Source organism: Bactrocera neohumeralis, chromosome 3, assembly GCF_024586455.1.
Source record: "Bactrocera neohumeralis isolate Rockhampton chromosome 3, APGP_CSIRO_Bneo_wtdbg2-racon-allhic-juicebox.fasta_v2, whole genome shotgun sequence".
In the NCBI taxonomy this organism is placed as follows: domain Eukaryota; kingdom Metazoa; phylum Arthropoda; class Insecta; order Diptera; family Tephritidae; genus Bactrocera; species Bactrocera neohumeralis.
The window spans coordinates 16,907,718-17,051,896 of record NC_065920.1 but is presented as its reverse complement, the minus strand read 5'-3'; the positions used below and the strand labels follow the sequence as shown (position 1 = coordinate 17,051,896).

Below are 144,179 nucleotides of genomic sequence, written 5' to 3'. Positions count from 1 at the left end.
GAAAACTTCTTTATTTAACAAGCTATCTTCACCAGATTTGGCGCAGATAATTTTCTAAAACAACGCTAGAATCTCCGAAAAAATTATTCAGATCGAATCACTATAGCATATAGTTGTCATGCAAACTCAAGAAATTAAAAATTATAAAATCAATATAAAGATCAAAAATGAATTTTTTTCCAGGTTAAAAACGCACAAAATATCAAAAAACTAATAAACATGCGGTAAAAAAATAGGTCTTGGGTCAGCGAGAGTCTTGCAGCCCATGGCTATGAACAGGATTTTATTTGGTCGCACTGGCTGCGAGATAACATATGGGCATATCATAACTATGTATTTTTATCAGAACATTACAGGGATATGTCCATATAAATTTCAGCACTGCATAAATATATAGTATATATGTATATATACTATGTACATAAATTCGTATGATCATTGGGAAGCAGTATATCCTTATGTCCCATATATGGAAAAGATCCGGCATTAAACCGGCGGTAACATCCTAATTTTACCAACAAAAACAAAAATATATAAATAGTTGATGTTGTTGTAAATAAAGATATATGTATCTACACACATCGATAGTCTATATCTATACATACATAGTACATATATAGTATATATACATATTTATAGCTATTATATGCCAAGTTCATGTGCTTTCGCCTGCTGGTTCCGTTCCGCTACTGTGTTAAATAATTCATTTGCTGTTGAAAGTGTCAAAAAAGGAAACAACTGCAACAACAACAAAGCATATACACGTTCATATGTATATACATACTATATATGTATATAACGCAGTTGTAGCACGATACAATATATAAGTGCTGTTTGTATGTCCGCCGGTAATGACAATTGGATCATCACACCAGCCAAGTGTATTTTCGAGAAAAAACAACAAAAAGTCGAAAACTGCGGGCATTTTATGTTAATCAGGTCAATGGCACTCACTGTCGTCGAGTATCACACGACAATTTAAGCACGTCTATTTTTGGGGTAAAATTTAAAATAATACAAATTCAGTTCAAGTGCATAAAATTAGATGAATTATATTTGATGAATATTTAAAGGAACATATATTTGAAAAAAGAAAAAACAATGATTCTAGTTTCATGGAAGAACGATAATCACGCATTTAATTAATTAATAAATAATTAATAAATATAATTATTAAATAATTAATATTTTGAAGATATGTATGAGCATTTAATAATTTTTCTTTTTTCAAAATCATGGCTTTTAATTGAAATTAAGATTTTTTTTGAGAAGCTCACTCTTTCAACAAGCAATATTATTGATAGGAATAAGTAACGTTTGAGTCAAATATATCACAAATCAGATTTGGATCCCATGGTAGACCATTATAACACATTAAGGTAAAAGTACAGACGTCCCTAAATTAATGCCAAATTGTATGTGTAATTTCTCAGAATTTTAAGAATTCTGAAGGAAAATTGCATTGTCTCACACTCAAACGTTATCTTAAATTAACGAGAAAGTTCTATAAATTATTAAGGATTCCTTATCATGTAGTAGTATGACATATCTATATAACCTTTTGTATAGAAAAAAATTTTGAATCTACACTGTTTTTCTTAGAGCTGTGATTTCTAATTAGACATTATCAATTATATTGTTCCTTAAATGAGAAAGTTTCTCATAAAATTTCTTTCAAGAGATCTTGAAGTATAGTTGAATCTCTTTCATCTCTCAAACTAAGTATTCGCAGAGAACTTGAAACATATGCTATATCAGCCATGTAATATGAGCCTCTATCATTTATCATCGCTCGTATAGAGGGATATATGCATATATTTCAAGTTCTCTCCAAATCATGCATTTTTATCCAACTTCCAATCGGTAACTACAAAGAAGTAGACAAGCTTAACTTACTACGCGGAAAAAGGCGAGGTGCACCTAGGATAATATCAACACATCCTTCTTAAATTTCCCGCTTTTAGTAGATCTAAGCAAAAATATCTTTGAGCTAAAATCTTAAGACATTCAGACGCACGTGGATTATATATATATATAAAAATATTCCTAAGCACAATAAAATAAAGGCAAACTAAAGTATGAGAACTTTTAGAGGACGATATTGAAGTCTTATTTTTAAATCCTCGATATATTAGCCTTTGATAATAATCTCTCCCAAATTTCCTGAAGATACCTCATCAAAAGAAAGCGTTTTCAAAAACTGAAACTAATTCGCATATGTATATACAGGCGCACAGATAGACGTACATATAGACGAACCGGCAGACAGACGGACCGATTCAGTTCGGCACTCTGATCATTTATGTAGAATATATTCTATAGGCTTTCCGAAGTTTTATTTAGCCTGTTACAAACTTCGTGGCAATCTTAATATACCCTACTCAGAGTATAAGTAGAGACATTTTTATTGAGTTTAAGAAGCCACTCATCTTACCTTGTCTAACAACATGAAAAAGCATTACTAACCTGAAAAGAAGAAAATAACGATTAAATTAGTAAATAAATCGGATTAAAAAAATCTTATAAATTAAATATTAATAAAAAATATCGACTGAATATTAAAGCTAAAACTGAAAAAATATTTATTATTCGAATAAATTATTTTTAAATAATTGCAATTTTTTATGCAAAAAATAACTGCTTAAATACACTCATTTACTAACAAAAAACGCGCCGCAAAGCCGCAACACCTTCTAACACTCATCTACGCCATTAATCTCAAGCAGCTTGAGTGACTTCCAATCTACTCCACAAACAACGCCAAGCACACCCACCACGTTCTTCTATTCAATCATGCCACTAGTATATTTATTCATTGATGAAAATATTGACTTCTAAAGTCGAAGAGAGTCTGGTCTGGTTTATGCTAAAGACCAATGGCTTCAAATAACGTCACAAGAAGTAGTCTAATGTTGTTAAAGCACAACTCTTTGTAGGCCATTCAATGTCGCATTTTCTTGAAATAATGGAATCTCCAAACTTTTCTTGCTATAATTCGGTTTTTGCACGTGCTGTGTGGCACGTAGCCCCGTTTTTTGGAACCAGATGTTGTCAAGATCAACTTCTGCCAATTGCGGTCATAAAAAGTTGGTTATCATGCATCTATATCGCTCTCCATTGACAGTAACGGTGACAGCAGCTTTTATTTAGAAAGAAGTACGGACCGATGATTCCACCAGATCAAAAACCACACCAAACTGTGAATATAATGGTTGCTCCTGAATAATTTGTGGTTTTTCTTAGCATCAGAATCGATAGTTTTGTTTGTTTGCCGCACCACTCAGATAAAATTAGCCTCAACGGAGAAGATGATTTTCTTAAAAAAAATTGTTATCGTTTTCATGCTGTTCTAAGGCAAAATCAGCATCACAACGAGAACGTCTTGGAATCGACAAACTGCATCCTTCAGCAACATCTGGCTGAACAAACAACAGATACTTCTCTCTTTCGTTTAGACGATCTTTTAGTCACAAATTCTCTTCAATACCCATCTTTTTATTAACGGAATTAATAGGAAAAACTTTGCTATAATGATATTAGGTTCTTTGAATAAGACAGTGCTCTTTGAGTCCAGTAGATCTTTCCAATTTTCTTAGAATCTATTGAATTCCGCCGATTGTTTGCATAAACTACCGATTTTTACGAAATATGGGATGTCTCAAGTACGGAAACTTTCGCTGAAACGTTATCAGCCTCGCTCTACTCAACTAATTCCATAAAATTATTGGATCTACTATATTACTGGGTCAATTTATGGTAAACATACTCTAGTTGAACGAATGTACTAAAAGTGGTTCGTACTATTTAAAGTACGGATTTTGACTTGGAAGACGTAGATCGTCTTAGGCGGCCAAACAAGTTTGAGCATGAGAAACTGGAAATTTTACTCGATGAATATTGTTGTCAAACACAAGACGAACTCACAGAATCTTTGGGAGTCACTCAAGCAGCCAATCCAAAACGTTTAAAAGCAGTAAGGTAAGTACATTCAAAAGCAAGGAAATTGCTTGCTTTTTACAATCAAGAGACTTTAAAAGACGGTTTTTTATGTCAGAAATGCTACTTTAAGGCTACAAAAGGAAGTCGGCTTTGCGTTGTGTTGTGTTTTGTGATGAAAAAGGATCCAACCTTAAAAGCAAAAAAATCAAATGTGAAACCTTGCTAACCAAACAAATCAGCGGTCAAGCCGAATATCCCTAACGTAAAGGATATGATCTGTATTTGTTGTGTCCAGAAAGATGTGTTATATTAAGAGCTTCTAAAACAAGGTGAAAGCATTAATGGGGAACGCTACCGACAAAAACTCATCAAACTGAAGCAGGTGATTGCTAAAAAACGTCCGGAATTCGCGGCAACACACGAGTTTTCTATCATAACAACGTTCGACCTCATGTTGCAAGACGGGTTAGTAACTATCATGAAAACAGCGGCGGGTAAAATTTTTATTAGCCGTCTTTCTCCGTCTAACTATCATTTCTTTCAGTCGATGCAGAAGGCCCTCACTGGAATACGGTTCACACTGGCTTAATTCGTTCTTGACCGCCAAGCCGATGCAGTATGGAATCCACAAACTGTCAGAAGGATCGCAAAATTTTAAAGCTTCAGATGGGTAATAACTTGAATAATAATATTTTTAATAATGTAGATGCTTTTCTTAACAAAACGTTCAAATTTGAAGAAAAACAGAATCACGAAAATGAAATTAAAGACCCAATATCAAAACCAAAATGTCGTTCAATTGAAAATTGTGATATTTCTAAACGAAGCAGGATAATACTGCGACACTTGAGTAAACAAACGACAATAAGGAGCAGCTGAGAGGACTGCATTGTAAAAATAATGCCTGAACAACACAGCCACAATGCCAATAATGCCTAATAAAGCAAATATTATGCTTTCTTATATAATATTTAATAATATATTGTGTGAGCATTAAGTTATTGGTTAGTTTACCGTAAGCATTGCCCCTAAGAAGCGTTACCAATAAGGATAACAAGCGTGCAATATCCCTAATAATCCTGGCGACAGTTACATGAATGCATATACATATATACACACATAATAACATGCACATACATATACATATGTATGTATATATATATACACAATAATATATTTCTATTAAATCCTTGCTTGGCAATAAATCGCTGTGCGAAAAAATATTTGCAACCAACCGAAAAAACAACAAATATGCGCACACACCGCTGCTAAGCAAACAAGCAAAAAACTATAACAATAACAATAATTCTAAGCACAATAACAACAAGCACAGGCAAGGATATAATAACATCGATTGCGACAACATGCGACGGATTTAAAAACAAATGACGTCTCCGGCGCACAGATACAGATATCAAATATATAAATGCATGTGCATGTAAGTTTGTGTGTGTGTGTGTGTGTGTTTGGTTAGGGCAGGACACAGGATATGAAATATTAAAGCATAACAGGATCAACCGCAGTAATATGGGAATAAATGTTTGTGCATATGTCAACACAGCGCTTGCTGCATGCCACATATGCATTGTTGGTGTTGTTGTTGTTTTTTATATTGGCTGCTGCATTGTCTCACCTAAGTAAACATAAATACATATGTACGTATGTATGTGGCATATCGCATCGTCCTTGTTGCGCAGTTATTGCTGCTGTTTTTGCTATTGTTGTTGCATAGCTGAGTTGTCAGCAGTTGCATGCCGCTTGTCTACCTTTGACTATAGCGTTGTTTTTGTTGTACAACTTTTTTATATTTTACTTACTGCTCTGGCTTGTGGCTACTGAGTTGCTTTTGTTGTTGTAAATAAATTCTGTTGTTGTTGTTGTTGTTGTAATTCAATTTATTCGCTGTAATACAATTTGTTGTTGTTATAAAACATTTTTATTAATATAAAATGTGTTGTTGTTGTAACACAAATTGTTGTTGTTGCAACACCAGTCGTTGTTGTTGTTGGTATACCATTTCAGTGAAATTTGTTGTTGCTATTTGTTTTTGTTGTCAAGCGTTTTTTGAATTATTTATTTTCATTTGTGTGTTGACAATTTTGTTGCAACTAAACCTCAGTCACTCCCTACTGCCTTGCTTCCTTTACAACGTGCGTTTGTTGTTGTTGTTTTTTTGTCTGTTTTCATTGTCAACTTTACCTTTGCGCAATTCGCTTTTAATTCAGTTGTCCACAACATGTACTTAATGTATATTTGTAAATCTGTGGCATGTTGCACGTAGCGATATGGCTTTTTTCCCTACAATGATCATTGCCTTTTTGAAATACATACATATATCTGCACATATGTGAGTGTGTATGTATGTGTTGGTTTGTTGTTGTTTGTTGTTAGTCCGCAAAGATGGCTGCAAACTTGTTTCGCGCTGACATCTGCAATCATTTATGAAGCCACCAACCACTTTAGATGACAAACAGAAAATTCAAAATATAAATATTGTATGCGCTTGCGGCTGTCGTTGTTTTTATTGTTGTTTCTGATTTTGTTGTTGCATGTTGTACATGCTACAAAAAATTATGGGTGCGACCTTGCAACGGATGCGCCTACCTTTGGTATTATTAATTTTGTTGTTATTGTTGTATTTGTGTTATTTGTCTCGCATTCGCATTACGATTCTCTGATTTGAAGTGCACTCAAGCGTATGCGATTAAACATGCAACGCGAAGGAATTATAGGTGTGTGTTTGTGTTTTAGTCTGATTTCTGGTAAATATGATTATTCAAATGAGTTGCATGCATTTTTTTATATGTTACCATATATAATCAAAAAAATTTAAACAGAAATGTATATTGGTATGTAAATGTACCGTTATATATGTAATATATGTATTTGAAAACGGCCAAGCATACTCATTCATATATTCTTTCATTTCGAAAAGTATTCTAAGCCACTTTTCTATTGTTACTTGCAACAATTTAATGAGAGTTAAGTTTTTCGTTTAGAAGAAGCTTGAGAAAAATTTATATGTAAGGCTAATAGTGGCTCTGTTCGATTAATCAAATCTCAAAGAACAATGAATCGAACAAGCAACTGGTATAAGCCTGATAAGCTGGTATAATCATATACCGATAAAGGTTATACCACTTGGTAGTTCTGTTTAACTCACAAGATCTTTAAGAATAATGAATCGCACAAACAACTGACCTAAACCTTATAAACTAGCATAATTGTATAGAAAATTCTTATACCATTTAGTAGTTCTGTTCGATTCATAAAACCTTGAAGAATAGCGAATCGAACAAAGAATTGGCATAGAACTGATAATGTGGCGTGTAGTGCATAGTCTTTTCTTCCCCAATTGCCTTGACATTTAGATAACTTGACAGCAAAAAAATTGTGAACAGCTTGAAAAGTGTTTCCAGGAATATTCCGAATTTCTTCGCACATACCTCGTATTAGTCTCACTAGCTCAAGTCGTTCAGCAAGGGAGATAAAATTTTTGATTAATCAAAAAACTATTTCTCAACAAGGTAACCTCATATCCCTGCTGATATTCAAAATAATGTGAACCAAGTAACGATGGTTAACAAGCACAGAATAATAGTTGCCAACAGCCGCTACTTTGGAACCGGTAAGCAATTGATACGGATATGTCCCTTTTCATTCCCGTCTTATTATAAAGCGCAAAAATATGGAGAAGGAATAGCAGAGTTAAGAAAGAACTTGCAGCATTTGAGAGAACTGTTCACCATAAGATCTTTGGAACCGTTCAGGTGAGCGATGAATATCAAAAAAGATGAAACCACGAACTTTATAAATTCTACTGCGACATGGATATAGTTAAGTGCATGAAAATCCAGCAAAGGCGCTAGAAAAGCAAGCAAGCCAATAGAAAAGACCAAGTGTTTAGTGACCTGTCTGTACTTGGGATGTTCAATTAGCGTGACCTCGCAAAGGATAGAGACAAGTGGCAAAAATTTGTGTTGCGAACTTAAACCGACACATGGTTGAATTGTCAAATAAGAAAAAGAAGAAGTAGTAGAAGATTTGGAGCACGACCAGTATTTTACGATAGCCGATTGTAATCGAATTTCGGTTAAAAAAAATAGTTCTAAAAGTACTAATATGTAACGGTTGGTCCAAGTAGAGGTACTTTATTCAATAGCCTTTTTTGACAGATCACGCGGGAGTCTTAAATTGAAAGCGTACAAAATAAAAAAAGTTACAAAAAGATCCGAAGTTTGGAGCCAAATTTTGTTCAGCGATGAGGCCTATATCTGGCTAAATGGTTACTTACCCAAGATAATGCCGTATTTAGGAAGGAGAACAACCTGAAGAGATTCAAGAGCTGTCATGTCATCCAGAAAAAACAACGGTTTGGTGTGATTTGTGGGTCGGTGGAATCAACGGTCCATATTTCTTCAAAAAAAGAAGAACGTAACCGTCAATGGCGACCATTTTTGGGACTTGATAACCGACTATTTGATGCCTAAAATTGAACCTCGTGATCTCGGCGACATTTGGTTTGGTTTCAATCGATTTAATGAGAGAACACGAGCAGATAATTTCACTTTTTGAGCCGATCGTTTGGACACCAATGTGAAGATATGTAAAGTCTAAAGTCTATACGGACAATACCGCTTCGATTCAGGTCTTGAAGCAAAACACCACGCGGGTCATTCGCCAGTTATTGGTCGTAATGCTCGAACGAGTCATCGAAAATTAGACTCAACGGATGGACCATCTGAGAACAAGCCGCGACCAACATTTGAAAGAGATAATCTTCAAAAAATAAAGGCCATAGAATTATAATAAACATTTTCAATTAAATTTGAAGTTTCTTTGTTTTCTCTATAAAAAAAAGTGAGGAACCTGGAAATGAATCACCCTTTACACCTTAGATGATAATACCTCTCATGTTCAGTTTTAAGTTAAGCATATCAAAGCCTTTACTGTTCTCTATTTCAGGAATATCCTTAAAATACATAACACAAAAACAACTGAGAATGTGGCCAACAAAATATGTGCCAAAGGACGTCCTAACACCTGTGATATAATATTATTATATATTTATTATCAGTAATCAATTTTTGTTAATGAACGCCAAAATATTTTTATACCCTGATAAGGATTCAAAATATGTCTTTCAATTTTCAACCATTTTTATTATTATTTAATTTTTTACATTTCTCTTTTATTTTTTTTTTTCTTAACGATTTCTCAAGCCACCATTTTCCACAGGCTCATAAATTTGGTAGGCCAAAAAAAAATTATGGAAAACTCGTTTTCATTTGAAGACGCCGATATGTCTCCAACAGCATATTACCGCACCTTCGTTCTACCGCCAACGAAAGCACTTTGTTGTTGGTGATCATTAGTAAATCTGAACTGGCCTACAAATGAAGTTTCATTTTGGTTTATAACTTCACATTTTTTTCAATTTTTTTTCGTTTTTAGTTTTTTTTATTTTAAATTTTTTTTATTTATTTTTTCATTTTTATTTCAATTTTTTCCTTTTTTCAATTTCTTTTTTTTTATAATTTATTCACATGCCATACAGAGGCAGCACAAATCATGTGCCTAGGGCCAGAGAGTGAAATATTGGGGAAGTGGTCACAAACAAATTTTCACATATACATACATATATACCATATACTTATCATTATGTAATACATTTACACGTGATCGCATAGAACGATATTCTTGAGTTTAGAAAATTTTTCTACACTTTTTTTTCTTGCCGCACAATTTTTTGAAATCCTCTTCCTGTCCTCTTTTCTGCCGCCAACCAAAATGGTACTTCATTTTTTATTACGGACATCATTAAAAGTTTTTGGAATAAATAATTACAAATGCATACAATATTTATGTGCCACACACACCAACACACAAATACACATACTTCAAGATATTCAAAGTGTTTTGTAACGAAATTGATTTTCCTGCAGTCAAGCAAAATGTGCGAGTGAACTTGAATGGGCCTTTTTATGGAGTGGCAAATGGTGACATGTAGTTGTTGTTGTTGCTGTTGCTTCGGTTGTGATTGCCGGTGTCAGTGTCAATGTCGTTGTCGTGGTCGTGCCAGCCGTTGTGGCCACCAGTTCCATGTGTGTTCGTATGTATGTACGTACTCTTTAATATCAGATAACAAACGTGATTCGTTACAAAGGCAGCAAGCTACAACAACAGCAACACCAACAGTAACTGAGGAAACAAATTTCATATGTCATCTAAACTATTTAACATTAACATTTTATATTGGAAAGGTCAGTCATATGGCGATTTGAGCCTCATTACGAGCTCTGCGCCTGATTTTTTTTTGAAAATTTTCTTTGCCTTTTCTTTACTTCGTTTTTTATTCTCTACTCACACATCGCTTTCATGTTCTCCACTTTGCGTGCATGTGTATGTTGTTGTAATATAATAAAATGAATTAAATTTGAAAAAAAAGGAAAATCGTAATGAAATAGTGTTGGAAAATGGGTATTCATGTAAATTAAAAAGCGCTTCTTCTTCATTATTTCTTTAATTTCATCGAGTGCAGTCGTAAAATAGCAAATGCACGTTCAAAAATTGAAGAGTTGCGCGAGGAATAAAATTAAGTAGATTTTCGTGATATAGAGCGGAGATTTACGAGCAGCTTGGTTAGACAACTTTTATAAAATTTTGAATGTTTGAGGTTAGGGTGATGCGCTAGATTTATATTTTTGTTAAATTTCGATAGCTAACAGTATTGTGTTAGTAGAACCTCGTAAAAAAACGTTTTCTAGGTTTAAGTGCAGATTTTTAAGGAGTTATGCGTCTAAAGAATAAAGTGAGCCATATATTTTACGAAGAAATTTTCAAATTTTAGTTTCAGTATTTAAAGAAAAATGGCACAATTTCATGAAGACAACTTTATCTCAAGCAGACAAGCTCTAAGCTTCCGATATATTTAATTTCAGAGCTCTTGGAACACGTTCAAATAAAATTTCCTTGTGCTAGCGACCTTTCTTACTAATTTTTCGGGACCTTGGTCTTGACTTTACATACATTTGTATGACTACTTAACGGCAGAGATATGTATTTGTACATTTTTATGAACACGTAAGAGTAGACCTATGGAGAGAAAATCGGGACCCTGAGAAGATATTGCATACGAAACCCCTGATCCAACAACTTTTAGAGAAAAAAGTCTGCAAAAACTTGTTGCAGAGTACCAGGCCTCGATAATTTTAGACCTGGGAGGAATTGAAATTGTTGTTGGGGGACATTATTCCATCAGTGTAAAATTTTTCTGGTTTCTCGGCGAAAAACTGCGATAAGTAACTTTCACAGGCTTCCCTTGAAGCCAACTTTACTCCATTAAGTGAGTTCTGCATTGGCCGAAACAAATGGTAGTCTGATGGTGCAAGGTCAGGGCTATATCCTGGATACATCAAAACTTCCCAGCCAAGCTGTTCCAGTTTTTGCCGAGTCATCAAAAATGTGTGTGGTCTACCGTTGTGCTGATGAAAGACGAAGCCCTTTCTGTTGAACAGTTGTGGTCGTTTTTTTCGATTGCTTGATTCAATCTCATCAGTTGTTGACAGTAAAATGTAAAATCAATCGTTCGACTATTTAACATAGTGGATTATTCCTTTCTAATCCCACCAAACACTCAGCGTAACCTTTCGAGGCGTCAATTCTGGCTTTGCGCCCATCTTTGGAGCTTCATCACGCTTGGACCCTGATCTTTTTCGCACATTATTGTCGAATTTTACCCACTTTTCGTCTCTTGTTACCATTCGCCTCAGAAATGGTTCGAATTCATTTCGTTTCAGCAAAGAATCGCAGATGTAATTTGGTCTATAAATTTTTCACAGACAATTCATGTGGTACCCACACATTGAGCTTCTTTTCCGTTATTGACACTTTTTTTTAAATAATATTTGTAAACTTATTTCGAGTACTTTCAGTATTTGCGACACTACCCTACATACCAAAGATCCCGCTCTGGCTCTCTCTTACTCACATTCTGCAGAGCATTCGACTTAATTTAAATACATAAAATTCCAGAACAATGTCTACATATGTAAGTATATTACTTATTTTATTATTTTGATTTTTTTGTTTTTGTTTTTTTTTTTCGAAATTAGAAAATTTATTTATTTCATTAATGAGTGGTATAATAAAATTAACTGCGTCAAAGTGACGAGTGGAGAATAGTTATTAATCAAAAAAGAGCACTTCAAGCGACACAGAACCGAAAAGGCGGCGGCACGCTGCACTGGAAACGCTTTGTTGCCTGCAACACGTGCGTGCGCGGTGGGTAACAACAAAACCAAGAGTAAGAAAAAACATAAGAAACAAAAAACTCACTTTATGGCACTTTAAAGACTGACACTTAACAGCTGATTTATGTGCATTGGAAATTTAATTTTTTATTTCACATTTTTTCGAAAGCTAATATGTATGGTATGGATGGATGTGTGTATAGATGCATGTATGGATGCAAAGATGTATGTATATATACGCACGTGTACTCTACAAAAATGTTACGGAGATGAATGTGTAGCAAATCAGGGCTTTTAAAGAGACTTTAATGATTAATATAATTTGAAGTAGTCTTGAGTTAAAAAAAATAAAATATTAAAATATAAAATTAAAAATTATAAAAAATAAGAACATAACAAATTAATTTAAAAAAATTAAATTATATATATATTTTTTTCTTAATTAAAAAAAAACACAATAATAATATAAATAAATAATAAATGAGGCAAAAGGATATTAATGCAAAAAAATTTGTTAATTAAAGAATAATAATTAAATGTTAATTTTTATTCAAAACTTACAAAAATTTAAAAAAAAATTAAAATTAAATAATATTAAAATTAATTATACTTAATTTTTTCGGTGAATAGTTAGTTAATTAAAATATTCAAGAAAAAATTAAAAAAATATTTTAATTACAAGTTAATAATTAAAGTTTAAAAAATAGTTAATGTTCATTACAATTAAAAGTTTTTTTGTAGTTAATAATGAATTAAACATAAATAAGTAATAATTAATGCAAAAAATATGTTAATTAAAAGGTAATAACTAAGGTTTAATTTTCATATAAAATTTACAATAAAATTAAAAAAAAAATAGTTTAAATAACATTTAAATTACTTACAATTATTAAAATTAAAATTAATTACAGTTAATTTTCTTTCAGATAATAATTAATTAAATTTAAAAGTAAAGTAACAAAGTAAAAATATTAAATTTGAAATTTAATTAATTTAAAAAAAATATTATTATTATTTATTTGTCCAAAAAAATAAATATAAAACAATACTAAAACAAAAATTAAATAATTGAAAGTAATTAAAATTTATAATAATTTTGTTGCAGTTAATAATTAATTAAAATATAAAAAATAATGCAAACAAAAATATTTTAATTAAAAATTTATGATTTAGTTTTAATTTTGATAAAATAAAAAATGTTTTTCTATTGAAAACAAAAACTTAAATTAAATTAAGATAAAAAATAAAGTTTAGTATAATAAAATTTTTTTTCAGAAAATAATTAATTAAAATATAAATAAATAAAATTGTAAACAATGTAAAAACGTTCAATTAAAAAACTTGAAAAATTAAAATAAAAAAAATTAAGGAAAATTTTAAAAAATTTTTTAATTTAAATTATATTTTGCAAAATAAAGTAAAAATATTTATCTAAAAAAACCCCAACAGATATAGCTTTAATTTTGATATAAAATTAATAAAAAAAAATTTAAATAAAATAATACTAAATTAAAATTTAATAATTAATTAATACTTAAAATTCTTCTCTCATGCAGTCAATAATTAATTAAAGTATGATAAATAATGCAAACAAAAATATTTTTATTAAAAATTAATGATTAAGGTTTAATTTTGTTAAAATAAAAATAATTGTATAATTGAAAAAAAATTAAAATGAAATATTACAAAAATAACAATTATAATTATGACTATTTTTTCCAAAAATAAGTAATTAAAATATAAGTAAAAAATATTGAAAAAAGTTTTAATTAAAGAAAAATAAGGAAAATGTTTTATAACTTTTTTTTAAATTTAAAAAAATATCAAAATCAAACAAACGCGAGCAGATCTTTAGTATAAACAAAAAGATTTTTATTTTCATCATAACCACCAGCATTTCTTAATCCGAAAATACTAAATTATTTAAGAAATTCGAACACATAAATTCCTCTACAACCAGCCAGCGAGCGAGCAGTTGAGCTTTAAAGGCAACAATTAGACTGCGATTTAAATTCCTAGTCTTAACTGACCTTGTCTGCAACAAGGACAATTACCACTACACATACACACACGCACAAATGTATTTACATATATGGAGCACCGAGCCTGCCATTTAAATCTATTTCGCCGTCTATGTACAAGAGCTGCCCTGCAGCCGGCAGCTAAACACAGCTGAGAGCAGCGCAAGTAAGTAACTAGTGAGCATGTGCACATGCTACAAATATACTTATATACATATATGTAAGTAAGTGTATGTATGTATATGTGCTGAGTATCACTGGCAAATGTTTCGATTAAATTTAATCGATTTCTTTGCAAACTCGAAACCAATGTCAACAGCCCATTTATTTACGGCTGCCGCTGCTACCAACTAATATGTGCTGCAAAAACCAGGGAAAGACAATACATACAAATATATGTATATAAATATGTACATATGTATATATGAGCCTGTATATGTTTTTGTATGTCGATAGAAATGACAACAAACACTGCCGTTTGCCGTCTAGGCCAGGAAGTTGACAAGAAGACGCACCAAAGCCGAGCAGCCAAGCCGCCTGTCGGTGTGTGAGGCCAATGGCTGCGCGCTTGGAAAAAGTCCTTTTTGTTTTACCGTTTTTTTTCGATTTGTATTTGGTTTTTTGGTCTCGCCGTCGGCAACTAAAGCAACGACATGCCGGAACTAACGAAAAGGACCAGAATGTACAGGCGGAATAAAGTACTACTACATACATATGTATATACCTTTATACATATATATATGTATGTATATGGTAAGCAAGTTTTACATAAAACACCATGTAGACACTTGAATTTCGGCATGCGAAAGAGAAAAAAGGCAGCAATTTTTGGGGCTGACGCCCTCGTCTGTGGCGGAATTCGAAATTTGCTTAAATTGGCGCACTATTTACTTACTTCATCTAAGTGCATATATGTATGTATGTGTGTGCATGGGAATATGTTACAAATGGCTGCCACCAGGCAACTAAATTTACATATACACATGCAAGAACGTGGCAACAATCGTTGCCAAAGTTGAATTGTCCCGGTTTCAGAGGCGAATTTTCACTTCAAAATGCTTTAGGTACATATGTATGTGTGTATTTTTTTACATATATATAAGAACAGAAAGGTGCATATATGTATAAACAGAGTATATAAGCCAAGAAGGCAGATCGCCAATTGACGGCAATAACTACATACCAAACTATATATAACTACATATTTACATACTTCACATGTGTACACTTCATCAAATATAGACATATAAATGTACATACATATATACTATATATGTATATATGGTAAACACTTGTGCGCTTTTTCGCCAATATCGCTTGACTGAGTTTCCTCTGTTTCGCCTGTTAAACTATTTAAAGTTTCGCTTGCGAAATTTGCTTAGAAATATTGAGGGAGAACTAATTGTCGTTGTGTGTATGTAACTGCTTGTATATGTATTGTATATTAGCATAGAATTTGTTGAGCCGCAAAGCATATGGAAAACTTTAAAAACGTGGCAATTGTAACAGGTATTCTAGAAGGGTGAATGAACTGCCAGTTCATTTAGTCGATATTATTTTTAAATAAATTCACATAATATATACAATATTGTATATACATACATATATAATATACACGCATTTAAACTTAATTTCAACTTAAAAGTTGAATTATGTAATATTTTTTCTTTTTTAATTTCTTCTCATAGAAGGCAGTTAAGAGCGTTTAAGACAATATTTGCATTTTTTAAATATTTATAATAAGTTTTTCCTTGAAATTTTAAATCTGTTTTTAAATATTCATTAAAAATTTAATATAAATCATTTCAAAATACAAAGCTTCGAGTTGCCAATCCGCTATATGGTAACAAATTCAGACTAAGCGCTTTCTAAGCAGGAATTTAATGAAGCAAGCAATGCCCTCCTTAACATACATTTTTTAATATCGCAATAATATAAGAATGTGAAATAGTATGCATAATATATAACGGTATTTTAAGCAAGTAAGGAAGAGCTAAGCTCGAGCCTAACCGAACCTTTTACACTTTTGGAACTTGCTGGAATCAAAGACAGGAAAATACTTTAAGTTGTAAAATGTCAACTCGGCATAAGGTTTCGACCCAAATTTATTAACTATATCATGCCACATACCAAAAAAATGTTGCCAGGGTTTCATTAAGACACCTCACATACAATCACCAATAACATGGAGTTGAGTAGGCCGGATGTTCGAAAATCCTCATAATATTTATATTTGGTCTACGTCAAGTTTTCGCTCAATTGATTCTATTTTAGGCACAAAGATATAATGTTATGAGTAGAACTCGTTCTGTAATTTTTATTGAGATAACTCAAAGATTCGCCGATATATTAGGTTGTCAAATATCTCCCTTCCGCCTTTTGCTCTTTACTCAATGCTTTATAAAAAGTGTTACAGTAATCGGATTTAGTTCAAATATGCGCCGTTTCGTTCGTCAATCTGTTTCCATCTAGAACGGCAATTAGAATACCCCCCTTGTGGAATTATTTGCGAAGAACTTCAGCCGATTTTTTAGTTTGTTTAGGACCAACATAGGGCGTTCGCCATGAACAGGAACAGGTGGTAATCACTTGAGAGGCGTAGCTCCTGACGAGTCATCAATGAAGTGTGTGGTCTGGCGTTATCCTGGTGGAACACTACTAGCTTCCTGTTGGCCAATTCTGGTCGCTTCTGATCGATCGCCTGCTTGCGCTCCAGTTATTCACAGCAGATGTTCGATTAATGGCCTCTGCAAATGGGAGCAGCTCATGGTCCGATGACCCTTCCAATCCAAACACACAGCAAAACCTTCATGGCTGTCAATACTGGCTTGGCCACTGTTTAGAACGATTCACCGGCCTCCGACAACGACCGTTTTTGCTTGATATTGTCGTATGTGATCCTTTTATCATCGCCAGTCACAATACGCTTCAAAAATGGGTCGAGTTCGTTCCGTTTAAGCAGCATATCGCAGGCGTTGATTCGGTCCAGAAGGTTTTTTTGCGTCAAATCATGCGGCACCCAAACATCAAGCATTTTTGTGTATCCAGCCTTATACCGATGGTTTAAGGACAAAACTATTATACTCTGTAACAGCATGTTGCAATAGTATAAAAAAAATAAGTAATATAAAAATGTATAATTGTTTAATTTTTCTTCTCTTTTTATCACTTTGAAAAACATTAGTATTTTATTAAGAATATTTAAAGAGTAAAGTAAATCGTCTTTTTTCCTATACCAAGTAAGAAAATTAAAATAAAAAAGAAAATAAAACTATATTTCCAAATTTTAAAATGAAAAAAAAATATTAATAATATCAAAAATTTAATTAATAATTTAAAAAAAATTTATTAATAATTAAAAAAAAAATTTATTAAAAAAATAAGCTAAAATAATTTTATTTAAATTTTTTTCAATCAAATTCAAGCTAAAATAACTTAATTAAGCCAGAATCATAAAATTATTTGCTTCTGCCAATAAAACGACACAGAAGCTGTTCCTAAATATTAGCAAAAACACTTTGAATTTTATTTTCCATTTTTGATTCGTTTAAAGATGTTTTGAATTTTATGTGGCACTGTCAATAAGGCAAGAGAGCATATTTTATTTTCTGCACATTTTTCAAATAGAAATATCAGCATTTAATTTGAAACGCAGCATGCTCAAATAATACTCATTCCTGCATATGTACATATGTATATACTTTTGTACATATGTATGTACATATGTATGTCAATTCATTAAGTCTTTCAAATAGTGGCATATTCAAAATGTCGCGTGACATACGCACATTGTCATTGCGGACGCGAGACATCTGCTCATCTATAACCCATCATCGGCGTCTAAGTAAAATGCGAGAGCAGCTTGAGGGGTGCAGCTTAAACTGGCACAGCAGCAACAGCATTTAACTGCGCATAGATAAGAATGTGTGTACATATACATATGTACATATGTATATGTATGTACATACATACATATATACATATGCATTTATATTTGTATGTATGCATTTTGATCTCGCCACCACCAGCATCGCACCACCAGTGTGCCACCATCATATTCATCATTTTCAGAAAGAAGCATAAAATCAACAAAATCGACAAAAATCAACAGACACCATTTATGCACACATTCAAATTGTAGCAATCACTAACAACAACAACAACAATAAGCACGCAGTATTTATGTACTAGCGCTTTTCATTGTAATTTAATAGAATTAAGAAGCAGACAAAATAGCATAACAACAACAACTGATGAACTGAGTAGACTCATACAAGTATATACATATATACATACATACCCACAAACAAACATATACACATTTTTATATACATGTATACATGCTCGCATAAAATCATATCTCGCTAATACCTTCAAAATTCAAAATGGTTACCAGATCAGCAAAAACAACAAAAAATACAACAAAAACATGAAATATGTATAAAAACCCGTTGATCTGATATGAATTATATGGCGCGCTGCCGGCATTTCTACCCTTTTGCGCACCAAGCTACATACAAATGCGTATGTTTGCATGTGTGTGTGCGTGTGTGCATGACAATTGTTTCACACTTCAATCTACATTGAGGAAAATGAAAAAGTTAGTTGAAATTAGTATTCAGTTGAAGGCATGAAAAATTAAATATGCCAAAGCGGTGGGCTAGAATAAAATGCTGGTAAGCTGCAGCGGCTCTACGCACACATACACACACAAACAAACAAACTACATGCATATGTAGAAAGAAATATTTGATATGAGCATTTCATTAAATATAACTCTTTATTCGTTTGTGTGCAACTGCACTCATATGTACATATGCATGTGTATGTGTATGTGCAGCAATAAAAGATTTTATCTCGTCATATATATGAACATAATCTGTGCAACTGCCGGCAGCCGGGTATTTGAAAAATTTGTAACAATTTGCATATGTTTTATTTCATTATAAATGTGATAACATACATACATATGTGTATGTTTAGCTACATTTAAATATGGCTGGCATTACGAAATTGAATTCCTTTCATGCACACTAACATCTATGTATGTACATATGTAGATATATACATATATATACATACATACATATGTATGTACATATATGGATGGATATTTTTAATAGAATTCCACATTTTTCTTCGATTTGTTAAATAATTCTGCTTCATTTACATTTATTGCGTAATGTGTATGCTGTAATTTTATCTAGAGATTATGCCTTGTGCAGCAGCTTACATTTTTCCATAGCATATACAAGTTTTTCTCTACTTTTCTGAGTTGCACCCGCCAAGCTGTCTGCTGAAAGCCAATATTTTACGGGAGAGCACTGTTGGTTGAGCGGGAAAGTTAGTTTTAGAAGGCTTACAGGTTACATATGTACATAGAAATAAATAACATATACATAAGTACATATATACAAAAACGTAAAAAAAAATAAAATAAAAAACAAGTAAGGAAGGGCTAAGTTCGGGTGTCACCGAACATTTTATACTGTCGCATGATAAAGTGATAATCGAGATACCGTTATGCAAATTTTTGCGAGAATATAAAAAGTGATGCCCTTATTATATTGAGATTTATTGATATTTTCGGTGAAAAATTAGGTTAGGTTAGGTTCGAATTCTTTTGTTTGATATAAGGGTTGAAAAGTTATAATCCGATCACGAATATTTTTCTAAAAGGCATACCTCAGCTCAAATACCGTATTTGTGAAAGTTTTAATTTGCTATCATCATTGGAAAATATACTTTTCAGATGGAATTCAAAATAGCGTTTTTGAATATCTGATTTACGCTATTTCGACATGTTATGGTATTAAAAAAATTATATATCGAATTTCATTTTTTTTTCAAATTTCTGAGATATGGTTTTTGGTCCATTGGGCGATGCCGCCCATTTTCATTTTTAAAGCTCATCATGGGAACATTCCTTCTGCCATTTCTTCCGTAAAAAATTTAATGTTTCTGACTTTTTGTTTGGTTAACGACTTTACAGATTTTCAAATAACCTTTGTATGGGATAAATTTAGTTATTATCGATTTCTTATTTTTGAACTGTTTATGAAATGTCTGAAAAACGATCTCTGTAGAGTTGACATAACTATAGTAGTTTCCGATATATGTACAAAAAATAAGTTATTCATAAATATAATTACGTCCAAATAATGTAATGCGAGACTTTTTGCCAAATTTCACTTTAATATCTTTTTTTATGGCTTAGTTTTGACACTTTATAGGTTTTCGGTTTCCGCCATTTTTCGTCGATTTTGCCCATCTTAATATATTGGAGCCAAGAAATACGTGTAGTTTCATCATGATATCTCAATTTTTACTCAAGTTATGACGGACGGACGGACGGACAGATATTTCTACCACTCGTCATGTCACTTTGGTATATATAATGATATCTGAATCTTTTAGTTTTAGGACTTATAAACAACCATTATGTGAACAAAACTATAATACTCTCCTTAGCAACTTTGTTGCGAGAGTATAATAAAGTAACATCACGTGTCATAAGTTTAGAGGCGAATTAAAAACGATATAATAGACACCACTCATATTGAAACAAAATATGATTTTTGGTTATAAAAAGGTTATATATTGGTTATTATATCCGACAACGATTTTCGATTTTTTTTTACAGTTGACACGACACTAAAACGGCTATAACTTTGGAAATAATTTGAATTTTGAAAAATGCTTTTCGGGAATATTTTTGAATATCTACGCTATCGAATGATGGAAAAAAATTATTTCCGATTTTTTCAAATTTCTAGACTTGCATGCCGCTTTAAAGCTCATCAAGCGGAACATTTACCTATTAATTATAAAAAATAATACTAATTCCGTTGGTCGAATACAGAAAAATAAGATAAATTTAGTCTCTTAGTGCTAAACTGTTCTTTTCTGTTAATCTTGTTGTATTTGGTGATCACCTAATACATATACATAAGTTATTCATAAATATATTTACTGTGGGCAAAAAATAGTAAAACTTTTTGATTTAAATTTCCACATTTTTCGAATTTGCGAACTCTCATTCGTCGAAATATTATTATATTATAGTATTATTCTAGATTGGTATGACAGTCAGTGATATTTGTGCCAAATGTCACATCAAAATAATGATAATAATTTAGTATACGCTTGTCTTTCTGAAGTACATAAAGTGCAATGGGCGATTTTTACAATGAATAAAATTATTCAACAAAGAAGTTACATTAAATTTTGTGTGCGGAATTAAATTTCTGTTGCCGAAACGTTCTGAACGTCGGAAAAGGCCTTCGGTGATAATTGTTTGCCGCGAGCAAGTGTTTTTGATTGGTAAGAATTATTCAAAGAGGGCTGAGAACGCGTTGACGACGAACCACGTACAGGACGACCATCAACATTTACTGATCAATTAAACGAAACAGACGAAAACGTCACTAAAAAGAAGGAATTGGTGCTTGAGAATCGCAGATTAACAGTCAGTGATCTTACTGGCATCGTTGGATTACCGGAAGGATCAGTGAAAGCCATTTTGAATGGTCATTTGGGACTAAGAAAAGTGAAAGCGCGATTGGTTCCAAAATCACTAAACTTTTTCGAAAAACAGCGTCACTTTCCGACTAAATTAAAAAAATCACATCAAGGCAGGTCAAAAATCAAGCTTATATTGACAGTTGTGATTATCCGAATTCCTTCCAATCAGCTAAACTGTCAACAAGAGGTACTATTTCAATAAAATGAGGTTGGAATTATGATCCCACAACACTTGAGATTTCCACCTCGATAGTGCACCGTCGCATACAGCTTTGATTCTTCGTGAGTTTTTTGCCACATTTTTCACCAATATCGCACCGTGTTCGCCAAATTTAGCTACGTGTGGCTTCAGCAAACTTAAACGACCGCTCCGGGGAAACCGTTTTGAGTCAATTTAAGATATTAAACGTGAATCGCTACGCGCATTGAAGGCTATTTCGGAAACTGACTGTAACAACTATATCGAGGATTGGAAACAACGTTGGCATAAGCGTATTGAGGCCAAGTGGGATTACTTTGAGGAAATAATACTCATAAAACTTATTCCATCCATTATTATCTGGAAAATGTATCTTAAAAAGGTTGTGCGAATTTCAAGGCAATCGGTCCGGTCGTTGCGTAGAAAATTTTTCTTAAAATTTTTGTAAAGTGAGCTTAGGACTCAACTTTTCCGGGTAAACGCGCTTAAAATTTTGTGATCTAATTGTGCTTACCTAAAAAACTCTCTCAAATACCGAAAAATGGTTCGAAATTATACGCCGAGTTCAAATTTTCGGAGAATAATTTCAAATTTGAAAAAGGAATTTCTATTTTCTCTCACTCTTAAATTTTAAAACAACAAAAATTTTATCTCAAAAGTTTTCTACCCATCGGCAAGTATAGTTCTCCAGGTGAACTAAGAAATACGAACATTTTGCGTAAAATTCAACTTTTAAAATTCAACTTTTAAGCTTTTGATTTAACTTTTTTTCGATGGTAGGTCTTTGTTCGAAAAATTTCATCCAGGGGAGAAGGAAATTTTTCTTTTCAGTTTTCCTCTTTAGGTGTCATCCAAGAGAATGCGCGAATCATTGCATCAGTGGCGAAAACTCTTCAAGTTCCGTCGGAGTTCGCGTTTTACTTGAAAAAATTTAATTTTTACTTCGAAAATATTACTTTGTATACTTAAAATATGTATAAGCATATCCTTAAAATTTTACAACAACTTATATCGCAACTTTTTTATTTTAATTTCTATAATATCGACATTTACATATAAGCAGTGAGACTAAGGTGACCCCTTAAATAGTTGAAAGGAAAGCTTACGACTGAACATTATGTTCTTTAAATTAAATAACTAATAAAACTATTCCCACTGGTTTTTGTTATACAAATATATGCTGTATAAATAAATATTTTTTGTGCTTTAAGAATAATATGTTCTGACCCAACAGTTAGAAGCAAATGTGTAGTAAGCATATAAGCTCCCAACAGTAGACACAGAATATACACAAAAACTCAAAACACAAACAAAAAAAAAATTGGCGAAAGAAATAAAAGTAGATAAACAAGTGAATTTATAACTTTTCCAAGTTTGCGATAGGAGCAAATAAAATCTTTCTGATACATGCTTAAATATATGGTATATAACTGTAATAGCGCTGCGCCAGGATGTATATTTATATATGTATGTACACATACAATATACACAAGTACATAAACACGTAGCTGTAGCCCTGTATTCATATCTGTAGCAATAAGTAACATTTTCATTAAGCGCAAAATTTCTGCAGCAAAATCGTGAGAATATTACTGATGATGATGGCACACAGCAGCACAAAGCCAGGCCAGCGACGGCAAAGCCCAGCACAGGCCATGGACACCCTGCACAGCCTGCAGCACAAGCAGTGAGCACCGCAACCAACCAGCAGTGGGTGAGTGGGAAGCGCTAGCGCTGGCAACTGCCGTCGCGTATTTGATTCGTTATTAAATTTTGTGCCAGCCTTCCGCCGAGCACGCACACCAAGCACACCGAACACAGCGAGCGATTTGCCGTCGCTACAACGTATTTTGTATGAAATATAGTAAAAGGAAATATAACACAACGAATGGAAATGAAAAATGAGAAATAAAAATGTTAATATGTACATGCATACGCATGCAACATACATAACTACAACAATAACAACAATAAACGAAAAAAATATACGCCGAATAATTTGATTGAGAAGAAAAATTTTTTCGCTCCGCCTAACGTTGTCATAATTTGCTGTTACTGCTCACAATTGCTCGTGTGTTTTTGTTATTATCGTTGTTGTTGTTGCTGCTACATTAGCTCGTCTTCTACTTTTTCAACATTATTTATGTTGATGTTGTTTTTATTGTATGGCATTTTTTATTACTTTGCTTATTACTACAACCAATACTACTACAACAATATTGTGAGTGGCGCTCTTCGTTGCTCACTCTCTGCGCCGACGCATGCAAGCGCAGCGCTGCGCAGCAATGAAAATCACTCAAACCAACACAAGCGTAAGGTTGCAAGTGTGTGGGTAGTGGTAGTTAATTTTTTTCTACACAACCATTCACAATTCACATAAACTCACACAGGCGCAGGCATGAGCAGCCATTCACACATACACATTCGACTTGTGCTCATTTATTATTCGCCTTTTTGTTGCAATTTATTATCATTCAAGTTATTAAATGCCGCCAGTGAATTATAATCACTTCCAACCCCGTCCATATTGGTGGCTGTTAACGACACTAGTGCGAGCGGTCGAGCTATAGTATGTGAAATATTTGCTGTATTGCTTGCTGTTGGCGCTGCCCTGTTGTTGTCACTACTGTTAGCATTGTATTAAAGATGTTACTTAAGTAACTGCTGTTATAGTGTTTCTGTTGTTTACCGTTGTAAAAATATAATTGAACAGCAGAGACTATTAATGTATTATATATTTTTACATTACAGCGAGAGTTAACAGTCTTATACGTAGGTAAGGGTTTCATTTTGAATGTTCGAAATTTTATGCTATTTCACTGTTGGTCAGTCTGTTAATTAAATTAAATTACATTAACATTCTCTACTTCATATATTAACATTCTCTGTCTGCATTGTGTTAACGTCACAGTATGTTTATATATTAACATTCTCTGTGAATGTCGTTAGAAAAATTGTAACATAGTGTTTCCTTGTTGATGAATTCGTGAAATCACAGAAATAATGAAATTTTGAATGAATTTTTAAAAATTTGAAATTAAAAAAATTAAAAATAAAAAACTATGAAAAAAATAAATAATAAAATTATAAAAAAAATCTTAGAATTTAAAAAAATTTATTTATCATTTAAAGCTAATAAAATACATTACATTTTTCATGTAAAGTCAACGATGAGCGGAGTGCATAGAATTCTTTTAATAGAAGTTGAACCATTCTTGTTGTTTGATGAATTTGAGATATCACACAATTTTGGTTAATAAATAATCTTAAAAAAGTATAATAAAAAAGAAATAATAAAATTATGAAAATAAAAAATAATAAAATTATAAAAAAAATAAATCTTAAAATCTATGAAAACAAATTATTAACATTTTCTGTTAAAAAAAATTATTAAAATTGTGAAAAATATTTCTCTAAAATCAACGGTGAGCAGAGTTCGTAAAATTGTTATCTAGTTAATAGAATTTCAACCATTTATTAGTATACCTTAAAAAAATTTAATTTATAAATGTCTTAAAAAGACAAATTTTGTCAGCCGTTTTTGTAAATTATAAATATGTATTTTAAAATTCATTTTAAAGGGGACACCAAGGTTTCAAGTTGTGAATTAAACAACCTAGAGTAATTTTGATTACTTTTTTAAAGATGTTGTTGCATTATGATTTCAATACTTAATTAAATTTAAAATATATATATGAATATTATTTTTTATAAACATTTATTAGTTTTTGGAACTGCTAAATTTTTTATAAATAATTTTTATAATTTTGTAGGAAATTTTTGTACTTTATAAATAACGTACATTGATTGTTTTCAGGAGTGACTAGAACAATATTACGCAATTTTTCATAAATGAAATTTTATTGAGAGATGTTAATGCTCCTTAACTTCAATATTTAATTAATTTTAGATAGTTAAATATTAATTTAAATAAAGATTTACTAATTTTTGAAATTTTTAAATTATTTAAAACTAATTTTTAAGATTTTGTAAACATTTTTAGCAGTTATAAAAACTTAAAGTCGTTTAAAATATTTACATAAAATCTAACAGACGTTTGAAATATTTTCATAATTATTTGGAATTTACACAAATTTTTTAAGCATTTACATATGTACATACATATGTATATATTATTTTAAGGCATAAATAAAACAACATTACGCAATTTTTCAGAACAAATTGTTTATCGAAAGTCGTATTTATCGATTTTTATGGCAAATTCATTTTTAAAGCTTTGAATATTATTTTTATGGAATTAAATAACATTGAAATATCGAAACTTTTTAAAATTATTTTTATCTGACTTTGTTTAAAAATTATTAAATTGATTTTTATTAATAATTGAGAATTGAATTCGTAGAGCTTCGAAACTTTTTAAAATAAGTTTTTTAAGAACGTTTCATTAATTATTAAAATTTTTTAAAACAATTGTATTCGGGGAAGTTGAAGAATAGTCACAGCTGTTCAATAATGAGTGAAAATGATGAAGACACTCGCTATATTTTGAAATTTTTGTAAAAGAAAAATGCCTCGCAAGCGTTCAATGAAATTTGTGAAATTTACGGAGACGATGCTGTATCAGTTCGTGTAGCACAATAATGGTTCGCTCGCTTCCGTTCTGGAAATTTCGAAATTTCGATTTACACTGATAAATTAATGTCTCCAGCCGAAAAATGGCAAAAAGTGGTCGACAAAATATAAAAAAAATAAGTTGAAGTTTAATTAGAAATACGAAAAGACTTTTTCGACTAACCAATATATAGTAGAAAGAGTTAATACGAGTATACCTAAATCAATCAAATAATCAATTAATTAGACATGATCTCCGGTATATTGAAAAGTTAGCAGGAGATATGAATATGAGTCTAGTTTTTTTCGAAGAGTCACCAATCTTTGCATGATGTATGCACTCTCATCCACACTGATTTCAAGCTGAGGTGGCGCAGACAACCCTCATGACGAAATTCTTACATCGAACAACTTCCTACATTTTCTAAGCTGGTGCCACCTGCCACTGTTACTTCCACTAGAAAAAAAATTGCAAAAAATATCAACTAACTGCTTGTAAACTCTCAGAAGCCGCAGCATTACTCCACGCAGCGTTAAGCAGCGCTGTTAAGTGTCGTCTACACTATGGCCACTGTTACAGCAACGCCTTGACTTGCAATTTCTCCAACGGCATGCCAAAGCAAGTGCCTGCTTTGCTCTTTTGCGCTGCTTCCTTTATCACGCACACACACACACACATTTACATTATTATTTACATAGAGTGTGTGGCATGATTTTCTTGAAAATGTGTGGCTCTCCTCGATAAGACGGCACAGGCACTGGCACTGGCTATTGCATGGCGTTGCACATGTAGTTCGAACGAGCCAGTCAGCCAGCCAGCGAGCTGTGGCCAGTCGTCGTTGTCGTCTTATGCCGCTGCAAACAGCGCGCGCGCTTCAAAGCACACACGAGCGGATTCGTCGTACGACTTTGGGGGCAGCAAGCGCACACGCCAGCCGGTCCATACGAAATGCGAATTTTTGCGCGGTCCATGCTGGGCACACATTACGCCAACGAAGTAATTGTACGGTGACGGGCTCTCGCAAAGCAACTCAGCGCATACGCAGTGCTCGAGCTACTCGTGTACGCGTCGTCGTCGTCGTCGTTGTTGTCGTGTGCCCATAAAAGCGCCCTAGCGAGTGAGTTGCTGACGGAGTGCGTTCAAGTGTGTGTGCGTAATTTCTGGTGTTGCCTGTGTTTTGGTGCCGACAAGTGTATGCGTTGCCATTCTGTGTGTGTGTGTGTGAGTTGCTGCCTCTGTAGTGTGCTCCAAGTGGCAAGTGGCGAGTGTTGGTGGTGGTGAAATGGAAGCGTTGCCGGCGCGTAAGCTCGGCGCTCAATTTTACAGCAAAAGCTAAAGGAGCGCAAAATAAAATAAAACAATAATGACAATAAAAACAACAAGCATTTGCGCCATTTCGCTCTCCAACTGCTGCAAATCGTAAGCGCTACAGCTCTGCAACGCCGTCGGCTGTGCGCTCGCATGCGGTCCGGCATTTATTTGCACGCACTGTTGGTAGCGCCAGCAGCGCTGCTTTCCAAAGCCTACAGTCCGCGCTGCCACTGCTGCAATTTGTGCTGCGCTACCGCTATGTTGGCCAGCTGGTTGCCTGCGCTCGTCGTTGGCGTCGTCAGCACCAGCGTCAGCGCCATCACCATCGCCGTTGCCGTCGCCTGTCAGTTGGCCAGCTAAGCCAAGCGCTGTTGCTGTTGCTGCCGCTTTTGATGTTGCGCTCCGTTTTATATGCTCTAGTTCGAATCTTGGCGTTCGTTTCAATGCGCCAGGATATCCTGATTTCTAAGAGAAAGAAGTGTATTTACTGTATAGTACACGTCGTCGCCGTAACGAGAACTTTACTAACACTGAATATTTTTGGTTTTTGGGCGATATTGGAAACATTTTTCGGGCACTTACTTAACTGGCAGCCCAACCACTGTAGCCTAGTTGCGTATTTGCTTTTTTAAGAGCCACTAAAAAAATTCCATTCCGGTGTGCACAATAAAGGATCTGTGCGCGGCGCGCGACACCGTCACATGGCATGCAATGCAATACAATGCAAAATTATCGACGCGAAATAAAAATGCTATAAACACCGACGCAACGTTGCGACGCGCTACACGGCAAGCTAATGATAAATGTAAATTGAAAAGGCAAAAAAAAAACAAAAAAAAGGTTGTATATATAATAATGATAATAAACGTTAAGGCAATTGGATTATGCAATGTGTTTTAAGGCAGCGCGTTTATATGTATGTGTGAGCGGTGACATTTGAGTGCGTAAAAGTTTGAAAATTGTTGAAATAAGCTAACAGCATGTGGAGTATGCTTAATTATAGTAGAAAGTAATAATAAATAGTTATAATAAAAATGGTAATTGTAATTATAATATTAAACAAATAACAATTATAAAAAATTAAAAAAAAAATGAAATTATTATTAAAAATTAATATTAAAAAATATTTAAAAATAGTTACTGTGAAATAATATAAAAAATAAAATTAAAAACTAACTACTAAAAAAAATATAAAATAATAAAATTTAGAAATATTATTAAAAGTCAATAATTTTTCAAAAATAATACAAAAAAGTGTGAAAAATTAATTTCAAAATCTAAAATCAAAAAATAATTTTAATATTATTAATAATTTTCAAAAATAAGATTCAAAAAATAATAATTATTAAAAAATTTAAAAAAATATAATTAAAAAATAATATTAAAAGTTAATAAATATTCAAAAATGATATTAAAAATAATAACTAAAAAATAACAAAAAAAAAATATTATTAAAAATTAATATACAAAAATTAAATTAAAAAAGATACATTAAAAAATAATATTAAAATTTAATAATTTTTCAAAATTATTATTCAGAAATAATATTAGTTTATAATAATAAAAACAAAGAAAGCTATATTCAGCTTCATTTCAGCAAAAAAAATATTTCTTCAAAAATTAAACAGAAAACGTTGCCAGTGAAAATATATATAAAACCTAACGGTTTCTCATAAAACGCAGCGAAAATAGCGAAACGCCACATATCAGCGTATATTGCACTTGAAATAAAAAAAAAACTCTACAAGTGTACATATCGGCGTATATATCTTAAAATCAAACATTAAAGAAAAAAAATTGTGCAAAAAATAATTGATTACAAGTGACAAAAATGTATTAAAAGTGAAAAAATATATACATACATATACATATAGATATATATATTTTTATATTATAAAAAATGCAGTTGAACTTCCATTACTAGAACTGCTATATTCCCCATAACTTGAACTTCTATAACTCCAAGTTCTCCTTAACTTGAACTCTTTAATAGAAGTCAAATTTGATACAAGTTTCCTACCACAACTCGAAGTCGCTTTAACTCAAAGCTTTTTTGTGGATTATGGTGATTTGAATTAGGGAAATTCATCTTTAAATGTGCATTACATGTATGTATGTATGCACAATTACATACCTACATTCGTACATCCATATTCACCCTAAATGAGTTCTGCTAAAATTTAAAACTGTGCAATAAAATTTTTCATTTTCAAATTCAAAAATCAATCGTAGCTGGACTTAGGATTAGCATCCAATAAACCACAACAAATTACAGAAAAACGAGCTGTGAAAACTTGACAAAATAAAAAAAATTTCAAAGAACATAGCATGTTTAAAAATTCTTAAATAAGACTACTCAACAAAGCTCGAAAAAATTTGCGAATGATGTGGTATTGGTCTGTGCCGTGTTTGTGGTATATTGATTACGAATTTGCGTGAAAAAGATTTCCATTACTTACAGATGGTGGTTTGACACCTACACCCCTCGGCACACCAAAAATTCTACATGTTAGGCAATTTTTACTATCATTTTCATTTTTAGCTAAAATTAGCGAAAAACAGCCGCTAACGTCACAGTCGCAAAATGCTTGTAAGCTAGGATAATTTTTTTTTTTCAAAAACTTCAAAAATTTTGGCAAATTTCATTCAAAAAGCTAAAAAAAATATTTTTGTTCAATTAATTAGAAATATTTTTTTAATACTTTTTTAAAGTGTAATTTTGCTCACAAAATTGCTGTAAAATTCTGCCAAATTTCCTTCAAAAGTCTTTTTTAAATTGTAATTTTTTTCATTCATTCAGTTTGTAAATTAGTGTAATTTTATTTAAAAAATTTAGCAAATTTTTTTCAAAAATTCAAAAAAAATATTTTTCTTCCATTAATTAGAAATATTAATAATATTTTTTTGCACTTTTTTGCATCAAAATCATCTTACTATTACCATCCCTAACATACTCAACAAACATACATACAAACATACTTATGTGTGTATATGTGTGCAATAAAAATGATAAAAAATTTGCTTAAAGTTAGCCCCCAAAAGCCAAAAGTTATTCAAAATACTACAAAAGTATAATATATGTATGTGTATAAATACATGCATATTTTCGTACATAAACATATATGTATGTATATAATATATGTGCATGTACACCATAAGCATATACATATTTCGTCTTAAAAGCGCATATGAATATTAATAAGCGCCATTTGTAAAGCGAGTATCTCCGCCCATCTCTGCCATATTGTTGCTGTTATGCTCACAGCTATGCCAATCGGCATTTGAGTGAGTGAAAAATTTCGGTAAATGCCTGTTACAGGAGCGATAGTTGAAGTGTAAATTATGTTTTAATAAGTTTTTGGCCGTTTTCTCAATTCTGATTAGCAGTCATATTTCAGTTAAGTTCGGGTGAACTTAACCAAGATTACTGCTTTTTAACCAGAACCAGTTAATATATACATATGTACATATATGAGTAAGACAACTCAGAGCTTCAAGTGCATAACCAAAGTAAAATATATATATGTATGTACATGCACATATTAAAGTAATAACTTCAGATATCTTCCTGTTTTGCCGGTGGTATTTTTGGAGTACATGCAACCAAGAGTGATGCAAAAATTTATGAAAATCACAGCAATGTTTGCCTATAAGGCTAGATTAAAAAGTCGATTAAAAATAAAAAAAAAACATGACGTTTAAGAACTCCATTCTATTGTGATATCTACCATAAATATTACTAAGTATTGATAGTTTGCTCTTAAATTACTAAGAAATTTATTTGGAGTATGCGAGAATTTTATTATACACCAACTACTGGGCACTAGTTCAAGCAGACTTCATATACATACATGGTGACAAAAAAGTGCTGAAGGCCATCCCAAACAGGGTTTATGAAAAGTGATTCGAGGATAGGAAAAATCGTGGCCTAAGTGCATTATATCTGGTTTCAATTTATTTGTAGAAATGTTTTTCTGAACTAACCCCGCAATTCGGACGCAGTTATATTTGAAAAAACGGGACTTGAAAATAAGCTTTTTATGGCTATTAGAAAACATGGCAGCTGTTGTTACCTATAAACTTGATTATATGCTGAATCTTGCAATGATGCAAAGACTTTTGTTTGCACAAAAAATTATAATAATAATATTTTTATAAAAAAGAGAAGAATGCCACGCAAGCCACCAATGAAATTTGTGAAGTTTACCGAGGCGGTGCTGTATCAGTTCGTCTTGCACAACAATGGTTCGCTCGCTTACGTTCTGGAAATTTCGAAATTTCGATTTACACTGATAAAATATTGTCTCCAGCCGAAAAATGGCAAAAAGTGGTCGACCAAAATGGTACATTATTTATTTGTTTATTAGTCTAAATATAAAAAAAATAAGCTGAAGTTTGATTAGAAATACGAAAAAACTTTTTCGACCATCCTGTATATGAGTAATAGATATGTATTTTGGTGAGTACACAGCTGTGACTCAGTTGTCGTAACTCAATTTTCTGTCCATCTGCACTACTCAACATATATTTTTGAACAATATTTTAGGTTAAATGATCTTATCTAAAGATTAAGTGGTGCTTTCGTGCTAATTTGTAATAAATTATATAATGTATATACTTTATCTATATAAAAAAAAACTCTTAAGAAAACTTTAGGCATTTATACATTTATGAGTAACTAGCAGATCATTTCATTTATGATCCCACTGGGAGGAAAAGAACCTCATACAGACGATGAAATGTGAATTTCGAACTTTTAGTATTATTTATGTTCAATTCCGCATATGACCGCTTTGTAGGGAGCCAACTGAGCGAGTGTGCACTTAATTTCATGACATTTACTCCCATCCGGTGATACCAATTTTTGTTTAATATAATATAGAATATGATCCCCGCAGAAAGTGTAGCTATCCAACGATGAAAGAATTTTTCAAATTTGTCAAGTGGTTTGGGATCCTATTCAATTCAAACAAATATAGAAAAATAAACTAATATCTGTTTTTGGCTAAAGGAAAATTGATATAAAATTTCTTAGCAGTCATTCTAACTTTTACTCTATCTTCTGTAAAGCATCCTCTCACTGTTTTCCTTCCAAAAATACCAGTCCTCTATGTCCTTTGCTTTTGTATGGCCGAATCTTTTAATTCCAGCAGTATTTTGGAAAGGGGTATTTTTCACCTTTATTCTTCGCTTAAATTTCATGATACCGCTACAAATGTCGCAAACTATTAAACAACTTTTCAACAAACAATCAGTTGGCAAATACTTCGGAATTATTCAGTAATATAAGTACATATATTAATAGTAATGAAAGTTAATGCTACATTTCGCACACTTAGTCGTTTGAGTTTGCTGAAAGCCAGAGGTCACAAGGAGCTAAATCAGGCGAATACGGTGGTTGCGGCAGGATATTGGTTGAAAATTTGGGGAAAAACTCACGAAGAACCAATGCAGTATACGACGATGCATTATCGTGGCGCATAAACCTAGAGTTGTCGGCCCATAATACTGCACTCTTTGTACGAAAAGCTTCGCGCAAATGACGCATAACACTCCAATAGTATTTTTTGTTGCCAGTTTGGTCCGTGGGAAGGAGTTCGGAATGCACCACATCTCGATAATCGGCGAAAACTGTTAATATTACCTTGATTTCCGACCTGCTTTGAAGTGGTTTTTCGGCTTCGGCTCACCTTTGCCACGATATTCGGTCCATTGATCGTCTGTTTACTTCACACTAATGATTATTTTGATATGACATTTGGCACAGATGTCACTGGCAGACATACTAAGCTAAAAACAATATTTCGACGAATGGGATTTCGCAAATTCGAAAATTTCGAAATTCAAATTAAAAAGTCTTACTACTTTTTGCTCGTAGTTGTAAATACAACAAAATAAATATTGATTACAACAACAACAACAAATTCTCAAAACTGTAAATATATGCACAAAATTTTCCACTCAAACGAATTCCGCAAATATTTATTGGTTTTGTTGTTGTTTTTATGTTTTCTTTACACCAAATCAAAGTTCAATTACATACAAAAAATTTCCACATTCACTTGCTGAATTTTGCAATGCAATAAAAATTTTGCAATTTTAAAAGACACAACGAGACGTTTATCATTGTAGCATTTGGTGGTTGTTGCTTGTTGTTCTTGTGGCTTATGGCAGCTAGATACGCTTAAATAGTTTCAAATGAGTCATTGCTGCTGAATTTGATTAGAATACAATCAGCAGAAAACAACAGTGGCAACAAAAACCATAAAAAACATAAGAACAACAACAACATTAAAAAACATAAGAACAACAAAAACATAAAAGCAACAACAACAAAAAGAAAACATAAAACAACGAAATAGTTAAGAAAAACAACAACAAAAACTATGAAACATAAAAGCAACAAAAACAAAAATTGTAACATAGATTCAACAGCAACAACAATAGCAACTTGCAAACAGCAACAATGATGCTAGCAGCAATGAGAACAACAAAATTTACAGGCAGAGCAACAAAGGAGCGGCGTTAGTCGCCGCAGCCGGTATAGTAAACACCACACAACAACAACAATAGTAATAATGCTATCGAGACAGCCCAACACCCAATCAGACCATATACTACACCGCTAAATGTAACTTGCCTCATCCAGCAATTCCTCAACTCGCCCAGCAGTGCGTAGCTCAATTGAAATGCAAAAACAATAATATGTGCACCCTGTATTTTTTTACTGTCCATTGCTGCCGACATGTGTTGCACGTCTTGTTGCTGCAACTGCTTAGTGTTCATACGTGTGTTTGTGTGTGTGTGTGTGTGTGAGTAAAGGATAGTGCGTGCGCCTAATGAGGCAGTTAGAAAGTAAAAAATTTATGAAAACAATAACAACAACTATAACAATAATGTTGATGACAACAACAATACTATTAATTACAACAACAATAAATGTAATAATAATAATAAAAAAATTTAAAAATATGACAGCAACAACAATTTTAATAATAACAACAACAAACAATTTAATAACAACAACAACAAACACAAGTCTTTTTCATTCGGAAAATCAGCAATATCAAACACAAATCAACATTTCCTGCTTCCTAGCGCTTACACATTTTTCGAAGCGTCTGATTTTGCAATGAGCTGTTTTTGTTAATTGTTTCTGCATAAAATCTAAGTATTACAGATACATATGTATGTACATTGTTGCAAATAGGTTTACGACGTTACTAGCAGGTTGTAATGAAATTTTTTGTTACAAAAATAACAACAACAAGAAAAAATGTTGATTTCGGTAGCATCTGGCATTATACCCTTCACAAAAAAATAAAGAACATGATTTGGATTGATAAATTTGTATGGCGGCTATATGCTATAGTGCTCCGATGTGAACAATTTCTTCAGATATTATAGCTTTCTTTCAAATGATAATATTTCCAAATTTTCGTGACGATATTTCGTCAAATGAAAAATTTTTCCTTATAAAGACTTGATTCTGATCGTTCAGTTTGTATGGCAGCTATATGCTATAATGATTCGATCTGCACAGTTTCTTCAGATATTGTAGACTTGCTTTAGGTAACAATCTGTCGAAATTTTTGTGATGATAACTCGTCAGCTTGAAAAGTTTTCCATACAAGAACTTGATTCCGATCGTTCAGGTTGTATGGCGGCTATATGTTATAATGGTCTGATAATGAAGGTTTCGACAAGTAAGCAGCTTTATGGGCAGAAAAGTATGTGTGCAAAATTTCAGACCGATATACATATCTAAAACTGATTGACTAGTTGAGGTATGGAAAGGCGAACTCAGTTAAACATTTATTATATGTTTATGTATGTATGTACATACTTATATACATTTAAAAGGGTATCCAACGTTTAACTCTGGAGCCGAGGTAAACCTATACTATATAAGGTATCAATTTTTGTAAAATAATAACAACAAGAACAACAATTAAAACCATTTTCCGGTATATAAGTACATATATAATACACAGATTCCTAAGGAAAATATTCATTGTAGTAGAAATCAAAATTAAAAAAATAAATAAAGATGTATGTAGAATAATTATTAATATTTATATCAATACAAATTTGCCACAAAACCAGTGAAAAAACAACAACAAAATGTGCAAGAAGTCAACCAGTTAAAATTTTTAACACATTCTAATCAAAATACGCGACGCCTTACAACAAAAAACAAGATTAGACAACAACAAAAAAATCGATAATTAAATATAAACCAACAACAACAAAAAACGACAAGAAAAAACAAACCAACAACAACAAAAAAATAAATAGATCAACAATGACAAAAAATTAATAACAAAAGCAACAAAAAAATAAAACAACAAAAACGAAAAATAGCCAACAACAAAAAAAAAACAAAACAACAGCAACTAAAAAAGCAACCAACAACAGCAAAAACAAATTAACTTCATGCTGCAGGAAAAAACCACATTCATCTACTGCGCCATTTGATTGCTTGGCATTCTGTTGCAACTCTCCAACTCGCTTGCCACAATGCCGTCGGCTTTGCAACATATCAACTGAGCGCGTCAAACGGATACCAGTTTCGCTGCTGCACGCTCTGCCGGTGATTAATTGCGACTGAGGTGAGTTGATGAAAAGTGACAATTGTAAATGCAGGCACACACTTACACACCAATACATACATGTTAACATATGTTCATAGAAACGAGTGATACTAGCATAGCGGCTAACGAGTTTAAGAATTTCAAATGAAATGCGTCACTGAAATGTTGTCAACAACATATTTGCTGATATTAGCGGAATTGCGTTTGTTGCATGCACAAATTAACTGTAATGAAATTATTGGATAAGAAGTGTGTGCAGTTTTTAAAAGTAATTAGCATTGAAAAATGTGGCACATTAGGTGATGATAGCTACAAAAACAATAAAAACTTAAACTTTGATTGCACCGAAGCTATAATACTCTTCGCAAATACAAAAATTCCTTGCACTAACTTAATTTGGATCACATAGTTTGTATGACAGCTATACGCTATAGTCACTTGATCTGAACAATTTCTTCGGGGATTACAATATTGTTTTAGATAAAACTTCATGCCAAAATTTGTGAAGATATCTCGCCAAATGGAAAAGTTTTCCAAACAAACAGTTCATTCCGATCGTTCAGTTTGTATGACAGCTATACGTTAGAGTGGTCTAATCTGAACAATTTCTCCGAAGATTGCAACATATCTTAAAAAAATAATTCATGGCAAATATCATATAGTTATCTCTTCAAATAAAAAAGTTGTCTGTACAAGGACTTCATTTGGATTAGTCCGTTTGTAAGGCAGCTATAAGCTATAGTTTTCCGATCGGATCTTTTGCTTTAAATATTACATTACTGCCTAAGATAAATATTAATACCAAATTTCGTGAAGATATCTCTTCAAATGACAAAGCTTTCCATACAAGCACTTCTTTCTGATCGCTCAGTTTGTATGGTGGCTATATGTTATAGTGGTCCGATATCGGCCATTTCAACAAATTTGCAGCATCTTAAAGAGCAAAGAAGGTGCGCAAAATTTCAGATCGACATCTCAAAAACTTAAAAGAATTTCTCAAACTTCACCTCGTAGTATCTCAAGAACGGAGCAAGAAAGGGGCTACTACGGACAAATATAGATCCTCCCCTGTTATTCTGCAAAAAGAATATATTAGGGATTTCTGAAAGTAGATTACCTAATAATTTCGTGGGTATACGAATCGGAATACACGACAATGTATCGTTTGCATTTCTGCTGGCTTAAGAATTATTTTTAGGCCTCTTAAAAGTGCTGTAAGGAAAGAAAGTGGTACATTTTTTTTAAATTCCTGGACTGGTTTCTAATATTAATTTATTGTTTACTATTTTTAGGCCTCTTAAATGTTCTGCAAGCCAAAAAAGTTTTACGATTTTTTGAAATCCCTAGATTGGCTCTTAATAGCTCACTAATTAGCACCATCTTCTTAGAAATCCCTCGAAATTTCATCAAAACTTCCAATATATCTAACCTGAGTAACTTAGGCTTAGTGGCTATAAAATTGGGAATCCTCGTCGCTAAGTTCCTCCTGTGTGTTCGTTAACTCCCTCCTGAGTTTTAAGTTGTAGGGCTAGAAAGTTTATAATCATACTGAATCTCCTATCAGTTATTATTAAGTTATAATCATGAGGCTTAGCTGTCTTTAAGTATCATATGGCAATAGTTTAATCGTCAGAAAAATTTATATTTGTTAAATAAGAGTACACAACGCTTGGGTACAAAATCTTCGGTAGTATTCTCCGGGTGTTCGCTTTTATAGTCGAAATTCTTATTTTTAGCGGATTTAGTTGTCGCTTAGAAACGCTTTTAGGTGTCTACCTTCCTACATTTAAAATTTTATACTCCTTTTAATAATATATTTATAATATAAGAGAACATTTTTTTCGCGTATTCTGCTGGTGAAACTTCAGTCCTGTGTCAGCATCATAGTTCTCTTTTTTTTCATAAAATTGTTTCTCAAGTTCATTTTCTGCTACTGATGGCTAAATAATTCCTTAAGGTGCTGAAACTGGCTTTCAGGCAGAAAATCACCTATACGAACTCGAGACACCCTTTATAAAATTGATAGTTTTTAATTGCTAAAGTATGATATAGTTATATACTTTCTTTTATATCAAGATACATTTTTATAAAATAAAAGCAGTCTTGCTTTTGCGTATGTATTCTGCCGGTTTGATGATCTGCTGGTAAAATTTCAGTCCTGTGTGAGCATCAAAATTCCGATTTTTTCATAAAATTGTTGCTCGAGTTCATTTTCTGATTCTGATGGGTAAACAATCCCTTAAGGGGCAACAACTGGCTTTCAGGCAGAACACCATCTATACGAACTCGAGGTACCCTTTATAAAAATGAGAATTTTCAACTGCTAAAGTATGACACAGTTATTTACTTGCTTTTATATCGTGGTACATACTTATGGAATAAAGGCAATTGATTTAAACGGTGGATTTAAATGCTGCCCAACGTACGGTATGTTATACAGAGCAGCTGTTAATATGTATTTTATATTCTCTCAACAGGTTTTACTTAAATTTAAATTTCTTCACGAAATTTGGATTGGATTATTGCCCAAGACAATGCTATAATTTTTGAACATATTGTTCAGATCGGGTTACGATACAAACTCGCCGCTCAATATCAAGATAAAATTCTTTATATATCTAACCTTTTATGCTATTAGAATGAAGTTGTGAAGAAAATTTTAGATTCTGCAGCCAAGAGAAACGTTAGATTATTGTCTTTATACCTTGTACAGGGTTTATTAAGTTTGCAACAAGTTGGAGAAGGAAGATAAATAGATGGAGATTGCACCACGACCTTAGATCTATTGTACTCTTGGAAAAGGAAAGTCCAGTAGGAAACCTTTAAATCCCCTTTTTAAGGCAGCTTCCATCAAGAAATTGTTAAACTCTCATAAAAATCAAAAATGAAAGTTCAACTCAAACGTTATTCCACAACATTACATACTTAAAATGTACAGAAAATATATCTAAATATGCAAATTTACTTGTATACAATACATGTCTATATGTATTTATGCTTTCTGGCACTCACATATTATGCAACGGATAAGGAAGAAGGCGCTTCGACGAGTGACGCCGGTGTACAACAAAATTGACAACACCAATTTTTGACACACGATTATATATGAAACAACAAATGTGCCAAGCAAACACATGCACACCCATACATACAGACATATGGTACATATGCCAACGCGCTCATAAACGCTCAGAGGCGGCTGACGATTGCCGCTTGCGTGCGAAAATTTGAAAGATACACGCGAGCTGCCAACATTGAAAATGAAATTTTGGCCACATATGCAGCACACAAAAGGAACAACAACAACAACTGCCTCTCGAATGAAGGCAGACGGAGGTATACATAAATGTACATACATATGTATGTATATACCATATGTGCATGTCTTATGGCCAATTGGTGGATACAGCGGGGTGCTACATAAAGGATGACAGGTGTCAAAGAGCTTAAAGCCCCTTACAAAAAAAAAAAATATTGTCGAGAAAAATTCAAAAGGTTAATGTGGCATGGTGTATAAAATATGAATGGGTATTTATATTAATTAGTGTCAGTGCAAAATATAAAGGGTGCTGCGGTTGGTAAAGCAAAATATATGTATATTTTATAATTGGTATTTAATGATTTATAAAGATTTACTAAAGTAATAAAAAAGCTAAAGTGGAAATATAAATGAATGTATATATGTACATATGTATGTATATAAATCTTTATATATAAAATTAACGTGTCACGTTGTTTGTCCGCGATGGGCTTCTAAACATCTAACCCGATTTTAGTAAAATTTTTCACACTGTGGCCAGCTCGAACCAACTTAGAAGATAGGATAGTAAAAGCAGTTCATAAATTAAAAATACAGTGAAAGCTCTATTAAATGGACGGCCTATTAAGCGGACATCACCGTTATCTAAGTATGCACATTGTTGATGTTTTTTAAAGACAATCTATTAAACGGACAACTGGACAGAAAGGCTAGTAACCAGACATTGAGAAAGCAGCCTTAAATTCGTCATTTTTTTCAATGAAATTTATTTTTAGGAACATATTCAAAATTAAATCTCCAGTACAATTCTTTGGATTCTTATACCGACAGAAACCTGTTCGCCTTTATTCGTAAATAAAATGTTCACTATATTGAATAGTTTATTAAATGAATTCTACAGCAAAACGTGGCCGGATGCACTAGTATATACATACATGTATAGAGTTGGAGATCTTGATGACCATAAGATACTCCCACACCATCTCAATTCACCGAAAAAGATTATAAGAAGTCATGTCTGTATTGTGTCATAGACTATAATGTCACTTTGTCACTTGATCATGGAGAGATTTTGAGACACCTTACTATTATTTCAAATCCTTTTAATCCATAGAAAAAGATGAGAAAAAATCAGGACTCTATTGTGTCATAGACTAAAATGTCACTTTGTCATAAAAGAAATATTTTTAACAAATAACAGTAAGACTTTTTAATTTAAATTTCGCGCGAAAACCCATTCGTCGAAATATTTTGTTTCTAGGTTGGTGTGACTGTCAGTGACATCTGTGTCACACCAAATGTCACACCAAAATTCCGACTGCCAGGATATCATGAATGGCGATGAGTCTTGAATCTATGCTCACGATCGGAAACGGACGATCAATCGGCCGGATATCGTGGCAAAGGTGCCGGCGCGCCGAAAAAAACAGGGAGGGGATATCAAACAGTTAAAATATTAAAACGTTAAATTGTTCTCTGAGGAATATATGGTGTATCGTTTACATCCCCATACCGTAAGGATTAAGTAGTAGGCAGGTAGGGGTATTGGCAACTAGGTGTCTAATGGGTAGTTACAGTCTTAAAAGGTTTCAAAATATAACCAACCTCGAAAGAGACTAACTTAGGCTACTTTTCGCTTTCATTATAAGCTCAAGAAGCACATGAAGCCTAAACCCCTAGAACCCAGTTTGTAGACGCAGGATAAAAGCCCTTGGATCCATGTTTCCAAATATGGATCACATCGTATCAGTAGCAGTATATTGAAATTTATCAATATGCTACAGCTAAGTGAGTCGTTGACTTAGGAGAGGACAAAATAGGTCTTAGGTCGCGGTGCAATCCTTATTTATTCATTTAATCTAATCTAATAATTTACAGTGTTTCCGAAAATTACAGTTAAATATCCCTGCTTCTCATTGCTTTTCGTAGACTTTAGTATATGACCATATTCTGGATTTTCTTCAAGTAAATTAATTACACATTTACTTCTAATTTGGTGTTATGTAGCTCTGAATTTAGATTATACTTTCCTTGTGAGGATACCCGCATATCTGGATAATTTTTCAAACCGGATGAGATGTATGAATGTTGAAATCGGTTACCAGAGAACTAAGAACACTTTTATTGAGCTTTATTGAAAACTATTTAGATTTTATTATTTAAAATTGGTTTTAAAGCAAAACAAGAAAACTCTTTTGTCTCGGCCACAATGTAGCTTGAATACCATTCATAAATAATGAAGTTTCCATAAAAGAATTTGGTTTTGGTCGTTCAGTTCAGTTATGTGTTATAGTGATCGGATGAAAAAAAAAATTCAGATATTGTAGAACTGTCTCAGCCAACAATCAATGTCAAATTTCGTGAAGATATCTCTTTAACTAAAAAAGTTTTTTTTTACACGAATTAGATTTTAATCGCTCTATGACAGTTATTTGATATAGTAATCTGATCTGGAAAATTTCTTCAAATATCGCATAATTGCTTTGGAAAATAGTTTACGTTAAATTTCGTGAAGATATCTCGTCAAGTAAAAAAGTTGTACATACGAGGACTTCGTTTTCAATGGTCGGTTTGTATGGCAGCTACTTATATGCTATAGTAGCTTGATCTAAAAAATATATTCATTGTCATGTAGCCTTGTCTTGGAAGATATTGTTCGCCAAATTTTGTTAAGATATGTTATCAAACAAGCAAGTTTTCCTTATAAGAATTTAATTTTGATCGATCAGTTTGTGTGACAGCTATATGTTTTAGTGGTCCGATATCGACGGTTCTGACAAATGAGCAGCTTCTTGGGAAGAAACAGACGTTTGCAAAAACCGTGGGACAAGTTTGCACATGTACATAGTATATAGAGACAGATGAATAGACAGACAAAGCTAAAACAACGCAGCTCATCATGTTGATCGTCATGTACATATGTAGTATAAATTTTACAGGGTCACCAGTGCTTCCTTTTGAGAATATAAACATTGTGGCAAACTTAATATACCCTGTTCAGCATATAAATATAGTTCGATATATATTTTTCTTCAGATTTCTATGCTTTTCAATATAAAAAGTATTTCTAAGTTGAAAAAATGCCAGACTGTGTGATTTGTGGCATAAAAATTGGCGTTGAGTCTGGATTGTACTCCTATGTGTACTCAAAAATATATATGTACATATGTATGTATTCACTTCAAATATATGTACATACTAACGGCATGGCGCCTAATTTTACATACTTTTCTTATAGAATTTATATCAAGTTCCTGGCATTACCAACTGCTTAACTAAAATCTATAGATATACAATGTATATAGATATGTACATATACATATATAGTATATGTATGTTTATATGTGTAAATGCTGCGTAGTGCGCTATGAAAATATTTGTCTAAATATTTTGACAGGCCAACAAAGTGGCAACATTCATGAGCTTACACAAATAATTTTATGCATACTTATGCACAGACAAAAAACATGCATACACATTTACATATATGTATATATAAATGAAAACTTAAATAAGTATCTACTTATGCTTATGGGGTATGAACGCCGACAAATGTGCGACCCATATTGCACACATTGTTGTCATAGCTGTACATTTTTTGAGTAGACAATTTTTCAAAATAAAAATTATTCGTATTTTTCAATAGCAAACGTTTCAAACAAACGCACTTACATAACATACATACATACATATGTACATAAGTTTGAGTTTATATGAGAAAAGTTTAGTTTTAAAATTTTATTTCAAAATTTTCGAAATTCAATAAAAATAAAAAAATATTTGAATGAAATGTGAGACAAAATATTTTTGTGCTGAAGAAAGCTTCTCAGACAGATTTGGTTAAAGTGAGCGGTAAGGGGCTACTGAGGCAAAAACATGTGGCAGAGCAAAGAGAGACACTTACAACATATGTAAGCTAATAATATTATATAAGCAAGTATTTAGAGCACAAAGCAAACGGCTAAATGAGGCAAGTAACAACATGCCACATGCTACAAAAGCAGACGTTGTGCGTCGCAGCTGGTTATTGGAACTGCCGGTATTAAGAGCAGCAAAATGAGTCAGCGTTGCAGATTGTTGCTGTTAGCGTGCAGATCAGACAACAATTAGCCGACATGCAACAGAAGTAATGCGTAGTAAAATGACTGCAAGAACAACAACAGCATTAATAATAACAACTTTAACAATTACAACAAAAGCTTATGACAACAACAATATCAAAGGCAACATAACAATAACGAATGCTCCGGGCAACAACAACAACAATAACAAAGACAATAGAACAAACAACAACAATAGCAAAGACAATAGAACAACAAGAACAACAACCACATGAAGTACAACAACAACAGCAAAATTAACTACCGAAATAAAAAAAAAAAAAAATCAATAGCAAAAACAGCAACAACAACACAAACTCATGAGAACAACAACAAAAATAATAGCAAAGATAATAGAACAAACAACAACAACAGAAGCAACAGCAATTCAAAGTAAAACTAAACCAACAATAACAACAACAACAACAACAACAAATTTAAAACCTATAACCAATAAAACTAACAACAACAAAAAGCAAAAAATAATTACAAACAACTACAATAATAACAACAACAACAAATTTAAAACCTATAACCAATAAAAATACAAACAACAACAAAACCAAAAGGAATTAAAAACAACAACAAATTACAACAACAACCGTAACAACAACAAAAAGTAGTAACAAGCAGAAAAATTGCCGCAAATGCAGCGCCAGCAACAATCATTTGCCGCCTGTCATAGCCAGTAGCAGCAGCAACAACAACAAAACGAACTCCGCCAACAAACACACAGCCAAATCATCTCATCAAACCCCACTCTCCCAGCAATCCATCCATACATATGTTTGTTGTTAGCGCGCTCGCTTGTCAGCCAGTCACACGCAGTTGTTGGATCGTTCAAAGCGTTTGGACGTTGAACTGATTCGCGCGCTCATAAATTAATTGAAACAAAATGTGATCGGTGAATTTTCGAATTTTCCTTCGTTCGACTATTAATGGCTATTTACGAGCGTGCAGTTCTGTGTGTGTGTGTGTGTGTGTGAGAGTGTAAGCTTTCGCTGTGGAAGCATCGCAGTCAAACAGACAGCCAAACAGTCAAACGGACGGACATAAAGACGAACAGACGGACGGCAGGCCAAACAGTGGTTCGTTGTGACAGTTTAAATGTTTTATTTGCTCTGTATCGTTTTAATTATTTATGTTTATTTTATTGTCTTCATTTTTTCAGCTGCAATGTCTCTTCGTCATCGCTGTTTGTTATTTGTTGTTGTCGAATATATATTATTTCCGATAGGGCTTTACCATATGACAGCTTTGTGGGCAGCGTGCAACAGTCAGCCCGGCAGCCAGTGAAGAGAAACAGATTTATTTATGTATCTATTTATTAAGCGATATATTTCTGTGGAGTATTGATGTGCTGTGATTTTTCTGCTTAGGCGCACACACACATACCTGCAGACATATTTACATGTGTATTAACACATAGATTTGCCTGGCTGTTTTAGAGAGTCCATAAATATTTTTGGTTTCATATTTGTTGACATTTGGTTGTGGCAATTGTTCGTTATTCGTTCGTCATAACAATCAATACATAGCTTCTTCGTATGTACATACATATGTATGTATGTATGTATATAGGGAATGCAATAATGACTTAAATAAGAGATAAATTTTGTGAGTTTAAAAGCATTCATGAAAAAAAATGTATATAAAATATAAAAGACTATTAAAATTAAAAAAAAAAAATTAAATTAGAAAACTTATAAGACACAACAGAAAAATTAAATTAAAAAAAAATTAAAAAAAAAATAATATAAATTATATTAAATAATTAAAAATAATTAATTAATCTTTAATTTTTAAATAAATTAATTTTTATTAATTAATATAATTTATATAAATTATATAATTTTTATTAATTAATTTTAATAAAATTTTTCTGTGGAGCATTCTACGTTTTCGAATTAATTTTTAGTTAAATTAATTTTTATTAATTAATATAATTTTTAATTATTTGTCGATTTTTTTCGAAAACGAAAATCTCAAGTACTTCGAAGCGCCCTAGTTGTCGATCACATGTTGTTGGAAAGGAACCAAAAACTTGAGCCTATTTGAAGTGCGGAAGCTAAAATAACGGGATTCTTATTAAGTTTCTTCCAACTAAAACTCAAACTTTAATAATAGACTGGAGTAAACGCTTAGGTAGACATTGGATGCCATTTGATTACGAAAAAATTGACTCCTGAGCCATTAATTGCTTCACAAAGGTCTACATAAAGCAGTCGACGTGCAATCTCTCTAGACTAGCCATCTATCCTAACCTAACCTAGCCGAACCATTTATTTGCTACTCAACTATGCTTGAACGCTGAACTACTATTCACTTCATTGATTTTTTATAGCAAATTTTTTATGTAAAAATCCCTCAAAAGCACACGCTTTCTATGCCTTTGAAAGTAGCACATGGGCGCTCATTGAAGTTGGCTGCATTTAGCATTTCATATAGTCGGCGCTCATAAATCTGCACGTAATACCGCCCGCCCGCAAAAGTGACAAACAGCCATGTTTTGCATATAAATATAAGCATATGTATGTGTGTGTGCCATAAGGGCCCAACACATTCAAGTAACCGGAAAGATAAGAAAGCAAAACTATAGAATATAAATATATAGTATTTATATGGAAAAAAATTAAATGTAGTAAGAAAATAGCGTCAACGTGCTACAAAATGACGGCAGGCAAATTTATGAAGCGAAGCGTCGTCGGCAGCACAAGCGTCTCTGAGGCTCGCAGATAAACGAGAAAACTTTTATGAGTGGCTTTTGTATAATTTTCATATAATTTTTGCAAAACAGACGCGGAGACTTAAAGGAAATATGAAAAAAAGTTGTTGTAAAGTGAGACAATGAGACGGATATGCATGTGTGTGGAAGTACTATATATGTATGTATATACGTTTATATGCTATACATACATATGTATATATAATGTATGTGAATGTGTACTTGGTAGCGCGGTAAAATGAATAGGAACAATGCTTGGTGTCTACACGTTTAGGCGCCACTCAAAGTATTCACTGGGAATGAGTCGAAATGGACAATGGCCGCAGCCATGCGCAGGAATATGAAAATATGAGTATGCAAAGGGACCATGCCACTCGTAGGTCTTATATTTAGTTATGTTTATATGCTTATAGTGTAATATATAGCCAGGAGGCACGCAAACATATAAAGGTACATATAAAAAATTCATAAATACAGTTGACTAGTAAAAATGTTAATGAGCCTGAAACAAAATTAACACGGGTTCGAAAATATGGAAAATAAACTGCAAGGTATGAACACCTTCTGAATAGTAGTACATAATGAAGTTCAGAAAGTTCTACTAAAGTCAGAAGGGCCTGGTGATGATTTTTGCGATTTCTTTCACAATATGTGAGCCCAGATACAAAGTTATTCAGTTGAATTAAAATACGAACTACTAAAATAAGGTAGTTTCAAGTGGTTAATTTTTATTTTATTATTTCTATATATTTATACCAGTTTAGTTATACCAGTTTTTTTCAATACGCCTCTTTCCATAATTGCAAATATTCAAATATAAAAAGTTGTCCATCTTTATTTTATTGTACCAATGTATTTATACCAATTTAATTATACCAGTTTTCGCCGCTTTCCATGAAGTCAAAAGTTCAAACACAATAAAGTGGCTCATCTTTAACTGATTATACCAATATATTTAAACCAGTTTATTTATACCAATATATTTATACCAGTTCTTCAATTTGCCGTTTTTCAAGCTTGAAGGGGTCCAAATACCATAAAGTGGTCCATCTTCATTATATCAATATATTTATACCTGTTTATTCGCCGCTTTGCAAGGTTTTGCTATCCCAGAAACCAAGTTATCCTCCTAAATTCAAAGCCGAAAAAAACAATAAAGTAGTTTAAGGTTGACTCTCTTTATTTCATTATACTAATATATTTATATCAATTAAATTATACCATTATTTTTTCGATTCGTCACTTTCAAAGGTTTTGCTAATCAAAAACTGCTTCTATGAAGTTCTTCATCTATCTGTCATCATCTATCGCTTTCTATTCTAACTCTAGTTGATTATACCAAATTAATTATAGTTATACCAGTTCTTTGTTTGATCGCACCTTTCCAAGCGATGTCGAATTAAAGCCTGCCTTATCAAATACTGCTCCTATGAAGATCCTTCATCTTTCCTTTCTTTTTTTGTGTACCCTTTCCATTCTTACTCAAGATGATTATACCAAATTTATTTGAGTTATACCAGTGGCTTGTTCGATTCTCCTCTTTACAAGAGATGGCGAATTAAAGACTATCTTAATAAGTGCTTTCAATGTATTTGGCTTATTAAGTTACTACAGGCTAGTGGACAGAAAGAAGAAAATTCGGATGATGATTCTCCAGCTGCCGCCAGTTCGAGCCGTTGTTTATTCTCTGATTTGCTTGGAACTAAATATATTGCCATGTCTAAAGTGAAGCAAACAAAAATACTTCCCCAAGCACCCACTTCGAAGTACTTATCTGATATAGATGATTCTTCCTTTTCCACATCTAAAAAATCTTTTAAGAAATTCCTTGAGCTTTTGAGATATCGATCTAAAATGGGGCACACATCCTTTTTTCTCCAAGAAGCTGTTTTTTTGTCGGAATCGGCGATATCGAACCACTAAACCATATATCTGACATACAAATTGAACGATCGGAATTAACTGCTTGTATGGAAAGCTTTTTTCGTCCAAGTATCTTCAAGAAATTTGGTTGTTTGTTGATTGTTTAGATCGAACCACTGTAGCTTATAGGTGCCGTTATGAATATCCTAACAAACATTTTTGCTTAAAATGTGTCACTGCTTGTTCCTCTACAAAAGCTGTAGTTATTTGTAAGTATATTTTTGTTGTTGCTGATGTGCACTTAGGTTGCACTTGGCCATTATAGAAGCTTTGTCGAGTGGTTTTTTACATTTCAGTTCTTGAAGCTTTCTCATACACAAGTTCTCCACGTTTTTGCTTCTATGAATTCCATTGTTGGCCGCCTAACATTTTGCATATGAGTCTGCATGAATGAACATAATTATGTATGAATGTATAGGAGTGTACGTAAAAATGTACATAACTACATAGCGCCGATCTCGTGTAATTTTGCTTTTATTTATGATAGCAGCGGTCCACAATGTTTTTGCACACACTGTCCGCTGCTCCTTTTGTTCTCATTTGCTTATTTGCTTATCTTTTGCCGTTTAATTTTCTTGCTTTTTGTTGTTGCATTTTGTACGCCATTGTTTTTGCATAATGTTGCCATTTTTGCTGTTGTTGATGCTGCTCATGTGTGTGGCTTTGTGCGGCAGTTTGTCTGCCCCACAAAGTATTATGTTAACTTGGTGGCCATTGCAAACAATTAAAATCATATGAAATGTATATAAATTATTCAGGTCTTAATCTTAAGTGGACAATCTATGCAAAATTCGAACATGTGTACGTAAATATATATACATACGTCCACATATGTACTATGTAACAAACATACACATATTTATATGTAAATATCGATAAAAATATGTTTTACCCCACATAATTTCTTTCTGAGGCCGAATCAGGCAAATGAATACAATCATACATACATACACATACAATATATACAATGTCGTAGGGTAGATAAGGGCACAAATTTACATGTAGAAATGTTAACTGGTCAATAAACAGCCAATTCAAATTTGTATGCAACTCAAAGAAGTCGATACAGTTTGAGAAAGCTGTAGGCTAGTTCAAAATATACATATGTATGTATGTATATGCATATATTTCTAAAAATTCTTATTAGTTTAAATTATCGGATAATGAAATATTTTCAAATTCTTTAATAAAAATAATACTTAGACTACAATTCATACCAAGTTTTCCGTTTTCAGCGCTTATTCAGCGTAGAAAATGACTGCTGAATAAAGCGTTGAATGCCTAAGGCAGGCGAAAAACTTACAGTAGTACTTAGATTGCAATTCCAAATCAAGTTTTCCGCATTCAGCGCACATTCAGCATAGGAAAATGTTTTCTGAATACAGCGCTGAATGCCTATCGCAGCCGAAAAGTTTGCTAAAGCCTTTGGACCACAACTCCATAACAAGTTTTCCACTTTCAGCGCATATTCAGCTAGGGAAAATGGCTGCTGAATAGAGCGCTGAATGCCTCACGTAGGTGAAAAGCTTACTACAGTAACTCTATACCAATTTTTCCACTTCTGCGTATATTCAGCTTAGGAAAGTGACTGCTAAATAAAGCGCTGAGTGAAAAGCGTTCTGTAATACTTAGACTGCAACTCCATATACAATTTTCCGCTCTCAGCGCTTATTCAGCCTAGGAAAATCACTGCTGGATAAAGCGCTAAAGGCCTAACGCAGTCGAAAAGCTTACTATATGGTTACTTTTCCCTATTCTTCCTTGTTCTGAATGCCCAGCATTCATGTATTTATCTCGACGGTTAGATCATCTTTAGAGAAGCTTTTAATAACATTAAAGGTGTGCCTGCACAGTTTTTTCTTAAAAGAGTTGGTGATCCAGAACAGACTTAAAGACCGCCGCAAACCCCCCAGTTTACCATCGAAAAGCTACATACAAAATAATAGTGTTACTGGCGACAGTAGATGTCCGGAACGCCTTCAACAGCGCTAGAAGGTTGGATATGATCCACACTCTCGAAAAAAGCCTTAAAACCCCCGACTACCTCAGAGCTGTGGTGCGGAGCTACCTTAGTAACAGAAAACTGCTGTACCAAACCAGAGAGGACCTCGCCAAGGAACTTAACATTCACCATCAAAAGGTTTTGAACCATTTAAAAAAGGCTGCCTACCAAAAGAAGCTCCATTCTGGGTACCATTGGAATTGTCTGTGAAAAATGTAATGGACCGAATTAACATCTGCGATTCTTTGCTGAAACGAATTGAAATCGAACCATTTCTTCTTATTTCGAAAAGTGGATCAAATACGACAATAATGTGCGAAAAAGATCATAGTCCAAGCATGGTGAAGCTCAACAAATGGTCACAAAGCCAGAATTGACGCCTCGAAAGGTTATGCTGCGTATTTGCTAAGATCGGAAAGGAATCATCACTGCGAGCTGCTCCAGTCTGGTCGAAGGGTTGATTCTACATTTTACTGTCAACAAGTAATGAGATTGAAGCAAGCAATCAAACAAAACGGGCAGAACTGATCAATTGATAGGGCTTCGTCTTCCATTAGGACAATGCTAGACCACACACATTTTTGATGACTCGGCAAAAACTGGGAGAGCTTGGCTGGGAAGTTTTGATGCATCCACCATATAGCCCTGACCTTGTACCACCGGACTACCATTTGTTTGGGTCAATGCAGAATGCTCTTAAGGGAGTTAAGTTGGCCTCAAGAGAAGTCTGTGAAAATTACTTGCCGCAGTTTTTCGTTGAGAAACCAGAAAAGTTTAACACTGATGGAATAATGTCTCTAGCAAAAAAATGGCAAAAAGTGGTGGTCCAAAATGGTACATATTTGGTTCATTAAGTTCATTATAAATAAAAAAAAAGTTGAAGTTTGATTAGAAACACGAAAAGACTTTTTTGACTACCCAATATATATTCTAAAGGCTCTCCGACGTTTTGTTTTAATATACCCCATTCAGTGTATAATTAGAAAAAATGTTATTGAGTCTAAGAAAACACTCACCTTACATCGTTTAACTACATGAAAAAGCATCACTAACCTGAAAAAAAAACAGAAATAATTAAATTAGTAAATAAATTGTAATACAAAATAAAATTTTACAAATTAAATAATAATAACAAAATTTCGTCTCAATATGATCTCTAAATATTTATTATTCCTATAATTTAAAATTTTTAATTGAAATTTTTTAAATAAAAAATAATTGCTTGAAAACACTCATTTGCTAACAAAAACGCGCCGCAAAGTCGCAGCACCTTCTAACACTCATCTACGCCATTAATCTCAAGCAACTTGAGTGACTTCCAATCTACTCCACAAACAACGCCAAGCACACCCACCACGTTCGGCCATTCAATCATGCCACCAGTACATTTATTCATTGATGAAAATTTCATGCAACAATATTGTTGCTACAATTCATTCATGAATTTCGTAAGCAAACAGTAAACGCAAGAACGCAACATTGTTACAACAACAACAACTAGGTAAGACAAGCCAAGAAAGAGTTCTACAAACACATACGCCTAGACGGGCCTTTTAAAAAGTAATAAATCTCCAATACAGTCCGGTGTTGAATGCAAGTGTGAATTGTTTTGGAGCAAAAATTGAACGCCAGCCAGACAACGGCAGACGGCAGACAGGCGGCTGACTCGCAAGTGTAACAAAACAACAAAAAACGATTGAAAAAAAGGAAATTACAAATATAATACAATAATAAATAGATGTAGACGAAGTCGCTTGCAGCCAAAGAGTTATATGCTGGAAATATTAAAAATCAGGAAGTGTGAATTGGCTGTCGACAAACACTAATACAGCCAAACGATTGCTGCGTTCATAAAACAACGAATTAATTTACGTCCAACTGCCAATTCAGGCAACTGACGTGTGCGCCACACACACACACGCACACATGCTTACTCCCACATACAGTTATGCATGTGTTGTAGCAACGAACTCTCATGCAGCAGGTGTGGTGAAGGCGGCGCTCATACATCCCACACATTGTTTTTGGATGCGCCTCCAATCGGAAGATTAATTGGAAAAGAAAACATCGCCATCAATCAATCATTAAAATTGCATCGATTTTTGATCAATATCCGTGTTGAACGAAATTGAGTCAAAACTCAGCGGTGTGGTAGGAATATTTTCGATATTTTTTGGAAAGGGATCCTTTAAAATTTTCTTATTTTTCTGAAAATTTTTGTGAGAGAGAAAGTAGTAAGATATTGTTCTATAGACCATAATAGATAATGTCTTTTATTAACGTTATAATCTTGGAAGCAGTCTATCTGAAAGATACTGTTCAAAAAGCGATCTGATGAAAGTGTTCAAGTTGAAGTCGTTAACTCAATCTCTTTCACTTCCTTCTCTCTCTCTTAACTTCGATCCATTCATGAAGAAGCCCACTGCATCTCTATTCCCACGGCTGCGTCCCACCCTTAAATGTCGATAAGGGTGATGGTGTGTATTGGGCAAAAAGTGGTTGCAAGTTTCCTAAAATAGCTGAATTAATTATTTAGAAAGTCCATTAAGAGTCTGCGGAATTGGCAAGAAGGAGAAACGAAGAGGAGTGGAAAAGTCGAAAGCTTAAGAAGAGAAATCTTGAAGAAAAGCATCTGAATTTTCTTAAACTTCAGACTAAGAGACAATATATTTGCAGACCGGCTCCAACTCAAGGGATTTTATGTGAAATGAAATTGCCGAAAACACATTAATCTGCCATAAAAAAGAGAAATATTTAAAAAAAAGTGTCAGGCGGTTGAAAAAACACGCTGAAACCTATGCGCTGAAAACCTAGAGAACACAAATTTGCTGTCTGGGTCAACAGTTGTAGTGTTTTACTTGACTAAAAAGCACATAGATCAAAACAATGCGTTGATCAGGGCTTCAAATAACACAAGCTTTTTGCATTATTCAGATCAAATTGGTCAGGTGGAAGAACACCTTTTCCACCTTGGTCGGGTTCGAGGCCGACCTAAAACCTCTGTCCTGCTTTAGGTTCGGCATCCGGTCGCAGTGCGACTCCAAACTGAACTGAATTTTCAATTCTACTTGCCTTTAGGCAAAAACCACACCCATCACGAATCTCTCCAAGGGCCAAACCCAGATTGGAGCGAACGCCAAGGGCTTACTGCTTCCCATGGTACTAGACTTAAGTCTCCGCTCAGACCTTGCGTCTTTTGCTACTACCAGTTGAGAATCCATCAAACTCAATGACTGGTGACATTTGTCGTTTGAATTCAAATGACTTTTCATTGGAAGGAATCTCATTCAAAGCCTATAATATCAGTTCAAGCTGAGTATTATAGCACTATTTCTGACAAGACTATGCTGAAATTTCGACACAAGCCAAATAACAGTGATGGTACATATTGGATTTTAGTCGCCTCCTACGCCAAGCGAATCTTACCTCCTTCCCGCAGGAGGGCAGACTGAGTCAATCCCAAGTGGTTTTATGTGAGAAAAACTTGAAAACCATTAAACTGACTGATCAGAAAGCCGGGAACCTCGAGTTAATTAATTGAAAAGAATATTTTTTGTCTCCTTTCTAATTTCCTACAGGGACACAACTCAATTTGCGAAATAGTGAGGCATTTTTTAACAAAATTAAGTACATGCGTATATATTTTCATCGATTTGTATGTATGCAAATCCACAAGACCATAAATCAACTATCAATTATATCGATCGTTTCAGCCATGCATCTACATATAAAGCGATCGAGGTACTTGCAAGCATACATCGCTACCTAAATACTTCGATATTTGCCGAAATAACTTTTTTAACTGAGAGCGCAGGCATAATCAACGCCGACGGTGGCGATGGAAATTTATTCGAATTTAATTTGGAAATATGCGTGTACTATGAAATGTCCATAATTTACGAATCGTGCAAATGATTGACTTGTGTTTGGGTTTTCTACAAATATTTACGAGTCTACGAGCGACGAGCGACGAAACATAAACGCCACGTTACACAAAGTCGCCGAAGTATGCGTTAAGGTAGAGGCTGCCAAGAGAGAAATGAGCAAATAATGGAGTGTGGTGGGTGTTTGGAGCAAGCTGTCTTGCATCGAGCAGGTGCTTTGGTGGAGTAGCAGGCATATATTTATACATAAGTATTTAAATAAGCGGAAATCTGCACTGGCGCTTAGGTCGTTGCTTTGATGGACCACCTGCTGACAGGAAGTTTTTGTTGGAAATTTCTTTAGCGGGCGAACGAGCATTTAAAGTGCACTCATGTCTAGGAGTACATGTGTATGTATGTGGTGACAGAAGTTCATCAATTGCAAGTTGTCGGAGCAGGGCGTGTGCGCTTGTGGTATGCGGTCAGCGCTGAATTAGTGCAATTAGAACGGTTGTTTCATTGCAATTGCTTCCTTTATGCATAAATGTGTAAAATAATATTTGTTGTTATATTGTTCTTCTTTGTAGTATCATATATGTTGTTACCGTAGCGCCAGAATGTTTGTTGTTTTTGACTTGTTTGGAATTTTGTTTTCTTAGCGCATGTTCAAAGTGAAATTTATTTTTTCGTTGAATAAAAAAATATAATAAGCTTTTTATTAAATACTCGTCTGGAGTTTTGTCCATCAATAAGCGGAAGAATGGAACAATATTTTGTTCGTGGTCCCTTATAAGTATATGAAATCCCAATTAAATACAGACAATCGCGAAGGAAATGCTTTAAACAACACTCAAAAGTCTATGGGAAAAATCTTTTGAACTTTGGTAAGGGCATGCAGGTCAGTAGATCTCCCACGCTCCACTCTAAGCCAGAAAGACCTCGCAGTCGCAGTTGAGGAGTTGGTCTTCGACCAACGCCTACAAACCGTATGTAAGGTCAGTAGGTCCAGGGTTAGAGCGTAAGATCACAATGAAGCCACCTACATTTGAAAGACACAGTGGTCTGGCAGCCTGAAGCCAAAGATGATGAAGAGCCCCCGACAGAAGACTTCACTTCCTACCCTCTGTCTAAACTTCGATCCATCCGTGAAGAAGCTCACCGCATCTCTCTCTCAGGGCATCGTCCCAACCACAAATCTCGCGTGTGTGAGCAGTGAAGTAACCGCCGGTTCCGCAAAGCAGTGGTCTAGATTGTAAGGAATGGAATTGAAGTAGTGGAGAATTGCAATGTGTCTCTGGCCGGAGTCCCTTATATATACAAATTCCCTAAATCTACAAAGTATAGTTTTCAAATACCCAGATTCAATGAGCTTTAGTGCAGGTTTGGCAGCAATGCACCTGCCGGCAATATCCACAGGAGATATGTGTAGAATGGGTTCAATAGGCATTATTGATGTAGTCCGTAGGGCACCCGATCTTTGGAGGTATTTAAACTTCTTAGCGAGTGTATGCTCTTCGAGCACCTTCCACCAGACGAATACACCAAAGAACATTATTGCCTTAACTACGGTTTCGCCTCCGTGGCCAAGATGACCTCTTGTTCGACTAAAATTTCTGCTCGGGAGTGAGTTTCAAATTTTTTTACAAGTTAGGACAAAAAAAAATATTTTTTATGACGATGAGACTTTTCTGAATGATCCCCCTGCGGGTAGGCCTCCGTGAGTGGAGACGATCTCTTCTAAGATTCAGTCCAGGGACTAAAACTGGTCGTAGTTTCGGCTACAAGGTCAATACCAAAGACTTTAACCTGGTACCACGGGGAGCAGTAGCCCCTGGAGTGACGTGGGTTTTTTTAAGTTTGGTGGCTGTGAAACAAAAAGAAGTCACACTAGAACAAAATTAGAGAATAATACCATTAGTGTGTCCTTACCGCACTGCCAATTGGTACTGACCAATTTTCAGGGCCACTGAATGAGAGCATGGTCAGTCATAAGCAGGGTATTTATTCCACTGAATGAGAATGGTCAGTCGTGATATTTATTCCGGAGTCATATGCGCCCAACTACAGTCGGAGTAAATATTATCACTATATTTTCTAACATCCACACTAAGAGTGGGCAATGAGGTGTATGAGTTAGCTCACCTAGGCGTGATCTCGAATAAATTTTTATTCTGGGTTCCATAAAAAAAAAATATAATTTTCTAATAATAATCACACATCGACCAACGATATCTGTAATGTACTCCTCCATTTTGTAACTATAACTTGCCTTTCTTTGTCACTTCATACCACATAAGTGTCCGTACCATACATATCTGTATATCTGTTAACAGTTTAGACTGTGGGTGGTCTCTGTAATTCTATAAGAATCTCTTCACATCACAATACATTAAATAAATTGATTTTTTAATAGCACATACTACAAGTGTAGGTACATACATATATACTCACAAGCGGAACATAGAAGTACACATATTAAACGAGAGTATATTGCATATAATGCAAGTTGTTGTAATGCCGCATGGACGATTGAACAAATACAAATGTGAATATATACTATGTAAAGTATGTAAGTAGATGTAAAGTATGTATATGAATAGTAAACTGGCACTTTGACGTGCACTTTGTCGATGCTGATTGCTAGCCGGATGATGTTTTAGGTTAGACGAGCTTATAGACTATGCTATATACTCGTATGTATGGCTGTGTTTGTGTGAGAATATGTGTGTCCGGCGCTTGTGATGCGTGCCTTGCTTATTTATGCCAATAAATTTGTTCAATTGACGGTAAATAATCATAAAATAAACCGTTGCCAATAGAGCCAATAGCTAGATGAACTCAATACAAAAGCCGATTTTACTTATGTATGTGTTACTGATAAGCACGTAAGATTTAAAGATTCTTAGACTCCCACAAAAACTTGCACAACATACTTGTTGTATAATAACGGTATAACTATAGGGACGCTACAAGAGCAAACCGATGGGGATAGCATACAACGCGATACCTTTTCTCGCTCTCCTGACAAATTTCTTTTCAGTAAGGCTAGCCATTTCATCATGGAATGATATACGATCCAACAAAACTTTGTACGAATATCGAACGTGAAATTGCCGTAGTATCGGCAGATTCATGCTTAAAACGACCGTCGAAAATTAGGTTCAGCGTCTGGATTTCTGCAAGCGTGCCCGTTGTGGCCATGCAAAAGAATTTTTCTGAGTTCCACACATAATGGCATCGAATGTATTTACGCAGGAATAAAGAAATTCATTGATATCTCAAACCTAATTCAAAAATTAGGTAATGGGTCTGCTATCATGATGAGTCTGTACAGGTTATTTTTGTTGGTTTCGAAAATTATTGCGTTGCATTACATATAGCATTCTTAAAATACTTCAACAGCTCTATTTAGATTACATTTATTTACGCTCATTTGATAAGTATTTTGAATACTTTATTGCAATTACGTAATTGGCCGGCGCTAGAGTTTGCCGACAACTTATCTTATTTAGTATTTTTTTTTTACCGAAGACGTAGTATTTACATAAAAAATTATGGTAAAAATAAAGTTTTGTTTACACGAAATTAAAAAAGCAATAAATTTATTGCTTTTCCAACGAAAATCGATTAATAAATATTTTAGCAGCAGACGTCTTTTGACTTAAACCTATACTAAAATGGGAATCAATGTTAAATTATGAGAACGCTGAATGCTTAAGATGATTTTTTAAATATTTTTTTTTTATTATAGTTGGAGAGTAGTGATATAGACTAAACATTCAAAATATAAGTGAATTTTTTCGGTTCGTAAATTTGTTTAGAAAAGTAGCCCATACACAGCATAAACTTTCAAAAATTAATACACGATTTACCGGTCCCTTGAAATTAAATGTGTAATGAAAGTATGGTTTTAATTAAAAGTGATTGGTATTATGATTACAATTACCATTACTACCACGATTACTAAGAAATTACTTGGTAATTACCACGATTACTAATCGCTTATTTATTTAGTAATCGTTACTACCACGTAGTAATGGTAGTAATCGTGGTAGTAACGAAGTAATCTTTCTGGTACCGGAGTAATTATTGTAGTAACGAAGTAATCATTGTTGTAGTAATCGTTGTATTAATGAAGTAATCATTGTAGTACCGAAGTAATCGTTTTATTACCGAAGTAATCGTTGTAGTACCGAAGTAATCGTTGTATTACCGAAGTAATCGTAGTAATCGTGGTAGTAACGAAGTAATCATTGTAGTACGTTGTAGAACCGAAGTAATCGTTGTAGAACCGAAGTAATCATAGTAATCGTGGTAGTTACGAAGTACTCATTGTAGTACCGAAGTAATCGTAGTAATCGTGGTAGTAACGAAGTAATCGTTGTAGTACCGAAGTTATAATCGCTGTAGTAGCGATTACAAATAAATTAGCGATTAGTAATCAGTATTAGTAATTAGCGATTACTTCGATTACCTCATGTTGCCTAAATAAATCAAAGATTAATAATCGTGGCAATTAGCGATTACGTTTACCAATACGACTACTATTACTATTATACATAAATACATCGCTACTAATTACTAATACAAGTACTTAACATTAATATTACGATTACACTTACCACTACCATTATATTATTACGATTACCATTACTTTTACTATTAATTACTAATAAAAGTACCAAGTACTATTAAAATTACTTGACATTACGAATACCATTATACATAGGTATATATTTAATTGCATACTTGGTTTATTGATAAAGTTAAAGTAAAGCACTGTTGCCTAGTTTCCTCCGCGACACTCCTTTATTTTATTTACATAAGTATGTATGAGAGAAGTGATTGTGGCAATATCAAGATTTTTCGAATTTCATCCCAAAAAGTTCGTTTCAGGACCACCTTAATGTACATAACAATATTCGTACGCATTTATTAAACCCTTTCGTGCTTGTTTACCAATCGTAGTTGTAGAGTTTCCGCTGCATCTATCGGGTGATTTTTTAAGAGCTTGATAACTTTTTTTAAAAAAAAAACGCATAAAATTTGCAAAATCTCATCGGTTCTTTATTTGAAACATTAGATTGGTTCATGACATTTACTTTTTGAAGATAATTTCATTTAAATGTTGACCGCGGCTGCGTCTTAGGTGGTCCATTCGGAAAGTCCAATTTTGGGCAACTTTTTCGAGCATTTCGGCCGGAATAGCCGGAAATGTCGGAAATGTTGTCTTCCAAAGCTGGAATAGTTGCTGGCTTATTTCTGTAGACTTTAGACTTGACGTAGCCCCACAAAAAATAGTCTAAAGGCGTTAAATCGCATGATCTTGGTGGCCAACTTACGGGTCCATTTCTTGAGATGAAGTGTTCTCCGAAGTTTTCCCTCAAAATGGCCATAGAATCGCGAGCTGTGTGGCATGTAGCGCCATCTTGTTGAAACCACATGTCAACCAAGTTCAGTTCTTCCATTTTTGGCAACAAAAAGTTTGTTAGCATCTTGGTTGACATGTGGTTTCAACAAGATGGCGCTACATGCCACACAGCTCGCGATTCTATGGCCATTTTGAGGGAAAACTTCGGAGAACAATTCATCTCAAGAAATGGACCCGTAAGTTGGCCACCAAGATCATGCGATTTAACGCCTTTAGACTATTTTTTGTGGGGCTACGTCAAGAAGCCTACAGAAATAAGCCAGAACTATTGTGGAAGACAACATTTCGAAGTTTTTCGGGCTATTTCGAAATGCCGAAAAAGTTGCCCGACTTTCCGAATGGACCACCTTAATGTACATAAATGAAATTATCTTCAAAAAGTTTATTACTATGAACGAAACTAACGTTTCAAATGCGATTGTTTACCAATTATGCGTTTTTTTTTTTTAAAAGAGTTTCAAGCTCTAAAAAATCATCGATACAACGCATAGCCTTGCGATATGCTCGCATTTAATACAGTTAATCTCTTCAACATTAATTAATATGAGCATTTCTCAACTACTCCCAACTTGCAACGGCTAAAATGTGCCACGTACGTCTTCGCTGCCAACTTGCTACTTTGTAGCCTTTTGCTATCCACGCGCTGTCACATGGCACCAATAATGGTTGATATTGCAAGTTATTGCTGCTGTTGCTGTTGCCGTGCTGAAAATTATTGCCAGTATTTGCGTACATTATTTTTAGCATTAATTATGTGAGGTTCGCGTTGCTTGCGCGTTTGTCAGATCTTCTGCTTACCATATATCTATTTACTTTTATATGTGTATGTGTGTATTAATATATATACTTGTGAAATCCGGTTGCATGCCGCAAGGCTTTTAGTTGCCGATTGCTGATTGCTAGCGTAAAAACTAGTGCACCTTGAGTGTAAAAAATTTGCTACTCACAGTGTTGCACCAACAATTCCGGTTTCATTGCAATCGGCTGAAGCGAATTCTTTCACTTCAGTTCCTGCAATCGTCGTTGCTAGCGCTTAAAGCTTTCCCAGGCGCAATTTTTGTACTTGTTCGCATTTTTCGGTTAACCACGAGCCATTTTTTATTCACACTCTTATAATTTAATATTTTAGTGGGAATGCCAGTAATTCAAACTCCATATATTAGTATTGGTAGAACTGTTAGCAATACTGATAATGATACTGATAAATGTAATTGATATCATTAATTGGAATTTATGATGCATTTAAGGGTAATGTGTTTGTAATTTTATGAATCGGTAATAGTAATGGTAATTGTTGACGGTAATTATGATAAAAAGGGAATTTTAATGCTGTTATAATCAGAGTTTGCTAGTGGGAAATCGCAATCATATTATCAAAACTTTTGAAAACGGTAGCAATAATGAATCCTTATGCAGTAATGCTGGTGGTAATTAATAATTTATTAGTCATTACGTTTTCGAAAAGTAATTGAAACAATAATTACAAGTTTAAATACGTTTGAGAGTATTGTATTAACGGTAATAATAAAACTAATTTTTTTTATGGTAATTGTGATAGTACTGTTATTAGTAAAAGTGGTAATAAGAATTAATGTATTGGTCATTATGTTTCGGAAAAGTAATTGAAATTGTACTAACAGTAATAATAATAATACTTTTTCTTGATGTTAATCGTAATTGTATTGCTAAAAGTAATGGTAAGTTAGTAGTAAAATTTTAATTACTTTTAAATTCGGTAAACAAACAACTATATTTGCAATAATAAGCTAGTGGTTTTGATATGGCTTATTGTAATGGTAATTGTGGTTCTTGTGTAATTGAAATAACAAAGCTGTAATAATCATTAATGTATTGGTCACTTCCGGAAGTAGTTGTAAAAAAATTATTAATTTTAATGCATATGAGAGTATGGTACTAACAGTAACAATTATATTAAATTTTCGTGATGGTAGTCGTAAGAGTACTGCTAAGAGTAATGCTAATTTGTAATGTATTTATGATATTGAGTATAGAAGTTATTGCATTAAAGAAATTGTAAGGCACTTTTTGCATGATTACAATGAAAATGGTAATGACATTGCAAATGTAATGTTAATGGCAGTAATGGAATTTTAATTATTTTGGAAATTAGTAAGAAAAAACTATACTTGATATAATAATTTAATATTGTATTAACAGTAATAATAATATTATATTTTCTTGACGGTAATCGTAATAGTAATGTTAAAAATAATGGTAATTTGTAAAGTTTGCTATATTAATTTCTTGCTTTAAAGAAATTTTTAGGCATTTTTTCATAACTGCAGTGGAAATGGTAATGAAATTTGCAAATGTAATGGTGACTGTAGTAGTAATTAAATTTTAATTACTTTTGAAATCAGTAAATATTAAATTTTTGAAAAATTTTAAATATTTTTTAATATTTCGTTAAAGTAATTATTTATGTAATGATTGGTATAATCAATTTGAAAATAGTAAAAGGTTAATTACAGATACTTGAATAAATAATAGTAATGAAAATGCCAAATATTGTAATGTCGATAATAAGAATGAAATATGCATTTTTTATGTGTTAGTATTTGCTAAAGCAACTTGTAATGGTAATTGCAATTACTGTTACTTGAATTAGTAATGGTAATGTAAATGTTGGAGGATGGAGTCATGTGTAGAAGTTCACGCAAGTGAGGAAAGTTCTCTGATCGCCATTCACTTGGGAGTGGCCAGAAACGATTCTTTTACACATGGCTCAAGCAGCTCACAACTTCCGGTCTTTGACCAAGTATCCTCTGGGTAGCCTAAGAACATCCGTTCGAAGGCGAGCTAATGTGAGAAGGCGAAACATCCCCTGCTTAGGGTTGTGCGCTGGGTTTGGGACCCGCCACGTAAAAAACACCCCCAATGAAAAGAAAGCGACAGCCTCGGAAGAGAAACCCCCCTTTTGATGACGACCATGGCAAACGAAATAAGGACTACGAGATAAGGGCATGCACCTGGAATGTCCGGACCCTTAATTGGGAAGGTGCCGCTGCCCAGCTGGTTGATGTCCTCGCGAAAATAAAGGCTGACATCACCGCCGTCCAAGAAATGCGATGGACGGGACAAGGACAGAGAAGAGTAGGTCCTTGTGACATTTACTACAGTGGCCATATAAAGGAGCGCAAGTTTGGTGTTGGATTCGTGGTGGGAGAGAGACTCCGTCGCCGAGTACTATCATTCACTCCGGTGAATGAACGTCTAGCCACAATCCGCATCAAAGCGAGATTCTTCAACATATCGCTGATTTGCGCCCACGCCCCGACGGAAGAGAAGGACGATGTGACCAAAGATGCCTTCTATGAGCGCTTGGAGCGCGCTTATGAGAGCTGCCCCCGCCACGATGTCAAAATCGTGCTTGGCGACTTTAACGCCAGGGTGGGCAAAGAAGGTATATTTGGCACTACGGTCGGTAAATTCAGCCTCCACGACGAAACATCCCCAAATGGGCTGAGGCTGATCGACTTCGCCGGGGCCCGAAATATGGTTATCTGTGGTACTAGATTCCAGCACAAGAAGATACATCAAGCTACCTGGCAGTCTCCGGATCGAAAAGCCACCAACCAGATCGATCATGTTGTGATAGACGGAAGACACGTCTCCAGTGTTCTAGACGTGCGTACGCTCCGAGGTCCTAACATCGACTCGGATCACTATCTTGTTGCAGCCAAGATACGCACCCGCCTCTGTGCAGCAAAAAACGCACGTCAACAAACGCAAGGAAGGTTCGACGTCGAGAAGCTGCAATCACAACAGACAGCCGAACGATTTTCTACTCGGCTTGCACTCCTGCTCTCTGAGAGCACTCGTCAACAACTCGGTATAAGGGAACTGTGGGACGGCATTTCAAATTCCTTACGTACAGCTGCAACCGAAACCATTGGTTTTCGGAAAGTGCAAAAGAACAGCTGGTACGACGAGGAGTGCCGTGTCGCAGCGGAGAGAAAACAGGCTGCCTACCTCGCAACGTTACGATCGACCACTACACGTGCGGGATGGGATAGATACCGAGAGTTGAAGAGGGAAGCGAGACGCATTTGCAGACAGAAGAAGAAAGAGGCCGAAATGCGTGAGTACGAAGAGCTTGATAAGCTGGCCGACAGGGGTAATGCTCGAAAATTCTACGAAAAAATGCGGCGGCTTACAGAAGGTTTCAAGACCGGAGCACACTCTTGTAGAACCCCCAAAGGTGATCTAGTCGCTGATGCCCAGAGCATACTTAAATTATGGAGGGAACACTTCTCCAGCCTGCTGAATGGCAGTGAACGCACAACACCAGGAGAAGAAGAACCCGATTCCCCAATCGATGACGATGGAGCAGACGTTCCATTACCCGACCATGAAGAAGTTCGAATAGCAATTGCCCGCCTCAAAAACAACAAAGCGGCAGGGGCCGACGGACTACCGGCCGAGCTATTCAAACACGGCGGCGAAGAACTAATAGGGTGCATGCATCAGCTTCTTTGTAAAATATGGTCGGACGAAAGCATGCCCAACGATTGGAATTTAAGTGTGCTATGCCCAATGCATAAAAAAGGAGACCCCACAATCTGCGCCAACTACCGTGGGATTAGCCTCCTCAACATCGCATATAAGGTTCTATCGAGCGTATTGTGTGAAAGATTAAAGCCCACCGTCAACAAACTGATTGGACCTTATCAGTGTGGCTTCAGACCTGGAAAATCAACAACCGACCAGATATTCACCATGCGCCAAATCTTGGAAAAGACCCGTGAAAGGAGAATCGACACACACCACCTCTTTGTCGATTTCAAAGCTGCTTTCGACAGCACGAAAAGGAGCTGCCTTTATGCCGCGATGTCTGAATTTGGTATCCCCGCAAAACTAATACGGCTGTGTAAACTGACGATGAGCAACACGAAAAGCTCCGTCAGGATCGGGAAGGACCTCTCCGAGCCGTTCGATACCAAACGAGGTTTCAGACAAGGCGACTCCCTATCGTGTGACTTCTTCAACCTGCTTCTGGAGAAAATAGTTCGAGCTGCAGAACTAAACAGAGAAGGTACCATCTTCTATAAGAGTGTACAGCTGCTGGCGTATGCCGACGATATTGATATCATCGGCCTCAACACCCGCGCCGTTAGTTCTGCTTTCTCCAGGCTGGACAAGGAAGCACAGAAAATGGGTCTGGCAGTGAACGAGGGCAAAACGAAATATCTCCTGTCATCAAACAAACAGTCGTCGCACTCGCGACTTGGCTCTCACGTCACTGTTGACAGTCATAACTTTGAAGTTGTAGATAATTTCGTCTACTTAGGAACCAGTATTAACACCACGAACAATGTCAGCCTGGAAATCCAACGCAGGATTGCTCTTGCCAACAGGTGCTACTTCGGACTGAGTAGGCAATTGAAAAGTAAAGTCCTCTCTCGACGAACAAAAACTAAACTCTATAAGTCCCTCATAATTCCCGTCCTGCTATATGGTGCAGAGGCTTGGGCGATGACAGCAACCGATGAGTCGACGTTACGAGTTTTCGAGAGAAAAATTCTGCGAAAGATTTATGGTCCTTTGCGCATTGGCCACGGCGAATATCGCATTCGATGGAACGATGAGCTGTACGAGATATACGACGACATTGACATAGTTCAGCGAATTAAAAGACAGCGGCTACGCTGGCTAGGTCATGTTGTCCGGATGGATGAAAACACTCCAGCTCTGAAAGTATTCGACGCAGTACCCGCCGGGGGAAGCAGAGGAAGAGGAAGACCTCCACTCCGTTGGAAGGACCAAGTGGAGAAGGACTTGGCTTCGCTTGGAATATCCAATTGGATAGCGAAAAGAAGAAACGACTGGCGCGCTGTTGTTAACTCGGCTATAATCGCGTAAGCGGTGTCTACGCCAATTAAGAAGGAAGAAGAAGAAGAATGTAAATGTTAAATATTGTAATGTGGATAATTAGAATGAAATATGCAGTTTTTATGAGTTAGTAGTTAGGTAATTCAACTTGTAATGGTAAATGCCTTTAGTAATTAAGTTCCTTATTATAATTTTGCCAACTTGTAATGGTATTCGCGTTCCCTATGGTAATCGTAACAATTTGTAATGGTAATTTCATTCCTTACAATAATCCTAAAAACTTGAAATTGTAATTGCATTCCTTATAATAAAGGCAATGTTGCAAGTTATTATGACACATTGTTGCATATAACTGTAAACCTAGAACATGTGCACTCAATTTTAGACAGACGTAAGCTTATATAAAGTCACTAAACTCCGTTGTCCTTTTGAACTCTCTCTCATCGGTTGGAAATTAAAGCAGTATTGCAGCAATCATAGCCTGTGATTGCATGATTGTTGCGTGAGTTTCCGAATTTTGTAATATAATCAAATACAAATAAATAAAATTATACTGATATAAGCTACCGGTTAAGCGCATGACAATCACACCTACAATAAACCTTAAATATGCATTAAACATTTATGCAATTATTCTAATATGAAGTGGCACAAGTAGAGGCCGACAAGCGGTCGTTGGCGCCGCCGCCGTCGAAGTAGCGCTTGCCATACCGCTACACAACTAACTAGTTTTATCCTGCCAATTTATGACTGCCACACGACTAATACAGCCGCATTGTTGCAGTGTGGGTGGCAATAGTTGCTCACCAATGCCGCAAACATGCACATGTATACAGGCACCGTCACTCTTTAGCGTCCCATCTGCCGCCAAGACCGCACTCTACACCACGCCACATGTACACCATTTAGCTCTATATAAATATAAATGCGTCTCATTATATATTCGCTGATACGCGAGCGACGAAAATCCGCGACAATTATTCCAAGTTGCCACAGCACCGCCCGGTCACAGTCAGCAGCACAGATATCGCTGAGTTATTCCTAGCAATATATCAATAAATTACCGCCATCAACATTTGCTGGCAATTACTAAGAGATAGCAGGCGAAAACACGACAGAAACAAAACATATATTTCAGCGCAAGTAAACGCCTATCGAATTGGTACTTAAATGAAAACTACCTACAAGAGACGAAATTTACGAAATGACACATTTTTATCGCACCCGGAAAACTTCTGGCAACATGTGACGCGTGGCAGCAACTCGCTGATGTTGTGAAGTGTAGAAAGCATGCCGAACTAGGTATAAAGTTATTGAGTTCTGCGCGCTTGAAACTAAATGTTCTTTTTATTGGGAAAGGGCTCCTCAAGAAATTGGCAAAACACGTTAATTTCAATAATAATTGAAGAATAGGACTCTATATTTTCCAAACAGGGCCCCAAGAACTAACATGCAACCCTAAATAATGTAATGGTATTAAGAGCTGAAGTGATGAGGTTAGTCTACTAATATTCCTTATAACGCTCAAGCTGATGAATTAGGTTGGGTCGACAAGCTTGATGCCTGGTATACGAAAACCAGATGTGATACTTTTAAATTCAATCCATAATAAGTAGGAAGTGTATGTGCGTGGGAGATTAAAAAAAAAGGTGCTTCGCTAATCCTAAAAGAGTTTGTGCAAGGATGCTTCAAGGCTCAGACAGAAGGTTAATGATATATGTACAGATCCTAGTTTTTCAAATCACTACACCAGTTTTCAAGTAGATAGCATAGCAATAGGTGAACTGCTTCGAAGTGTGCAAGCTGTATCGAGGAAAGGTTATCATAGTTCATCTCTCTGAAGTTATAGGAGGCAGGTTGGTCCGTTTTTAGTCTATTAAGGCCAGATTAAGGTCATTCTAGACATTAGGGCTCTCTATCATATGACATCTTCAACCTATTTCTGGAGAAAGTAGTACAACCTGCAGAACTAAATAGTGAAGGTATAATCATCTATAAGAGTGTACAACTGCTGGCGTACGTCGATGGTATTGATATCACTGGCCTTAGTACTGCTTTCTCCAGACTGGACAAGGAACGAAGAATAAGGCTCTGGTTGTGAACGAGGACGATACGAAATATCTCCAGTCATAACTTCGAAGTCGTAGATAATTTCATTTATCTTGGAACCAGCATCAAAGCCATCATCAATATCAACCTTGAAATCCATCGCAGAATCACTCTTGCCAACAGACGCCACCTTGGGCTGAGTAGGCAATTGAAAAGTAAAGGAGGTGCGCAGGTTAGGTTATGTTATCCGGATGGAAGAGAACACTCCAGCTTTGAAGGTTTTCGATTCAGTACCCGCCGAGGAAAGCAGAGGAACAGGAAGACCTCTACTCCGTTGGAAAGACCAACTGGAGAAGGATCTGGCTATGTTTGGAATCTGCAATTGGCGTCAAATAGGGAAAAGGTGTGTACGCCAGTAAAGAAGAAGATGAAAAAGGCCTACTACTGGCAGTACTGTGGTAGATTCAGGACCTTCCATCGATATTTACTACGAGTTTGGGATATTTGGCAGTTAGTTGGGTAGCTTTCGCGGTAATCTTACCTTTGGCGAACCAGTTGACATAGCCGAAACTGTTATTAGCCGTCTCAACAAATTTATGACAGCTTTAGAGCGCTTTGTCGATCGGTAAGGGTCTTATGATAGTGTATATAGTTGTTTGTAGATATCACAACGGACCGGCGTTCTAAGCTGTCCAAACGAAAAACCTTTTAGGATCGTCGAACCTAGTCTAAGAGGCTTTAAACTCTAAATATTAGTTTAAATACATTATCTTTGAGTTTTGGAAGAAAACTTTTTGCGGATAAGCCAGAGGGGATCGCTATTTTAGGGTTTTAGGCGAATAACTTTTACTTTCTGAAATAATAGAATTTTTATGGGAAAAGTCGAAGACTGAACAATAATGCGATATACTATAAGTTCATAACTGATTTATCACGCAATGAATATGGGGCTGGCGGAACCACTTTTTGGATGGGAGGCTGAGAGGGTTTGCTACATTGACGTTGCTTCCTAATTTTTTCTGAATTTGATTTAAAACTTTTGATTTTTGAGAGTTTTGACATCCAAAGCAACCCAAACCCCAGAAAAAAAACAGAATTTCTTTTTGGGGGTATCCTTCTAATATATATGCAATATTGATGTTGCTTCGTGAATTCTTCTGAATTTGAACTAAAACGTCCGGTTTTCACGACCCCGAATCCCCTTTTGGAGCCGCCACTGGAATTTGGTTTGATAGCTGTAAGAAATATCGTACCAAAAGTCTTAGCACCTATTTCTTTGTAGACCAATTTTCTTTTAAAATCAGTTAACTCAGGTCTTGAATTTTGTAATAGATGGAGTAAATTTCTCGAAGAAAAGCAGAGAGAAATATTTACCATAGACAATAAGAGCATAAATTCTACATTTTTTGGGTTCTTAAAGGCGCCAAGCGTAAGTGTGGAATACCTTCAACCACTAAATTACCCGGTTCCGACTCATAGTAGCTTTTACGGGTTATAAAATATGATCACAACAAACCGGGAATGCTGGAGGAAAAATCTCGCTAGTATTTCCGAGTTCCTAAGTTTAAGATATTACCTGAATTAAATAGAGAAAGCATTCGAAGAGAATTCCCAGTTTGTTTTGATTATATTTTATAACTCGTAAAAAATACAATGAATCGGAATCGAGTCATTTACTGGTTGGTTGCTTCTCAAATTCTCGCTTGGCACCATTAAGAACCCAAAAAATGGAGGATTTATGGAATCTGGAGAGGAAAAATCTCTCCAGTATTTTCTAAAGATCATAAGGTAGAATTATCTAGCTGGTCCTCACAACAATTATGGAGCAAAATTCGCAACATTAGATCTTAAAACGACAAAAAAAAGAATAAAACTGAAGTTTGAGATTAAACCAAAAGCGTAAAAATAAATAATATTATACTGCCGCCCGCCTAAACATATGCAATATGTTCATTTATTCCGTTCATACGCAAACTATTCATATATTCATTTTAAATGGAATAAAATGAACTTATCATAAAGTTCACCGTTATTTCGCCAACGATTGCGTGTACACGATTATTTGTACCGAATATCATGCCTCACTTACGTGTACAGGCGGCGTCGGCGAGATATTTTGGAAACCGCGATTGAGGGCAGCCAAGCCGGCGCGAGACCAAGAATGCGAAAATAACAGAAATGATTTGTGTTAAACATTCAAAAAATAAACATATTATTGATGTGCATAAATGCCGGCAGATATTAAATAAATTTATTGACGTTATTTCTGTTGTTGACAAATATTCTCGTATCTGTTTAGCCCAGTAAAGAAACGCTAATTATTCCATGCACTTTTGTTCTTATTTCTTTTCAGTTCAAAATTATACGAAATACTCCGTTTGAAAGGTAGCCTTAAGCCGCTGGAGACGCCGGCAGCCATAACTGACCAATGAAGGTTGGAAAATCGCGAGGCCTATGAGAGTTTAGAAGCTGCTGATGGGAGCTTGTGCCGTTCGCTGGTCCACAACGGTTACTGGGAAGTCATAAGAGAGAGAGTCGCAGAGCATGTGTTCCATTTTTCATAATCGCATCAACTATCGCGGTTTGCGCAGCAATTCGAGTGGCAGCAATAGTAGTGGCAGCATAAGTAATCTGAGCAAAGAACTGGATGCCGATCGCAATAATAATGGCGGTAGCGGTGGCGCTGGGGGCGCTGTTGTGGGCAGCGGCGAACACAATGAGCACAACGGCGACGAAACGACTTGTGGGGATGAACGCAAAGCAGGCAACCGGTTGCCTTTGAAGAGCGCCAATTCCACGCCCGACAGCGCGGTCGTCGACGAGAACGCCGATCCCCTTTGCAATATGCGTGCGGCCAGCGTGGAACTGGCGGAGCAACGTAGCAGTGCGGAGCGCGATGAAGGCGAGGACGAGTCGGAGGAGTTGGCGGGCGACAGCAATGAGGCGTTGGATTTGTCCGTGCTGCCGAGCAATCGACTGCCCGGTAGCGGTCATGTGGCATTGGAGGCTTTACAACACACCAAAGTGGCGGTGGCGCAATTTGCCGCCTCAGCGCTGAGCGGCGCACAAAATTACGGCGAAGCTATGAACGAGCTGGCGATGGTGCAATCGACGATACTGAATGTGCAGCGGCAACATCTGATGCAACTGCAGCTAATACAACATCTGCAGAGTCAACTGAAGCGCGCTGGCGATCTGACAATGGATGCCGAGCAGCTGGAAGAGCAACAGCATGCGGATGATTCTGAGCACTCGGCGCCAAAGCGAAGATACTTGCAAACGCCTCCGGCGGAAGCGGAAGAGAAGCTGGCGGAAGCTGTATCCACAAGTGTGGCTTTGAATGCAGCAAGTGCACATAACAACTTAAAAGCCAATGAGCCGTTCAATGCCTCGCGGCCGCCATCTACGTCAAATGAAGAGAATACAAAGACTGAAGAGAGAACAAATAAGAAGGCGAGGGAGCCGGCGTCAAAGCATGCCAAAAATGAGGAAGCTAGTAATACAGACAGTACTAGTCTGGCTGTTGTGGGTCCAACGCGACCAGCTCATAGCACCGCAAATAACAGCAATTATCAACCTTTGATGTGTGATATTAGCTCCTCGCTCGCCTCTAGCATTATCACGAATCATGATCCATCGCCTGCACCTAACGAGATGAACTGCTTGGAGATGTTGCAACGCCGCACCGAGGAGGTGCTCGATTCTGCCTCACAAAGCTTGCATGCCTCACACCTGCAAGACGACTATGAGTACGCGCAGAAGGATGCGCAGGGTCGTGGTGAGATATTTAAACACCGCTGCAAGTATTGCGGCAAGATCTTCGGCTCCTTCTCGGCATTGCAGATACACTTGCGCTCACACACCGGGGAGCGACCATTTCACTGCAATGTCTGCGGCAGCAAATTTACAACCAAGGGCAATCTGAAAGTCCACTATCAACGGCATACACAGATATTTCCACCCATGTTGCTGGCGCCTGGACCGGGTAGTGCTGTTGTGGAACAGTTTCCAACTTATGGCGCACCAGTTGGCGGACCGCTAATGTCAGGTGTGACACCAGTAAGATTAGCCGCGCCAGCAGAGGATAGTAAGCAGCTGAGTTGTGAGGATCCGCCACAAATTGCACACAAAGAAAAGCATGAGGAACACGCAAAGATCGCAATAAGCAATCGTGTCACAAAACCGGAAGCGCCAAATTCACCTATTGACACCCCGCAAGACCTAAGCAAGCCGCATCATTCGCCTGTATTGCACGAAAACCCGTCTCCGCTAGAGCCGCCAAGTCCACCACCAAAGACCTCACCGGTATTAAAACCAAGTACAGAGACAAAGCATGAAAAACCGGAGCGTACGAGCAGTCAAAACCCGCCACAACCCAATCAGCATACGTCGAAGCGCAGTAGCAATGCGCGGAAACGTAACTCACACGCTAATACGTCACATGCCGGCGCCAGCGAAACACGTAAGCCACATGCACACGACAAGTGCGAACGCGAGCGCGAGCGCGAACGCATGCTGGAAGGTGGCGAGTTTCTGCATAAATCCGCATCGGCCTTACGACGCTCCTCGCTGAGTCGCAACTCCAGCAATAGTGGGCTCGAGCCGCCGCATATCTCATCCGAATACTCGCTGGCGCAGATGGAACGCATTATCGACAAATCGTGGGAGGATCTCATCGAGATCGACACCACGTCGGAGACTTCGAAGCTGCAACAGCTGGTGGATAATATCGAGAACAAACTGACCGATCCGAATCAATGCATCTTCTGTCACAAAGTGATGTCCTGCCGCAGTTCATTGCAAATGCACATACGCACACATACCGGCGAGCGACCGTTTCGTTGTAAAATTTGCGGACGTGCCTTCGCCACCAAGGGTAATCTGAAGGCGCACATGAGCATACACAAAATCAAACCGCCGATGCGTAGCCAATTCAAATGTCCCGTCTGTCATCAGAAGTTCTCGAATGGCGTCATACTGCAACAACACATACGCATACACACGATCGATGACGGCAGCGGCGCTTTGGTTGGCCTACCGGGGGTCAACATAAATGGCGGCATGTTGGGCGCATTTTCACTGCCAATGGGCGCACTGCCACCGGGCACACCCAACACAGCCGAGGCGGTGGCGGAGCATAATGCACGCATGAAGGCGCACATGGATGCCGCGATTGAGGATCAAAACTCGAATAAGTCAATGGGCACATCGGATAACTTTGATTTCTCCACGACATCCGATTATTCCGGCCAGCGTTCGGAATCGTCGCAAGGTGATTTCGACGATTTCATGACCATGGACAGCACCGATGACTCACGCGAAAACACGAGCTCCTTAACGCCCTTTGATCGTCGTTTGGCGGACGACTACGCCGACGAACGCATGCATGAGTCCGGCGAACGTGGCGATACTGCTGAGCTGCCCAATCCGATGGCTGCTATGGCAGCTGCAGCGGCTATGGACCTCTCGGCACGTGGTTTCCCCGCTAATGGCGTGACGCAGAAGGCACTCGAACATCACCTACCTATGTTGGGTATGTCACCGAATTTTCTGCTGATGGCAGCGGCGCGCGAAGAAATGCAAATGTTGGGCGCGCATGCCAAGTTTCCGCTATTGCCTTTCGGACCGCTGGGATTTATGGGTAAGTGTTGAAGCTCTTCGAAGCGGGAGTTTATGGGAAAGTGTTTAATGTAATATATACGTACTTTGATAGGGTTAAAGTTGTTTTGCATTTTTTACGCGCAATTTACGAAGGGTAAAATTCCATTACAACGTCATCTTCCATTTCGCTTGCCGCTCAGTAGTCTCAGCGGGTAGCAACGGTGTCAGCAGTACTGAACTTTCGCTGTCAGGCTACAGGGAAAAACAGTGTTCTTAATTAACGCGCGCATTAACTCGGTCCTCAAGCTATTTTTCTTCGTCTGTTTAACAGTTCTTTTTCTGCGCGGTTATTTCCTCCCCACAATTCTTTGTTTGGCTCACGCTGTCTCTACAATTCAATACAATAAACTTCATTCGATTCGCGCTAGCTCGTATTTCTTGTCATTTTCGGTCTGTCAAGCGACACATCTGCAGCGAGAAAATGACAAAGACTTCGCGTCTATGCCCTTTGACCTCGGCGCTGTGACAAGTAGCGCGTTTGGCGTTCAATATGCGCGGCATAATTCAATTTATAGACGCGTAAATAGCGTCATTGCGAGCAGGAAATCTCTGCGAGTGCTTGTGTAGTGCGAAAAACAAACGCGGCCGACGAAGATGTTCGTTTGTTCGTTGGCGTTGACGCATGAATCAATCGCGCTGTGGGCTTTAGTAGCGCTATTTTGGTATAAACTGGTATTCTTATTGTTTGGTTTATATAACAGATCTCATTTTAATGCGTACGCAATAATTTAAATATAAATAAAAAACATCTGTAAGCATGTTCAGCACTTTGCAATGTCTGTTTTGATAGCCATTTCTCATTTCGCCGGTTTCATGTCACAACTCTTTCTCGTTGAGTAAAATTTATGGTCATTGAAAATATTTGCTCGTGAAATTATTGCCTCAGATGTTCCTCATACACTACACAGGCACTTTATTCTACAGGAAACGACTTGAACGGATTGAACGAATTCAACACTCATGTCAGGTGGCGTTCGTTCAGAAAATTTAAGAAGGCTAGTTCTTTGGAAAGAGGTGGTTGATACAAATTCAAGAATACTGAACTTTAGCGTTCAAAGCCGAACTTGTACCTCCTATGGGATAGGAACTGGTGATCTTTAAAGAGTCAAATATGGACCTCAATAAATATTTTGTCTCATATAAGAAAACTCCGACTTATGGGGTGGAGCAAAACACTGATCTTTAGGCTCTAGAAAAAGTATGGAAAAATCGCGCGTTAGATTTTCAAAACAAAGTGACCCCACATACAGTTATTTGGGGCAGTAAAATTTTAGTTAAAGTTGGCTATTAAATGTCTGAATATTACCTTAACTTAGAATTGATTAAAAACTATATAAATTATTGCGCTCAAACTAATTGTACTCTTACTTCAACTCGAAGCCTTCTTAATTGAAATATTTCGTTTTATGCCCATACTAGGTCTACATCCACAGACGCATTTGTGTAATGTGTGCTTCAAGATCTTCCCCAATTCGGCCGCATTGGAGCGTCACACGCATAGCGAACATACCAAAGATGTTGCTAATAGCACAACAACAACAACAACAACACCGACAACAACCACACCAACAGCATTAACTATTTCGTCGGCTACAACAACAACGACTACCCATTCTGGCAACAAGAGCAACAATACAGCGACAACAAGTGCCAACGCTGCATCGCATGATTCAAGTTGTTCCGCGAATTGTGACGGAGCATCACCACCAACATACAATGCGAAGGTGAGTGGCAAATATGAAGAGCGGATAAATTGGGGAATAAGCACGAGTGTGAGTTGTGCTAACTAATGTAACTCATAAGTTTCGCCATATTTCATACTAATTACCCACCATGAACTAAATGAAAGTCGATAGGAATGTTAAGATGTAGGTAAATAAGTATACAGTTATAGTAACTCATAGATGTGTACCCAGCAAGCATGCAGTGTGGGTTCCAATAAATTTGATTTACAAGTAAATTTTATTGTTTTTTTAATTAATATTTGAGACATTAAAGAAAAATTTTGCAATTTCTCTCTAAATACATCTTTTTCCCCTTGTATGAAAAACTTCATTATTTGTCGAGCTATATTCACGAAATTTTACGCAGCTTATTGTTTATGGCATTGCTACTATCTGCGAAGAAATTGTTTAGATCCGATCACTATAGCATATAGTTGTCATACTAACTGAACGATCGGAATCAAGCACTTGTATGGAAAGCTGTTTTATTTGAAGAGATATCTTCAAGAAATTTGGCGTGAATAGCCAAGAAGATAATGGCGCAATCTCCAAAGATATTGTTTCAATCGTATAACTATAGCTTATAGCTGCCATGCAAACTGACTGATCTAAATCAAGTCCTTGTAGAGAAAACTTTCTTATTTCAAAAGATATTTTCACAAAATTTCGCATAAACTATTATCCATAGCAAGTCTATAATATTCCAAAAAATTGTTCAGATCGGATCACTATAGCATATAGCTGTCATGCATACTGACTGATTCAAAGCTAGTGCTTGTAGGGAAAACTTTTTTATATCAAGAGATATCTTCACGAAATTTAACATAACTTATTGCTTATGGCAGTTCTACAATCTCTAAAGAAATTTTTTGGATCTGAATACTATAGCATATACAAACCGAACGACCGGAGTGAAGTGCTTGTATGGAAAACTTTTTTGTTGAAGAGATATCTTTACGAAATTTGGTACAGATTATTATTCACGGCAATTCTACAATCTTCTACGAAATTGTTCCAATCGGACAGCCATAGCTTATAGCTGCCATACAAACTAACCGCTCAATAACAAGTTAAAGATTTATTGCCATGTACGGCATTCGTGTGTTTTATTCAGAAGTTCCGCACTGCTACTTTTCAGATCACTTGAAAACAATATAAATAACTTTTAAAATAATTATATTTTTATAAATCGATTTATAGCGGTACACAATTTCCTAGTGGGCACCTGCCAAACCAAATGAAATTATATTCACGTCATTGAAAAAATAATTTTCATCAATAAGCAAGGGTATTAATGAACGCTGGGTTTGCCCGCTACGCATATAATTCATGTGAATATTAACAAATGGCAGCTGACATCAAGTCGGCCTAACGTCATTATTTGTCAGCGTCTGTATATATGCCGATATATTATTGGTGTTATTGTGGTTTTTTGCCGAATGAGTTTTTTGTTGCATGTTGCTACATAATAAACGTCTTTACGAATCATTAATTAAACTGTGCTTATACCACACATAGGAAGGTATAAAAATAATTACAACAAAATGTACATGTATGTATGTATATTATATACATATGTGTTTCTGTACAAAAGCAACAATTTATGCTATTCTAACTAGTCTGAAGCAATCTATTTGGTATTTCTAGTTGAGAGCTGCTTTCTTTTTCTGTACTGAATTTTCTTCTCTATTAAGCTCTTATTACTACAACTTCTCCATTACTATTAATATCTATTTTTCTTATTATTTTCTGAGCATATTAGCTACTTGTTTGCACTGCAACTTAGCCGTAGAAAGCTATGTGTGGCATTTTCTTGGGCAAACTTGACGAGTTATGCTTTCTGCCATATTTGAAATGCCACAAATAAGCTGCTTGCGGTAAATTATTAACTGTTATTAGTGCTGAGACTAGATTTATTTTTGACTAAGCACTTTTGATCAAACTATTACCTATCAGTTTTCCTGAACATTTGGCTTCTAAAAGGTCGTTTTTAAGTTTCCCCAAAAATCTGCTAGCCTTCCTGCGCTCCATTTTCCTTAATAGCGCTTATCCATTAACAAAATTTCTTCATGGAAACTTTCGCCTTTTTCGCCACTCACAGCAGCCAAATATGCCGGAGAGTAATCCAGAGAAGAGTCCGCTATTTTAAGGACATAATACACCCCTTTAATTGACATTATAGGTTCATCTATTAAGTCTTTAAAACATCTTCAGGCTAAAGGAGTTGCTCCGCATAGAGGAAAGAGTCGGGAAGAGCAGTATTAGGAGCAGGCAGCATGTATGCGCCATGCCAAGCTACTTCTGGCAGGGAACAACCTTGCAAGGTTTAAGGAAATGATCAACTTCCCCCTATACGCGGCACTCCAGGCTCAGGAACAAATTGTCCAATATGGCCAAAGTCTCTTGCACAAACTTCCGCTTCTGCGAGATGGAACAGGAAAATCTAGAACACCTTATTCTGGATTGCCCACAATTTGCAGAAGCAGGCTGAAGGCTCTAGGTTCCACCTACGTAGACAGCCTTGGTGACCATAAGTGATATAGGGAAAGGCGCAATAGACCATCGGTCGCAGTGCAAAGCCTCAATTTTCTATGTAACTATCTGCAGGCTAGCTTTTCTTCATTAATTTAGAACAAGCTCTGGTGTACAATCTTGATTTCTTTTTATCGATTTAGGATTTTAGGATGGATCTGTTAGCCGAAGACAAGTTTGTATAATGGTTATTGCGTTTGGACCTGGTTTTAAAGTCTTTTGTGTAAGTCACACCAAAATAGTAATCACTCACATGATCCTTTGGTTCGATTCAAATCAAATGGCATATGTCTGGGTGCTTGTTTTGTCCTATCTTATATCAGACGCTATGTTCTTGTTGTAACAGTTATCAAGTCCCCATTAGGATGGTAAGGTTCAGATAAGTTGTCGTCAAGGCCATACAATGGTAGGCCCAGGAAAGGTGCTGTTCTGACGCTGTTTTGGTCGGAACATAGGAAGAGAGATGTCTGATGCGTAGGGTTAGCTGCGCATGCAAAGAGGTGGTTAGTGTCATGCGAGGACTCGTTGCACGCAGAACATATGTTAAATATGTTGAGGTTCAGGTGTTTATCAGAAAATGTCTTTATGCCTTGTAGTAATATCTCTTCTGGTTGGTCCGTCAGCTTCTGATTGAATTAACTCAAATCATCAATAAAATCAACTTTCCATTAATTAATTATTTAATAATTGTTAAATACTAGCAAATTCTCTTTAGGATGAAAAAAATGGGCCCAGCTGTTCATAACAATTATGAATTATTAGGAAACGTGAGTAATAAATTTTTGTTTCAATTAGTCACCTCTAAGTCAGCGGCAAAAACTATAATTAACAAATAATTGCTAAAAAATTTTCCCGTAAGTAATAATTATTGTAATATTTACCATTAGTCACCATAAAGCAAAAAATTATAATATTTAAGAGAAAACAATTTTACGGTTTCATTATTTTTGCAAATATGCTAAGTATTTGGCAGAACGGACACAGAAATTCGCATGATTCGTACATAGGTGTAAATATATACAAGTAAGTGCATACCCTGCAAGAAAATTAATTCAAAACTGCTTCTAGAGCACTTACTAAACTAGTACGAAGTCGCCTAAAGCTCACCAGTTGACAACTGGGTACCCTCCGCATTCAGAAGGGCCATTGAACGTCTCTTAGTGGCGAACTTTTCGGCTGATGTTCACAAATTCTCAAATGCAACAAAAGAGAGGAATTTCCCAAAACCTTCTCAAATGATAAACTATTCTCCACGTGCGCAACTGACTCTCTCTAATCACTCTGTGTGCTCTAATGCAATAACTTATATGCCAGCCACTAAAGATGCATATTAGACATCTAGACATCTACGCCGGATATATAAATCAAAGAATTTATTTGCTCTCGCCAAAAGGTATTTTATTGTCAAAATAAACAATTTTTAAATATTTTATGTGCTCAAAATTTGGCTATAACTTTTTTTTGAAATTGTACAGAGGCATCAAAATGCATTATGAGCGTTGGAACGCGGCAATAATTTTGAATGTACATAGTGGTGAGCAAGAAAATGATGACAGTACTTGCGCGAATTCTTAAAATTTAGAGAATATAGACATTTTTTTTTAATTTTTTATAATTCATGTTATGATCAGTATTGATGACCCTTAGCGAAGTCAAAAACCCGAAAACAAACAAAGGGATAATAGACCGCAGCAAAAAGTTTGTTGATCTTGCTAAATATAAACAAAGGGATCTTTGAACATTGAACTCAACAAAGGTCTTTGATCTCTGGAAAGGTTGAAGACTTGACTAAACAACAACAAAAGGCTAAATTCGAACGGACTGTGTTGTTAACCTCGCTAAAGGTAAATAAACATATCATTCACCTCATTAAGGATTGTGGGCTTGGCTAAATAAAAGCAAAGGGGTCATGGATCACACCCCCAAAGGCCTGTGACCTCGGAAGGGGTTGTTGATTTGGCTAAATGTAAACAAAGGGATCTTTGAAGATTGAACACACCAAAGGTCATTGAACTCAGGAAGGGTTGATGATTTGACTAAAGGTAAACAAAAGGGTAATTTCTCTCGGAATGGGTTGTTAACCTCGCTAAAGGTAAACAAAAGTGTCAATGCCCTCATTTAGGGTTATTGATTTGCCTAAATAAAATCAAAGGGGTCACGAAACAGACCGCCAGAGGCCATTGACCTCGGAATGGGTTATTGATTTAGGTAAATGTAAACAAAGGGGTCATTGAACATTTAACACACCAAAGGTCATTGACCTCAGTAATGGTTGGTGTCCTTGCTTTAGGTAAACGAAGGTATAATTTTTCTAGGACAAGTTTGTTAACCTCCCTAAAGGTAAACAAAAGTATCATTGTCCTCCGAAAGAGTTGTTGAGTTGAAAGATGTCCACGAAGGCTTCACTGACTTCACCAAAAGCCATTGACATCAAAAAGAGGGAGCAGGAATCTAAATGTTGGATTTGAGTGATTAACTTTACGCCAGTTCTTTTAAATTCTTTGAAGAAATTTTTTAATAAAATTTATTTGTTAGAACCCAAAACTCTGATTTGTAAATACTTGTTTTATATTTTTTATGACGTAAACTTACAACACCTCTTTAAGAACTACGACATACCTAAAATGCTTTAAAATTCCCTCCTTTCTAAAAACAACTTAAGTCTCGGAATTTGACGCCTTAAGCGAAAATGTTCAACATTTCATGACACTTCATTTTTACATATGAAAAATGACATATTCACGATCATTTGTTGCAACAACTATAGTACTGCTAAAGTGAAATGCATTAAAGAGAGGGGAGAGAAAAGGGAGAGGTAAACTCAAGGAGTCAAGTAGAACAAGTAGACGTAGACACACGGTGCAAAGCTTCTGGTAAAAATGAAAAGTTTTAATTGCATTTTAAATGGAGAACAATGTGAATGTTAATGTCGAGACGCCACATTACTACAACAACAACAGCAATAAAAATCAGCAGCAAAATTTTGCGTTGTAAGAAGAACATGCGAGGCGTCGCCTCATACAATTAAGTAGTTGCAATTTAATGGCATAAACAGTAACAACAAAACAACAACAACGCGGTTTATTCTTCGCTGTGGCGCAGGGGCAGGTATACGAGTGAAAGTGATTTATTTGCGTTGCACTCATAAATTCTTAAAATAAAAATGACACTTTCACACCGAAATGGAAGAAAAATGTGTAGCAAATGTGACGGACAATATACGTGTAGCTACATACTTACTATATGTACAGTTAAGTGGAGATGCGTTGTTGTAGCAACATGGAAATTAAATTAGCATAAAAGGTGCCGCAGGAGTTTTGGAGAAGCTTTGAACGAAAGCAGTTTTAGAGAAATTCCAAAAAACGAAGCATAAAAAGATACACGTTTGGAGGCGTAATTTCGGGGGGTTCGAAAATTATATACTTTCGCGATTTCAAAAAATTTAACTAATCAAAATTGTTTGAAATGTTTCTCAATTGATATACCGTATTGACGTCCCGTCAAGGTTGTTGGCATTGTTAATGGTAAACAAATGGGTCATTGACCTCATTGTGGGTTTTTGACTTGGCTAAATAAAAGCAAAGGGAACATGGATTAGACCACCAAATATTAACAAAGGGATCATAGACCTCACCAAAGTTATTGACCTCAGGAAGGGTTTGAAACTTTGCTAAATTTAGTTAGGTACTGCTGGTGACTTGCCTAAATGCAAACAAAATGTTCATTGACCTCACCAAAGGGGTTGAAGGGGTTGTTGATTTGGCTAAATGTAAACAAAGGGGTCAATGACCTCATCGAATCTCATTGACTTCAGGGACTATTGGTGTCATGCTTAAATGTAAACAAAAGGGTCAATGATCTTATCAAAGGTTGTTGACTTGGATAAATTTAAAGAAAAAGTTCATCAACCTCACAAAAAATTATTGACCTCACCTGGGTTGTCAACTTGGTTAAATTGAAAGAAACGGGTCAATGACCTCACCAAATCTCTGAAATCAGGAATGATTGGTATCTTGCCGATATGTAAAAAAAGGGTACTTGATCTCACCAAAGGTTGTTGACTTTGATAAATGTAAAAAAAATAAACAGTGACCTCATTGACCACCTCGAAGGGTTGTCCACTTGGACAAAGGTAAACAAAAGAGTTAGTGACCTTAACAAAGACTGTCAGACTGGCTAAATATAAACAAATGGGTCATAGTAATAACCGAAGGTTTTTGTTTATGCTAAAGAAAAACAAAAGAAACAACGGTTATCGGTAAACAAAAGTGTTATTGATCTCATTTGACATTTTTCACTTGGTTAAGGGTATGCAAAAGGGTTATTCCTGACATTGGGCTGACATTGAAATGGGTGCATGACTTCGCTAACCGATTTGAATGATTGTCAATGGGCGTTGACTTCACTAAACGGGAATAAAAGCAACCATTGCCCTCACTAAAGACCAATGAGTGCACCAAAGATCAGTTCTCTTTCTCCTTCTAACTGATTACTACATTATATTTGTATATTTGTATATTGGTCAATTTTTAATGCATCTTAACATCTTTAATGCATCTAAGCATCTTTTACATTAGACCATCTGAACCAAATCATCGAACAGAATGAAAAGGCATATCAAAAATTGAACATTGTCAATAGCTCTTAATGAAGTCAGAAACTTTAAGGCTCTTTTACATCGTCGAAATTTCATTATCAAATCTTTCTACCCACATACATATGTATGTATTATAATCCGTTTTAAGCATTGTAAATAGTCGAGAAAAGTTCCTCTTTATTAAGAATATTTTACTCAATTAAATTTTTTTAAACAAAAAATTTCATTTCAGCTTTCAGTGAGCAGTAACCTATTTCCAAAACAAAACAGCAATGAAGAAGACGAAGAACGCGTTACAAATAACAGTACAGCATCCGTAAATAATCAAAATAGCAACACAACTTCTAAAAACGGTAATTGCTTGACCAAGACAACACAAGCGACTAGCCCTAATGAGTTGGAAACTAGCGAAGCGTCTACACTTCACGAGCGCATTAAGCAAGAACCCGATACAGAAACCGAATGTGAGTCACAACAGTTAAAGACCAATATTTCAAGATCCTCACCTACACCAAGGACGACACCATCGCCTTTGCCACCAGCGCAAACGCTACCAATGCTAACAGGCTGCATACCAACAGCTTCACCAGCCAATAGCACACTGGAACAACAAAGCGGGTCTGGGTCAACACATTCACCATTCGAACTCGCTGTACATCCACATTTGGCCTTGCCGCACAACAACGCCGAGCAGTCGCTCATGCAAATGCAATTACGTAAGTACTCGTATTAACCGGTGTCCTCGGTCCACAATGTCACACACTATCTCCCCCCTTTTAATGTGTTCCGATTTTCTTGTTGAGCCGACACCTAAACTGTGTGCCAATCTGCACAATTTATTGTTTTTTATTGTACTCGTATTCCTTCCCGATTCTAACGCGTTTAGTATCCTCACTTCCGCATGATACCATGCAATCCATGCAACTGCATTATGGCAACGCCCATTACCATCACCACTATCATCACCACCACCAACAACAACAACAACATCAACAACACCCGCCATCGCATCCACACCAACAACCACAACAACAATTGTCACATAAATCTTTGCTGCCCGCAGATGCACATCGTTTCCCAGCGAGCCCATTGGACTTTCAACAGGCTTTGATGTCGGTCGGTCCACCGAGCTTGAGTGCCGACGCTGCCGCCGCCGCGAATCAGAAGCATTTCTGTCATGTGTGCCGACGAAACTTTAGTTCGAGTTCAGCGCTTCAGATCCATATGCGTACGCATACTGGAGACAAGCCATTCCAGTGCAATGTGTGTCAGAAGGCCTTCACAACCAAAGGAAATTTGAAGGTAAGTGGTATTGGAGTGCTTAATGTCCTAATTCTTAAGTCTCGGCTCGAAGTCGTGAAATTGGGGTTTTCAGTTCGAAAAACTGTGGAATGCAATGACTTAGATATTACTTAAAAGCAAAAGCAGGCTAAAGTGCTTGCTACGCAGCAGAGAGTCTTAAACAGACCCTTTGAGCTCAAGAAGATAGAAAGTATCGCCTTCTAGCAGCGAAAATTATAGCCGATCATTCTCTGAAAGATTCAAGATTTTCATTTTTAAAATCCATTATAAAGTACGTTAAACTCTAATCCCACATCTGAACAAATTTCCTCCTTTTTTCATCCTTTCCATATAGGTCCATATGGGTACGCATATGTGGACGAATCCCACATCACGGCGTGGTAGACGCATGTCACTTGAATTACCCTTACATCGCCCTGGTAGCATGCCGAGTGAGACCGATTTCATGCAAAGACGGCCAGAACTATTTTTCCCATATTTACCGCCATTTTTCAATGGATTACCGCCAAAGGTAAGTACCGAGGTTTTACTATATCTCTAAGAATATATACATAAAATATTCTTGAAAAGGAATACGAGTGAAAGATTGTTACTAAAATGCATTCAACACTAGCAATCCCTGAAACCTAATTTATTTCCATTAACTTATGTAAACATCTCTGGTAACACCCCCATACAGCCTGGTGATCTAAGTCCTGGTGCATTTCCGAATCTAACACCACCACATTTTCCGAATGGCGCAAATGCTGGCAAATATCCACCTGGACTCCTAGGTTTGCCACCATTTCTGGCACCACCTTATAATTTCCCGGGCATGACAACGCAGTCACATGGCGATAACAGTAAATCCCCCACACCAACAAGAGATGACAACAGACATTTGGAGAGCCCTTCACGCGGCTCAGCTTTAGATACGACAGCGCCTTGGCATATGTTAGGAAAAATTAAAACAGAGAACAATCAAAATGACGAATTGTCAACAACGCCGACGAGTAGTTGTAATCAAATCGACGAGATGCACAACGAAGTGCAACATGTAGTGGACTAAATGTGAAAATTTAGGCTTTCAAATTGTTAAGACGGAGTGATAGGCTTTCTAATTTGTGAGCGTTAGATGAGTTGTGGGTTGAAAAGTAATTGGAGTAGGCAAGAAAATGGTAAAGTCTCTTTCGAAATCGGTTGCCTCTGATCCTCAGCTAAGTAAAACTTTTTCCTTAAATTAAAAAAAGATATAATTTGACCATAGAACCAGAGGAGAAGTTGTATTTAAATAACATTTTCTGATTTCTATCCGAGATATTGGTTCTACCAAACTAAAAAAATATATGTGGAGGGTATTTCAGACTTGACCTGGCAACCGCAGACAATCACAAAGGAAGTGTTAAAATGTTGGATTTTCTTCCATAGAACTTCTGTAGCTGGCGTCCAGTAAGATTTACAACCTTACAGCATGGACGCCGATAGGCCTGTTAGAACTTCCACAACTAGGCAGAGGCTGTCCCTATCATGTGCAAAGAGCTCACTGGATCTTATACGATCGATCATGAGTCAAGCGGATCTTACGACAGCACATAAACCGATGGTAGTCGAGCGGTAACCAAGTTCCTGCGAAGCCCAGCTATCCAGTAATAGAACACAGGAGGAGGCTCGAGGACCGATCCGTTATCATTCTATTGATAGCGAAACTGTTGTAACTATCCTTGCCAGCTCATCAGATTTACAGTTACGTACGATTCCGCTGTGGTCTGGCATTCGTACTAATCTTATACATAGTGACTCTATTCCATTGCTAACGAGGTTAGACATTCTTTAGCCGGCCGTGAAGGCTCGGTAAGTGAGCTCAATGTAGACTCGGCGTTTTGCTATCAGAGTGGATAGTCACTTCACTGGAGGCTGCACTCTGGAGTAGTAAATCTACCACTACCATATTGGCAGCAACTTCGGCTTAAAAACCCCGCAATAGTCATGTAATTTGAGACTGAAATTTATAAAGACTCCTGACAATACAACCCTCCACCAATCCTTGCTTGACCCAACCTTGAAGAAAGCCTGCAACTCTCCTCCAGCGGCTTCTACCCACCCATAATTCCATCGCAGATAAGTGGCCGGTGAAAAGGCGACAGAGTTTGGTTTCGTGATTCCAAGATTCAAAAGATCCGGTATAAAGTTGAAGCGTGTGAGGATTTCCGAATGCTCAGATATGCGTTCCGCCGATATCTATAGGCACTATAAGCATATAAGCATACTATGGTTAAAGTGGGCTCTAGTGCACCACATATGCTGATGAGCGCCGGCTGTTGAGCGATCGCTAGCCTACTTACGAGTGTGATCTCTTCTAGGTCCCTCCACCACACAAATACCACATAAACGGATTGACTATGGTGTCGCAAGGCTAGAGCACTACTTTCGGTGAAAGACCCAACCTTTAACCAATGCCTCCGCTGAAGCAGTATAAGACAATCATGCCGTTAGGCTTCCATGGAAGCTTCCTGTCTTAGACGAGCTCTAAATGCTTCACGGTATCTGCATGCTGCATGCAGTTGCTTCCCATTCACGGCAATGGTGCCCCCGAGATCTTGTTTCTCTTAGTAAATATCAGTTTTGTTTTGGTTAATAGCAAAACCACTTCCAAACAACTAGGGTAGGTAGGTAATTGGAAGCAAAAATTTGTTATTCTCTCTTCTTTTATCACAGTATATAAAATTGGACACAAAAACTTTGGAAAAACTTTATCGGAGAACGACTTTAGAGCCTTTTTAACAAAAATACCCTGCTTAAGCCTTTTCAACCCACTCTCAACTAACTATTTATGAGGCATTTTAATTTCAAATGAAAAATGTGAATGTAAAATTAATTTTTAACGAGTAGTTAAAGTGAAAACATGGTTTTTGTGGAGTACATATCGTAAAAAGGTAAAAATGCTTAATAATCATTGCTAAATTATGAACATATGAATATTGTAATTAAACAAAATTAAACAAAAAATCAATACTGAAGGTAATTTATGGCAAAAACGTTTCAGCATAAATATGCTATGGCATAATATAAGGAAATAAAATTAGAGCTTAGAACTTAAAGCGAGCGAATTAGTTTTAGGTTACAGGGGCAAGGAGAAACTAATTAAAAAATAATTATTTAATAAAAATTAGTGTGAAACGCAGGTATGCATTTAAGTGGCATTAACTTACTGTACAGTTAGAATGTAATAGGTATATATATATAAAAGATTATTATAAAAAAGAATAAATACTTTAGTACTTAGCACTTAATTTATGTAGTCAAGATAGAAAGTGGCAATTATCAGCAACGATTTGTGGCTAAGCAAAAACATTACATTTAAGTCAATACATACATACAAACAAACACACACTATGAATGTGAAAACGCGTGCAATGCAATTTATAAATAATGAGTATTGTAAGAAAAATCAAGTGCGAAATATTAAGAAAAAAACTTAAATAAAAATAAATTATTAATTTAACTAAATTTTTGTTTTTATTATTTTAATAATTTCGTGAGTTTTTTCTCAAATATTGTATTTTTTATTTGCTATTACATAAGCGTCTCTCTTTTTAGAGCAGAACAACAAAAAAATATTTAAAAACCTAAAAAAAATAGATAATCGAGCCTATTAACTATAGTAATCTGGGGGATTCATCACTACAAAAGACCTGAGCGCTTTCCAAATCCTAGTTTCCAACAAAAAACAAGAGGAAATTGATATCGGTCGCTTTTCAGAAGGCTTCCTTAAGCCACACCCTAAATGTAGGCAACGAATTGCAAACTAACAAGAAAATATTCAGAAACCTCACCTATAGCCTTGTCGCTACTATAATTATTACTAGCCGGCAGTTCCCTTGATCTATTGTCGTTCACTATAAAAAACAAAGAAATTAATAATTCTTTTAGTTTCTTCCTAAACACAGGCAATGAATTCAAGAATAAAAAAATCAAACTATTATGAGTAATGGCAAATTGCAAAAGTCAAATTATTATTCCCCTGTTCTATTGCCGTTTACTTGGAAAGCGCTGGACCTCTTTTTAGTGTTGGAACAACTTATAGTTGACTCCGGAATAAATTTCTTAAATTCTATACATAATGGAGCTTTTCAGAGACAGGAATGAAGATGGTTTTAGAACCATATTACATAAAACAAAGGTACCCCTCTAAGACCGGGTGTGGATTTGATTCATATCATTTGGTAGTCGGAGTAGTAGTTTATGAAGTCTTATGTTCGAAAGTAGAAAGATATCTCTAGATATCTCTTCAATCTTTCTCGCTTTTTCTCTACAAGGAGCCTAACACTCTTCTCGGCATAGTCCACAGGGGCCATATTTACTAATAGGACGAAGGAATATAGATTGAACCTTACAGTCGATGGCGTTAAAATTTACATTAAACAGGGGTTGTTCACTTCTTCAAGGCCGACTTCCTTTCAGTGAATGGCGTACTCGGAGTCAAACTACTACCCACTGCAGACGAAAAGCCCGCGTTTCCACAATCTGGAGTGACCTTTGCGCTCCTACGTTCTGGATACAGTAACAGGTTAAACTCCTTGTTATCCAGAATCGACCCTGATATACCAAATATATGTCCACCGATATACCAAACATGAGTCCTCTCATGACTCTAACCATCGCTTAGCGTGCCCAGCCCACCCCACTCATCTAAAAACCCTCTCCGTATGGTCTGACTCCTGAACCTACCGCTAGACGATGACAACCAATCCAAACTTTACCACCTAAGTGGAGACTAGATAACTGCTACAACAACAACATAGCAGTCATACGAAATGAACGATCAAAATCAAGTGTTGGTATGGAAAATTTTTTTATCTGACAAGATATTAGGCGCGCACTAAATACCCGCTGATAGTCAAATGATGCACATCTGAAACTCCAAAAAGTCAACGGAGGTGCTGCCCCAAATGAAACAACGTGCCGTGATTGCCTTTGTCGCTTTAAAACGGCGGTCGACTTCGAGAAGCCAAAAACCTTCGAAGACGGTGAATTGGAGGCGCTGCTCAATGATGATGCATGTCAAATGCAAGAAGAGCTTGCTTCAGCATTGGGAGTCACCCATCAAGCCATTCCAAAGCTACTACATTCGCTGGGAATGGTTCAGAAATAAGAAAGTTGTGTTCTTTATGACTTTAAAACTAGAAATGACAGAAAAAAGTAATTCTGATGCATTACAAACAAAGCTCGGTGCCGTTAAAACCTATCTGAAAACGCTTAAAAGTCAAGTCTAACCGTTCCATTATTATTTATTCCGTTAAATGAGACTTGGTCGGGCTCAGAAGCAGTTTCACTCAAAAAACGACATGGAAAAATTCCTTGATTATTGGATAACATCACAAGATGAACATTTACCGTAATGGTATTCGAGCTTTACCGGAAGGATGGGCACTAGTTGTGACTAGCGATGGACAATACTTCGAATAATTAATTTTTAACCAATTATTCAGATCTGCTGCTCGAATTATTTTCTCCAGCAGTAGATTGAAAAAGTCGGCCGATAGGGTTACCTTGTCTGAAACCTCGTTTGGTATCGAACGGCTCGGAGAGGGCCTTCCAGATTCTGACAGAGTTTTTGGTATTGCTCAACGTCAGTTTACACAGACGTATTAGTTTTGCGGCGATACCATAGGCGGCATAACGGCAGCTCCTTTTCGTGCTGTCAAAAGCAACTTTGAAATCAACAAAGAAGTGGTGTGTGTCAATCCGCTTTTTTGGGGTATTTTCCAAGATTTGGCGCGTAGTGATTATCTGGTCAGTTGTTTTTCCAGACTTGGAGCCACACTCATAAGGTCCAATCAGTGTGTTGACGGTGGGCTTTAATCTTTCACACAGTACGCTCGATAGAACCTAATATGCGATGTTTAGGAGACTTATCTCACGGTAGTTGGCGCAGATTGTGGTGTCCCCCTTTTTGTGAATTGGACAGAGCACACTTAAATTCTAATGGTCGGGCATGCTTTCGTCCAACCATATTCTACAAATAATCTGATGCATGCTCTTTATCAGTTCTTCGCCACCGTATTTGAATAGCTCGGCCGGTAAGCCATCGGCCTTCGTCTTTTTATCGTTCTTCAGACAGAAAATCGCTATTTGAAGGTCTTCATGGTCGGGCAATGGAACGTCTGCTCCATCGATTAGGGAGATTAAGCATGGGGAGTCATACAAACTAATCGATCAAAATCAGGTCAAAAATTTCTTCTGAATCCCTTTTATTCTAAAAAAAAATGCACCTGTGAAGGGAATTATAGCTGCAGTGCAGCCAAAGTTAACTTTTTTTGTTGTAAAAGGTATAGCATAACATTTATTTATAACCATTTATTAATTTAGAAATAATTTTTTTTTTTAAGTTTTAATTTTTTAAACGTAAGATAGCTAAAGCTCTATCTTTCTTTTATAACACACACACACATTCATATAAATATGAACACCACTAGTATATGTATATTTAGAAACGAAACGCAAGTGCTGGATATAAATAAATCATAAAAATCTGTAAGTAAGTGGAACTTAAGCGAAACAATGAAGCGAGGAATGTGAATAAATAATAAAGAAATGATAATTTATTGTGCAAAATCAAACAATAATTCGAGTTTTAATCACAACTTAGTAGGCATGTAGGTCACTGAAGATTTCTACGTAATTAACGCAAGACGGCGGGCATAAATCTTGCGGACGAAAACGAAGAGAGATCGAAGGGAGTTCAATGGATACATGAGTGGCATGCAGCAAGTGGGTAAGTACGTTTTTGGAAGGAGATGTGTAATTTAATGAAGTATTTATATGCAGTAATTGAAGCTACATGCTGTAAGTGCCACATGTTGCAAGCCGTATATTTATGCATGCCATTGTGACACAATTATAGCACAAATACGCATTCATATGCTTATGGTTGCGCCCCATTTGCAACGTAATGGATATTCCAAAAATTTCGTCTGCACTTTAGCGCGCGCCCATAGCGGCGGCTACAGCACGCGCCCCAAACGCCTACTTACCAAGCGCGCGGCAAAGTTGGCGCGCACAGTGCTGAAGTTGCCACAGTTGGTTGCATTCGATGCATGAAAATGCAAATAAGCGCGCGCACAGTAGTAATAATATATGTGTGTTTGTAAGTATGTTTGTATGTGTGTGTATGCATGTTTGTATGTGTGTGTAATGGCATGCTGTTGCTCATACATCATCTTCAACAACTATTAAGCGCGGCATTCCAAACACTTCATAATGTAACAGCACTCAGACCGCTTGCGGCCCCACCCCACCCTCTAAAGCGCGCTAGGGTTGCAACGCCACACAATATACACATACATATATGTGTCGCATGTTGCATGTTGTTGGTTGGTAACTGCACTCAGCGTATTTGTTAAATATTTTACGCATTTGCCACCCAAAAATTGCGCCAACACATTGCCACAGCGCACAGTGCGCGCCGACCAGCTGGTCGCTCGCCTGCCTGCGGCACTTCATCATAACGGGCGGCAGTCAGTGTCGCGCCTGCTGCCTGCTGCCGCAAAGCAGATGTGCTAAATGCCGCGGAATTTTATTTAATTTTATATTTATGTTTTTCCGCTTTTTTTGTTTGCGAAAATATTTGTCGTTTTTATTTTTGTGCTTGCGCGCTGTCACTGGCAGCCGAGTTTCGCTAGCAGCGAGCGTGCGTTGCGCGTACACCCCTCAGCGCTTCGTATGCTGTCTGCTGAGTGCTGGCTGTTGGCTGATCTCTGGGTGAGCGCGCTGAATAAATTATAATTTCTAGACCGAGACATCTTCATGTCTGCGTAAATTAAAAATAAAAAAAAAATTGAATTTTTTATTGTTTTTTGATTATATGTTTTCCACTGGTTGCTGTCGTTGTTGTAATCTGTGTAAGCGGCAGTAAATACTTGAATTATTTGCCGGCACAGTCGGAAATTTAATTTGCATGCAAGTGTGAAATAAATTTGATAAATACTTGAATATATACATATATGAGGAGATATCCATGTATTTGTGTGTGCTTGTGTGTATGGACCTTTGAAAGTGAAGCGAATTATTTAATTAAAATTTGATTTTAATTTTAATAGAATAATTGAAAGTCAAGAGTGGAACAAACGGTTTAAGCAATCATAAGGGAACAGACAATCGAGAGGAAATTGAGATGTTGGGACGTCAACTTCGTTGGCGCCGAAGCTATAATAAACCTCACAGTTGAAATTCATATATACATATACTATATTTGAACAGCCAGTTCGTATGCCAGCTACATGCTACAGTCGTCCGATCTAAGTAATATCTTCGGAGATTGTCGGGTTAACTTTAACAAAGTAATTCGTGCCGTGGCTGAAGACGATTCTTAGAGGATGCATGAAGTTCAGCTATGTGCCACACACTTGGATGGAGGCTTTGGTAGTTTCAAACTGAAGGCGTGTAGAAGCAAACCAAACTATTCAAAAAAGTTTAGGGTGTCTAAGGTTAATTTCTTTCCTGCAGAAAACGCTAGATAAAATCTTTGAACATTAGGACTGCAACGCCTTCTAAAAGCTTGTTTAAGGCCTAACACGCATATACAAAGAGCAGATCAGTAGAGACTGCACTCCATATACTGGTATTTAATATCGAAAGGTCTCTTGAATATAAGGAACCCGCTCTTGGAGCATTCCTAGACACCGATTACACGATTCCACTTTTCAACTGGGAAAGACTACGATGTTAGCATTTGTGGTCGCAATTCTTCAGAATGGCATGTACAAAATTTCAGATAGATATCTTAAAAACTGAGGAACTAGGGTCTTCGGGTATATACAGACAGACGGACATGGTTAAATCGGCTCAGGTCATTATGTTGACCATTTATATATATATTTTATGAGGGCTCCGACGTTTCCTACTAGGAGTTTGCTGCTAGGACTTCGTGGAAACCTTAATATATGTACCTTGTTAAGGGCTCAAAAATACTGAAACGCATTTTATAAAGTCGAGACCTTATAAGTTCAGAGATAAATGAGTTTGAAAGATATGTTACCTTTCAGGGAAACTGTTTATAACATATAGTATATTGGAGCAGGCTCCGTATAACAGAAAGGAACTGGTTTGGACCATTTTGGTGTACTTAAAAACAAGTTCAATTTTCTGAATTGATTAGGTTGGGTAAGTAAGTGTCAGGCCACGAACAATCAAATTTGGACTGATAGAGAAGCTTGTGGGTCAAAAAGCCCATCGCATTTCGACAAAAAGCTAAGAGCCTGCCACAAGCCATCAATCCAATTCGCCTGGTTTGTAAAAAGTATAGTCTGGCGAAAGCTGGATTGTGGAGAAAAGAGTATCTAGATATTTCCATCTCATCTTCCTTATTGCAACTCCCCCAAAATCTTTAGCCTCAGCGTGTGAATCACAATGGGACAGTGCCCAGTTAGAAAGGCTATGAACGAGTGCATGACACACACATTGCCTAGCTTTTATCTCACTGTCAAAGCCTGTATAGCAGGTCTCCTATCGGAGTAGTTGCATACCTGCCTAAAAGAGGACGCACTTTGAAGAAGTACGTCTGCTGCTATCATGGTAGGTGCTTGAAAGACCTTAAGAGTCTCAAACCAGAGTTAATTCAGAGTTCCCAACATTTCTTTTTCGTCAACTCTGCCCCACCTACATATCGCTCGGCGGTATATGTGAAGAAAGCAGGTGGAGCAGGTTCCAGTGTGGTACTTGTTTCAGGACTGCAGTCGAAAAAAAAGGGGTTTCCGAACTTTTTGTCCAATATGAAAACCATAAATTTTTGAAACCGCAAACAAAAAATTAATCAAGCTTCGCGCCTCTGGTTCATCTCTATTCACAGTGGAGCTCTAAATATCTGGAATTTGTGTTTTCCCAACGGTTGACAATGGTTTTTTAAGGCTGTTATACTAAAAGTCTAATATTTTAAAGGAAATCCGTTGAAAATTGACATATTTCCGTACTTTGCAGGAGTGCGATATTGGCGGTTCAGGTTAGAACATAGACATAATATCTAACAGGGTACCGGAGGCACTCGTGAACTATTTCAGTGCTCCTCCAGGGTCACATTAATATTTCCGTCTCCCCAAAAGCTTGTCCAGCAATGATTATAAATCCTGAAAAATCGCCTTTTAGACTACACGTCTCATGTAATGCGCAGAAATACAATTAAGAGTAAAAAAGGAGATTTCCTAGTATTGGTCCATGCGTTATTAATAACGGCATATTAATAAATAGCAAGCGCAAGCATGGAAAAGCACTTAAAAAGCAACACAATGAGCAACAGTAGCAACACCCCCTTTGTCATAACCTGCACGACGAGCTCCACATATTAACGGTCCATAATGCGCCGCAAAATTTAACACGACGCATTTGGCTAAACGCGTACGACAACAAAAAAAATGCGAATCAGCAGAAGCGAAATGCAAAATTAAGAAATAAATGTTGCAAATGCATATTACATGTCTGCCGTCGCTGCTGTGGCACATCTGTCTCATGATAATTTTCGATTTTCCACCAAGTTGCATTTTTCCCGAGAAAAATAATTTATTTCAACGTCATATTTCATAAGCGTGGAGAACACGGCAGCGAGGCGACCGAGCGAAGTGCAAATAAGTGAAAGGCAGCTGGGAGCCAAGAGGAGGCAGAGGTGGGTGGCGCGGCGCAGACAAGCGAATATAGAGCAGATATGCGCTCATAATTGCTGCTTGTCATTGACATAGACGATTACGCAGACGGATGAGAAGGGTGGTAAGAGACGTGAAAAGTGTCAAAGCAGTGCTACTTAGAGTCTACCTCCTGGCGCGCAGTGACACCAGACACGCAAAAAGCGCGGTAAGCTGGGGGAGCTGGTGGCGGGCCGACCGATGATGGTGGCAGCGCGTTGTGGCAGCAATTTATGCATAATTTTTTGCGGTTAGCATATTTGCTGGCGTATTGCTTCATACACGTTTCTAATACGTCGGAGCGCAGCCATTTGTTGCATTTAATACATGTGGCATGCAATTTGTTTGATCTTTATGACTAATTAACAGTCTGGCGGTGGTGATGGCAATGGCAAGGAGCTCACTTGCTGGCAGGCTTTTCGCCGCAGTCGAAGAGGCGCGTAGAAAATCTAACGAAATGCGGTGTTGCAAGGTGTCCGGGGAGAAACTGTGAGCTATGAATTATGAAATGAACACGCAAAAAATTAGCGCTTATGAAAATTGAAGACAAAATGTAAGTGTGTGTATGTGCAGCTACCGCCAAGTGTTGCAACATGCCGCCTGTCTGCCACTTTTGGCACATTTGATGTATGCGCTGCGCTTTGATGTTGCGGCATGTGGCATAATTGGCTGCTTGGTGGCGCCTAGTTGTCTGTAATTGGGCAAAAATTAATTTGGCATAAATTTGGAGTTGGTGGTAAGTACAAAAAAAAAAGAATACATAAATATTTTTCATATTGAGCAGCATAGAACAGTGCAGCATTGCGTGTTTTTTTGGCAGATGAAGTCATCTGTGGCATGCGGCATGGCGTATTTGCCGATAATTGTGTGAATGCAGCAAATACCATTTTGTGGCAAGTACACTTACATCACATATTGCACGTGTTGCATGTGTTGCACGTGTATTAGTTGTTTGTATGCAACACAGCTATTTGCAACAAAAGCGCGACAAATGAAATTTTATTGATATCACAAATTTTACACTAATTGCTGCAAGTTGCAAGTGGCAACATGTCGCATTTGGTTTTGTTTTTTGTTTTTTATAGCGCACACTTACTATCTGATCGGCAAAGCATAGGAAAATAAAAAGTTTAGAGCAAACAATATTATGCTGCATGCAACATGGCAGCTAGCTGTGTACTTGCAACCTGTATATCACTGCGATCGATTTGGTCACAGTCACCAGCAGCACCTTGCCACAACGGCAGTGCAGCGTTTTTGTCCTTCCTACTGGGTGCAATCTTCCTTACGTTGTTGCATGTACACATATTTACACATATGTACATATATGTTGCATCCACATATGCGTTATCCACCACCTTCTCGGCCGCTTGTCGTTTCAATTTTTGCCTCAATTACTCCGCTCGTTTGTTGCACAATTGGAATCTTCCATCAGCTTGCAACAACAATAACAGTATGACACGCTTAGCCCTCGCACGGCCAAATAGTCAGTTAGTCGACCAGCAGCCTGCCAGATTTCTGCTTGCCTCCACTAGTTCAGAGTTGTCCTAGACATCACGTGTCGTCTACGCTTATTCGGCGCTACTTGCCACTTGCCTCATAGCCTAGTACTCGCACTACATGCTACGCTGTTTTGGTCGGCATTATTATTTCCACTTTTACTTCGAGTACTACCAGTAGTTCGATCTATGCCTCAGTTGTGTGTGTGTGTACGCAGTAAATGGAATATTCGTGTTAACCGTTAAAGGTGTACGTATATTATTTGTTGTTTACGAACGTAACTACTTGATGCTCGAGAGACAACACAGCGAAGGAATTCGCGAGCAATACTCTTTTATGAGTGAGAAGCGTCAAAATTTGATTTTATTGAAGCAAACGTCTATCACTCTTCTTCTACAGTAGCTTAGTGGTCTTTTGGATACTCGAATTGAGAAGATCTTATACTCAGGATTCTAGAATACTGCTTCAGCCTTCAGAACGCATCATTCGCTCTGACTCCTGCCTTGAAAACACCAAATAGCAAGGAGCTTCCTAGGCCTCTTGCCATGCTGCAGTTACGGATATTGAGACTGAAGAAACTATTCTAGCAAGGTCATCAGCCTTACAGTTTCCTGCAATATCGCTGTGGTTAGGCACCAAAAGCAAATTTAATCCTAAAGTAACTTAATTCTACAGTTAAGGAACTAACCTCCAAGGCATTTAAGCAGAAAAACGACAGCCAGGTCTACGTTCGGCGGTCCTGGTAATCTAAGTATCTCGGAATGAAATGAAAGTATGTGAGAATTTAAGATTGCACAGGCTCAAAGTCATCTATGCACCCAGATTCCTTGAATCTGAAGGCAGTTTTGGCCGTCATACACCTTGAAGCTATGTCAAAAAGTGCTATAGGCAGCAAGGTGTTTAGTGTCATAGTTGGTGTGGTTCGTAGTGCACCACAGACCATTGGACACTCACCAATTTTTTCACGAGTGTAGTCTTTTTCAGTGCTTCCACCATACAAAATGCATAGAACTGGTTCAAGTGGTTTTCGGCGTCCTATTTTAAAGTGAAAGTTCGCATACAAAAAATTTTGCAGAGTCCAGAACAAGTAATAGCCCGAAGGTTCAAAATCTGAAGAATATGTTGGGTGTGGAAGCGCAACCCATTCAAACTGCAATAGCTTTCTGCGAGTCATCAAACTTGAGGTCTCGCATCATCCTGCTGAAACACCACACTTCTTTTATTGATCAATTCTGTTATCCCCTGTTTCGGCGCATCACTCAATCTGTTCAGTTGACCACAATGCACTTCAGAACTAATCGTGGTATTGTCGTGCAAAGCTGAAATTAAACGATCCCTTTGAAATCCCACCAAACAGACAACATAACATTTTTTTGGTGACTACCGGCCTTCGAAATGGTTTGATTTCTTGCGCTTACATTCTTGTTAACAACCCGCTTTTCTTTATGGTCCTTTGCGTCTTGGCAACGGCATATACCGCAGTCGATGAAACTGAGGTCATGCCGTCCGGATGGATAAAACACTCCATCTCTGGGAGTTTTCGACGCAGTACCCGCCGGTAAAAGCAGAGAAAGACCTCCACTCAATTGGAAAAGCAAAGTGGAAAAAGACCTGACTCCATTGGAGTCTTCAATTGGCGTGAAACAGCAAAACAGAAGAAGGACCTTAACTCGGTTATAACCCCATAAGTGTGTCTATGCCAATAAAGAAGAAGAAGAACAGTAAAACCTAATCTCAATCATTCATTTAAATGTCCAAAATTTTCCCAAAGTAATAGCAAAATGAAGAAAGTATAAACAAATAATATAACCATATGAGTTTTTAAAATCTGAATCTCTTTTTCGTGCTCATATTTACATTTCCAACGCTCCACCACAACTATTTGATTTTGGCCCCTGCCTGTTCACATAAGCATGTATTCATATATGGGTATATACTTATATGTATATAAGTTATAATGTGGTCTAAACAATATTCTGTGCCGTAAAGGTACGAATACTGCTGTGTAAACTACGGCTATGCTAAGCAATCGCACTCACAGTTGCAACTAGCAACCTGCAACAAGGCCACGCAAATAGATAAACTCATGCAAGTTAAAGATTTCGTTTGCCACACAAGAGAAAAAATGAAGGAACTACAAAGAAATTGTTGGCTACAGAAGCATGGTATAAACGAAACTACAGTTGCGAGCCGCCGAGTGAATATAAGAGCCGACTACAATACTTGGATAATTCTTTCACCAGTGTCCTGTAAACCAACTGATCTATAGACCTTGCGTCTGCATAGGTGGTGGTAACTGACCAATGCTTAATGAGCTGGACTGAGGCCCAACGAGCCAGTAGCAAACAACAAGAAGCCATGGCAGCTACCTCTGCTTGTCGTTCCTTTTCTGTAGTTATTGAGACTGAAATACCTAGTAAGCTTATCAGCCTTATAGTTTTCTGCAAATTCGCTGCAGCTAAGCACCCAACCCACTTTAATCCTAAAGAAACTTCATGCTCAAGATAAGGAGTCTAGACAGCTTTTCACTAATCTTTAGCGCATAGGCAACGAACTCAAGACTAATATTGCTGCCCTAATATCGGAGTGGATATTCATCACTGTGAAGGGGGCTGCGCTCTGAAGCAAATCTACTGCAATCTATATGACAGCAACCTCTGCTTGGAAGACTGCTTGGACCAACCAACCCGAAAGCTTTTATCCATAAGTAAAAAAATCTCTCAGCCCCTCTCCTACAGGGAGCCCTTCCCTTCCTTGTCTGCCTCAAAGGTATGTGAGCAGAAAAACGACAATCAGGATTAGGTTCGACGACCTGGTAGTCTAAGTATTTTGGAGTGAATGCCTTGGCTCGAAGTAGTCTAATTACCCAGATTCTCTCAGATTAAGAGCTGTTTTATCAGACAAACACCTAGCGGCTGTTTCCAGCGGTGCTGTATGCTGCAAAGCGTTTAGTGTCATAGTTGGTGTGATTCGTAGACCACCAGAGATATTGATGAATACAGCCCGTTGAACAATTGCCAATTTTTTTCGCGAGTATAGTCTTTTCCAACACCTTTCACCATACAAAAACTCTGCAGAATAATGTAGGCTAAATTATTGTATCAAAGAGCTAAGGAACTAAATTTGGTTAGAGACTTTTGCCAAGCGCTTTCCTATATACTGGGTTTCCACGAGAGCTTCCTGTCTTGGATGAGTCCTATATACTTAAAACTATCAGTAGACCGAAGACGCGTTCTACCCATTAGTGGTAGGTACGCCTCCGGGATTTTGTAGTCCCTAGTGAATAAATCCAGCTGTGGCTTTCCATGATTTATGGGGATGCTAATGTACCCTAAGTTAGTTCATATACGATATTAAAAAAATAAACCTCAACCTCAAGCTGTTTCAAAAGATCATTAACAACCATGACACAAAGAAGCCGAGACCGAACTCCTAGCTATGGTGGCCCATGATGTACTATGTATTCCAAAAAGCCCATGTCTTTTAAGTACCACTAATATACAGAATTTTCATGGTGCCTGAAGAAGCTGCTAAGAACGGTTGATATCGGAATACTAGCTCATATAGCTGCTATACTTACGAGCTGAGTCGATTTAGCGATTTCCGTCTGCCCGTCCGTCCGTCTGTTCATATGCCAACTAGTCCCTGAGTTTTTGAAATTTCGATCTGTGATTTTCAACCCAACTTTTCTCACCATAAGCTGCTCATTTGTCGGAACTGCCGATATCGGACCACTATAGCATATAGCTGTCATACAAATTCGCTGATACAAATCAAGTTCTTGCAAAGAACCTTTTGTCAATGCGAAAGGTATTCTAGTTTCGGTACAACCGAAGTTAACGTTTTGTCTTGTTGTGATACTAATTTTCCGCTCACAAGTTTAACTAATAAAACACCACGCAACATACTTGCAACCCAAACTCATATGCCCACCAGTAACCGCACTTCATATACGAGGTGTGTTGAATGCGGCTAGTTTGCTATTTTTGCCACAATTTCTCAAACACGAAGGTCGTCCCCAACGATATCTAGCAAGAGAAGCGCCAAGAATAGAAAAAGTACAAACAACTACCTAACAGTGGCACGTTGCATTTTGTTTGAGGCTGTGTGGCACGACTGCAAGCACTTGCCACATGCGAATGGGCAGCTGATAAGGTCACTAACAAATTCTTAACATGTCTTAATTCGACAATCAAATGCAGGCATAGAGCTGAAGGATGGAACTTTAGAGCTCCAGAGCTAAGAGAATAAAAAGAGGCAGAGGCAAAAGTATTAAGAAAAGTGAAAATAATAAAGAGGAAGTAAAGTATACGAGTGCATATATAGTATGTATACAGGCAGCTGCTCTGGGATAATAGCCACCCACTCAACTTTGCGCAATTACTTACCAATCAACTTAACACCACCAAAACAACAACAACACCAGTAGTCTTAGCATAACGGTAAATAACTTCATTCATAACCGTAATCCGGCGAGTCTCAAAGGATAATAACTTGCCGCATGGACATAACTTTCTGAGTAAAGATTTCTCGTAGTCCACGCGTAAGCTAACGCGCGAGGTCACCGAGTCCAAGGAGGCTCATAATTTCGATGCACACATATAGAGGTACAAACGTTAGCTGCCGGCGCTTATAAATAAGCAAACAATAAACTCACGCATAAATCCCAATTTCATATCATATTCCAATCAGCAAGGCTCATAAAACCGGCTGGTCAGCGGGGGCAGGGGCCACAGCAGTGCTTACAACAAATTGTTGCAACAATAAGCAATATTTTTTGGGCGGGCAAAAAAAGCTCTTATGCTTTATGGTATGTAGGAGTGGTGCAATCGAGAAAAACAACAACAACAAACAAAATTCAAAAACAACAACAACAAAAATCTACGGTTACCTAAGCAAGCAATCCCCAGGAGCTGGAGCTGAACTAAATTGCGCTCAATAACTTTTATAACTATTGATATTTTTATCAGCAAAATTGAAGGTAGCAAGCGTAGTACCGTTATACAATATGTATTTGTGTGTGTTGGCGCTGAAATATTGCGCTTGGTGCCACCCCAGGGATTTGGCAGGTCGATTGAAATTACTTCGCAGGCGAACATCATGCGGAAAAGGTCAATAATATTTGTTTGTTGTTGTGAAAGCGTGCAAAATTCGTTGTAATTTTTTTCATATTTCCCTTCAAAATTTCATTCATGCAAGAACCCCAGGATGCTATGCGTTGGAGATGAGCACTTGTAGTGCAAAAACAATTGCAGAAAAGAGCTGCCTGGCAATTCTTCCTACACTTGCTATATTTTGCTCGATCGATTTTTTCCATAGCAGCGCCGCAACGCTGACCATTTGCGGCTGGTAAATCAAACAACTACTCCTCAGGGTCGCAAATATTCCGGCAGCTTTGCATATGGCAAAAGGGGTGGCCGGTGTTTATAAACAGTTGTACGAGTATCCTTTTGAGGGTCATGCTTGAAGATTCTCCTTTTCGCAACTATCGTCACATATGGCATGGATGCGGGCATGCATATTCTGATAACTACATTTTGTCCATAATTTCAGTTTTATCTCTTGTACTGACATCTTCATTACGCGTCGAAAATCGAATATGCATAAAATTAGTGCGAAGTGTGTAGGGGAGTCGATATGACGCGTAAAGGGCATGCATCCCAAGTTGATAATAAAAATCAGTAGCTGACAAGCAAATAATTTGGTAAAAGGATATTTTTATAGGCAACAAGCAATGAAGGAACATATTATATTTTAAGGATGTTACACACGCTTTAGTGTAGGAAAAAAATTGTGTAAGTCAGTTCTCCTTTTTTGAGGTTGGACAAAGCAGCGAAGCAAATGAGTCTGGTAGTGAACGGGGACAAGACGAAGTACTTTCTGTCATCAAACAAACAGGCGTCGCATTCTCGACTTGGCTCCCACGTGACTGTTGACAGTCATAACTTCGAAGTCGTAGATAACTTGGTCTAACTTGGAACCAGCATTAGCACTAATAGTAACGTCAGACTCGAATTCCAACTCTCAGAGCAACTCTTGCCAACTAGTGCTATTTGAGACTGAGTAAGCATTTGAGAACACTCTTGCTCTGAGAGTTTTCGACCCACTCGGATTCTCTGATTGGCGCCAAACATCGAAAAGGAAAGGGTGACATCATCATGACATTTCATCTCTTTCAAAGTAATCCCGTCCCGCTCCCATACACTGATGCCAACGAATTTTCCAGTCATCATAGCACATCCTCCGTCGTGATGGCTTTCAGAGCCTTCTTCGATTCAGCTTTTATATCCTCAATTGAGTCAAAACGATGTCCTCGGAGTGGTCATGTGAATTTGCTGAATATCCAGAAGTTACATGAAGGCAAATCAGGCGAATGCGGTGGTACGATATTAGTTGAAAATGTGTCGAAATGGCCACGAATAACCGATGCAGTATGAGATGGTTCATTATCGCAGTTCTTTGTTCAATAAATTCAAACATAGTAAAAATCGAAGAATTCACTTTTAGAGCCTCACAAAACGACACGTATCTCAAATACTAATGAATATTTTGGCGTGAAATTTAGCATAGAGTCACTAACAGTACTATCAACTTGCAGAAAAAAATTAAAAAAAAAATGTTTAATTCTTTCAAGAATTGCTCCAGAGACATCAACATAATCTAAGATCAGTTATAGTACCGACGGAGTATGTTCTCGAAAAATTTTGATAAATTGTGTTGAGTTTATAAACCTTGGCTGGATAAAAATCTGGAAGCCCTTATCGCTGACCACTAAGGAAACAGTTTTACATATTTACGAGTATAGTAGGTGGGACTCTGACCTCCAGGCATCGGCTTCGTTAACCACATTTAGAACCACCGTTTTAAACGTTCCAAAGCAGTCCAAAAAAAGGTTTTCCATATAAGGACTGAAATTTGATCGAACAAGTGGTCCGATATCTGACAAATGACTAGTTTCTTAGGGTATGAAAAAATTTCAGACCAATATCTCAAAAACTAAGTGGCTAGTTCGCATATATATAGAGAGACAAATGGACATGACTAAATCGGCTGTTATTCGTGTTAAACGCATAGACAACTGAAAGAATTTCATGACAAAGTACCATCAGTAATAAAAATTAAAAACTTGGATTCAAATGGCAATGATTTGAGAAGAATTAGTTTTGAAGGTCAGAGATCAAAAGAACTCACTTGATAAACTAAAAAAAAACATTTCATATAATCTTGATATTTCTCTCTCCATCCCTCTATCAAATTCAGCCTGACAGCTTGCATCTTCCAAGCAGAAGTATAGAGGAGAACTGTGCAGTTCTACTTAATAACAACGGGAGGATACAGAGTGCTACAATATACACAGATACCAAGCGGCATTGCTACCCTTGTTGTCGCCAACGATAAACTCCAGATTGGTCAAGAAATTTAAGATGGCCTTAAAGCTCAGGGTCAACTCCACATGTACATAATTGGGTTTCCTGGTCACAGGAATATTTTCGTCAACGAAAAGGTAGACGAGTTGGCCAAGGTGTAAGCAGTCGAAGGGCACACTTAACACCGTGCACGCTTGGAACGCTCAAAAGGGAAGTAAATACATAAGCAATTTGAACAAATATCAGCGCCATTTATGAAAATAGTTGGAAATCCACAACCAAATGCGAGATAGCGAAACAGTTATGGTCAAAATATGACAAGACAAGAACTAGCGACTTCTCAAGTAAGTCCAGGGAAAGTATATATAGACTCATAGCTATCATAACGGGGCATTAAACACTTGAAGAACACGCGTTAGAAGTGGAAATGCCTCATTACCATCTTTGCCGCAGCTGCATGCTCGAAGGAATCAGGAAACGGTCCTACACTTTGTGCCCAGTGCCCAGCTCTATCACAGCACCGATGTAGAACTTTTTGAATCCATCAGGTACCAAAGCTTGAGTGTGTATCTACAACAAATTTTAATGGATATAAGGGATTTCATTGAGGCACCAAATGGTGTGAACGCAATAATGAAAGATCTTACGATAGTGTATCAAACTGACACAACTAGCGCTAATTGAGTCTGAAATGGTTACACCGACCTGCCAACATTAGGTATAGGACCAATATAGTTTCTTTTTTGTATTCTAAAGAATTAATCGATATTCCTCTACAGATTTGATAATAATTTAATTGTGCGTTGTACGAATACTTTCCTCTCTATCTTAATTGTTTCTAAATCGCTATTAAAGTGACGTCACACATTTTTATGCAAGATACAACTAATTAAGGCAAATACATTTTCAAACATTTACAGCTCAGTTTTCACATTTTTTCAAACCCCCCTTCCCCAGAGAACTGTACATACAACACTTTAATTTACAGCAACAAATATAAAGAACACTCTACTACATTTGAAGTCCCCTTATGTACTTTTAGTAGAAGAAAGAAAAATCCGCAGTCAAAAGGCAATACAGCTCATCATTTATGACAAGCTACGTCAGCGCTGTCAGTCGGTGCTGCGGTGAGCAGCTCATTAAATATTTCCCAAGCATAAGCATGAAATATCTTTGTGGTAATTATTTGTGGCAAGCAGCCACGACCCACCAACCAGCCCAACCAAGCAGCCAAGAGCCGCAAACCGCCAGCTAAAGTGCGAAATAGAACAACTCAAGTGAGTGGCGGCGCGGCGTGGCAAGTATTCAACACTTTGTCAGCTGGTCATAGAGACAGCAATGGATACACCAAAGCATGGCAAGTAGGGAAAGCAAAACTTTGGTATACACAAAGCGACTGTCTGCGAGTTGTAGCGCATTCATCATCGCGGCGCATAGCCTAATCTCTCCAGACCATTTTGACAACTTATCATTTAAATGCAACAAATTTTACTATTTGTCTGTCATAACGCGGCGCAGTTAAGCTGCCGAGTGCCACCAAGAGCAAGTATACGCGTATACCAGCGAGTGTCTGCTCAAGTGCTGCATGCCACACGCAAAGGTGGCACGGCATGACAGCAACTTAGACGCGAGTTGTTTGGAGTTCCCTTCCACTGTTGTTTTTGGTTGTTGAGAGTTTGGTTATTAGACCAAATATGTAGGCATGTATGCGTCTGGTGAATGCTAACAGCATTTATCACATGCCACAAGTTACTCATCTGTTGTGGTAAATGTCTATGCAGTTCTATGCAGTGGCAGCATAGTTCGTTCTGCATGTTGCATGCCACTGCCAGCCGATGTGCGCCGCTGATCGTCTCGCAATGCGCACAGACGACAAGTGTATTTATGTTATGATCTCAATTAATAACATTAAGTGGCAGGTTGTTGATAGTTCTTGCCACTTCAAGTTGCGCGCTGCTGTTTTTGTGATACGCATTGTTGGACTTGTTGTTGTATTCAGTTTTGTTGTTGTCGAAGAAAACCCAAACATTATTGTGAATATGAAAATTGTATTTCAACAGCTTAATTAGGCGCCGAATGCCGCGCTCTTACGTAATCATCGGTGGCATGAGCGAAAGTGAAACGAAAATAGTTCGGTTGGATAGAATTTACGATTTTAATCAAGTTTATTGCAACATTAAAATATCGTAAATATATATTTGCTGCCGACTTTGTTAGTACACATACATATTAGGGTGGGGCAAAAGAAAAATATTTTTTCATCTTGATTAGCTTAAAAATAGGTTCTTAGACGTCTGTAAGAAAAGCTCTCCAAGTGTGAGCTTTTAATTGTATCGGGATAGTTCTCCACCTTATCAAGAAGAAGCCATGGTCAGAAGAGGCCAACTTTGCCAACTAGAGACGAATTGTGTTCCATTACAACAACGCCAGAACACACACATCGATAGTAAGTCATCAGAAGCTCCTGGAGTTTAGTTGGCAGGTTCTAACACATAGACTATAATTTAACCCTAACCTAGGAATCATTAGTTTGCGAATTATATCATTTTGAGTAAATTAACTTTTGTTGCTGCGAAAAAAAGAATAAAAGAATTTAGTGTGGTGAGAAGATATTACTTTTTCAAAGGAAAAAAATGCAGTTGAAGCAAATACTTGGCTTTATGACAAGTTTCCGGACACTGCCCCAGGAAAAGCAGGCATCAAGGATTGCTAAGTCTCGACGTGGTGAAATGGGCAAGGAAGTCGGTGAACGCAGTGGACGCCCAGAAGAGGTTGTTACCGACGAAAACATCAAAAAAGTCTACAAAATAATTTAAATTTACAATCGTAAAGTGAAGTTGTTCGAGATAGCAGGCAGTCCAAAGATTTCTATCGAATGCGTACATCATACATATATGTAATTCACGAATATTTGGGTATGAAAAACCTCTGTGCAAAGTGGGTGCCGCGCGACCTCACCTTTGATCAAAAAGAACGCCGAGCTGCTGTTTCGTAGCAATGTTTGGAGATGTGCAAGCGTAATAAACCCGAGCTTTTGGGACGATATGTGACAATGGAAGAAAAATGGCTCCATCATTTCAGTCCGAAGTCAACCGATAGTCATCCGAGTGGACTGAATACGACGAATTCACTCCAAAGGGTGGGACAACGCAACAGTCATCTGACAAGGTTATGCGGATGGAATAATTTTTATTAATTACTTTGAAATAGGAAGAACCATCAACAGAAGTAAGAATTGCTGAATAACGGCCGCATTTGAGGATAAAAAAAGTACTGTTTCACCAAGCCAATGGAACGTGTCACAAGTCTGTGAAAACTATCAAACCTATCGGATGTCAATCAGATACATACAATATTCTGAGCGTGGATCGGTTTAAATCTAAATAGACGAATACATATCTGACTCACTGTCAGCGAGCTCAAGTCCTGTATACGAGCGCTGCTATCGGAGTGGATGTCTACCTCCTTAAACAAGCCCAGCCTCGGAGAAGTACCACTGTTGTTACCCTGATGACTACCAATTCTGCAAGACACACAGTGGTGGAAGTCTGAAACAAGAGCTGAACAAGAAAGCTCACTTCCTCACTCACACCCAAACAACTCCGGCGATATCATTTAGCAAAGTTTATTACGAAAATTGTTGAGCTCTCATGAAAATCGAACTCTACGCGTACTAGATTTAAGGATGCACCTGACTGTATATCGAGCCCGTAGACCATTTCTGCTAAAGCCATGTATTTTTACGAAGCTTATTAATATACAGTAGGATGCGCTTCGGTTGAAAGCTAATCAGCTCCGACCGCGCTTTGTAACTTTATGTCATACAGTTAGCTTTGTAGCGAATTTGATAAGCGGATGAGCATGTCGCGCTGCGGTTGGCGTGTGTCATCTAAGCAACAAACCGAGAAAAATGCCCGCACAATGCCACAAGTGGAGCATCTTGTCAACGCTACAGCGATGTTAATGTAATTGTAAGTGTATATCGGCCGACGATCGGTGCGCAAGATCAATTTAGTATTTGAGAACACAGTTCATTGCGTAACTCAACGAAACTAATATGGATTGTTAAGCGATTGCAGAAATTGCTTGTTTTATTTACTCAATATGCAAAACTGCTTTCGTTTTATCGCATACGCCGATCGTCAGCAGAGATCATGCGATCAATAAAGGAAGCTACAAGCAAAGTAAAGAATGACTGTTTAAATGACAACAAATGATGCGCAGATAATGATGTTGCTGCGGCCGCTGATGATCGCTGCAGTTTATTGCAGCCGATCAGCTATTGTGTTGCGAGCGATGATCGCGTCGGCAACTTGCTGCTGCAACATACATATTACGTTTAATATTTTTTCAAGTCGCTTGAGTAGAGTTGAGTCGAGATGACTTGAGTTGGGTTGACCGGAGTTCGGCAGTGGTTGACGCAGCTGTCAGTCCGATGCCCATCAAATTATAATAAAAAGCGTTATTGTTGTGGTTGTGGCAAGTAGAATGCAAGCTACATTTGAATCCCATAAGTTGGCGGCCGATATACAAATCTCCGTTGAGGTAAGTATGATTTTATATATAAGAAAAAAAGGTTGATGCCAGATTCCTTTATTTACTTCTTTTATTCAACGTTTTCCACTGATTTTTTTTCGCAGACACAGGTTGTTCCTATTTTCTTTTGTTCATTTATGGTGACCGTTGCCTTGTATTGGCTATCTGCATTCAGTCTCTCCTCACCGCTCATTTTACTTGCTCTTATTGCTCCCACTAAGCTCCCCAAGCTCGGCTCGCTCAGCTCACACAGCCTGCTTGCCTACCTGCCACCGTACCTGCCAATATCCGGCGTAATTTATTGGCTTAATTTAATTTGAATTGAATTGAGCTGTGCAGGTTGACTTCTAGACAACAGTACGAGTGTAAGTTTGCATGCTCTGCGGCTAGTTAGCCAGTTAGCCATGCAATTGTGCGCATGCGCATGCTCAGCAGCCACCACAACTATGTCGGGTATAACGACAGCGTGTTGCTTATCGCTGCAGCGATCGTCTGTGTGATTTAGTTGTGGCGGTTTGGTGGACTTGTTCACCATCAGCTTATTGGATGACCTTGCCAAAATTGCCAATAACAAGCAATTGTATTTTACTCCAATATTGGTTGGTTAATAATTTGATAGTTCCCATGGCGAAGTAGTATTTCCTGATTTTCCGGTTAACGAAGAAGTAACAAAACTGTCTGACTATAATTGTTGGAGTATATAAATGGGCGCTTGAACAGTTAGTGGGATATGGGATTGAAGTAAAAAAAATTCTGCCTGCGAATCGTTTAGAAGCTGTCAAAAATTTTTCAAAAATATCGAAAATTCCAAGTTTCCATAGACAGTGACATCATCTGATGAGTTTGAGAGTTTTCGAGATATCAATTTTGCGGAACATTTATGGTCCATTGGCGGGTACCGCTTTTGATGGAATGATGGCTAGGTCGTATTGTCCGGACGGAAAAGAACGCTCCTGCTTTAAAGGTTTTCGATTGAGCACCCGCCGGTGGAAGAAGAGGAATAGAAGGACCTCCAATCCGTTGTAGAGATCAGGTGGAGAAGGACCTGGCTGCACTTGGTATCTCGAACTGGCGCCAAATAGCGAAAGGAAATCATGACTGACGCGCTGTTGTAACCCTGGTACAACCGTGTAAGCGCCGTAAAGAAGAAGAAGAACTTTCAACTCCTGATTAAATCCTAAGAATGAGTATCATTAGAAGCCTTACCTTGAGAAGGTAAAACATCCAAGACTTGATTAACTTGGACTATTACGTCGCAGAGGTTACGCCATGCTGCTATTTCTCTGCTCAAATGCGGACAAGGGATGTGTGGAGTGGGAGAAGTCGCTGGAGAAGAAGCGCAGTAGCCTTTTTTACGGTCGAAGCCAGGAGGGAAGGTTAGAGGGGGAGTTTTCTGTAAGGATCCGTCAAGCATTGCTTTGGACTACTGGACCACTGTAGTGTTTTCCAAGCACCGTTGGCTTTCATTAAGGTGGCGGTAGAAATATTACTATGAAATGTTGCTCCTTTGAGGGAGGTAAGCATTGTCTCCTATAGAAGAGCTGCAATACAAAGATAGTCAAAGATTGTCTCTTGTCCTCAATTGAAATGGCATCGAGATACTTCGTCATCAGACTCGTTTGGGTGCCTGGTAGGGATCGTTCAAGCTGCAAAGTCTGACGATCTAAATAGAGATTGCAACTTTAGTACTGGACCTTTGGACAACATTTGTCGAAGACCCGCTCATGTGGACTTAAATTCCTTTGGGTTATAGTAGAACGCAGGAGATCTACTGAACTACTTGGTCTTAGCAAAATTCATTTTAACGCACTAGTAGAGTTCTTACTGGACTTTGTCTAATAGGCATTCATGCGGCAAGGCTACAAATCTTAACGGACGCAAGTTTTATGGATGAGGAACGAAACATCCCTGCACTTTCTTCTCCCTTGCTTAGTTTTTGCGAGACTGCGGTTAAACCATCGAAGCAGTCATACCTTCGGCGAACCAGGATATCCGAAATGGCATTACTCGCCCGTCCAAGTAAGATCCCTGTTAGGAACGGCCGTTTTTCTAACCTAATCTAGCATAAGTTAAGGTCATAAAAGTAAGATTTCATATATTCATTCAAATATAATATGAGTTTCCGGAAGTTCGAATTATGACCTACAAAATTTTCTTCTGGTATCTACTGATTACACCAGAAAAGGAGCGAATACCTCAATTGTTTTGGAGGAATTATAAGACCAATCTTCTTTGGATTATTTTATGAAGAATTCACTCTTTGTAAGGAACAACAATATAGAAGAGGAATGTCAGATACACCATCTCTCTCTCTTTCTCCTCTGCATAAAAATTATACAAATATTTTTGTATCGGATATTCTATTTAACGCCACCTTATTCGCGAATAACGGTCATAAATATAAACATATATACTAAGAACACTCATACATATATACATCTTCAACATAACGTCTTGGTATTTTCCACCATTTATACTCGCACACACCCGGCAAAATTTCTCAGCGAATAACGCATAAAATGAGCTTCATTATTATTTTGACGACGTGAGCGCGCACGTCAGCGTATGAAAATTATTGAATTTGTATCCGGCAGCCCATATGACGGTGCCAGTACACCCAGCTGCAGCGCACCGCACCGCACCGCCTTGGCTTGCCACGGCTTGCCTCGCCTTGGAGCATCTCCGTTGGGGCGGTCGTTCGAAGCTTTAAACGTTCGCTGATTGGAGCATGACAGCGGCAACAACAACAAAATGGGAATTTAAGTTCACGAACAGTGAAGGCAACAAATGATACAGCAGCAAAGGCAACAACAACCAATATAATAAGGTTGAGAAATAATAAAATGGAAAAAATAAACAACAACAACATTCAAAATGAAATCATAAAAAGCAAGTATTTTTTAAGCATATACACAAGCTTACATATATATATGTATGTAAGTGTGTATATGTATATACATTTACATAAAGGCAAAATGTATCTCTTGCAGATGTTATGAAAGCAGCGCTCAACTAACGGAAGGAGGAGCTGCTACACTGCTGTGGAGTCAGGGCTCTTACTTGTTCGCATGTAACACTACCTTGTATGTATGTATTATATGTATTGGTATACATTTATCTATATAATTTTGTACGAGTCTTCAAGTACATAAATATGTACAGTTCGTTACAAAAATAATTTTTTCCTTCAAGCTTTGACAAGCTTCTTGCGGAAGCCATCAATCGATGGAATAACTTTGCGCTGAAGTCTGCAAGCGATTCATAAGTTTTGTAGCATTTTAAATTGTATTATCTGCGTACGTATGCTATAACACCTGTTTCGGAGGATTTAAATCAAGAATATAACATTACAGTTGTAGTTTTTCAATTCTATATTTTAACTAAAAGTTAAGTTAAAAGTTTTAGTAAAAGTTTGAAAAAATTGGGTCTGAGAACAAGGGTCAATTTTATTACGAAAATTTACGTTCTGTAAAGAATTTGTTTCGCGCGCTTCGCTCAACTCATGGTCAACATAAGCGGCGTACTGAGCGTACTATTCGCAACACTATCACCCATCGTGCGACCCAGCATTCATTATTGAATAATATTCGACCGAATAGGCCACATCGTGCAAGAACTGAAGCCGCTCGACCTTCCCAATCGACATCGCTTCGCTTTATGGGCTCTTGAACAGTCCAAGAAGATCCGAGGTTTTATTGTACAGCGGTGAGGCCCAATTATGGCTCAACAGGTACGTAAACAAGCAAAATTGCCGCATTCGGGGTGAAGAGCAACCTGAAGAGATTAAAGAGCTGCAATTTCATACAAGAAAACTAGCAGCTTGGTGTGGTTTGTGGGTCGGTAGAATCATCGGTCCTTTTTTTTAATGCTTCCGGTGAGAATGTAACCGACAATGGCGACCGTTTTCGCGACATGATAACCGACTATTTTATGCCTGAAATTAAGGTTCGTGATCTCGGCGACATTTGGTTTAACAACAGTCGAAATGTTCGAATAAGTCATGGAAAAGTGACATGAGTGAGAGACGTAGCCGCGGCCAACACTTAAAAAGAATAATCTTCAAAACATAAATGCCAAAGAATGTTCTTTCGAAACATTCTCCAATAAATTTGAAGTTTTTTCTTTGAAAAGTTGCGAATGTTTCTACCCAAACATCACAGAGTTTCAAAAGCGTTAAGCGACATACGGCAAAATTTCTTATCTAGAACGATACATAGGGTTCAATGCGGCGATATTTAGATATGAAAATTTTCATTCGAATTATGAAATACTTTGTGGTTATCCTTTTAACTTATTTCTGCTGCAAGTCTCATCTCTTGAGTTAAAGAAAGAACCTGATAGTAAAAAAAAGCCTTTCCTTCCTTTAGAAACAAATTAAAATAAGGACTATACGCATTGAACCCCAGAAACAAACGTTGGTCAGCACTTGCTCGGTTTGAGAAATCCTACTGGCACAGAGTTGAACATAAAGGTCTATTGAACTGCTAGCTTTTAGCAAGGCTTACATTGCTTCAATGATATTAACTGGATATCGTCCCATTGGCACCCACGCGGTGAGACTAAAGATTTAAGAGGACGCAACTTGTCAAAATTGTAGTAAGGAATATGAGATGGAAACAGCTAGACACTTTCTTCTCCACTGTTGAGCTTTTGCCAGACTAAGGTTGGAGCAATTCGATTACCATACTTTTTACGATCCCGGCGAATCGGCTAGAGTTGATACTAGCCGGCTCTATAAAGCAGGAGCCCTTGGTGTTCACTCCAATCTACTCATACGAACTGGCCTCTCGAGGAATATCGTGGGGGTTGTGGTTAAAACCTTAATGCGGGAAGAACCGACACTTTGTCAGTTCAATGTGGAGTTGCATTAAAACCTTGTACCGGATCCAAAGTACGGTAGGGGTTTTAGATGGGCCTCGAATCCAAGGAGGTTAATGTGTTCATTCTACTCTGCCAGTTTCTGACATTTTCAGGACGCTGATCAAGGCATTGATTTGATCCGCTCTTGAGCGCGGTCGGGTAAGGCTGTCGTCAGCAGGTAACACACTGGACGTTAAACACACCAGACGTTATCCAATAGGAATTATTCGTGGCCTCACGAGAAATCAGACAATTTGCCTAAGCTTTCCTAAGCTTATTTCAGCCAAATATTTCATAAATGCAAGAAGATCTTGTTTCCAGAATTTTCATAAATTCCGTAAATATACTACAGTGATCAAATTGAAATTTTTAAATTATACTTCGCGTGTTTTTCAAATCGTTAATTTTTTTTCTGTAAGTGGGTAGTACTGTTAGTGACATCTATGCTAAATCTCACGTCAAAATATTCATTGGTATTTGAGATATGCGCGTTTTGTGAGGCTCTAAAAGTGATATCTTCGATTTTTACTATGTTTGAATTTATTGAACAAAGAAGTGCGACAATGAACCATCTCATACTGCATCGGTTATTCGTGACCATTTCGACAGATTTTTAACTGATATCGTGCCGCAACCACCGCATTCGTCTAACTTACCTTGGTGTAACTTCTGGCTATTCAGCAAATTGACATGACCACTCCGAGGACACCGTTTTGACTCAATTGAGGATATAAAAGCTGAATCGAAAAAGGCTCTGATGGCCAACACGAAGAAGGTGAAATGAACAAAATTCACTTTTCAATTTGATCACAGTAGTATGTAATATACTTTAATGCTTAAACCTATGCTAACATTGACACTATACTGCGCTAATAACAAAATATGGCATTATAAGCGCATAAATGTCTGTCTACTCATTATTAGTTATAACTATGTATTTAATTATGTATGTATGTATATAAATGTGAATGCGAAAATTATTTTAGCTAGTAAAATGTTATGCTCATATTTGCCAACAAATGGTTAGATAAATACACAGCCCGCATTAACTAGAAACGGTACATATGCAAATAGATGGCTGCAATTTGCAATAACAAATATGTAAATGGTATTACTCAAATAAATGGAAATGGAAATGGAAATGGTCACAATGTGCTCAAATTCTCATATAATATCATTTACGATATGTACATACATATGTATATAGAACACATAAAATTATATAATATATATATTTTCATTTCAAATATATTCAAATACGCTTTCTCCCGCCCACTCTTGTCACGTGTGTGTCGCATTGCAGCTGATGCACGTTTACTTATTGCACACACTGTATGCCACATGGCAAAGCATAATATTATTATCTGTTATTGTTACGACTGCCTGCCATTACGGCTGACGCTGTCCAATTAAAATAATAATTACATTTCTAATGCAGCAGAATTTACATTTGGTTCAACACGAAAATCGCATAAATATTGATGATGGGGTTTTAGCGAGCATGTGGGACATTATACATATGTATGTATGTATATATAGGTGTTGGTTTCAGATGGTACATGCATGTTAGATATACGGTATTTATACTGGTATTGGACATTTTTCCAACCAACTATCGTAAATAATCCCCAATTCCCCAATCGATGAAGATAGAGCAGACGTTCCATTGCCCGACCATCGATTGCCAACCCGTCTGAAGAACAACAAAGAGCGTGGGCCGATGGCTTGCCGGCCGAGCTATTCAAGTACGGCGAAGAACTGATAAGGAGCACGCATCAGCTTCTTTGTAGAATATGGTCAGACGAAAGTATGCCAGTCTGATGAGGCGGCGTTACGAATTTCCGAGAGTAAGGTTTTGCGGAAGATTTATGGTTCTTTGCGCATTGGCAACGGCGAATAACGCAGTCGATGGATCGATGAGTACGAGATATACGATGATATTGACATAGTTCAGCGATTTAAGAGACAGCAGCTAGGGTGTCTAGGTTATGTCATCCGAATGAATGAAAATACTTCAGCTCTGAGAGCATTCGATGTAGTACCCGCCGGGGGAAGCAGAGGAAGAGGGAAATCCCTATTCCGTTGGAAAGACCAGGCGGAGAAGAACCAGGCTACACTTGGAGTCTTCACTTGACGGCAAACAGTGAAAAGGAGAAACAACTGGCGCGTTGTTGTCAACTCGGCTGTAAGCCGTGTCTTCGCCAATAAAAAGAAAAATAATGTAGGTTTAGGTGTAATTTACAACTTTAGTACCACCCTAATGCACTAAATATTTCAATATACAGTTGTTAGGTCTTTAGTATCAAAATAACATTGTTTCAAATTAATAAAATTGATATATATCCTCAAAAAAAGGAAAAATCAAATTTTTAATAATTATAAAATTCACAATAAAAATGTCCCTTATTCGTGAAATGAAAACCCCCTTCAATATTTCTGCAAAAATTTAATAAACTCACTTTGCTTTATTTACGCTTTGGCTTTGCATTCATTTCGCTGCCAAATATCTGGCTCCCAACCACCTTGAATGCTATTTTTATTACTCAAAACAGTAAATTGTTTTAATAAAAATCCTCACGTAGACGAGCTTGCGTTGTTTTGCGTGAAGTGCGCATTCGTGTACGCCATAAATTCCGGCTTGTTAACATGGATCCACATCACAGCCACCAGCCCGACGTCAGGCACATACGCGAAGGGCGCAAATATATATACGATGAAATATGTACATATGTACCCAAAGCTGAAGGGCTACACAAGCTCAGGCAGGACAAGAGGAGTAAGAGACACAGCGAAGGACAGTTTATGGCAAACAGTAACTAAACAAGCTTTTCTTACTAGAAAGTAACGAGGACCATGCTCGAAAAGGGACTCAGAAAATTTAGGTTTTTTGGTATATCATTTTATATGTATACATGTATGCAGAATGTCGTGCAATTATTTCATAAACTAGTGTACTAGTGGCATCACTCACAAAAACAATTACGAATTTCATTTATACCGAGAAGTTCTAGGAAACCCTACAGTGAAAAAAATACTGACCCGCCTATATTTTTCTGAATTGAATCAAGTTTTTTCAAGTTGATAACAAGTGGACAAGGACAAACTCCTTCGGTGGACTTGAGGGAGCAATATTTATCTCAGAAGTTATGCAAAACTTTTTGTAGAGAACTTTACTGGATAACCAACTTAATAGAGATCCAGTACGTACAACTTATTGGTTCGCTGGACTTAAGGGATCTTAATATACCCTAAATAAATTCAAGCTCTTAAAGCCATGTAAGTTTTCTATTCCACAAACCAAGCAGTGTGCAGTTTCGAACCTTACCGTCAGAATATTTTAAAGGGTTATATTATTCAGTAAGATCTACATTTTGGATGAGTGGTCGAAGAACTTTTGCCTGATTGAGGTATCTCCACAACATGCGTCGTGACACATTAACCTCCTCTTAAGGGGGAAGCCTGCTTTACAAAATTAAAAAAATCTAATTTTATGAGAATTTTTTTGAGAGGGAATGAAATAATTGATTAAAGCGAAATTTCCAGGGTTTATGGTTATATATTTAGACAACATTCACAAAATCTTTGGATACGAAATCTTTTATATTCTGCCTTTGGGAAGCAATTGCCCCCGATGCATCCCGGGCAGGAAGCAGGTCGCAATTTATATCGGAAACAAAAAATTCAAAGAGGTTCAAATTTTTTAATAACTTATCCTCTAGTTAAACTAAAAAAATTCTTAAAAAAGTGTACAATTGTAAAATTTTTTAATAATTAATTAATTAAAAAAAAGTGGTTTTTGACCAAAAAAATTTTACCTAATGGTGATTAAAAATATGTTCAAACTTGACTTTTCATAGTTTTTTTTGTTTAAATAGAAGATAATTTAATGCCAAAGATAATAAACTTTGCCCCAATTCCAAGCGACGTTCAGTTTTTTTTCTCCCTGCCCGCCAATTAAGAAAAATCGTAAAAACCGAGAAATCGCACGTCAAAGTTTTCGCTTTCTGCCCAAACGCTAATATATCTGCTAGACGCTCGGTAACTGATTCCCTTCTAGTTTCGAAAATATTACGAATTCCCATCTATAACTTTGGGGACATATTCTTAGACTATTTGTATAAGAATTTAAGCAAAAAACAAATCGAGTTTTTGAAGCTTCTAAAACAGGATCCCCCCTTAAGGAGTCAAAAACATTGAACTTTTAATTTATTTTGTTATTTATAGGAACATGAATTCGTGGGAATATCTACTAAGATGCCAGAGGCTTCACGCAAAGTACACTTCCCTGCTTCCTCAGCATCAACAAATTCTATGTGATATCGGCAACGCTGGCTTGGTCATGTCTCCGTTGGAAAGACCAGATGGAAAAGGACTTAGCTAAACTTGGATTCTCCAATTTGCGCCAAACAGAGAAAAGGAAGAACGACTGGTGCGCTGAAGATTCGACCGAATAGACCACGTCCAGCACGTAATGAAGAAAATATAAGACCGTGGATAGTCGATTCGTCGCCGTTCGCCGAATGTGACTCGGAATGACATATGGAACGACTTGGAGCATTTTACGTCGGGATCCTAAATGGAAAGCGTGCAAAATACTGTTTGTGCAAGAACTGAAGCCGCTCGACCTTCTCAAGCGACATCGCTTCGCTCTATGGGCTCTTGAAAAGTTCCAAGAAGATCCGACGTTTTCGAGCAAAATTTTTTCAGCGATGAGATTCATTCCTGGCTCAATGGGTATGTCAACAAGCAAAATTGGCTTTTGGGACGTAGAGCAAACTTGAAGAGATTCAAGAGCTGCCACTTCATGCAGAATAAACAACGGTTTGGTGTGGTTTGTGGGCCGGTGGAATCATCGGACCATATTTTTTCAAAAATGATGCCGGTGAGAACGTAACCGTCAATGGCGACCGTTATCACGTTATGATAACCGACTATTTGATTCCTGAAATTGAAGCTCGTGATCTCGGCGACATTTGGTTTCAAGAAGTCGACCCCTATTCCCACACAGCGCATCAATCGATGCATTTATTGAGAGAACACTTCGGTGAACAGAAAATTTCAGATTTTGGGCACGTCTATCACACCAATCATTTTTCCATATATTTAAATATCACTATCCCACTTCGAAGGCCCAAGAGCAAAACATTTTTCGCCAATCACCAGTCAAAATGCTGAATGAGTCATCGAAATTTGGACTTAAGGCCATCTAAAGTCGTAAGCGGCCAACATTTGAAAGAGATAATTTTCGAAAAATAAAGAATGTTCTTTCGAATGATAATAAACATTTCCCACCATTTTTAAGTTTCTGTGTTTTTTCCTTAAAAAGTAGGGAACCTCGAAATGAATCACACTTTATACCTTTTTATGTAATAATGCACCTGTGAGCGGTGTTATGGCTTCGGAGTTATCAAGAGGAAAGGCAAAATAATCAGGTACAGAAACGATTGTTTGCCATCACTACATAGTTTTGAACTTGCAACTCTAAAAGCAGTCACCCACCAAAATAAGTACGTTTATACATATGTATATTTGCACTGGTAGTGGTGAATTCAAATTCAAAATGGATGCATGTCAACTATGAGAAGTTGTCACAAACCGAAAATCGAAAACGAAAACTCGTCTGATTCCCACAATCGGCAAGGAGCTGACCAAGTTTGCAACCAAATGCTTGACTTGAAACATGGAAGCACACACACACACATGTGTGTATGTCGACAAGCATACTTCCACAATTATGCGTGTATGCTTATGCGTCGACAACTGCATGTTCCGTGCGGATTATGCTTGGAATGTTTTGACTGCAACGCGGCAAATAAGAATGAGTGCGTCGCGAAAATGCAAACAATATGGGTATGTACAACAACAGCAACAGCAACAGACAACAACTGAAATTATAAGCATTCACAAAAAGTACACATTTCATATGCTAAGCCAAGCAATATACAAGAAACATGGTATGCAACGTCGCTCGGCTGCGCAGCCTTCCTGCCGCCCTGCCACACCGACGCGCCAACGCCAAACTGGCAGCAAATCCGCCAACACAACAAGGTAAGCAGGCAGGCAGGCAGACAATCAAGCAGCATACAGACTGCCTCTGTGTACTCTTCACCTCATCGCACCGAGCTGCCTGCACGCAGTTGCTCCCCACTCGTCTCAGCGCCTCGCTCAACTCAAAAGCCTGGCGTAAACCTCAACCCTGCTACACACCAACAACACGTCCACGTTCAGTCGAGCTTCCTTTGTGCAGCTCAAGCTCCCTCCCTGTCAACGCCGCGACGCGCCACGCTGCGCCATCGCCAATCGTGCAACAGCAGCTATGTCGTCGATATATTTTACGAGAGGGCATATGACATGAGCAATTTGCATTTTCAACATTACCCAGGATTGGTTATTAGCGAGATTTATGGATATCATATTTGTGTATGTGTGCGTGCCGTTGAGATAGTCGTCTGCGGATGCGTTGCGTTGCCGGCTACTAGCGACTGGCGGCTGTTGGCTCATGGGGCTTGCAGGCTTGCTTGGCGGCCACTCCACTGTTTGAGTGTGTGTGTTTGTGGCGTTGCTGGTGCGTAGTGCAGCTTTTTTGTTTTGCCTGTTTATTGGCTAAAAGGTAAACATGGTCCGCGCGCTATCGGTGAGCTCACACAAACACACACACTCACACACATATGTGCGCATATGCATTTATGTTCCATGAAGATAGCAACATATTGACTTGCAACTGTTGGTCAGCTACCAGTGAGCCACCATCACCACTCACTGTCCGTTGTTGTCAGCTATAAGTAAAACAGCAACAGCAACAACAAAAACAATAACAGCAATGCAGACGACAAAGAGTTGCGCATCTTTGCCGCCGTTTGGCGCGATTGCTGGATTGAAAAGATATTAAAATGAATATTTTGCGGATAACATGCGACCACTGAAAATTACGCTTCGTCGATACCTCCATCTTTTTGTGTGATGGCTGCCGCAACGCTGAACTGCATATGCATGCAACAAAAGCAACAACAACTAGCCGGTACATATGCTTGTAAACTGCATTATGTTTATACGAAAATTATCTATATATGCATGCATGTCCGTCTGTATGTAATATATACTCGTCACTGACACCGACATTATGGTCAGCCAGCAATGGCGCTGTTGCTTGTACTTGTTGTTGTTGCTTGGTATAGCATTGTTGTCGGCTCATTTCAATGTTGTTGCTCATTTCTGTTCATTTCTTGTCGACTATTTTTGCTGTGGTCTTATGATTTTTCGCTTTTGCTGCCGTCAGCGAGTTTGTTTCTTTTAGCTTAGCTTCTGCTTCTTGGTTTCTGCCTATGGTTTGAGTCTTTTTACGCCTTCTGTGCATTCCTTTTGGCTCTGTGGCACTGTTGCGCTGCCACTGCTTGCCATTTGCATTCAGCTAATATTATACATTTCAGTCATTTGCGTTGCTGCGATAACAGTACTGTCTAAATTATGATAATTATAGCTCAAGATAAAATTTCTAGGCAGGTACAGGCCTTATACCCGAGACAGACATGTTTTGAAAGCGCAATTTCCACATAATTTAATAAGACACTTTTTCGTAGTATGTTTTAATGCTTCTTTCTCATCTGTATGGAACTTTTTGACAATCTCCGAAATTAGTTTGCATGGTAGCTATTTTCTATAGTTGTCCAATCTAAGGAGTTTCTTCAGAGATTATAGCAATGCCTTGGATAATAACCTATGCCCAATTTTGTGAAGATACCTTGTCAACTAAAAAAGTTGTCCTTACAAGGACTTGAGTTGGTTGGATTAGTTTGGATGTTAACGACATACATATATGCTATATTGCTCCAATCTGAACAGTTTTTCGGAGATTTTAGCGATGTCTTACATTCTTACATTCCCTGCTAAATTTTGCAAAGATACATAGTCGAATAAAAAAGTTTTCCATACAAGAACTTGAGTTGGATCGGATGGTTTGTATGAGAACTATACGCTATAAGTGGATGTCCGATTCGGGGTTTAAGGTCGGCGGTAAAGACCCAGAAAGGCGCATTTTCCAGCTGCTGGGCATGATTTGATCGGATGAATATATTCCCATTGATTGGAATGAGAGTATACTCTGCTTTATCCGCAAAAAAGGAGATCCCGCAGTCTCGCTAATTATCGAGGGATCTGCATTCTTAATGTTGGGTACGAGGTTCCCGCAACAGTATTGCGTGAAAGACTTAAACCTATTGTTAATAAACTGATTGGATCAGTGTGGCTTTAGATTAGGAAAAAGCGCCATAGACCTGATTTTCACAATACGTCAAGTCCTGGAGAAGACCCTTTACAAACATATCTACATCCATCACATTTTCGTCGATTTCAAAGCTGCTTTCTACAGCATTCTCAGTGAATGGTGCACTTTGTGTCAAACCACCACCCATTGCAGGCGAAGAGCTCAAGTTGCCCCTAGAAACCAGAGTGATCCTTGTGCAACTTCGTTCTCGATACTGTGCGGGTTAAACTCCTACATATGCAGAATCGACCAAGACATACTAAATATACATCCAGCGTGCAATGAGTCTCCCATGAATCTAACTCTATTTCTTTGCATGCCCAGCAAACCCCACTCATCTTACAGCCCTCCCTCCATGGTCCGATCCCGTCGAACAGCAACACTGCCGGCAGCTGCAAGTTCGTCGTCAAGTCTAAATTCGGTATCCCTGCAAAACTCATATAGTAATGCAGGATGTCGTTAAGCCCAGCCATAAGCTCAATCAAAAGTGATGATCCTCTTCGAGCCGTTCGATACCTGACGTAATAGGCGCTGTTGATGGTCATTCGTTTATTAAGGTAGTCAGTAAAAATTATCCAAGCGCATCCCAAAATACATGATGCAAAAATTCGGGTTCGTTACGCTTAAACATCTCCAAACATTACTTCGAATAGTTGTTTTTGTTCAGAAAAGAGTTCGCGCGGTTAGGCCGGAGGCTTTTCAATTGACTTTTATAAATGTCTTTTGACATCCGAAGCTTTAATTCCAGATATGCACAGGAGAATAAGCGATTTACATTAAATGAAACAAAATTTTTCAGAACATTGTTGCTTTCAATGTCAACTTGCTGACTGCCTAAAACCAAAAAACTCCAAGTTCACTTAAACCCAATCAATATGTAGTTAGTGTTTTGTTAGTCTTTTCCATAAACAAACAAGCAGTTGTACTAAAAACTAATAAGTCCCTTAAATAATACGCTTTTGATGCATATTAAGATTAGCCACGCTGCTACCCTCTTTTTTAATGCCTAGACCAAGACTAGGTGACTGCCGCTACTAATTAACGAATTCTGCTAATTTTCTACTAAATCCCTTATTCATACAGAGCCGAACTTATGGTGTTGAATCGTATCTGAATGGGAGTAGCAACCGCGCGCCGGTCAATGTCAGATGGAGAAATAAGCGAAAATACGAGAAAAATTTGCATATCAATTTGTAATGCGAAGCAAAATGGCGAAAAATCAAAACCGCCTGCTACCAACAAGCTGAGGGCTACTTAGACGCTGATCGGCTGGCTGGCTGCTCGCTTTAGTTGGTTGGCTAGCTGGTGAGCTACCAAAAAGATATCATGATTCTCATTATTTTAGTAAAACTGCTGCCACACTTAACACACACACACAAACACAAATAAGAACCCACACACACACACAGAGACACAGCCATAAGGCAACTAAAGAGGAATGCAAGTGGTTGTAAATATAAGGATATTGGCGTAGTATTTATTAAACGAGAATATGCAGTTGGCGGTAGCCAAAGCAGCTACTCGTGGCAACAACACAAACCAAATGAAGATATGCAGATTTTTAGCAACGACCCTCAATACACTCACAGGCACATATAATATATTATTTTGCTTTCGGCGACTTAAAGGCGTGGAGCGCACTGGAGGCCTCTTAGCAACGCGAAAGGCCAAGAGCTCGGCTTGCCACAGTCACAAAGGTAAAAAAAAGAAAAGAAAAATCTTAAAAAAATTTAATTCAGTAAGGTGGTGCTATGTGCGGTTGGCATGAGATGTGCGATGCTGATTTTAATTTAAGGATTGGGTAAATGAGGATTATAGAACGAAGCATCCTTTTCGAAATAAAAATCTTAATTGACGACTGATTTATAGAACAATATTTTGTTGTTTTGGAGAGAGACGTTTATGGGCGTGCAAATGGTACTACTACGTTCACAAGAAATATGTATGTGCCACCTCAGATTGTAGCTACCTGCATCTATTTCATAGTTTTATCTCAAGTTTTACTGGAATTAGCGATTGAAGAACTCAGAAGAGCGGAGAAACAGACTCACAGACCGACTAACGGAACCACAGATATCCGAAAATCAGTTCGTCTACTCGTCCTGAGCAGTTTGATATACATAACTTTATATCTATCTCGTTTAGTTATAAGTGCCACAAGAAACCGTTAGATGTAAAACACGGATTGACAGAAATACATACCGAAAGCAAATCGTCACGTCATTCCAAGCAGTTTGATATACATAACCCTATATCTAGCTCGCTTAATTTAAGTTGCTATAATAAACCGTTAGGTGGACAAAATGGCAATAGAAATATGTATATACCGAAATCAAATCGTCTCGACCTTCCGAGCAGTTTGATATACATAACTATATATCAATACATAAATACATATATGTATGTATATAGTGCTTGCTTAATTTTAATTGTTAGAATAAACCGTTAGGTGAACAAAACGGATTGACAAAAATTTATACCGAAATCAAATCGTCTCGTTATCCCGAGCAGTTTGACATACATAACCCTATATTCATCTCTACTAATTCCAAATCTTATAATTAACCGTTATCTCAACAAAACTATTATACTAATGTGCCACATGTTGCATGTGTATAATCAACGAATGTGTGGCGCTGTGATGGTGGAAAAATTACGATGAGCATTAACCACATTAAAAAAGGTACCAACAACCAACGCTACCGCCATCAAAAACAACACAAACACACAACAACAACAACGCTGGGAAGGATATATGTACATATATCGTCCAACGCGCAGCCACAACTCATTCAAGTGCAAACACAGTGCGGAATTAAGGAACGAAAATTGTTGTTGTTGTGCGCTAAATGGCTACCAACCGAAAAGCACTCAAAAGATATGAACGTGTATTTAAACAAATAATGAAAAGTCGAGCAGCAACAACAAATAAGCAAACAACAACAACAATCACAACGGCAGAAGACGGCATAAGCGACAGAGTGGCAACAAATCGGTAGCCGCTAGCGGACCACAACCAGGAGCCGACCAACAGTCCGTCGGGCACGGAGGCAGGCGACCGCAAACGCCAGTTGCCATCGGGAAGCCGCCATCAAGCAAAGTAGCAAAAATATAGCATCGGTATGCGTTCACTTTTCTCGCTTTGCGATAATGCAATATTGGTGTGGTGGCATAGTGGCGGCTGGAGTTGTGGCAACCGTATCAACAGTCACATTAATGGCATAGTATTTTGAGAATGATGAAAGATGTAGGAAATATTAATGGGGTTGAGAGAATATAATTTTAAAATGAGGTGTTTAGACTGTGTTTATGATTCTTATTTTACAAAAAATCTGTATTAAAACCAAAATTTCCGAGGTATGACAACGCAAGGTCTTCAACGCTTACGTCGATTCACGAGAACAATCATTTGACCAAATTGCCTTCTCTTAATAAAAGTTCGAACATAAGAGAATTCATGTTTTTTCAGCGCAAAATTTTCAGAATTCTTTATTTTTGACAATGAATAAATATTTGAAAAAGCAACGCCTATTTCTACCTGCGATGATTGAAGATTCTATACTTTGCCTCTGTGAAATTCAATGTGGCCCTAACTAACTAACTCAAGAAATGGGTTTAGGCTTATTTAGAAGTGAAGCAACATATTAAGCTATATCTTCTAAGCAGCTTTCATTGAAATCCATTCTACAGCTGTTTGTATAGAGGGTTAGGGCAGCCCAGAATTTTCAAAAAAAAAAAACTAAGTCCTTTTCGGTCAAAGGTCCTTAAACCATGAATCATTGGTAGAATATTACTTCCGTATGCAAACTGTTAAATTGGTTAAGCATTTGGAGGAACATATGGAGCTGTAAAAAGCTTTTTCTCAAAATTGCAGTTTTTGAGTCGGCCGACCAAGGCATTTGGATCCTTTCGCAAGCATTCAATAAAAATATTAACCGTAACTTCACAATGACATTAATAGGTCAATTGAAAAGTACCCGGCACATAAGTGGCAATACTAGAATTAAATTCTAACCTTCAAAAGCTGTCGGATCATTAGTTTATGAATTATATCATTTTGAACGAAGCAGTTTTTGCCATTGTACAAAGAAATTTCGTTGATAAAATATTACTTTTGTAAGGGATAAAATACAGTTGAAGCAAAAACTTGGCTAGATGACAAGTTTCCGGACACTGCCCTAGGAAAATCAAGCATCCAAGATTGGTATGCTAAGTTTAGACGTGATGAAATAAGCAGCGAAGACGGTGAACGCAGCGGACGACCAAAAGAGGCTGTTACTGCCTAAAAAATAAATTTCGAATGATCTTAAAGTTATGCATCATATAATACACAAATATTTGGGTACAAGAAAGCTCTATGTATGTAAAGTGGGTGCCGCGCGAGCTTTTGATCAAAAACAACGACGAGTTGATGATGATTAAGAGCAATGTTTGGAGATGTTCGAGGGCAATAAACTGGAGTTTTTGCGTCGATATACGACAATAGATGAAACCACGGCATGATCATTTCACTCCCAAGTCAAATTGACAGTCATCCGAATGGAGTGCACACGTGAAACCCGCTCAAAAGCTTGGAAAAACGCAGAAATTGGCGGTCCAGCTTATGGCCGCTATATTTTTTGGGATGCGCATTAAATAATTGGTATTGACTACCTTAAAAATGAAGGACCATCAACGACGAGTATTACACAGCATTACTAGTTATTTTAAAGGAAGAAAAACGGACGCATTTGAAGAAGAAGAAAGTGCTCGTTCAATAAGAACTTGTCAGCAGTTAGTAAAAACAATGGCAAAAGTCCATGATTTTGGCTTCGAATTGATCGCCAAAGCTGAGGTCTATTTTGAAGCAAAGGAGAACTTGTACTAAACTAAGTTTGCTGCAAAAATTTGCTTACTATAGCAGGTCGAAACTCGAAAGTTGCTGTTATTGTGACTGGTCGTCAACATTTCGAAACCCGAAACGTTCTATGTGTGATACTTAGACACCTGTAAAATAGAAGTTTGTTTCCATCTTTACTATCTCATTTGAGGAAAATCGCTTTTCAACAAAGACATTTTTAAGTCAGATGAAATAGTTGCTGAGGACCAAATCAGTGACATTTTCATAGCATAGTTGCTTTAAGTGATCGGTTGTATTATAAACAGTAAGTTCGAGGATCGCTATAATTAGTGTATCACCTTTGAAGGGAACTATGTCGAGTAAAAAAAAAACAAATTTTCCTAAAAAAAGGTTTACTTGGCAGACCAGTGACTTTTCAATTGATCTGTCAAAGTATATTTTGCATTTGTGAAGGTTCAATCGAAGCTAACATTTTTTCTTGTAAATTTTTTTAAGTCCGCCATTTTGCCAAAAGTCTTCTTAAATTAAGATCCTTTTTTATTTCATATATACTTGTATAATGAGTCCCTTAAGGAAGAAAGAAATTCAATTCCTTTTTTCTTCTTCTTCTTCTCCTTTTTTCTTACTCCCAGAAAAAATAGTAAAATTTAATGCTTTTTAGAGCTCTAAACTTGTCTAACCTCTAAAATATCCGTTTAAACTCAATCGTGGAAGATATTCCTTCTTCTAGCTCGGTTGATACTCTTTTTTTGAAATTCTAAACACTAAAGGTTTATACGAGTATCGCCGCTATAACTTTAACAGCAACATAAATGTATCTTTGGACCTGTTTGCATAGCAATTACCCCGCTAGTGGTTCCAAGTTTTCGCTGGTTTTCTCAGACTATTGATGATCATAGGTGACATCAACCGTTATCTACTTTTTGGACCTTCGGTCGACCATTTTGAACACTGCAACCTGTCTTTAAACTTGATAAAAGATCACAAAATTTAATAATAACATATAGTTTAATTAAGAATATATATACATATATACGATATTGAAGACAAACTAGATCCGCTCCTAAGACAGTTGGGTCTACATAATCGGAATGTAAGCGGATTTTTATAGAGCCAACGCCTGTCAATTCGAGAGTAATTTCTTCAGGGATGCTTTCTGCCGCTACAACAGCAACAAACCACTACATTGGGAATAACTTATGGTTTACAGAGGCAATAAAGACTAAGTACCCGATGTAAGCTTGACTTTTTTTCACTGTTTCTTAAACTTTACTTGTAGATTTCAAAATTTTTATTATGCAATCGTGCGTATCAAAGTATCACAATGTTTTTAGGGATCAAATGAGTATCGACTACTAAACAAGAATTACTGGCTTATAATGCACTGATTTCGGTTAGAGCTCAATTCGTTAGCAAGGTTTGAGAATAGTTTAGCAAGGTGTTCTTGACTAAGACTTTCGATCGTCTGCCTAAGGAATTTTTTTAGATGATGAAAAGTGATTAGTATGGATACTTTTTTCAAAAAATACTTTTACATTTCCTATTTGTTGAACAGAGTCGTCATATAAATAGTTTTGCAGAATTTTAGTCAAGTATCTTTTTTGAGTCTACCATCGAGTACTTTTAGCAGAAGCAAAACTGAGTAAAAACCTTACGGAATTTAAGGAAGAATTGCCCAACTTTATGCCAACTTTACAACGGCAATATGGACAAAAATGCGAAATTGCTGTTATAACACGAAAGAAGGAAAGCAAACAAACAAAAACAATTACACAAGGCCTTGCGACTTTCGTGTACAAAATAGAAAATATGGCAAATGCAGTAAATGCGGCAAACGATTGTTGCAATTGTTCGCTTTTGCCTATCGAACGCCTACGGTAGCCGCGGTCGATCCGACCACACGTCCAATGCCACAAACGGTAGCAACATTGCAACAGCCGGCAATTGCATTAGCCCACAAACGGGCAGCTACAAACAAAACAAGCTGGAAGAGCTAATGTGGCCGGTTTGCGCCGCCTGCGCTTGTTGCGGCCACTGCTCGTTGACGGCATTTAGCGACCGTTCCGATAAGCGTCCGCGCTTGCTGGCGCGCGGCTTAATAGCAACAAATAAATGCTGCGAGTACTAAATGCTCGCGCTAACTCGTGCGTCCAACAATGCGCCGCTATGAAGATATCCAAAAGGACGACACAATGTCGCAGTTACAGTTGGCATATTGCATACGTAGTTAAGGCTTATGCAAAGCATACGAGTACTGGCCTCGACTGCTGGGAAAAGAAGCCGCAAGTATGGGCACTCAGTCTGCGATATCTGCGCGGCATTAGTCGCCATTTGTGTATTTATTACTATTTTTATTTATTTTATAGTTTTTTCGGGCTGTAGTCTTAACTTCCTTCACTGTGGTTTGCTATTCTCAAAGCCTATTGTTTTCTGTGCTTAAGGCTTTTGGTCCTGTGCAAACAGTTATTTGTTTGTACTTTGTTGCAACAATAGATTTCTGCGCCTTTTTTGTAACAAATACGTGTTTATAAACCTATAGTGTGTTTGTTGTTGCTGTTGTTGTAGGAGCCTTGTAATCTTGTCTCTGGCATAATACAGTTGATACTCTTTTAGTCTATATTTGGTGTTGGTGGCCCAGAAGCCGTGATATATTTCATAATTCAATTTGCTGACATCTCTATTTGGTAAGGGAGCTCCACCTGGTTATATGGCTCGGTCTATAAACAATGGGTTGGTAGTAGCTAGATATGTATAAGTAGATATACATATACATACGTATATAGATTTATATATATGTACGTGGTACTACAATATATAAGTTAATATATTCTACCTTACAGAGCTAAAATTTATGTAGTTGTAAATAGAGAAAGACATAAAATGCTCTCTACACGTTAATTTAGGGATATACATTTCATTTTATTATTATTATTAATTAAATTAATAAATATATATAATATTGGAAATATTTTTTTTGTACAGTTTTATGCCTCAGGAATAACTGTAAATACACTGAAGTTCGCTACGATGATTATACAATCAGCGTCACGAGCCGTGTCGATTTAGCGATCTCCGTCTGTCCGTCTATTTATATGCCAAGTAGTCCCTCAGTTTTTGAGATATTGATCTGTAATTTTGCGCCTGTCTTTTTTTAGCTACTCACTTCCTGGAACCGCCAATATCGGAGCACTAACTCCTAAAGCTGCCATACTCACGAGTTGAGTCGGTTTAACGATTTCCAACTGTCCGCTCGTCCGTCTGTTTATATGCCAACTAGTCCCTGAGTTTTTGAGGTTTCGATTTTGAACCCGTCTTTTCTCATCATAAGCTGATCATTTGTCGGAACGGCCGATATAGGATCACTATAGCCATTAGCTACCAAAACAAATAGCAAACTGAACGATCGGAACAAAGAGCTTGTATGGAAAACTTTTTCATTTGATGAGATATCTTCACGAATTTTTTCTTCCGTTATTATCTAAGGAAGGAATACAGTCTCTGAAGAATTCATATCGGATCACTATAGCATATAGCTGCAATAAAAGCCTATCGATCAAAGGATCTAGGAATCTTTGGAATAAAGAATCAATAGCTTTGCAAATTTTTACTCCCAAATGAAGGGTTAAAGATTTAAAATATTATTTTAATTTAAAAATTAAAGTAACAAATAGAAAATTTATTTTACAATATTAAAAGCTGGATTAAAAGAAAATAACTGAATTTTTGTAAATAGACAAAAAAGTTATGTTCAAATTTTATTAAAAAAGATTTTTTTAAACAAAGATAATTTAAATGTCAAAAACATGTTGAAACTTTGTTAAAAAAAAACTTTTCAAAGATAATTTAAAATTCAAAATTATATAGATAATTTAAATGTCAAAAAATGTTGAAACTTTGTTAAACAAACTTTTCTTTCACAAAGATAATTTAAATTCAAAATTATTTATTTTTTTTAATTTAAAAAAACACTTGGTATTAACATTGGATTTACAAGTTTTAAAATTGTTTTTAATTAAGATTTAAGGAGTCACTAAAGAAAAAAAATTAATTTAAATGTTAATTCAAAAGCTTTTTTGATGTATTATTTCCAAATCTGTTAACGTTTAATATTTCTTAATAAATTTTTATTTTTTTAGCCCAAAATTTCACAAAAAGCAGTTCGTTATTCCTATTTTAGTTTAAAAAAAATTAATGTTATTATTATACAATATTTTATTTCATATATTTATTGTTTTTGCGAATTCAAATTAGAATTAAAAAATTATACCCATTGTTTTTAGGTTTCATTTAACGTGTGTATATTTTTTTCTTATATAATATATTTAAAATATAATAAAATAATAGTAAATAATAAAAATATTTTCTTCTTATACATATATTAACTAAAATTCTTTTCTAATTTAATATTTGCATACTTACCTAAGAACAGTTCGTTCAAAAAAAATTAAATTATTCCCTTTAATTTTACAATATTATAATATATTTTAAACGATTATAATATATTATAATATATTTTAAATGATTATAATATATTGTAATATATTTTAATATTTCAGTGTATTAAATTTTATTGATTTATACTTTTTAAATAAGTACATTTCTTACAGGGATCCACTCTATCAAAATTCCGCGTAACCTAACCCTATTTGTATACACGCATCCAAGCGACATATCCTAATGTTGAATTGGAGACTTTTGTCTTTACTCTGCAAAAGCATTGAAACATGATTGACATTAGGATATGTCACTGCAATATGTTCATACATCACCACAATAGCAAGTGTCGATATAAGGCAATAAAGCATGTATGTATGTATGTATGTATTAATTCACACTTGCCGCACCATCTGTTGGTCATGCCTCACGCGGCGGTGACACCTTTTTGCCAAAAGCAGATTATTTTTAAAAAACACGTAAAAACAGCCATGTAAAGGTCTGCTTAAAATAATTTTTAATTTTTTCTGATATAGCTGAAAACAATTATCAAATAAATTTATAAAGGAAATTATAATTATTTTTTTTTTTGTTTTATATTTTTTAACATTATCCTAATACGTGTTGATGTATGCAATAACTCTTATTTAAAAAAAACGCAAGTTTACAGTATTTTAAATAAAAACACCTCATACAAAAATCTTTCTCAAACACAGCTTTATGTGCAATTTTTTAACATTAACTTGATATAATTAGTTCCAACAAAAATATTAATTAATCCAACTTTTTTTTACTTATTTTTTTTTTTATAATTTCTGTAAAAAGTCATATTCTGTGTTTTCATAAGTCAGGCTATTCAAGTTCTCAATAAACGTACATTTAAGCATACGCAGTTACGGACAATAAACTAGAATCAAAGGTTTTATTTTGAAACAATAGTACAATTTTCTGAAAATTTTAAATTATATAGTAAAAACAGCACGCTAGAAGATGCGCATCTGTATTAAACGATAAAGCGTACGCTCCAAAATACTAATAATTTTTCCTATTATTACTCTATTAAAATTAATTTTTTTTAAATGTAAGATATTATGATTCCATTTTTTTGGCCTCCGAATTTTTGCAATTTTGATTTACCTTTGATTTTTCAATATTTATGATTTCGTTTTTTTCAATATTTTTACTGCTACAAATAACACTTGATATGAAGTAAATAATATAAATATATATTTTAGTTGAATTTAAATCAAATTCATATTTTTATATTTAAATTAGTACTAGAATAATTCTATTTTATTATCCGTAACTGTATGGAAGTGCATATGCATGTAAGCGCTCTCTTTGGTTAGCAACTCCAATTTGGCTACCAAAAATAATATGCCTCATATTTATTTGTATGCACTTCCAATAACATATACATAAATATACATAAAAATATGTATATGTATATTAATAGACATATGTATGTGTACATACCTTATTGACTACTCCTGCCGCATTTTCTGGAACATTCCTTTTTCGCTCTTGACAGATTTGTTTTTTTACGACACACATATGTACATATGTGTGTATTGCCATACTAATCACACTAACCCATTAATTGTTTTGCGCATGGACAAATTGCATTATAACCTTGAAACGCACACTTTCATTACAAACTTACGCACTTACTCACTGCATACACATTAAATTGGGACTGCGGCGGCTCGCTACACTTTGCAGCCGAAGGCCACACGAGCCCACCGAAGTGCACCCTCTTCTCACTACACGATTTTAACACTTTTAATTGATGAAATTTAACTTTAACTACTAAAATTAACGCTTTGCTTTTACAAATTAACTAATAAACTTAACTAAGGGAAACGCACGCGAATATTTACACACACAATTATTTAAAACACATACTTCGATATTTCGATAGCGGCTGCAGGCCATTTGCCGAGCACTTTCAACTTCACTCGCGACACTGATTTTATTACTTTTATATTTTATTACTAAATAATTTCGAAACACTTGCAACTATTATTTAATAAATTTATTTAAAACACAATATTTTATTTTACTTCTTAATAATTTAAGTCTTTTTCAATTATAGAGTCACTTTTAAATTCCACAATTCTGTCTAGTCACTCACAAACTGTTAGCGCGTTTGTTGAAACAACGGAACTAGCGAGAAGCAAGAGGGATACGGAAAAGGGTTGCATTTGTGTTCAAAAAGTTTTAAATTATAAAAGTTTTGTGTAAAATGGACTTATTTTTAGAAAAGTTTAAATTTATACAAATTATTTTATTTAAGTTAAATTAGTTCACTTAATTATTATTATTTTTTTTTAATTTAAAATTTTTCAAAAAAATTAATCTAAATTGAGAGAATGATGATAATAATTTTAAAAATTTTTTTAAATTAAAAAAAAAATAATTAATTGTAAACAAAAAATTAATAAATTAAAAAAAATATAACAAAGTCTTTTGCAAAATGGATTTATTTCTATAAAATTTTAATTTTGAACAAATTATTATAATTAAGTTGAGTTATGTAACTGAATTATTTTATTTCATCTCAGCATATTTAAGCTTAAAAAAATTAAACTAAATTGGGAGAATGATGATAATTTTCTTAATTGCTTTATATAAAATTTGTTTATTTAAAAAATAAACTGAATAAAATTTTGGAAAAAAAATTTAATTTATTACGAATTATTATAGTTAAGATAAATTTCTTAACTAAATAGTCTTTTTTATTAAATGTTATCTTTTTTAAAAAATTAATCTAAATGGGGTCATCATTTTAATTTTCTGAATTTCTTTAAATAAATTTTTGTTTATTTAGTAAATAAAATTAATAAAATTCAAACAAAACTAACTCATTTAGTTTTCTGTACATTATTTTAGATAAAATCATATTTATTTTATTAAAAAGCACTTAAGACATGCATTTAGTAGGAATTTAAGAAAAAATATTTTTTTTTGATTTGGGGAATCAAAAACCTATATTTTTTTTAATTTCCAACGCTCATACTTTAAAAAATAACACGCTAATATTTAAAAAAATCTGTGGTCCAAATAGTTTTTGAGTTACAGTCTTCTAATAACGGAATTTTCAAATTTCTTGCATGTTCCGTCTAAATTCGAATTTTGGCGGGCCAAATCGATCAAAATTTTAAGTAAAATTGAACAGTTTTTAAAAAGCACTGCCATTTTGTCAATTCTTATTTTTTTATTTAACAAAAATCGACTTTTCAGGCCACTAAGGCGTTACAGGGGTTTAAAGGCTTTTAACAAATAATTTATCATTTATAATATTAGTGTATTATTTTATTATTTATTATCTTATTTAATTCTGTAACATCTCTAGAATATTGTGCTATATAGAATGTCACACAGAAGGATTCATCAAAACCAAGTTCTTGCATGGAAAACTTTTTTATTTGACAGTATATCTTCACCCCATCTACATATGTATTTGCTATAAAAAATGCAACTGGGAAGAGTATTATAGTTATGATGCAAACGAAGTTAATGTTTTTCTTGCTTTTTGCTTAAAACTTTTGTAAACTCTGGAAATTTTAAAGAAAAAGTGATGAAGATGTAAAAGTACTATTTTTTTATTTAACGCCTAAAAATGCGTGAAATGCCTTCAGACCTTCAGAGTAGCTTACCACCCTAAAAAGGACCCAAGGCTTTTGCTTTTGAATTGCGTTTTGCTGTTAAACAAAATATGCTTCCAAAAACTGGTTATATGTATGTTATGGTAATTTTTAAGTTATTATAGTTATATAATGGTTAAATATTAATGTAATTTTTAAGTTATTTCGGTTATATAAGTCCATTTTACACAACTTTAAATATATTCTAAAATATTTTTCAACACGACAATGCAACTCTACCTCCGCTTTCCAATACTTCTCGCCGGTTCCGTTTAACTAACGAAAGTGTCAACTGCTCAACGGTACGAAGAGAAAATTCTAACTCGCAACTTAAACTAATAATATTTAATATAATAAAATATATTTCAAAAATATGCTGATAAAAATTAAATACTTTAATATTTAGTAACCCTGGAATTGAGTTACGGCCTTGCAAGGAAGTAATAATAATGAGCAATAATCGTCAGCTTCTTTTGTTGCAAAAACAACGGAGCACCAGCGGTCAGTTGATGTTTAAAAACTATGCGTGTGTAGGTGTGTGTGAAAGCAATAGAAACTTTGTAAGTATGTATATGTGCAAATTTCGGCAATATGTTGCATTGTTAACGAAATGCCATAATAAAATAACAAAAGTAACGAGTGGGAGTAAATATTGCAAGGAGAGTGGGCGCTCTCAGCGTCTCATCCCAGCGAATGCTGTCAAATGCTGGTGATGAATTGACTGATTTGTGTGTGTGCATGTAAAAATATGAATATTAGCTAACAAAGAGAGTGAGAGTTGCTTGAACTAGCAGCAATCGTGCTCGCCGCAAAAACAAAGTGATCGAATTACACGAATAATGGATTGGAATTTGTGTATTTGCGTATTTGCATAGAAGTCGATGCTGGAGAATAGTGAAGTTGAAACATTTTTGTGAAAATCTTTAAATTAGTCTTTATGCAAAAATTTTAAGTGTTTAGTGCCAAATTTAATAGTGATTGTGTTCAGTAAATGTGTTTGAAAGTGAAATAGTGTTTTGTGTGATAAAATAAAAGTGAAAGACAGTTGTGAAAATTAGTGTGAATAAAAATTTAGCTATGCCGGTCAACTACAACAACTACAATATAGCGTTTAACCAAGCAAGTCTGTGCTGCATGCAAGTATCAAATAACAACAACAAGTAAGTCAATCTCACTCATACAGTAATGTGCATATAATTAGCAGTACTTATTGCTCGAAATATATTAATATTGAGTAGGTTTATAATAATTCATGCATTTCATTAAAATAACATTACAAATACACATTTTAAACTTTTAAGAGTTATGTAGTTGTAATGATTTAAGCAATGTACATATCCACTTGTGTACTTGTATATCAAAAAACTTTATTTTTTAATTTAACTACATACATACATATGTATGTAAATAATTTAATACGAGTATATTTGGAAATATTCTTCGAAATTTTGTATTTGTAAAAATTCTTCAAATTTAACCGAAGCGGCTGTATCCTTCGGCTTGAAATTTTCAACTATCTTCTTTGCTATATTTGTCACATAATAATTTAAAAATTTTTAGCCAATTTGTGGTAATCTTATGCAGAAAAATCTTCTTCACCGCTTGACACATTCTTTCGGAGGTCCTCCTGTCGATCGCCTATGGAGGTTCCACAAAAAAAGTCACCGATAATAAAGTACATTAAATTCTAGAAACGCGCATTATTTTTCTTAATTATTATTAGAATCTGTGACGCGATTTTAGCATGAATAGATGCTCTTTAAGTTTCATTGTTATATGTTATCTTTGAGATTGGCTGGAATGTTTTCATCCATTTGGAGGATATGATCTAGCCAGCGTAGCCGCTGTCTCTTGATTCGCCGAACTATGCCAATGCCGTCACATATATCGTACAGCTTATCGTTCCATCGATTGCATATTCGTCGTTGCCAATGCTCAAAGGACCATAAATCTTCCGCAGAAACTTTCTACCAAAAATTCGTAACGCCAATTCATCAGATATTGTCATCGTTCATGTCTCTGCACCATATAGTAGGACGGGTATGATGAGTGCAGTGGCGTAGCTACAATTCGGGCGCCCGGGGCCAAGGATGTTCTGCCGCCCTCCTTTATCTACCTACCTACAAGTTTCATGAGGTGGTACGAACAAAAGAGAATTTTTTCAAAATACCTTCGATAATAAGTATATACAATTTAGGAACTAGAAGCCAGGCAAATTCTGAAGTTCCAAAATTCTCACAATACGGATTTTGAGGAAATTGATAGTAAATTTACAAGACATCTTATTAAAAGCCATAGAAAAAACTCATTTTTGCCTTATATCTTGTACACTTTTGACACAATTTGAAGGAATTTTTGCCCGAATTGGAGTTTTTAAATACCATTTTGCCGCTTATCCCCAGACGTTCCGCCCAAAGGACCATGACTTCCGCAGAAACTTTCGCCCCAAAAATTCGTAACGCCAATTCATGAGTGATATTGTCATTGCAGTGTCTCTGCACCAAAAAGCAGGACGGGTCATCAGTTGGGGCTGTTGCTTTCTTTTTCATTAGGTGTGTTTTTTGTTTCATTCGCGTCCCAAACCCAGCGCACAACCCTGGGAAGGGGTGATTCGCCTTCTCACTTTAGCTCGCCTTCAAACGAATGTTTTTTTGGCTAACCAGAGAATACTTGGTTTAAGACCGGAAGTTGTGAGCTTCTTTAGCCATATGTCTAAGAATCGTTTCTGGCCACTGCCAAGTGTATGGGGCTCAGAGCACTCAGGTGCACTTTCTTCACTTGTGTGATCTTCCATACATGGCTCCATCCTCCTTATTCGGTATCATGCTGCGCTAAAAAGTACGCACATTCAAATGCAACACGTCCATTAGCTGGTCATATCTTGTCATTTAATATGTTCACACATTCAAAATTAGTTATGCCTACAAACCCTGGATACATATTCGCCCATATGCATTGCCCTGCTTGTAAACCAGAAGTTTCAATTTTTATCTTATCCAAGTCTATTAAGGTTTCAACTACCCATGGCTTTAAATGCGGATCCACTGAGTTGCATATGTAGTTGTGTGTAAATATGTAAATGCTTACATTTGTATGTGTGTATGCTCAAATTCGCATCGTCACCCGATCAGGCGTGCACACGATAATCGCATCGAAGGCAGCAAGAAAGCTCCTAAAGGCTTGATGAAAGAAAATATGTTATTAAAATTACTTTTATTATTATTATTTTATTAAAGTGCGTATTGGTTTCATTTTAATGTGCCACATTAACAACAATAACAACACAAAGGCAGAAAAAGTGCTTTTACCACACATTTTATGTGCGCATGCTATGCAAACGACTTGCCACAACGTCAACGCAGCCATTTAAATAGGCTCAATTGTGCAACAACAAAAACAGCAACAAATACTTACGATAAAAATGCATTTTTTTATACTTGTACTATATCGACTTATTTGTTGTTGTAAGTAACAAATCCTTTAAAGCACATATCTCGAACCATAAGCGAGCGCTCGCAGAATGACTGAAAATGATCTTCAAGCCGCGATCAAACTCGTTTTGCTGGCTCACTTGTGTATCTGCTACTTGCCTCGTGGGCTTTCTGCCTCGCAGCAAATACGCACTCTAGCTGTGAGTTCGAGTGTGCGAATGACCATAATAATAATTTGAAAAGCATTTGACTGCACCGGGTATTTATGTGAATGCGATAAGGTTGCATCGAATTGCGATAACCACAATTTGGTTAAGTATGTTATAACTGCGACTTGTGTGAACATAATATTTACCATTAATAACTGCACAATTATTTTTAATGCACACTTTATTGATGTCAACGGCTGATAATTGATAAAGGATCGTTTAAGTGCGGCGTTTTGTAAGCGAAATTTAGTTGAGAGTTATGGCAAGGAGCCTTAGGTGATTATATAGTGAACATGGCTCGTGTATTATTATTATTATTATTTACTATAATTGAATGTACAATAAATGTGAAAAAAACTCTAGCAATCTAGGCTATCGGATTCCCTTTTTTTTTGTATAGTAATAGAAAGTATCGAAAGCCAGAGTGCAGAACTTTAACCTAATCTACCTATCATACGGACTGACTCACGCCTGATATACTGTATATGGCTTAATTTTGTCATAATAAGAGCTGACGCTTCGCTGACAGCTTTCCATTTACCTGAGAACTGACACATGAGTGCTATAAAATTTTCCACCGAAAAACTACCGCCAAGTGAAGTTATAAAATTTTCCCTTACATTTAAAAACCCTCGGAGTCTTCTAAGGCAGCCATGTCCATTAAGTATTTGGGTTAGGTGCTAGTCTAGGTCCCCATGTTGTCTATCTATCCAGGAATGGATGACCGGGATTAGTCTTTGAGGTTTGCCACCGTCGCTGCGACATTGTGATGCTTTTGGTTCTCTCCTCTTTTTTTACGCCTACAGAGGCTCTGATAGCTGGTCCAACCGCGCGAATTCGTCTCCCTGGATGTCAATGGGCGGCATACTAGCTAGAACTTCAGCAGCGTCGCTTGTTATCATTCGGAAAGCACTTGTTACTTGTCTTTCTGTAAACACAAGAACTATTCTTTAGGTTTTTTGAGATATCCAACTGAAATTTTATTCACTCTCTTTTCTTTTCAAAAAGATCGCAAAAGATCGCAGTCTTCCTTTTCGGCTAGCTAAAAGAGATCCCAAAAGTTCTATCCGCTTTCTTTTATGAGCGTTTTTGGTAGAGAATGACTCGATACAAGTTAGTTTTGAAAAAGTTTGTAAGGCTTTGTGGATCTTGTCCGTTTACACGTGATCCAAATAATAAGCCTTGACTAGCTTCCCAAACAATGCAAGTAATGAACAGTCCGGAGCCGACTTCAAAAGCTTCACTGCTCCCCCTGGTACTAGAATCAAGTCTCTGGTCAGAACCTTGTAATCGGAGCTACTTCCAGTTAAGCACCCATTTAACGCATGAATCCATTCGCATTAGTCTTCAATTTAAATTATGTAGTTGTTGTTTTTGCAATGGTTATCTAATTCCTGATTTCTTGATATGGTTCAGGTTCGTTATCGTTGTGGTCATCAAAAGGTAGGCCTAGGAAACGGGTCTCGTCGGAGTCGGGCCTTAAGGAGATGGAGTGTTAGATAAGTTGGGTTTGGTTAGAGTCATGCGGGGACTCGTTGCATGATGGACATACGTATATTTGGTATTGGGAAGCATATAGGCCTCGCTTTGTAAATGTTCGACCTGATGCATCAAGAGACATCCTTTTAAAGTCCAGAGTGCAGTGTTCTGACATATCTGAAGCTTCATCGTCTATGTTTTACTTCATCCAAGCGACCATATCGGTGAGGCGTAGTTTAGGACTAACTGGCCGATTGCCTTATGTGTTACCAACAACGTTTCTTTGTCTTTTCCTCATAAACTGCGACTAGCGACTTGAGTGTACTCGTATTTTGTTACATCTCTGTACTTTGGCAATTATCACGGTCGTCTGAGGAGTGGAGGAGCCAGGCTTTCGAGTTAGGATTACTAACAGTCGAAATTTTAGCATCATCGACTGCAATGTTAAGGTTTAATCTCGTTCGTTTGTGAATATGTTCGCTGTGAATTTAGTGGGGGAGAGTGTTAGCTTCCTTGCAGATGAAAAACGAGAAAAGTCGGAGCCGTTTACTTTTGAGCAGAAGTTATCGATTCCATCGACCGTCGTCAATGTTGTGCAATCATCAGGTGATAGAAATTCCCTTTGGTGGTGGATGGAGTTTCGAAATATGGAAATTAAATAGAAACGTGAAGAAGACACACCATACTGTGGGACCTCCAGTTTAATTCTTCGCAAATTGGAGTTTTTACCTCGAAACAGTACGGATGATTGCCGACCGACCGAACGCCCAGGTAGTTCATAGTCCACCTCTTCAACCCTGAAGGGAGCGCAGATTGTTCAATGTCCACAAGTAGCGTTGAAATGTGTCAACTCCCTGTTTAATTTATATTTTATTTATACTCTACTGGTCATGCTGGGTTAGGGAAACTCAAATGGTCGATGAAATTTTGGATTAACTTTAGCTTACTTTTGCAAAAATATATCGATTTATCAAATAATCGATAACCGAATAATGTATTTTTAGTAATCGCAACTATTAACAGAGGTTAGCGCAGAATTCCACTTATGTGGACCTCTGAGTTGGTCTGCTCCACCCGAACTTAATCTCCTAGAATCATTCTTTCATCTTTTCACATTTCATTTCATTAATTTACCACTATTTACTGGATTTCCTTTGCAATCTATTGAAATAGCCAAGTACCATCTGATCAGCACTTTCCTCCTTCCGCCCTTCTCGACTCCTTACGCACCTTTTGCTCCATATTCTTGTTCGGCAACAATCTTCTTTACATCGGAGAACAATTAAAATTCCAAGAAAATTCGCAAAACTTTTTCTCACGATAATTATCGCGCAACTATTGGTTGGCCGCACGGACGACGGTTGTTGTTGTTCTGGCAGTTATGTTGCAGAGTGTAGTGTATGCAACAAGAACAATAAAATGTGGCAACAACCAATGGTGCGGCAGCAATAAAAATAATGGCAACAATATTAAAAGCAAACTGCAATAACAAAAACAACAACGCACAAAATGTTTGCATGTGTGTTTGTTGTGTTGTTGCGGCTTTTGTGGCAACACTACAAAGGATATCGCGCAGTCGTCGTGAAACACATGTTGCCGATCGGTCAACACACACGCGTAACATAAAGTTGCTGTCACTGGCAACAAATTTGCCGCAACAAGCGGAACAATGTTGCCTGCACAACAACAAACACCGCTGCAGTAAGTCAGCAAATCAATGTTGCACAACAGAGAATAAAAGCAAATGGCCAACAGCGCGCGGGCGCGTCAATTGAAAGTGTCCGAAATGAAAATGTTCTAGTTACGTAAATTTTTTCTCACCGCATCAACACTTGCAACGGTGTTGCATGCAACGCGCACTAAATGCGTACACACGCAGTGTTGCATGTGCGACAGGCGTCTTCCGCGCGGCGCAAACTGATGCGGCAACCGCCCGCTGCGCTGCTTTACTGCCTGACGGGCAGCTATATACATAGATGAAATAAAAACAACAAAAACAATAAAGGCATGTGCGGCCTTTTCGGCTTGACGTGTCTTATTAACGAAGCGTGCGACGAAGTGTTGAAAAATTGGCGACTTTAACACCGCTGCGCTGAACGAACGACTTGTATGCTGCAACAACAACAAGGAAAACAACAACAATAGCAATAATAACAACAACAACACAAACAACAACAAAATTTACTTATTCACAGCCTTTGTTGCATGTCTTTGTATTTGCCAACACGCTGCCACACTTCCTCACACTGCTCTCACTTGACCAGCCATCGCCTGCTGCTGACACCCCGCCCGCCCCGCTCATTAGCCCAGCACATCACTTGCGTCACGACATTTTTTCAACGTTCAACCAAATGTTGCACTTCTTTATTGTCACAATTTTAAAGTTGCTAGTTGTTGTTTTTGTTGTTGTTAGTGTTTGTACTATGCAACACGCCAGCGTATAGTACCTTGGTTGGCTAATCTCTAAGCGATTGTGCCGCATTTTCCGCCTTTAATGCGCCGATCATCGCGACATCATCTTTGACTTCTATCGCCGCGGCCGAAATGTGACCAACAATTTCCACTCCACATTCACAACCCGGCGCATACACACACACACTCACGTGCTAGTTGCAAGACATATGCACCGCTGTTCATATGTCAACAAATCTGTTAACCAAAATTTTGCTATGAAAAGCCTGCGAATGCGCTTTGTTATTGTTGTTGTTTATTTCACTAGTGATTTTTAGTGTTTTTCCTATTTTTTGTTGTTGTTGTTAACTTGCAGCGCTTTTATTTCACTCTTTTTTTTTTGGACTCCTTGTTTGTTTTTGTGCCGCGACACAATTCGATTGCCTCGCCGAGATATGCCAATTTTTATACGCCACTTTGGCAGCTCACAAACGCCTGACAATGTCCAATTGCAGCACCAATTTCTTCGTCGCATCAACGGCACATCACACACAATCCAATGACGCTACTACGAGTATGGCCCGGCCGATTGGCCGGTGGAATTGCGAGTGAGCATTAAAGCGGTGTTTGCGGCATTTGGCCGAGGTGATGGTAGATGCTGACACAGCGATGGCGATGGCGATGTTGATGGTGATTGCGTTGACTGCGGAGTATTAAGTGTCAACTTGTGTGGGGAATTCTTATGTGCACAATTTGACTTTTTTGGGGGAGATCGTTTTGAGTATGAAATTTGGTGCAGTATTTTAGTTTCGGATATAGAAAAACAGAGGGACGAAAAGAAAAAAATTTATAATTTTTCTTAAACTAAAATACATATTGTTTTTATAAAAAAAAATATTACCCTACTTCACATTACAGTTATGAGAAATCTACGTCACTCAGAAAACCATATTTTATCACTGATAAAATTCTGTGCTTAGATTTAAAGCTCGTCAGTTTACACAGCCGTATTAGCTTTGCGGGGATACCAAATTCAGACAAAGAGACATGAAGTCAGTTCCTTTTCGTGCTGTCAAAAGCAGCTTTCAAATCGACGAAGAGGTGGTGTGTCCACCTTTTTACGGGTCTTTTCCAAGATTTTTGCGTGGTCAGTTGTTGTTCCTGGCCTGAAGACAAATTTGTTTGTGGCGGTCTTTCACACAATACGCTCGATAGAACCTTATATGCGATGTTGAGTAGACTTATCCCACGGTAGTTGGCGCAGACTGTGGGGTCTCCTTTCTTGTGGATTGGGCAAAGCACACTTAAATTCCCATCGTCGGACATGTTTTCGTCGGACCATATTCTACCAAGAAGCTGATGCATGCTCCGTATCAATTCTTCGCCGGAGCATTTGAATAACTCGGACCCGTCGCTTTGCTGTTCGGATGAGACGGATAATTGCTATTCGAACTTCCTCATGGTCTGGCAATGGAACGTCTGCTCCATCTTAATCGATTGGGGAATCGGGTTTGCCATCTCCTGTTGTTATGTATCAGTGCCATACAGCAGGCTGGTAAAGTGTTCCCTCCATAATCTTCTTATGCTCTGGGCATCAGTCACAAGATCACTTCTGGGTGTTCTACAAGAGTATACTTCGATCTTGAAAGCTTCTGTTAGTAGTCGCATATTTTTTTCGAGCATTACCCCTTTCGGCAAGCTTGTCAAGCTCTTCGTAATCACGCATCTCGACCTCTCTCTTTTTTGTCTACAAATGCGTTTCGCTTCAATTTTCAGCTCTTGGTATCTATCCCATCCCGCATGTGTTCCAAGCTGGTATTCGTTAAGATATCCAATCTTACTGCAATCCCGATTGGACAATGTCCAGTTAGAACTCCTACCGCCATTGAATGGTGGTTCTTGCTAAGAGCAAGGTGTTTCCTAGACTTATTGCGAATTATCCTGGTTATCCACAACTTTTGGCAGTTAACTAACGCTTGCTGAGCTGATCTGAAGACCTGCTGGACTAGTGAACCACGAGAAACCAACGACTCCTACCCGTTCCCGCTTTTACTGGACAAAAGATTTTCATCTTTTTCCATAATTTTTTTTTGCTATTTATGGGAAATTTCTGGTTTTTGTCTGGTTATGGGAGCTGTCACATATTGATGCGTGGCAAAAACGTGGGTTTAAAATGTATTTTTAGAAGAAGTCAGAAGATGCAACTCAGAACTTTATTTCTACTGACGTAATAAATGTAGGCAAATGTCAGCCAGAAGAGAATGAATGACAATTATCTCATACGTTTTCGTAGAACCACCTCAAGCCAAGCGGCTCCAGCTCAATATGTTTCCTGTGATCATTTTGAGCATTGTTCTTAAAAAAACTGTCGCAAAACTTCATTAAACGGGAAGTAAAGAGTGATCTATTTCGAGGATCCCTATTTTTTTTAAGAAAAAATACAAAAACTTCAAATTTAATTGGGAGTATTTATTATCATTCGAAGGAACATTTTTTACATTTATATTCGGAATATTATATCTTTCAAATATTAACCGCAGCTGAGTCCATCCGTTGAGTCCAATTTTCGATGACTGCCTCGAGCATTTCGACTGGTAACTGGCGAATAACACGAGTGATGTTTTACTCCAAGACCTGAATGTAAACGGGATTGTCCGCATAGACTTTAGACTTTACATATCCCCACAGGAAAAAGTCTAAAGGTGTGATATCAAACGATCTTGGTGACCAATCGACCGGCCCGAAACGTGAAATTATCTGCTCACCGAAGTGTTCTCTCAATAAATCTATTGATTGATGCGATGTGTGAGAAGCTTCAATTTCAAGCATCAAATAGTCGGTTATCGTGGATCACGAGTTATATGGTAAGATCGTATGCAATGGAGAAAAATTATCGTTTTCGCAACAACAATTGACAATATTTTTTGACCCATCATTTTTGGTTTATCTTTGTAACTGTCCGATATGTTAAACCTAACAGAGTGGTGAATCGAATAGACAACTACAGCCATTCAAATATGCTATTATATTGAAAAGAGATGGCACACAAATTTTTATTTCCTACTGGACACAATCATTACGCTCTCCTCATTCGTTCTCTTCGAGCAGAGTTAAAGGCAGCAGTATTTTGAAGAGAAAACTG

The 144,179-nt window shown here is 36.8% G+C and overlaps 1 protein-coding gene across 2 annotated transcripts; it reads left to right on the top strand.

The window, feature by feature from the left end:
* The first annotated feature begins 27,363 nt into the window (after positions 1–27,363).
* Positions 27,364–87,660, top strand: LOC126752245 (homeotic protein spalt-major). Of its 2 annotated transcripts, none has more exons than XM_050462919.1 (8): positions 27,364–27,625; positions 35,926–36,431; positions 69,972–73,259; positions 74,699–75,003; positions 82,365–82,848; positions 83,196–83,434; positions 83,769–83,945; positions 84,114–87,660. In XM_050462919.1, the coding sequence occupies exons 3-8, from the start codon at positions 70,163–70,165 to the stop codon at positions 84,480–84,482; spliced, it is 4,671 nt and encodes a 1,556-aa protein (XP_050318876.1). In that variant the 5' UTR covers positions 27,364–27,625; positions 35,926–36,431; positions 69,972–70,162; the 3' UTR covers positions 84,483–87,660. The 2 variants fall into 2 exon arrangements, with proteins under 2 accessions (XP_050318876.1, XP_050318874.1); XM_050462917.1 differs by having other exon boundaries at positions 83,019–83,434.
* Positions 87,661–144,179: the final 56,519 nt, after the last annotated feature.

Bases quoted from the DNA above. Each gene is read 5' to 3' on its own strand.
- LOC126752245 (XM_050462917.1), top strand. From the start codon at position 70,163: ATGTGTTCCATTTTTCATAATCGCATCAACTATCGCGGTTTGCGCAGC. The intron at 73,260-74,698 runs GTAAGTGTTGAA...TGCCCATACTAG, and splicing joins CGGACCGCTGGGATTTATGG to GTCTACATCCACAGACGCAT. The intron at 82,849-83,018 runs GTAAGTACTCGT...TAACGCGTTTAG, and splicing joins GCTCATGCAAATGCAATTAC to TATCCTCACTTCCGCATGAT.